General features: G+C 41.2%; 1 protein-coding gene and 1 long non-coding RNA gene across 3 annotated transcripts; one reads left to right on the forward strand and one right to left on the reverse strand.

The window, feature by feature from the left end:
* Positions 1-811: 811 nt before the first annotated feature.
* On the reverse strand, positions 812-64,792 carry KIF3C (kinesin family member 3C). Its single transcript, XM_072633926.1, has 8 exons — positions 62,385-64,792; positions 29,684-29,785; positions 26,803-26,925; positions 24,898-25,016; positions 24,160-24,276; positions 4,944-5,052; positions 3,532-3,704; positions 812-3,344 (listed from the first exon to the last, which is right to left on the reverse strand). Exons 1-8 carry the CDS (start codon positions 63,894-63,896, stop codon positions 3,251-3,253), a joined length of 2,349 nt encoding a protein of 782 aa, XP_072490027.1. The 5' UTR covers positions 63,897-64,792; the 3' UTR covers positions 812-3,250.
* LOC140520161 (uncharacterized) lies at positions 18,199-25,208 on the forward strand. 2 transcript variants are annotated; one of them, XR_011972416.1, is made up of 4 exons: positions 18,199-18,567; positions 19,074-19,217; positions 23,970-24,143; positions 24,942-25,208. It is a non-coding gene; the product is annotated as an uncharacterized lncRNA (long non-coding RNA). The 2 variants fall into 2 exon arrangements; XR_011972415.1 differs by having other exon boundaries at positions 23,970-25,208.
* Positions 64,793-126,878: the final 62,086 nt, after the last annotated feature.

Raw genomic sequence — 126,878 nt, forward strand, 5'->3', positions numbered from 1 at the left:
AAAAAGATTAACTGACTTACTGAAGGTCATACAAAGTAGTAAGTGGCAGCGGTGGGATTTGAACCCAGATCCTTTGCTTCCACAGCCAGTGTTCTTTTTACTCCCTCAGATTCTGTGTATCAATGGTCTAGCCTACGAGATCTTAACATAGGGTCTGTGACCTTGTCTTTTAGAAAATGTATTTCAGGTTTCCTTTTCAATTCTATATTTTATTTTAGGAATTTAAAAACATTCTGAGAAGGGGTCCATGGGTTCCACCGGACTGCCAAAGGTACAAAAAAGGTTAAGAACTTCTAGTCTAATCCCTAATTGGGCCCTCACAGAAAATTTCCTGCTTGGAGATGAAAAGGAGATGGTACTCACAGCTAGGTGCCTTGGTCAACCCCCTCACCCACAACTGTGGAAAGGGGGGGCATGGTATTAGACTGGTGGCAACATTAGACTACAGAACTCCTATTTCAGGCTCTGAGAGCTCCCCACAGAGGTGGGTCTCTTGGTTGGGGTCCCCCTGATCTACAGCATCAATACCTGCAGTGAGGGCAGTGTCCCAGACCATGGAGAACCTGGCAACAGGCTGTTCATGGCGGGCTGAGCAGGTGCCCTGTGGTCAAGGTGCCTTCTTGACCTTTTCCCATCTAAGATTCCATGGTCAAGCAGGGAGTGCTTTTTCTTACTAGTGCCAAACCAGAGCTGGATTTCCAAATTGCTATGTGGGAAGGGAAGAGAACGGAGAGGAAGGGGAAGGAAAGAAGAAAAGAAAAGAGGGAGGAAACAAAAGAAACAAAGCAGGAGGGAAGACAAGCAGCCTCCGTAATGATACGCATTCCTTTATTGTTGATTTTGCTCATCTGAACAGGGCTAGGGCTGACGGCTTGCTGGCAACACCAGTGCAGGTGCACAGCAGCTCAACAGAGAGGCCTCCATCCTAAGCCAGCGGAGACAGAGGATAATATTTATATATATATTTATAATACGTCCTGTATATTCATATGTATAGAGTGACAAGAGGACCATCATACAGTTAACGCTGGAGTTCTAAATAAACACTGTAGCAACAGGCACAGAAATTTGGTCCTAATCAAGGCCTGCACTCTGTTAATCCAATGTCTGATCCATTAGAATGAAAAGAAGAGACTGAGACCTTGCCACCCCATCAGCCCTGAACCCCAGGATGTTTTACACTGAGTGTGAAGAGTCCCCTTAGTGAGGTAAATACATACATCCACACAAACGCACACACACACGTAGGTGACAGGCAGATGGGAAGCTCCTCTCAGGACCTCAGGTCCAGAACCTTAGACCAGGGGGGTGGGAAAGTCAGGGATTGTGCTATAAGACTGAGGGACCAAATGACCAGAGAGTGAACAAAGGCGATAGAAGAAAGAGGGTCCCCACCCTTGAGCCAATGTGAAAAGATGTCAACAGCTCTGTTTGCTCCACCTTCAAAGGCTCAAGTAAGAGAGAAAGCTTTTTATTCCCAGAATGGGAGGTGTAGTCAGGATGATAGGCCCTTACATCTTGGGAAGCCTCGACCCAGCTGCCAAGTCAACCCAAGTCCTGCTTAGTCTTCTGATTCAAGACCTTTCCCACTCCCAAACATAACTGTTTCCCTTGAAGAAGAGGGGCTTGTGACCAGAAGCAAGCTAGGCAGAAGGTCTACAAGACCTGCGTCCCTTAAGGAAGCCTGAAGGGAAAATATGTCAGAGCCAAAGAAGGCAGGCAATGTTCAGACCTAAGAGAAGAATGGGAATTGTGGATGGGCATATTCTCTGGGGGCTGGGGAGCACGGCTTTGTGAGGGAACAGTGTCACCCCTGAACATACCAAGTACAATTTGGTATGGTAGGCCTCGGGTTTCCTCCAATAGATTGGGCTCCCCATTCTGTTGGTGTTGTGTCCAGGAGAATCTGAAAACTTCTATGAAAAGAAGTCACGTGAAATTAGATGAGGAGAATGGAGGCAGAGAAAAGGAAATTCCCAACTTCTTGGAGGTCATTACACTCTAAACATTTATTTGATTTCATAATTTCTGCCCTTCTTCCTCAAGTGTGTTTTTAAAAAAAAATTAAGGTCAATTAAAATTAAAAGTTGGTTTTTGTTTTTTTTAGAATTCTGTACATCTTCTGAAATGAGACACCATCGACCGGTAGAACAAAGTTTGTGAACCACTATTCTAGGGGCTAATTCACATTGGTTCTTTTTCAAGAAGGCAATGTCCCCAAGAACTTGGATTCTGAAGTGATAAGTAATATTAAGTGAAGCTATTAAGAGAGTGCCTGGTCCTCTATCCCTGTGCTGAAAGATGGAGGGAAGCACCAGGTATGAAGAGCTGATTTCCTTTCTCAAAGTCAGTTTGGTGCAGATCCCTCCTGCAGCTTAGAGCTTGGCTTCCCTCAGTGGCTGTGGCAAGACACCACATCTTAGACATGGAGAACCATTGCTCCTTTCTCCCAAATGTCTTCAACTTAAGCTCGTAAACAGCAGCAACTGATGTCCCTGGACCCGGCCCTAGAATCCAAGTGAAGGATTGAGAGAGAATGAAGGAAGCAGTTTGTAGAGTCAGGACTCTGCATCCAAGCTGAAGGTGGTGGCCTGATGCAATGAGGTTATCTGAGTCCTTAGAAGTGTCCTGAAGGAAAGCTGAGGGAGGCTGCCTGGGTCCCAGAGAATTCAAGCTTTAGCCCTTGCAGCTCAGCAGCACCTCAGGGCTCCCTGGTTAGGCCTTCTGGAACCACCACTGTTGGGAAGTTTCTTTTTCTCTCTGGACAACCAATATCATTCCACCATCAGAAGTTGCGTGGTGGTGTCTCTAAGTGCCACAGGGGATGAGAAGGAGATGGAAATCATGGAATGGGATGCGTAGCAAAGAACACTTTTTTCTCAGGCACCGGCCACCTTCCCTTCAAGAGACAGCTGATATGGGCACTGGCCTGAGGCCCATCCTGGGGGGTACCGGCAAGAGGGAAAGGAAGCTGCCCAGTGACTGCTGCCAGCCCCAGAGGCCTCGGTGAAGGTCATTTCCCCCATACCAGCTGAGCTCCATGAATAAATAACATTAAATAAATAAAGGAGGCTAACAATTAATTCAAGGCAGGGGGATAATCTGCTAGAATCTCACCCCCTCACACACACACACACACAGATACACACACATACATGCACGCACACAAAGCCGCAGATGAGATGATTCAAGATTGGCTGCCCATATCTCTAGAGTCTGTGGGGCCAGGCAGCATGGTCCTTGGAGGCTGTCACTCATGGGCCAGCATTGTAGAGGGACGCAGAGAATTGGAAGCCAGTGGGACATGCGAGGTGGAAGAGGGCAGCAGCTGAGGACTCTGGCACCTGGTGGGAAGAGTGGGTGAGAAGGTGGGAAAAGAACACAAGAAACATGTCAGGTAGGTCTAGCCTATCCCTAAAGCTCCTTTACTTTCCTGCCCGTCGATGTGTCCCCTGTACCTCCCAATATACCACTGGGCCCTCCTAGCCCCTAGATCAAATTCATCCCCCACTGGCCTTTGGGTATACTGACCAGGACCTGGACTTTCGGACTTTAGAGGTGGAAGGTCTTTCAAGGAAGCTGTCCAGACGCATAAGCCTCTCCATGTGCAGTGCCCGGGGATCTTGTTCTTGGTCATGAGAGAATTCAACCTCAAAGACAGCCGGAGGGGACACATCGAGTTCCAGGAATAGGATGTTCTCTGCCTGTCCCCAGGAAAGTAAAACCAGATATAGGTACAAATGTGCCTGGCGCCATGTGTCTTTCCTGCCCACAGCTAATACTGACTGATGAGGGTGGCAATGAACAGATCTGGGACAAGGTGACTGTGCTGCCTCAGCAAGGTCTGAAAATTATATTCCCCATGTCTAAAACCAGGCCCTGCATTGTCAGGCATGGCCAATGCATTGATACATTTTCCTTAGCTGAACTTTGTTGTTGTAAGAGAAGGTTCTAGTGGACTGGGGAGGACTCACTGAGAAGTCATTTACATTTGATGTAAAAAAATAGGTTAATAAAATATTTATTGAACTGATTTTTTATTCTTTGAGATTGGGTCTTCTGTCCTGGGCTGGAAATGCAGGGACCATTAACAGGCTGGATCTTCCTCTGATTGGCATGGGAGCTTTGATCTACTCTGTTTCTGACCTAGGCTGGTTTGCCCCTCCTTAGATAACCTGCTCCCAGGGGCTCACCCTACTGATGCCAGACTGGACCCCCTACTGAATTAGCCCACTGCAGCTCAGAACTTCTAAGCTCAAGAGATCTACCAGCTTCAACCTCCCAGGGAGCAGGAATAATAGGCATAAGTCACCATGCTCAGCTATTTATTGAATTTTTTAAGTGTAAACCCATATGCTCCTGCTTGGCTGAAGCCTGAAGTCTTCACGGTCATATATGTAGCATATCACAAAATGAATTCCTCTGTGCCATGAATGGTAGAATTTCCTAGCATGAAAATATGTATAAGAGTTTATAGAAAGCTAGCCTCAGAGTCAGGAAGCCCTGGGTTCTAATCCTGCCTCTGGCACATATTAGCTATGTGACTTTGGGCAAATTTTATGGTCTCTCAGTGCTGTCAACTCAGTAAGACCCTAGGGTGTTTTTTTTTTAAATTAACATCCATGAGAACTGGGCTTGATAAATCTCTCTCTCTCCCTAAAATGGAAATAGCTTTGAATTTGGAATCTTAGGACCTGGGTTCAAATCCTAACTCTGCTACCTGTCTAGTCTTGGGCCAATAATTTCCCTTCTTTGGGCTTCCCTTTTACAAATGAGGGAGCTGGGCTAGATGAACGCTAAGGTTCACCTGCTCAAAATCCTCTTTGTTTTAGCTGCCCCTAGTCCTTGCTCTAAAGATGACTGTAGGATAAAGTAGTCAGTGATGACTGACTATCAAACCTTCCTGGAAAATTTCCATTCCCCTGTATTTTCTAATCTCTTACCCTGTATCTGGGGTGGGAACCCATTGCCATGGCAACCCGGGCATACTGGCTGATGGGTCTCTTGTAGCCCACTGCTGAGGTTGGCCGCTTCTTCATTTGGCTGTTATTGCTGTAAGAGAGAGATGATATCAGGATGAGTTTCCTGTGAGCACAAAGGAATGGTGACATCATGAGGGATTAAGTGGTCATTAATGTGCACAGCAGACCTCTAGCCCTGTAGGCTCGGTTATTTCCTCTTTTTCATTTTGTTGCTGTCTGTCCATTCCAACTAACCTGAACTTGGCCCAGACAGTTTCATATGTACCATCTGTTCCCCATTTTTCAAGAAAAAGGTGGAATAAGGAAAGCGTAGGTGACTGAAATTCAATATCATTGGGCCAAGAGATTTACAAAATTATAGAATCTAGAGTTAAGACAGTTAAGGCTGCTTCCTTCAGCAGCCAGATCATCCAAACCCCATCCCAAAATTATACCCCTTGCAATGTACCAGACAAGGAGTCATCTAGCCTTTGTTGAAGACATCTTGAGGCAGTTCATTCCACCTAAGGACTGTTCTCATTGTTAGGAATTTTTTCCCGATATCAAGCTTCCATTTCTCTCTTTATAAATGCTCCTAGTTCTACTTTCTGGTGCCAAACAGAACAAATCTGAAAGCTCTTACAACAGTTCTTCACTTCACATGTCTCCTGAGTTTTCTCTTCTTTAAACAGCTCCAGATCCTTCCCCCTTTTCCTCCTACCGACTTTCAGCAAGATAACTAAGAGGTAATAATGTTGGTAAATCTGCCTTTTTATGGTAGAGGAGAAAGGGCACAGAATCTGATCTGAGTGAATGTGGGTTTGGAGCCCAGGGAGGGAGCTCATTGCTGTCAGTCAATCAACAAACATTGATCAATAATCACCTACCAGGTGGGTGCCAAGCATTCTGCTAAGCATTAGGGTTACAGATACAAACAGGTGATAGTTACTGCCCACTGGGAGCTGACAGTCCGCTTTCTTAAACAGTCATAAAGTTAATATTGCTAACAGTATAGATGAAGAGAGGTTCGATGAATCCTCTGCCACTGAAAATAGAACTTCCAACTTTCATGCCCCAGAATCTTTCCACAGGAAGCTGGCTTCGATTCAATTTAAAAAGTATTTAGGGGTCAACTAAGCATAAAGGGGCAGCCAGGTGGCACAAGGTATAGAGTGCGGGGCCTAGGTAGTCTTTGGGCCCAGGCAGTCAAGAAGGTGCCCCTTTTGGAGTTTAAATCTGGCCTCAAACATTTACTAGCTGTGTGGCCTTGGGCAAGTTACTTTAACCCTGTTTGCCTCAGTTTCTTCATCTATAAAAATGAGTTGTAGAAGCAATGGCAAACCACTCCAGCGTCTTTGCCAAGAAAACCCCAAACGGGGTCACAAAAGGTCAGACACAGCTGAAAAATGATTATACAACAACTATGTAAAAAAGCACAGTGATCACATAGAAGTGTACATGGCCCCTCCTGGGACTTACAGACTTGTTGGGAAAGACACATGAAATCGTTAAATAGCAATATTTAGTAATCACAATAGCAGCTAACATTCATATACACTTTTAGGTTTGCATAGTGCTTTACAAACATCTCATCTGACCTCACAATGATCCTGGGAGGTAAATGCTATTATCCTTGTGGTACAGATAAGGAAACTGAGATTGACAGAAGTAACTTGCCCAGGGTCATGCTTCTAGTAAGTGTCTAGGTCCAGATTTGAACTCTGGCCTTCCTCAACTCCAGGTCTAGCTCTCCAGCCACTGTGCTGCCTGCTGCCTATGGCAAGGGCATTGGATTTGAAGTCAAACAACTTTAGTTCTACTACCCAGTACTTTTGTGATCTTGGCTAGGTCTATTTGCCACTCAGGTCTCTGGTTTCCTTTTCTGCCAAACAAGGTGGTAGGACTAGATGGTTTACTACCTGTGTAACCTTAGGATTGCCACTTAACCTCTATTGGCTTTACTTTCCTCATCTGAAAAATGAGAGAGTTGGAGTAAATGGCCTCTATGGCCTAGCTCTGTGATAGTGACTTTAAAGTCTGGCATCGCCCTAAATCCCATGACCTTTGTTTACCTTTAAAAGATGATACCAGTTAGCAACTAAAGTCAAAAGGTTGGCAGAAGCAAGGGGTCTAGATTATTCACCACTGGCTATGCAGTCCTTAAGTAACTGAAGAGGCAGCCCTGGAAGGCATCAACAATGCTTCTATTTCTGCAGTGGGAAAGTAACAGAAAATTATGCAACTACCAACCAGCCAATTATGTGCTAGGAGCTCTGGTCTCCACCAATAGGGTGGCTCTCACTTAGGCTGCTCCCATTGATCCCTTGGCATTGACCAAGATAGGTCATGGAGTACAGACTTGGGTAATGGATGACTTTGGCTTCTCCCTCAGAAGGATTTCGGGCAGCGACAGGAAGAATGAATAGCGGAAGCAACTGGGGAAAGTATTTTTGCTTCTTTGGCTGGCACAGAGGGGGAAAATGCAGTCAGTTGCCATCTTGAAGTTAAAGGGCACTTTCACTTGAAACGAAAGGAATGAAACTGGAAATAAAAGATCTCTCTGAGTTCTGCTTTAATCTAGCAAGCAATTATTAAGTGCCTACTCCCTGAAAGTGCTATGCTAGTGCTCAAGTATGTGATGGCTTTCGTTTGATTTCATCAGTGGAGGAAGTGTCTGGTGTTGGAATCTACCAGTGCAGATGACAGCCCCTCAATAACTTTCATCTAAGGGAGGTGCTGGAAATTCAGAGAGGTTAAATGACTTGCTTTTAGCCACACAGCTTAGGGAGTATTTGAGGGAGAATCTGAATCCAGGTCTTTCTGACTCCAAGTCCAAATTTCTACCTACCATTCTACTTTACTGGAGAACTGTTTTTTGTCCTTTGTTCTGGAAGAGGATCATGATATCAGAGAGGTGATGCCATCATATGCAAGTGAATTGGATTTAAGTAAGGGAGGGCTGCGCAGAGTCAGCAGCCTCATTTTCTCCTCTGGAGCCATCTGGGTCCAATGTCCAGATATAGATCAGGACAACCTGAGACCGCCCAAGATGCAGTGGGGGACTTTTTTAAGCTAAGGTCTCCAATAGGTCTGGCTGAGGTAATGCTCATTCAGTGATTAAGGAAGACCTCTTTATCTAGTTAAAAAAAAAAAATCTGTCTGGGAGGGGAAGACCCTCAAGGTTTCTGGCCAAAACAGAAACAACTACTATTTACATTCATTCTGAGGAAAACTGGACAGAGGGATGAATACCAAACAATCCCCCAAGGTATGGGGAGAGCACACATCTGTGGGAAGGGAGTAAATTTTCAATGCCCTCTTAGTTCCCTGAAAGGGGCAAAGTTGGAGGAGACAAAGGGGTTGAAAGACAAAGGCAGAAAAAAGGGAAAGTAACAGGAAGAAGCAAAAGAAAAAAGGGCTGAAATACGGGGAAGAAACCAGAAAGGGGTCAAGTGAAAATACAGTCAGACTCAATTCTGCTGCCATCTCTGTGGTACAGCTTTTCTTGATTTCCCACTCTCCTTTCTCCATTCCACCCCACTCCCATTTGAAAGTTTTCTCCTACCTCCAATTTTCCTAGAGCACTTTGTCTGGATCTCTTCCTCTGCCCCCAGCACTTCCTACCTGGTATCATATTTATCAAAGAGAAAGCTTTCAGACTTTGACTGATTATATCTATATACGAAAGCTTCAGAATGTCACTGGGCAGGTAGAAGAGACAAAAGCCTTGCTCACTGGGTTTCTTCTTTTCCCAGCCCTCTCACCTACACGTAAGAGGGAAAAGGATTTGGAGCTAAAAGCAATAACCAAAACAAAAAAAAACCCAAACCACCAATTAATGGACTTGATGTCTGGGGGAAAATGTCCTGTTGAGGACACAGAGGCTTTTTAGCCAAGAATCTGAAAGAGAACAGATAAGCAATTCCTAAGGGGAAAATGCTGAGAAGGGTTTTTTTTAAAGGGTAGTTTCTGGTTGTAAGGCTGAAGTGAAGGCAGCAGCTTTTCTGAAAAAGCTATATAAAATGCTTCCAGCTTGTATCTAAAAGCATGGCAGAACCCACTTTTCTCATGAAGAAGAGATAGTACTATAGCTAAGGATTTCAGCTGAAGCCAGAAAACAGAAGACAGAAGCAGAGAGAAGCCCTGACATCACATGGCTAGAAGGCAGGAAGAGCCAGCACCTCCAGCACAGACCATTAGGGAACAAGTCTAGCAGGAGCAGCACGAGGACATTACCAGCAGACATTGGAGGCACAGGCTATCCCCTCCATACATGTGTGCCCCTGCCACTTGTGTTTCCTCTATGTCCATCTCTCTAAGTGTACATCCTGGCCAAACATGCTCTGTGTGTGTGTGTGTGTGTATATGTGTCCCACCACCCAGGTTTCTAGCCATGTATTTCCTATGTGTATACCTTTCTACCTGTGTATTCTGTATATCCGTCCTTCCTACGGCTGGTTTGTGTATCTGTGGAAGACAGTGCCTGAGCTTTATGAGGAAAACATTTTATTTATATGTTTCTACTATACCATTTCATTAAATGCCTTTGCTTTGAACTAACTGTGCTCTCTGGTTGACTGATGATTAAAGATAAACACATTGATGGGGGCTAATGAGCCATGGTTTTAATGGTTATATAGATGCACAGAGTACATTGAATCTGGGGTGACCTTCTTTGAGGGACCCACCCTATGAGTTGGGGGAATGCCTTGGGCATTACATTTATCTTTGTACATTTCATGCTTCCCACTAGAATTGAAACTACTCAAGGGAAGGGTCTGTGCCATTTTTAAACTTGTACACCCAGTAAATGGTGTAATGCCTTATATAAAAGAAGTGCTTGATAAATGTTTGTTGAGGGAAAATTTACTCATTTGCATCCATCATTTCCTGAATGTTATGTGGTATAATCATGGTGGTCTTTGAGCAGGAGACCTGGATTCAATTCCTGACTCTCTTACTTATTAGTCATAGTCTTCAGCAAGTCCCTTATCTTCTGTGTGCCTCAGTTTTCTCCTATGTAAAATAGGAAAATTCTACTTTCATCATATACCCACACAGAGCTGTTGTGAGGAGCAAATGAAACAATGTATGTGAAAGTGTTTTATAAACTATAAAGTGATATATAACTACTATTTATGTTTTATTTATGATGAAGGAGGAAAACCATTGAACATCAGTAATAAGATCTATAGCCAAAGCGGGAGTCTGATAAGTCAGATAAGTCACACACTAACTAGCTGTGTGACTTCAAGTTAAATTATGACCTCTTTGAACCTCTATTTCCTCATCTGAAGAATGGGGATGATGATGTGTACCCTACATAACTCATAGGTCTTTTCTCAGAGGACATAACAAAAGATATGATAATGTTCTGAAAAGAAGAAGATAACAGTAGCTCACATTTATGTGGGCAGTTAGGTAGCACAGTGGATAGTATGCTGGCCCCAGAGCCAGGAAGACCTGCATTCAAATCCAACTTCAGACGCTTACTAGCTGTGTGATTCTGGGCAAACCCTGTTTGCCTCAGTTTCCTCATCTGTAAAATGAGCTGGAGAAGGAAATGGCAAACCACTCCAGTATCTTTGCCAAGAAAACCCCAAATAGGGTCATGAAGAGTTGGATGTGACTGAAACAATTCAACAACAACACATTTATAGAGGGTTTTAGGGTTTACAAAGTGCTTTACATATGCTATCTCATCTGATACTCCTCACAGCCTTGTGAGGTGGTCACTATTATTATCTCCAGGTTACAGACAAGGACAATGAGGGTAGCTTGCCCAGGGTCACAAAGCTAGCGTCAGATTGTCTGAGGCAGAATTCAAACTCCCATCTTTCTGACTCTACGTCCAACCAACTAAAAAAATACAATACAAATGCCACGTATTATTGTTCACATTATAAATAACACAGGTGGTAATGATAAAAACATCTGACTGCTGGAGCTCACCTTAGAAAATGAATCATAATTAGCAGCTGAGTGGTATAATGTATTGGATTAAATTAAAGATTACCAGAAAAGGGGGCTGATAAAAGTTCAGTGTGGTCTTTGATAGGTCAGGGAGACCTCAAGAGTTAGGACCAGGCAGTTGACCCTTCTTATAAAAGTTTCAAGGCAATTTTGAGGCAATTAAGGATAATATAGAGAACCCCTGAGAGCTGCCAGGCAGGATGGTTGTGTGAATGTCAACTCCAGGACATGCAAATTGACACAAGGCTCTTGGCAGCAGAGAGGTTGTGGAGGGGGGGCAGGGAATGTGTTATGTTTTTTTCTGTCTCATGACATCATTCGATTGGGTAAACAGTGCTGCAGGTCAAGTGTCTCCTGGCAGAATGAACCAATGAAAGATGCCACAGATATTCTGGGAAAGTGCAGAGAAGTCTGCCTTGCAAAGAGTACACAGAACCTCTGTACTGGCTGATCTCTCCTACCTGAGTTCTGTTCTGTGTGGTCATTCTCTAAGCAAGAAAAATGACTTATGGCCAAATGTCCAGAACTGAGGTCATCCTACCTATAGAGGCTAGATTGCTCTGGCTATATTCACATCTGCAGGGAATCCCAATTGACCATATCTTGATAGCTGTGTGGTATAATGGTTAGAGTGATGGAGCTGGAGTCAGGAAGACCTACGTGCAAATTCTTTTTCTTATGCTTAGTAGTTCTGTGATCTGCACAAGTCACTTTACCTATACGAGCCTCAGTTTCCTTATTTGTAAAATAAAATAAGAGGGTTGGAATAGGCATTTAAGATACTTCCTAGCTCTAAACTCATGATCCTACAATTATCCCTTATGCTTCATCTCAATCATTGAGGGCTGTCCCATTACGGGCTATATCTCAACATTGCTACTTCTTCCCTTCACCTGTCTCTGAATGTTTACCCTCCAAGCTGCCATTCTTCTCACAGCACTGTGTCATTTTTCTCCTAATTCAGAGGTGTCAAACACAAGGCCTAGAGGTGCATGTGGCCTGCAACACTACAGAGTGTGATTCAGAACCAGATTAAATTGGGGTTCCTATTCAATTTTAATGTTAATTTAAAATATATATATATATATATATATATACATAGACAGACATATGTATGTGTGTGTGTGTGATTTTCTGAGTCAATATATGGCCCACAGGGATCCTTATGTAGGGCCCTAATCTCTATTTGAAACTAATAAGTTTATCCCAGCCCCTATCTTACAAATGAGAAAATTGTGACCTAATAAAGGTTAACTGACTTGCCCAAAGTCCCACAAGAAAGAAGGAAGGGCAGAGATTTGAACCCAGTTCATGTGACTCTTTCAGAGGACCAGGACTCTTTCCATTATATCAAATCGTGGCTAGGGATGGTTTTAAATGGGGTTCTCCTCCAGGTCCTTCACTTGTACCCAGCACTGCAAATTCAGACTTCTTGGTTTTTCCTTGTTTGTATCTGTTACTTCTAGCATTCCTTAAATATCTTCTATGTGCCAGCCACTATGCCAAGCACCATTACTCAGTTTGTTCCATTAAATTGAAATGTCTAACCCAGTGGCAGGTCAACACATTTACATGCCCCAGGCAAGGTTTGAAAACTACACACAGGCTTTGAGCATGCACTTCACCACCCCCAAATGTTCAGTGGCTCCCTATTTCCTTCCAAACAAAATACAAACTCTTCATCCTGGCATCTAGAGCCCTGAACAGTCCAGATCCAATTTACCGGTCCATCATTATTTCATATTCTTAGTTCCATCCAAATTGGACTTTTAGCTCTTCCTCCATCATATCCTACGTTCTTTCACTTCTGTGTTTTTTACACATCACTACAAAGCATAGAACACATTCCCTCCTCATCTCTGTCTGTTAAAAGCTTTTCTTCTTCATGATCATCCTCCATAGTTATATACTTTCCCTGATTCACCCCCAACCACCCAACCTTGACTGGAAGGGACCTATCTCTTCTTTCTCACATCTTTTTCACTTTGTTGAGCTGGTCCCTTGGCCCTATCACACTGTCTTATATAATATTTGAGAACATGTGCATGGAATCATAAGCTCATCAAAAGCAGGGAATGTTGTTTTTCATCTTTGTATTCCCAGCACCACATACAGCTCCTCACATGAGAGCCTCTTAATTGGCTCTATGATCCTAGGTTTGCTGAATGAATAGCAAATTCACTGCTCCATATGCAATTTGACTTCTCACAAAATAAATACCTGTGCATGAAGGACAGAATTTCTGACATTAAAAATGTGCATTTATATAAAAAAGGTAATATTAAAACTGTCCCTTGTGATAATCTATTCTCTGTTGTACCTTAAGGTTCCATGTTACTTTCCCTCAACTCTAGGCTAAACACTGATTCTTTTCCCTTCTCTATCTCATTTTCTTGCTTCCTCACATGAAGCTCTTATAAACGTTTCTCTTCTAGTTCCTCTTTGTTTCACACTGACCTGTGAAGACACCTAGGGACAGTCTTCAGGTATGAAGAGCTTTGGGATTCAGGATGGCAAAGAACTTGGGTGGGACTCTGTCTGGGTCAAGAGGACAGAAGACTTGAGTTCAAATCTGGCGACAGATATTTACTAGAGGTGTGATCCTGGACAAGTAATTTAACCTCTGTCTGCCTCAGTTACCTCAACTCTAAAATGGGGATAATTTTATATAATCCTCCCACAGCTGTGAGGATCAAATGAGATATATGTAAGGTGCTTAGCATAGTACCTGGCACATAGCAGCTACTTGATAAATGCTTATTTCCTACCCTATGGTTATTCCAGGGGATGGAAAGGTCCTCAGTGGCCATATATTTTTGCCTCTATAATGAAACCATCTGTACTTTCTGTTGAAATTCTATTCTAAAGTGCATTTTTGAGCAACAAGGAGTATATTCTCTTTAACATCTCCAAGGCAGTTTGTTCAGAAGTCACTTAGGAGGGAAGTGCAGCAGGGATGGGTCCATGTGAGGCGGGAGATCTGTGAAAACCCAAAAGGGCCAGTGGTAGTGCAAGGGCTAGGGGCTATGTATGCAGTGGATGTCATATAGTGTTAGAGAAGCTGTCAGCTGTGTAACAGCTAGAAGATATCATTTCACCATGATTTTAAAGAAAAGTCTATCAAGAGAAACTGTCCAAATAAAATGTCACATGAATTAAAATATTTCTAGGATTATGGAGCTGGAAGGGATGTTGGAAGTCATCTAGCTCAGAGAGAGGTGTCAAACACACAGTCTGGGGCTGTACATGGCCCACAACGTTCCCCAGTACAATACTGGTGACCCAATACAGCTCAGGCCAGATTAAAAGGTAGCTCCTCATTGATGGCAATGTACTACTAATAATTAGTAATACAAAAATGAGTATATAGAGGTTCACTAAGTCAGTATGTGGCCCACAGGCATCCTTACATATACTGAGTGGCACTTATCTCTCTTTCTCTCTCTCTTGTTTTTGGAAACTGACCTAGTTTATCCCACTCCCTCTTTTACAAATGAGAAAACTGCAATCTAAGGAGGTTAATGCTGTGCTCAAAGCTACATAAGACAGAAGAGCAGAGATTTGAACCCAGCTCATCTAACTCTTTCAGAAGGCTGGGACTCTTTGTAATTACATCAGATCATGGCTGGAGATGGTTTTAAATGGAATTCCCGAACAGCTTTATAATAAGAACATTGTGGTACAATGGTAAGCACCTGATGTGAAGTTAGAGTGGGCACTTTGAAGAGAAGGAGCCACTGCAGAGACAGCTAGGTGATGCAGTAAAGAGAGTGTCAGGTCCAGAGTTAGGAAGATTCATCTTCCTGAGTTCAAAACTGGCCTCAACCATTAGTTGGGTGACCCTGGGCAAGTCACTTAACCCTTTTTGCCTCAGTTTTCTCATCTGTAAAATGAGCTGTAGAAAGAAATGGCAAACCACTCCAGTATCTTTTCCAAGAAAACCCAAATGGGTCATGGAGAGTCAGACATGGTTGAAAACGACTGAACAACAAGCAGAGCTACCTGGAGAAGCATCTGCCATCGGCACGTAGCAGGTTTACTGTGTGTGAGAAATATAGTTAAATGATGGAATGGGGAAGATGTGTATAAGCTGATGTACTAGAAAACAAACAGTTCTGGGCAAGTCAATTAACTTCTCTTAGCTTGAGTTTCCTCATTTGTAAAATGGAGATGACAGGTCTGTCTTCAGATCAAATGATATAACACATATAGAATTCTGTATAACCAAGTTGTGAGGGAGTGGCTGAGTGGCACAATGGATGGAGCACCAGCCCTGGGATCAGGAGGATCTGAATTCAAATCCGACCTTAGATAATCACTAGCTGTGTAACTGTAACCCTGCACAAGTCACTTAACCTCAATTGTCTCCCAAAAAACACAAACAACAACCAACCAAACAAAAACCAAACCCACTGTAAGAGGCAACAAGGGGTAGTAGATAAAAAGTGCTGGGTCTGGGATCAAGAAGACCTGGGTTCAATTCCTGCCTCAGACATTTAACTAGCCCCCCCCAAAAGAAAATTATCCCACATTATTTTTATATTTTCCTGTTAGAGAAAGGAGGAATGTATCCTTTACATTTGATCATACAACAGTATCATTGACCATGAGGTTACAGAAGTGTCTTGTTGCCTTTCAATGCAGACTTCATTTACATGTAATATTCTATGATGCTACAGTAGCTATTATTATATTAACAGGAACATAAAGCTCTTTACAGGTATGAAAAGGTAGTGTGATACAGAGGCACAAAGACATAAAACTTGGACTTAATAGAACTGGATCCCAGCCCTGACCCTCTGCTGCTTGTATGACCTGACCACCAGCAAGCTGCTAAATCTCTCTCAGACTTGGTTTTCTCATCTGTAAAATGGGAATAATGATACTTGTACTAGCTACCTCACAGGGTTATTTTGAGAACCAAGTGCAAATGAAGCCATTTCCTCACTGAGAAAACCCTATTGAAACAAAAGGCACGTGTCCAAATGCTACCTTTTTTTTCCACCCTTACATGACCTGAACTGTTCTTGTTGGCATAACACAGGGACCCAATACAAACTGAAATCTCCAACATTTGCACTAACAACACGCAATAATTCTACAGCTTGAAGCCCTTCTGCGAACAAAAATTTTCTTTTTAGTAGTTAAGAGTGCTAGACTTGGGATAAGGAAGACCTGGGTTTTAGATGCTTTCTCCTGTACTTACTAGTTGTTGACCTCGACCTCAGGTGAGTTTTTCTAACTGCCACCCTCCCTGGGTTTCTTCATCTGTAAAATGGGGATAATCAAAGCACCTACTTCATGGGAACGTCATCAGGGACAAATGGGATAATTTATGTGCTGTAGCCGAAAGAGCATCAGCTCTGGAGTCAGAGGCCCTGGGTTCAAATTTAGCCTCTGAAGATGATGACCTTGAGTCAGTCACTTACTTTCTTTCCTTAGGCCTTAATTTCCTTAGCTGTAAAATGAAGGATGTAGACTAGGTAGCCTTTGGGGTCCCTATCCCTTAGAGATCTCTGATTCTATGTGAAGCCCTTCACTATTTATGCATCAGCTACTGATTATTAGCCAAAATTATGTCAGCAAAGAACAAACTGCAGCAGGTTCTATCAGTGCCAGACCATGAGTCTTCAGGAAGACTTGTATCAGTGTGTGACCCAAACCAGATTAAAATCGAGTTCCCATCTGATTTTAACATGTTGATGTATTAATAAAAAAAGAAACATAAAAACATGTATGATTTTTTAAGTCAGTATGTGGTCATCCCTAGAAGAAGAACTTTTTGCAGGGAGAGCAACTCATTAACAAACGACTCCTTAAAACTCCCACTGCTGCAGGGGATAACTGTAACCTGCATAGGAACCGAAGGACGACCAACATGGTTGGAATCATAGATCCCTGATGTATTTTAGAAGCTAAAAGGCCCTTGCTTTTTATCTGGTCCAAATAACTTCATTAAATACTTGTGAATTACTTAAGTGATAAGAAACATAGTAGGAAAAGAGCTTTCCTCCGTACCGAATTCACAATAACATTAAGTTGGAAGGGGCCTTGCAGGTAATTTAGCCTGATGTTTATTTTATAGATAAGGAAGCTGAGGCCAAGACATAACATGAATTTTCCACAGTCATACAGCTAGTTAGAATTCAAGTCCAGTACATAATTCTTTTGCTTGGATTTATTAGTAAGCCTTGTTAAAGTCAACTGTTTCTCAATGTTCCCTTTTTTAAGGTGACTTATTTTTTCTCCATAGGTTTTTGACACAAAATTTGCCACCTCCCATATTAGGCCCTTACTGGGGCCCCTATTTCTTACCATTTCTTCCTTCTTGAATTTTCTTATGCTTTTCATATCAAATTACCTTGTAATTACTGTATATAGAGAGACATCGTAGTGAAGGGAATAGAGAGCAGGCTTTGTAGGCCCCAAGAGGTGGTTCAAGGCCTGCCTCTGACACAAGGATGGGGAAACTGAGACCTCAAAGCCACATGTGGCCCAATAGATCCTCAAACTTCATTGGATTCAGTCAAAGGACAACACTTGAGGACCTAGAGGGCTACATATGGCCTTGAGGCCTCAGGTTCCCCACCCCTGTTCTGACACATGTTGTCTACATGATCCTGGGCAAACCACTTTAGTGTCAGGACCCCAGGACAAATTTCAAGATTATAAGTAACAAATCTGTCTTACAGTGGTAGTTTTTCTTCAGAACTCCTTACACCAGTGAAATCACATGCCCCCTTCCTGCCCTGCCAAAAGCATATGTAATGCAATGTTCTTCAAGGCCGAAACTGTTTAATTTTAGTTTCTGTGCGTAGCATAGTGTCTAGCATGTGACAGACAGTTAGTTAATCCTTATTGACTGAGCATTTAATTATTTGAGTACATGTTGAATTCCTCTAGTAAAATTTAAACTCATTAAGAACAGAGACTATTTCATTTCAATCCTCCTGTCCCCAATGCCTTACACACAGTAGGTACTTACTAAATATTTTTTAATTGCCTTAAAGTCAAATGTGATAAAGGGAAGTATTTCTTTCCCTTATTGATTCATCCTATTTATTTTGATATCTTTTACCCCAACACTATTATCCTGAATAGTTTCTGCTCATAGACATATTGTTAAACATTAATCTGTAACCACACTAAACTAGGTACGCCTAAGGACACACCGAATATATGCAAGGTGATTGAAGGGGACAGATTCCAAAATTAGGAAAATAGCTGCTTGAGGACAGAATTTTTCTAGGGTCAAGGCCTCAAATCAGCCCTTGCTGGGATGAATGGAGGTGGGGTTGCTAGGAGAGATCAGTAAAACAGATCTGGAGAGTAAATATCAGCATAGCCTGCAATTTAAGTTGGATGCTGGAAGCTCAGGACTCACTTCTTTAAGATATGGAAAAACCCCAAACAAACCACAGAGGTAATGTAAGGTAGAGAGGCCTCCCAGATTGGTCAGGGAGATGCCTAGGGGTTCCTGGCTCCCAGCAGGAATATGCTTCACATCTGGAGAAAAGGTGATCCTACTTAAGCAGAGTTGAAATCTCTGGCAAATTAGCTCTTCAAAGCAGGCTGTGGAACATGGCATCATACACATGAGAGACAAAGTCAGCATCCCCAAAGGTCTCAACAGGTGAGGACTGGTTGTGTCTAATCTATCATCCTCTAGCTCCTTTCTTTTCACAAACTCCTAGAAAGGGTGTTTGTTCTCCCAGCTTATAGTTCCTCACCTTCACTTGCTTCTCAATCCCTTTCAATTTGACTTCTGACCTCGGCCCTTGCTGAAACTGCTTTCTCCAAGGAAACCAGCAAGGCTTTTAACTGCCAACTCCAATGACCTTCTCTCAATCCTCATTCTATCTGACCTCTTGGTAGCCCTTTTCTCCCCCTCCACCAAGTTCCTTCCAACAATCCATGTTTTTGTTTTTACACAAAATTATTTCTGGATATGTCCCCTCCTCCCACTCTCCATATTCACATCAGCACTGAATCCTCCCTTGTAACAAAGATAGTTGTTGTTTGTCCTTCCTACTTGAAGAGGACCAATAACATCAGGAGGGTATTATCTTGACTTGCAAGTGAATTGGATTTAAGCGAGGCAGAGCTGGGCAAAGTCATCGACCTCACTATCTCTTCCAGAGTCATCAGAGTCCAATGGCACGACATAAATCAGGATGACTGGCAATGGCACCAGATGCAGTGGGAGACCTTGCCTTTTTAAGTTAAGGTCTTTCCCAGGTCTCAGTTTGTCTGAGGCAACATCCTTCAGTGATTGAAGACTAGGTAAGAAAGAACAATTACGCAAAACCAACTAATTTGGTGTCTGAATTTGTATGAAAAATTCTATACCAACACTGTCCTGACACTGTCAACCACTCCATCCCCTTGAATGCTCTCTCCTCCTTTGGCTTCTGTGGTGATTCTCTCTCTTGGTTTTCCTTTTGATTCTTTGACTGATTGTGATCTCATTAGTCCTTGCAAAAGAGTCCCAAATCTATAAGCAATTCTAATAGTTTTTTCTGACTTTTAGTCCTGTATTACCAAATGTCTTCTGGGCATCTCCACTTGGATGTCCCATAAAGATCTCACATTCAACACATACAAAACAGAATCCACTAAATTTTCCTCCAAATCCAATTCTCTTCTAAACTTCCCTTTTTATGTTAATGGTACCATCATGCTTCCAGTCAATCAAGTTCCTAACCTATAAATGCCTTCCTCCTCCTCCTCCACCTCCTTCTTCTGCACCCATATCTAATCAGTTGCCAAATTTAGAATCTACCTCTGAATCATCTCTTGCATCTGTCCTCTTCTCTCCATTCACATAACCTCTGCTCTCCTTCTTGACTAGACTACTGCAACTGGACTAGATTTCCTGCTTTCTGTCTTCCTTTCTCTAGTCCTTCTTCCACAAATTGATATTTCAAAAACACAAATCTGACCACTTCACTCCCCTAATCAAAACTCTTCACTGACTATTACATCTAGGATAAAATCCATCATCCAAGTCTTCTATTAAATTTATCTGCTACCAAGCTCTTTCCCACTCAACTTTCCAATCCTACTGTACATTATTTCCTTTCACACACTCTCTATTCCAGTTAAATTAGCCTCCTAACTATTCCCTATATGTGATATTCAGTCCCCTGATCCAGGACAATTCTAAGAGAGTCATGACAGAAAATGCTATCCACATCCAAAGAAAGAGCTGAGGAAGTCTGAATGCAGATCAAAGCAGGCTATTTTCACTCTCTTTGTTTTTTTATCCTTTTGTTCTGTTTCTTCTTGCACAAGACTAACATGGAAATGTATTTTACATGACTGCACATGTATAACCTGCATTAGATTGCTTGCCATCTTGGGAAGGGGATAAGGAAGGAGGGAAGAAGAGAAAAAAATTTGGAGTTCAAAACCTTATAAAAAATGAATGTTGAGAATTGTCTTTGCATATAATTGGGAAAAATAAAATACTATATACATGATATTCAATTTCCCATCTCTGTGCTGCCACGGCTTGGAACATAATCCTTCTTCACGGTGACCTTTTGGAATCCCTAACTTTCTTCAAAACATAGCTCAGGTGCTGTCTCCTACGTGAGGCCTTTCCTGATTCCTCTTAGTGGCTAACAGATTCTCCTTGAAATTCCTTTATTTGATTTTTGTATAGACTTAGCATTTGCTTATCTACATATATGCATATTATATATACACACGTATGTGTATACTGGTAGACTATAAGCTGGAAGACAGGAACTACTTCATTTTTATCTTTATCTTCCCAGAACCTATCACATAACACATATGAGAAAATGGGTACTGAATAAATTTAGTGGGCACAAATGTAAAGCCTTATACTTGAATTTAAGAGGCAAGGTCTCAGGAAGTAATATTCCTGCCCTACTCTGTCCTGGTCAGACCCATCTGGAATTTTGTATTTAGTTCTAGGTACCACCTTTTAGGAAGAACATTGATAAATTAGAGGAGCATGTGAAGATGAAGGTGACCAGAATGGCAAGAGAATCTTATGGTATGAGAAATGAGTTGAAGAAAATGAGAATGTTTAGTCTGGAGAAGAGACAGCTTAGGGGGAATAGACTAATTATCTTCAGGTATGCAAAAACACAGGGAAGAGGGATCAGATTTGTTCTGCTAATCCAAGATGACTGAACCAGAAATAATGTGTAGATGTTACAAAGAGGCAGTCTGATATAAATAAAATTATTCATAAATGGAAGGGGCATCTTAGGAGGTGCTTCCTCTTCCCACCCTTCAGAGGTCCTGGGCAGTGGCTGGATAACCACTTTTTAGAGAAATCATAAAGGGGATTCCAATTCAGGTGTGGGTTGAACTAAATGATTTTGGAGTTTCCTTGCAACTCTGAGTTTCTCCAAGCTGATGGACCTAAACAAAGCTGGAGTTGACTAACATATTTCTTTGAGGGAAAGTTAAATAGAATCACAAAATGTCACGACTGGAAGAAACTTTATAGGTCATATAGTTCAACTGCCTCATTTTTCGGATGAGCAAACGGAGGTCCAGAGAAATGAAATTAGTGTCTCAAGGTCTGTGTGACCTTTGCTAGTGGCAGAACAAAAGAGACCCAAGTCTCCTGAAACCTCCTCTTTCCACTGCCATGAAATATCTTTTTAAAGCTAAGGACAATAAAATAGCAAACTCATTTATATAATGCTTGGAGGTTTGTAAAGCTCTTCAGATACATTATCTTATTTGAGATAAGAATAAAAGGCAGGCAGCAGTATGGTGCAGAGGAAAGAGTGCTGAATTTGGAGCTAGAAGCCCTGGGTTGAATCCCACCTGAGCAGGTAACTTAACATCTTTGCACCTCCCTTTAATCAATAACACAGTGAGCAAGTTGGACTAGATGCTGAAGTACTTTCCAATTCTAAATCTATGATCCTATGAATAAAGAGAAAAAGTACTAGGAATGGTAATATCTAAGAGATTTTAAGTAAAGATACTCTATTATAGCCTAGGGAATCTTTCCTTTTTCCAAAAACAGTTCTAAAAGTCCTACCCTGTTTTAATATGAGTTTGGTCTTTCAGCTTAGCTCTTTAAAAATTAATAATCTTGTCATTAATAAAACTGGTTGTAAATTTGGGAACCAGATGATGTCTAGGGTCTCCTCCACCTCTGCACTGATTACTCTGAACATGAGTCTGAGACTCTATGAATCTCAAGCACTCATCTACTGTAGTTCCTATGAGTAAGGCATCCTACCACCACCTGGTGGCAGCAGACCTAAATTTCAGGAAATTAACTCCCTTGGAAACCAAATTTACAAAAACAAATGATGACACTGTGGCAGCCTTTTTAATTCTGATCAAGGTCAGGGTCACCGCCTCAGATTGCGTAAATGAAGGGTGTGACTGTTCTCTACCTAAATCATGGAATAAGGAGCTCCCTGAGTTTCACCTGAGAAGGTGACAATGTCTTTCACTTTCTTCCTATTCCACTTGCAGGAATTTTAATGTCAGATCTGGAATGATCAGAGAAATAAAGCTCAGATCAACCTCAGAGGGTACCTAGTTCAACTTCCTTTCCCCACCCCCCTCCAAACACATAAGCCACAGAGGACCAGAGAGGTTAAGTGATTTGCCCAAAGTCATCCAGCTGGTACACAGCAGAGCTGGGAGTCAAACCCACATTCTCTGACTCCAAATTCAGTTTTCTTTCCTCAGTACCTCATTGGTGGTTGTGCCTCCATAGAGAAGTGATGACAAAGAATTTGTACACTTTGGAGTGAACAGTGAAGATTTTCCTCCCCACCTCATTCCATGGAGCTTTTGAGCTTTAACTATAACACATGTGAATTCACATCACAGACGGTACCTACATGCTGCTGCAAATGGCATTTTCTGCCATTAAAAATATGTGGATTTGCAAAAAACTAAGGCAGAAAGAGGCTGAGATCTGTGACAGGAGAAGACATACACCAATGAAAACAGGGTTGCCTGAAATACTGAAGAGCGAGCATAGCGAATAAACATGGTTTAGAGGAAAGAATATGGGATTTGGTGTCTGGAGATATGGATTCCAATCCTAGATACACCTGTGTGACTTGGGGCAAGTTGCTGACGCTCTCTGGGCCTCAATTTCCTCATCTATAAAATGAAGGAGTTGGACTAGAAAGCTCTAACATTCCTTCCAGGTATAACCAGGTAATCTTCAGTAATATTTAAAAGCATCTCAGAGGAGATAACCGACTGAGTATGCAACACTCAACTGATATGCTGTATGATTCTATTGTGCAGATTTTTAAAAACTCTCTTATTCTTTGTCAGGAGGGATGGCTTTTGGGGGGGAGGGCGGTGAGGGCTACGTTGGAAAAGAAAGGTAATACAAAAAAGAGAGATAGCAATAGAATTTTTTAAAATTTGTCCTTCATTATGTCCTCTGCACGTTGTACTCTATGTGACCACCTACACCGTCTACACATAGACCTGGTTCTTTCTGGAACAGAAGTAGAGCTATGACCTTTGGACCTCTTTAGGCAGAGCTCTGAATGTGAATTAGCAATTCCTTGGCATTATAGCAGGATTGGGTGTGGTCTTCCAGCTAGCACAAATAGGGAGGTGTGTTCTACATAATTACCAGCAGAGGGAGCTCTACACCTAAGTCACAGGAATACAGAGTCTATACCTGAAGGATGATGGAGAGGTATGATGGTCAAATCTCTCCTCTACTTTAAGCTGTACCAAAAAAAAGACCTACCAGAAGGGTTGGCATTTTCAACTCTTCACAGAACACCCTCCTTCCCCAGTATTATTTCTGGTTTTCTAAGATACCTCATCCTTTTGGAACTTATAGGATCATTGACATATAGACCTGGAAGAAAAAAACCTTAGAGGTTATCAAATCCTTTCATTTTACATTTGAGGAAACTGAGGCACAGGGATATTTAAGACACTCCCTCAATTTCACAAAGCTACTGAGTGTCTGAGGCAGGATTTGAACCTGAATCTTCCAGGGCTCTATCTATTATACCATACTGCCCACCATCTCCTCCCTTTCAGATATCCACTCTGCTCAGAGAGATTCTCTACATCAGAACTTGAAAAAAATCAACCTTATACTCAGAATTCGGGCCACAGACAGCCCTGTTTCTCCCTTCAGTCTTCCATCATGATCGTGGACTTCTTGACCCTGCTGAGTGGATCGGCCTCTAGAGTTCCACATCTGCTTCCTAGGTAAATGTCTACTTACACTCCAGCTGGCACCAGTGGCTGGAACTTCCATTGCTCCTCCTCACAGTCCAGGTAAAGACGATTCATGATCTTATTCTTCTCCTCAGGAGGGATGAAGTTTTCAATGATCAGGTATCTGAATATGGGGATGGGAGGCAGGAGGGACGAGAGAACAAGTGAGCATGGCAGAGGTGACAGAGGATGGGTTGGAGAATACAGAATAGACGCATAGACTCAAAAGCCAAAGAGGGGAGGTTATGGAGGGAAACAGAAGGAAAGGTAGCATTAGTAAAAACTAAGCAAAACAGTGGAACTCAACATCTCTGGAGTCAAAGAACAAGATCTAGCAGTTGAAATTGGAAAGCACCTGGTGTAGGCTAACGCCTACACGTAGGGTGTTTGATAAACAGGAGGAGGAAGTCCTCAAAGTCCTGACTTTCCGGCTTTAGGCCTATCTGACCTCTATCCTGTCCTTAGGGAACACACCATTCTCCTCTATGCCATACCAAGCCCCGACTCTCCATTAGCATTAGGGAAGATGAGACTTCAGGGTAGCAGAGAAAAAACCCTATTTAATTTGAAGAGTTCTCAGTCTACTGCTACATGTGGGAATGGTCAGCATTTCAATGGGGAAGTCTTGGTGAGGAAGGACGACAACAAGAAGCCTGAGAGCAAAGGAACAGAGAATGAGAGAGGGGCTAAAGAGCTTCTCAGTGAGCAAAAAGGACAAGTGAGGAAGGAGCAAGATGCCTCTTACTTGAGCTTGAGTTCCCGGGTCTGTTCATTTTGTGCTTCCTCCAGGTCTTGCCGTACACGGATATACTCATCATGCTGGTCCTGGATTTCTGCCTTCACTGCCTGCAGCTTAGCATAGAGCTGGACAAGACACAGACCACGTACTCAGAGTCAGCTCTGCCTAGCGTGGGACGGGATGGCAACAATAAACCCTACCTCTCACAGGTCCCACAGGAAGGATTTACTTGAGCTCCAGGTACTCACTTCCTTCCTTGAAAGGGAAGGAAGGATGAGAGCCTGGGTCGGACCCTTGCAAATAAAGCTCAAATAGGATGTCTACGGGCCTACTGCCATCCCTCCCTTCCACCAAAGATGCCACTATCACCCCACTCTCCCATACCTATGATCAGAGAGAGAGAAAGAGGAGCCTTTAGGGATATTTTGAAGCTAACTGGTATTCCCACCCCACGAGGCTTTCCAGAGACAACAGGGTTACAGGTATGAGGCCCTGTCTGTTGTGGTAAAGGAACCCCAGAAGGGAAAATCATAAGGTTTAGAGGTAGAAGAGACCTCAGAAGTCATGAAGTCCAACACCCTCATTTTACATTTGAAGAAACAGGCCCAGGAAGCCTAAGTGACTAGTCCAGTATTACACAAAGATGGGATTTGAACCTAGGGGCCTCTGATTTTAAAGCTGGTACTTTTTCCTTTTTATCACACTGGGAAGCAGTAGAGAGACGGTGGCTCCTGATTGTGAGTAGGTAACCATGCTTTCCCCTTTCCCATCAGCAATGGAATGGAGAGCATTAAGAGAGTCCAGACCCTGAGAAAAGTGTGTCCATGGTAACTACCACACTAGCAGATCTTTGCTCAGGACCCAGTCAGATTGCTGCGGCCTGGGAACTTCCAGGAGGTTTATCTGCCCAATGGCTAGACTTTAGCGTGCACGTTCTGGCCAGGCCCTAACAGAAGTCTGCACCCATTCACAGACCTCTCCAGATCCCAAACTGTTGGAGCACCTGCTATCTTGCTGACAGAGAGAGAACTTCCCTCACTTTAGATATTTTCTAATTCTCCCTTTTCCAGTTTCTGTACCCCACCCCCTTGGCCACACCCTAGGTCTGCTGCATTTCTTTAAGGCTCCCTCCCCCACTCTAGATGTAGTCTGACAACAGACAACACCCAAGCAATTACTTAGGAATGGCATCGTAAAGAAGGGAATTTATTTTTTTTCTAAGACTTAGACAGTATTGGCACGCTATGGTTCACAGGGTCAAAAAGAGTCAGACAGGACTGAACAACAATAAGATTTTGAGGACAGGATTAGGAGTGAAAAAGCTTCCCAATCTCTTGGTTAGCTCAGGGGAGCATTGCCCACTTATATAGATTAGTATGCTTCACTCTCCTGGACCCCAATAACTTAATTACAAGTGTAGGGGATAAAAAGACACACATGTGTGCTCACACAGACACGCTAAGTTCCAGCCAAACTACCTGTGTATAGGGATTTCACCGAAATCCTTAGGGGATTTAGATTTAGATTCACCCAAAGGACCAAACTTGAGGATCTAGAGGGCCACATGTGGCCTAGAGGCCGCCCACCCCTGGCAGGCACTCCTTTCCTCCTCTTCTCACAATGTCTTTGTTGTTGTTCTGTTGTTTTCAGTTAAGTGTCTGACTCTTTGGGATCCCCATTTGAGGTTTTCTTGGCAAAGATATCAGAGTAGTTTGCCTTTTCCTTCTCTAGCTCATTTTACAGATGAGGAAACTGAGGCAAACAGGGTTAAGTGACTTGCCCAGGGTCACACAGCTAGTAAGTGTCTGAAGTCAGATTTAAACTCAAATCTTTCTGATGCTCTGGTGCTCTACACCTACTGCACTACCTAGTGGCCCTAACCCCCTTCCCAACCCACTTGGTGACTCTCACCTTCTTGAGTTTTTTTGTTTTGACTTCAACCTCTTGTTGCAGAGAGGTATAGGTTCCCCGGAGCTCCATGGTCTCTTCATCCCTCAACAACATCTCCTGTTGCATTTCCCGCTCTCTGCGTTTCTAGGTCAAAGCAGTGCAGAGGATATTTAGCACACTAAGTACATGAAGAGGAAGAGGAAAGACATCTAAGGAGTTGTTCTGGGCTTGACTCAAGTCAGTCCCCTTGTGGTATAGATTAGATAATGGAACAAAAGGAGATGCTCACATGCCAATACACAGTAAATAAAAGAAGATTTACTTAGCCATAGCAAGAAAAGGATATTCAATAAGGATAGGCATTGAGGACACCTCAAGTTAATTCAGCTGAGGGGTCTCCCCTTCCTCTGACATGTGTTTTAGCTAACATCATAGGACCCTGTATGGACATTTTGTACTCAGGCAACTAAGAAGGGATGTTAACAGTCTGAACCTACCAAAGATGTGAAGATGGTCTCAGTACCTTTTCAGGAAAACTTGCATGGGAGAAAGGACTCAGCTATTATTCCCAGCACAGGAACCAGCCAGATTTCCAGATTCACAGGAAATCAACTCCTTGAGAATGGGTTTATAAATGTGTATTAACGGATTGACTGACATAGAATCTCATGAGCAACAATGAGTCCAAATGTCTCCTTGTAGAGAACGCCTCTTCTGATTCTCCCACTTTCTGACGTCCTTCCTTACTGACATTACATTGTATTTAATTATCTGTGTACATCTTGTTCTCTCTACTCCTCCAAGCTCCTTGAGGACAATGACTATTATGCTTTCATTCATGTATCCCTAGCACCCAGCACAGTGCTAAGGATGTTTAAAAAGTAAATGGGATCTGTGATTTCAGTGGTCTGGGGCACTTCCAATAAGAAGATTCCCTTTACCAATGAAAATCTGTGCCTGTTGTGCAACTTACACATAGTCTCAGTGAGTTGCCTGGGGCACTTTGTGGTGAAGTGACAGTCTGGATGTGTCAGAAGTGGGATTTGAACTTAGGGCTTTCTGATTTAGGGGCCAGCTCTCTATCCACAATGTCACTTTTTCTCCCACCTAGAATACAGTGGGTGTTTAACAAATTCTTGTTAAAAGGATGCAAGAATGAAAGAAAAAGTTCAAGGTCCTGAGCCCAGGAGACAGTATCTATCTCTTAGTTACTTCCCATCCTCTGCAATTCCTCATGGACCTGATGTTCCCATTCATGTTCACACCAAATGTGACCTTTCCCCTCCTCAGCTTCCCCTACTGGGACAAGGTCATTTGTTATCATGGTTATTGGGCCCTTTTTCATATTTCTTTGCTGGGATCCCAGCTTCCACATGTATCTGCAGGAATGGAGTGTACCCTAGGTAAATCACAGGCATGATCTCAGTATCATTTCTCCTATACTAAGGACAAGATAAACTAGTTAACGAAATATATTTCAACTTTTATGATTTAGGGATGTGTCATCTAGTCTGGATTGTTCCTGACCTTCCAAAGCTGACATCATGGAAAGCAACTACCCTGCCTTCCCACAATCCACTGCTGTCAGAGACAGACTGTTGGACTGGAAGGACAGTCTGGCCCTGCATGGCATTTCTTATGCTCTCATAACCATTATTCCCTCCAGCCAAGGGAGAGAGCAAAGGGGGAGGGGCTCTAGGTGGTTGTAGGGTTCAACTGGAGATGATTTTACTCTCCAGAGGGAAGCCTGATTTAATGTTCTAGGATCTTAGATTTAGAGTTGGAAAGGGCTTTAGAAGCCATCTGTTCCAACCTCCTCATTTTGCAGATGAGGAACTAAGGTAGCACAGGAAATAGAAGTAAGATTTGAAGGAAGGAAACAAGCATTTATTAATTATGTGTCAGGGGCTCTGGAGGAGAAACTGAGGCTGGTGACCTTGCACAGCCCTCCCTCATTCAAATCAAAAATCAACTGCAAGTCATGTCATCATCATGATGTCATCATGACATCATGGTCCTCTTGGAGAATGAAGGACAAACACAATCTGTGAGCGAGTAACAGCTTAGCTCCTCTCCTCTCCTGCCAGTGTGCTCTACCCTGGGGAAAGTACACTTCCAAGGACAAAAGCTCTCTTTTTCCCTTGGGTTTACTGGCTAGATTTCTGGTTCAAAGGCCAAGCCTTAAACCCAGTTCACTCTGGAGCTCATAGATTGGACAACAGGTCCCTGTTCACCTAGCACAGAGTGAATGTAAACACTAAATAGTAACTGTTTCTCTTTTATCCAGGAACCCTGAGGGTCTTTCTCTTCCAGTTTGATTTTTTTTTTTAAGGGGCCATCCTTTGAGTAACTGCTTAAAGAGGCCTGTTCATTGAACGGATGTATCTCACTCAATGTGAGAATGTGATAAAGACCTTAGCCTAAAATGACCAGGGTCATACATTGCATCCTGGGCCATCTCCCATTGTTCTGGATGAATATCAGGCCACTGGACCCAGATGGCTCAGGAGGAGAAAGTGAGGCTGGTGATCAGTCCTCCTTCACTCAAATCAAAGTCTACAGCAAGTCATGTCATCATCTTGATGTCATGGTCCTCTTTGAGTATGAAGGACAAACGCAACAATGTGTTAGGCACCATGGTAAGCTCTTTACAAGGATTATCACATTCGATTCTCACAACAACTCTGAGACTCCATTTTACAGTTGAGACAGATGTTAAGTGACTTGCCCAAGGGTTATACAGCTAGGAAGAGCATGGCTGACTTTGAATTCACATCTTTCTGACTCCAGGTTGAGAGCTCTATCCACTGGACCACCTAGTTGTCTTGTCACTTGAACCTAGGTTCTCTCATTCCAAATCTTTCAGCCACAGCCCGTTGGCCCAGAAGGACAGCATCCTTACCTGCTCTGCAATCTCTTGCCTTTTCAGCTCCAACATTTTCTGTTGTTCATTGGTGTGATCCATGATATTTCGGCCTCCAATCAGTAGCTTGCTCTCCATTGCCTGAGAGGGAGGGAGAAAGAGAAAGAGAGAAGGAAGTGGGTAAGAGTCCAAAAGATCTTGGCAATAAGCTGGTGGTTTCTTGTTTCCTCTACTGCATGGCCCCTGAAACACTGATATTAAATCCCGTCCTAGGCCTTGTGCCACTGGGTCCTCCAACATCTGCCTCCTCCCTCTTCTCTTCCTGGACTCTTCTGCTTCTCACAAAAGTTGTCCTTGTTCCCAGCATCCTCCCAGAGGATGAGGCTGAGAGGAGACTCCTGGGGGGAAAGCAGGGCACCTGGCCTGTGCACCCCCCATTGTACAGGAAAAGTAGGGTACCTGGACAGTGTACCTCTACCACAGAGGTCAAATGGGTAGTCAGAATGGGAAGAAGGAAAAGAGGGGAATGCTGCCAACAATGTTCTGTTCCGAAGCTGATGGTACTAGCAGGAGTTAGGGAAAATCACTTCCAGCCTTCATTCCATTAGGAGACCAGCATTTAGGCCTCCTGGCTTCTGGCTCAAACCTTAAAACACTATATAAATTCAGTTATTATTATCATCATCCAGCTCCTGACTAATTAGCTCAATGACTGTAAGTGGCAGAAAGGGACTTTTTCGCTCAGGGAAGAAGGAAGAGCTTTTAACTTCCAGTACATAATGCAAGAGGAGAGAGAAGAGCTTAGCGGAAGGGCAAAGACCCGATGGTCATGTGATCACAGGTCACAGATTCAGAGTTAGAGGAGATCTTAATTCATCTAGTCCAGATAAGGATACTGAGACACAGAGAAAGGAAGTAACAAGGCCAAAGACCAGCAATGAACTCCTGGTTGTCCCACTTTCTCTCAAAACTCTGTGCTGTTCAGTCATTTTGGTTGTGTCTGACTGTGATCCCTTCTTGGGTGTTCTTGGCAAAGATACTGCAGTGTTTTGGATTTCCATCTCCAGCTCACTTTACAGATGAGGAAACTCAGGCAAACAGGGTTAAGTGACTTGCCCAGGGTCACCCAGCTAGTAAGTGTCTGAGGCTGCATTTGAACTCATGAAAAGAGTCCTGGGAAAGACCTTAGCTCAAAAAGTTTGAGTCCTCCCACTGCATCCGGGGCCATCTCCAGTCACCCTGATTCATTTCTGGCCAGTGGACCCAGATGGCTCCAGAGGAGAAAGTGAGTTTGGTGACTGCACAGTCCTTTAATCCAATTCACTTGCAAATCATGACATCTCCTTCCTAATGTCATGGTCCTCTTCTAGAACAGATAAACAACAATATGGAAATATTTTTACATGTTGTATATCTATAATCTATATAAAATTGCTTATTATCTTAGAGGGGAGAGGGAAGGGAGGGAGGGAAAAAATTTGAAACTCAAAATTTTATAAAAAATGAATGTCAAAAATTGTTTTTACATGTAACAGGAAAAAATACTACTTAAAAAAAGTTATAATTGCCACCTCCACTTTTCTCTCCTCTCACTCATAGTTCGACCTTCTTTATGGCATTTGACCTCATCACTCGACTGAAACCACATTCTCCATAGCTAGCAATGATCTCTTAATGACCAAATCTGATGATCTTTTCTTAGTACTAATCTTTCTCAACCTCTCTGCTATGTTTGGTACTAGTGGCTACTCTGTTCTCCTAGATACCTTCTTCGCTCTGGGTTTTCATAACTTTCCTTCTCGTGATTTACTTCCTACTTGTATCACCACTCCTCCTTTGCTGGCTCATCACATCCACATCATGCCTCTTAATTGTGATGTTCCCAAAGTTCTGTGCTAGGACCTTTTCTTTTCTTCCTCTATTCTCATTCTCTCTCTCACCATATCAGCTCCCATGGGTTTATCTCTCATCTCTGCTCAGGTTACACTAACACCTACATATCCAATCCCAACATCTCCCCCATTTCAATCTGGATATATCAGAGACATCTTAAACTCTGCATTATAAAACTGAATTCACTGTCTTTCCTCCAAACCCTCTCCTCTTCTAAATATTCCTATTTTTGTCAACGGCATGACCATCCTTTCATTTCCTCAGTTCATAATCACAGCATAATCCTTGATTCCTCATTTTCTCACTCTTACCCCACTTATCTAAACAGTTGCTAAATATTGCTATTTCTACCTTCACAATATCTCTTATATCTGACCCTTTCTTTCTATTCACATAGCCTTAGTTCAAGCCCTCGTCACTTGCTTAGATTATTAAAACAACTTTCTAACTGGTCCTCTAGCCTCATGCTTCTCACCACCCCAGCCCATCCTACACACTGTTGCCCATGTTATTTTCCTTAAGTAAAGAAATGACCAAGTGATTCCCCTAGTCAATCAACTCTAGTAGCTTTCTATTGCTTCTGAAATAAAATACAAACTCTCTCCCTTTCACTTTTAAAGCCTGTGAAACATGGCCCCAGCCTCATTGGATATTATTCCCCTCAATTCTATTTGTCCCTCACTCACCACACTCCATTGCCTGTCTCCATGCTTTACCACTGACTGTCCTGCATGCCAAGAATGCACTCATTGCTTACCTCCTCCTAAGAGAAACCTTCTCTTCCTTTAAGGTGCCACTCAAGCACTACTTTCTGAATGAAACCCTGACTAATCTCATCAAATGCTAGTGAACTCCCTCCCAGGATGCCTTGTATTTAACTTGTATCATACACATATATGTACACACATATATTTGTTAAATTTACGCTTGTATTGCATGTGTTTTTATATGTACTTGTCTCTCCCGTTAGAATATGAGTTCATCATGAGTAGGGATTGCTTCATTTTTTTATATTTATATCTCTAGCACCTAGCACATGTATATAACAGATGCTTGACTGATACCTTGGATGATGGGTATAGGTTATAGGATATAAGTTAAAATACCCAGTTTAAGACACTGTGTTCATTCTTTTTATGGTAGCAAAAAAACCCTGGAAATTAAGGGATTGCCCACATATTGGACTAAACATTTTATGATATATGAATATACTGAAATATTATTACAACAAAGAAATAAAAAAATTAATAGTTTTAGATAAAACTAGGAAGACCTATATGAATTGATATAGGGTAAAACAAGCAGACCTAGGAGTACAATTTATACATTAGCAACATTATATAATTTTTTTAAAAGACTTGAGAAATCTGACAAATACAACGATTCCAGATGAATGAAGATGAAACATGATATCTACCTCCTGACAAATGTGGTGTAATCAAGATATAGAATAAGATATATTTTGGGGGGGTCATAGCTAATGCAGGAATTTGCTTGACTATGCATAATTGTTACAAGGGTTTTCTTTGTCTTTTTTTCCAATGTGGGTTAAAGGTGGGAAAGAAAATAAATATTTAATTTTTAAAAATTTAAAAAGACATTGTGCTCCATTAAGTTGTGTAACTATTCTATTTTTCAGCGTCTCTCCTCACCTTATAAAAAGGAGAATGATCCCAGCTTTTTTCATTGCTAAGGCAGCTAGTGATGTAATAGATAGACTCTTGAGTCAGGAAGACCTAACTTCAAATCCTGCCTTAGAAACTTACTGGAAGTGTGACCCTGAACAAGTCACTTAACTTTTTTTTTTTTGCTTCAGTTTCCTCAACTATCAAATGGGGATAATAATAGCACCTACCTCACAAGGTTGTTGGGAGGATTAAATAAGGCAATATTTGTAAAAGCACTTAGCAAAGTGCCTGGCACATAGTAGGTACTATATAAATGCCAGCTATTATTGCCATTGTTGTCATTGTTGAGTGAAATTTACTAAGCAGAGGAGCCAGGTTGCATAACCAGCAAAATGGAAGACTAGACATGTTCTTCAATCCTAACTAATTCTCAAAAACAAATAAATAAACCCATCAAAGAGGAATTATGTGCTAAAGGCAGAGCAATTATAGATGAATATAAAGGAGAAGGAAAGCAAAAAGCCCAATAAGGTAACAGCCTCAGAATTAATAGTGGAGAACGCTAATCTGAACTCACCCAGCACTCCTCCCTGATACCCACTCTTTCAGAATTACTGTCCTTTTCTTCTCTTCTTTGACATTATTGTTTACTTCAATATCTTCATATTATTCTGTAGACTCAAAGCATCCACTGACATAAACTAACCCATGGATCTGTGCTTTGGGACCCACTCAGAGATTTTCTTCCTGTTGCAGAGATGCACCTCATCCCTGACTTTCCCCCATCATTCACTGTCATAGCAGACAACAACTACACTCAGCCACATATGAAGGAGGGAGGACTAAGAGGAGGGAGAAATGGGTTTCTTTCTAACTTGGATAGTCTTCTAGATTAGAGACTCACAAAACTTCACAACTCTGCCCATCCTACCCTTCCCCACCTCTGTAAAAAGTGACAGATGCTGACTGGGTCCAGCTAGAGAGCTGAAGAATGGAATGAAGTGAAGCAGGAAGTCAATGGAGCGATAACAGTCCTAGAGGAAAGGGGACTGGGATCCAGGTAGGGCCAGGACTGTAACACCAGAAGTTACCCGGGTCAGGGACCAAGGTTGATGAAAAGTAAATTCCCCAACATTGTAGGTTTGACTGAAGAGAAGGAGTCCGAAAGTGACAGAAGTATATAGGAGAAAAAGGCTAAAATCATCACAAATTCCAAGATGAAGAAAATTTAATTAAAAATCTTGAGAACAAGCAAATAAGTCAATAGAAAGGATATTTACATTAGAAGAGGAGGAGTATTAAAGGATCTAAAAGATTATAAACTTCTCTAAATAAATATTGCAAGGTAAAGGAAATTGAATCAATATTTAATGAAAACAGGAACCTGTGAAATCCCAAGAGAGTATGGAACTACAATAGGATTCTCCAGAAGGGTTCAAAGGAGAACTGAGATTCTTGAGAGAAGATGTCAGAAAAAACAAATATAGGAATTTATTATCTGAAGAGCAGAAATACTTAGTAGAATAGAAAATCTGGATTCGCAGTAGTGAGTTTCTCTACAAGAGCCAAAGAGAGAATAATAACAAAATAATGACAATAAAAGATATCAAAGTAAAAGATAATATGGAAGAAGAGAGGAAAAGGATAATAACGTTAAAAGAGCACATCATTTGTCTACAAGCAAAAGCCACTGATCTTCAAGACAGGAGGAATAAAGAAAAACCTAAAGATCATGGGTCTCCTAGCATAACAGTTTTTAAAAACTGAACACCACAATGTAGAAAATAATACAAGAAACCTCCCCAGAACTTCTGAATATAGAATAAACAGCATGAATTGAAAGAATCCACAGATCTCCAGGAAAGAAAAATGACAACCTATATTTCAAACCCCAAGAAAAAAAATCATGGTTAAACTTAACTATTCCAGTGAAAAACAACAAAGTCTGAAAATAATCAAATGAATTATTGAGCTAAATGCTTTAAAGAGGAATAAAGGTGTCAGCCAAAGCTGATCGTCTGGCAGAGAAATGGGAGAACACTAGAGGGTGTGGAATCAAAATATAAAGGATATGAATCAAAAATAAAGGACATGATCACTAAACACTTAAACAAGTAAAATCCACTGGTTATGCCAAAAGAGACAGTGTGATGGAGTACAGAGGTGTCAAGCTTGAGACTAGATTAAAATATAATTGTGAAATATCTAACAAAATAAATCAAAATACAATATAAATAATGTTAACTTCTAAGTCAATTGCAACAATCCCATTCTCTTTCTATTTAAGTTTAACACCACTGATAATGGATGGAAAGCTATATCCAGAATCGGGATGACCTGGATTCAAATCCTGCTTCTGATACATACTGACTATGTGACGATGGGCAAGTCATTTAACATCACGTTTGCTCATTCCAGGCAACGTGGGAAAGATGTAAGTCACAGAGTAGTCACCAAACTACATTGGTAAATGGCATTTCCTTGTCAGGAATTCCCTAGACCAAAAATATCACAGATCTAGTTTGTTGTTTTTTTTAAATCCACTAGAAAAGAAGCAATAATTTTTTTTCAATAAAGGGGAAATTGGGTCTGATTAATTTTATTGTATAAACTTCTTTAAAAAGGGTAAATAAATGTGGGGACAATCAACAGAAATAACTCATTTAGATTTCTAAAAAGCCTCTGGCAAAGCTCTACACCAAAGTTTATCTTAAAATTTTAAATTATAACATGGTTGGGTTAGGAGTGAGGGAATTTGTCATGGATTAGGAAGTATATTTCTCTATAGACAATAATTGTTAAAGTCATCCAGGGATGGATGGGAGAAGTGGTCTCAAAGTTTTTATAAATTATCTGGGAAAGAGAACACAGGGGTATATTTACATTCAAAAATGATATTAATCCCTTCCAGAGAGGAAAATGAAGGATTTCACAAGATTCTATGAATGGACAAAATTGGACAGATGAGCTACAATCTTGGTCTGTTTTAGGTGAAGTGATCAGAAGACAGTAAGTCAAATTATATGTAAAATGATGAACTTTTAAGTTATTCACTCTCTAGCAATAACAAGCCAACATCTACCTTACAGAGTTGTTGTGAGAATCAAATGAAACAACCCAGACACAGACGACCTGAAGCTAGGAACCATTAAATAAAGTCATAGTCAGGATCCAAAGAGATTTTGAGGCTAAAGCACTAGGCTGAATTAAATAAGATGAAATTCAGGAGCAATAAACAAAGTTTTATGTTTGGATTCAGAAAATCAACTTCACAAGTATAGGATGGGAGTGTATGGCTAGATAGTAGCAGTTGGTCTAAAAAAAGATCTGGGTGTCTCAAAGAGAACAAAGAAAAAGGAAAAGGATCCATATGTACAAAAATACTGATAGCAGCTCTTTTTGTGCTTGCAAAGAATTGGAAATTATGGGGATACCTATCAATTGGGGAATGACTGAACAAGTGGTGGTATATGATTGTGAGGGAGTACTACCGTGTTGTGAGAAATGATGAAGGAGGTGGCTTCAGAAAAACATGGGATGATTTACATGAGCTTATACAAAGTGAAATAAGCAGTACACAGTAACAGCATTACTGTAACAATGATCAACTGTGAAAGACTTGGCTATTCTTAGCAATCAATACAGTGATCCACAACAATTCCAAAGGATTTATGAGGAAAAATGTTTTCCACATCTGGTGAGAAAATTGATAAACTTTGAGTGTAGATCAAAGCATATTTTTTTCTTTCTTTGTTTCTTTCTCTTTCTTTCCTTCTCTTTCTTTTCTTTCTTTCTTTCACAACATGGCTAATATGAAAATATGTTTAACATAACTTTAAATGTATAATGGTATCATATTGACTTCCGTCTCAAGGTTGGAGAAGGGGTGGAGAGAGGGAGAGAATTTGGAACTGAAAATAACATTCTAAAATGAAAATAAAATTAAAAATATTTGGGTAGGTTTAGTGGAACATGAGTTCAGTATGAGCTAACAATGGAATATGGCAGCTAAGTAAGGTAATGTGATCATGGACTCAATTAAGAGGCATGGCTTCCAAGAATAAGGAAGTAATGGCTCCTTTGTACTCTGCTTTGATCAGAACACATATGGAGTATTAGTGCTAGTAACCACTGATCACTTAGCCTGGAGAAGATGAAACTCAGGAGAGTCTTAATAGTTATGTTCAAGAATTTGAAGGGTTGTCAAGTAGAAACATGATATTAGTTCTGCTTGATCTCAGAGGAAAGAACCAGGAACAAGTAGAAACTGCAAAGAACCAATCTACTTTAGGCTAGATATCAGGACTGACTCTAACAATTAGAGAATCCCAAAGTGAGATGGCCAGCCTAGAGATGGTTGGATATGTTTACAGGGTTTTCTTCTTGTGGGCCACACTAGATGGTTGTTTAGGTTCCTTCTTGCTACAAAATCCTTTGATTCTAGAATCAATAGCTTTGGAAAGCCTGTTATTATTGTTCTTATTACTATTTTTAAAAATTTCTGTACTGTTCCCTGAAGACACTATGTCTCTGAAACCAACAAACCCTACACATATAGAAGGGTTTTTGGAAAAAGTAACAATTCCTATTTCTATACTGCATGAAGTTTTATAAAACTCTTTCCTCACAACAACCCAAAGGGAGTATAGATCATGTTTTACAGATGAGAAAATAGAGGCTCCAAAGGATAAGTGATTTGCCCATAATCACCCAACTCAAGGTGTTGGAATGGGACCTTGTACCTAGATCACCTTAAAGAGGTATTGTGGTATAATGGATGCAGAGATTGTCTTGAAGTCAGGAAGACCCAGGTTCATATTTCTCTTCAGATACTTACTGGCTCTGTGACTCTAGGCAAGTCATGTAATCTCTCTCAGCCTCAGTTTTCTCATCAGGAAAATGGGAACACAGTAATAGCACCTTCCTCACAGGCTTGTTGTGAAGATCAAACATAATAATGATAATTATATTATATATATATATATATATATATACATACATATATATGTATATATATAGCCCTTTTCAACCTTAAAACATGGCATAGATGTTAACTATTTTTACTTGGGTCACCTATCTCTTTTATTTGCTATAGTAAGCCAAGCACAAAATCTTTTCCAGTTGACATTTATCAACTTTCTTATTTCCATGCCTTCACCTCTCTATTTCATCACCATTGTACAAGTTCTCAGTACTAATAACACATTAACAATAGTTCACATTTACTCATAACAAGCTTGTGAGTTAGATAGTAGAAGTAGAATCATCCCCATTCTATGGATGGGGAAAACAGGTTCTCAGAGGTTGAATTTGCCCATTGTCACACAATGAGGAAATATTTGAACTTGAACCTGATCCCATCCATTCCTAACTTCTCCAGTAGATTGTCATATCCAGACATTATCATCTTCTCTTTGTTTAATTTTCAATCTCTTAGTATCTATTTGAATAGTCTGCTGCCTACAAATATACTCAAATCTCCCTCATCATTACAGAACAAAACCAAAAACCTTCCTGGGATGCTACCATTGCCACTCTGTTGTTATTTTGTATCATTCCTCCCCTTGTCAACCAAACTCTGTGAAAAAGGTGTTCTGTACATGGTTCCTTCACTTCCTCTACCCTCACCTTCTTATAAATTCTCTGCAATCTGGCTTCCAGATTTATCACTCAGCTGAAACTAAACTCTCTAAAACTGCCAATAATTTCTTAATTACCAGATCTAAAGGCCTTCTCTTGGTTCTTATGCTGCTTTACATTTCTGTAACCTATGACATTGCTGACCACTCCTAGATACTATCTCCTCTCTGGACTTTTGTGATACTTCTCGTCTTGGGTCTTCTCCTTTCTTCTTGGCTATTCCTTCTCTGTGGCTCTTCAGCCATATCATGCCTACTAATTATGGGTGTCCCCCATTTCTCTGTCCTAGGCTCTTTCTTTTTTTCTTCCTACACTCTCTCACTTGGTAATCTCATCAGTTTCCACGTGTTCAATTGGGATCTATATGCAAATAATTCCGACATCTACATATTTTACCCTGTCTCTCTCCTGAGCTCCAACTGCCTATTGGTCATTTCACACTAGATATTTAGGTAAGCATCTCAAAGTCAATATTTTTGAAACAAAACTAATTATCTTTCTCCCCAAGCCTACCCTTTTTAAAATTTGTCATTACTACTGAGATCACCACTACCCTTGTTACTTCACAGCTTTGGTGCCATCCTTGACTCCTCATTTTCAGTCGTCCCCCATATACAATCTGTTACCCAATCTTATCCTCTTCACTATGTCCACTTTTCTCCACTTACATGGCCCTCATCAACTCTGATCTGGACTACTGCAACAGCCTCCTATTCACCTCCCTGCCTCAAGTCTATATTTTCCACAAAGTCATCACAATGGTTTTCCTAAAGCATGGGTTTACCCATGTCATCGCCCTCCTCAATAAACTCCAGTGGCTCCTTATCTCTAGGATCACATATAAAATCTTCTGATATTTACTAGTTCTGTGACAGTGGGCAAATCATTTCACCTCCTCAGTTTAGCCTCAGTTTTCTCATATGAAATGGAGATAATAGTTCACAGACTTATTATGAGGTTCAAATGAGGTAATAACAGTTCATACTTCTATAGAGATATAAGTTTTACAAAGGGCATATGTTATCACATTTGACCCTTACCACGTAAGTGTGAAGTACTTTTCAGCCTTAAATATGTTCTATAAACGTCCATTGTTATTACTGAAATAGACAAAATGGAAAGAGCAACTAAAATGATCAAGATGGCAGCATGAGGGACTGATCATAAATGATAGACCTCTTTGGTCTGGAAAGAAAGGCTCAAAAAGGGTGCAACATGTCAAGGACATTTGTGATGCCATCAATGTGGAAACTAGAAGAGACCGAACTCTACAGAATCATGCATGGCGTGGGCAAGGTAAAAATGGGTATTCTCGTCAAATCTTAGAACATGAAAACTAGGGAAGTCCCCTGAAGTTTTAAAGAAGGATCTGTAAGACAAACAAAAGGAGATGCTACTTTCTTTGGCAGGTAGCGAATTTATAGGATTTGTTAGTGCAAGAGGTAGTACTGAGTTCAGTCATTATATAAATGCATTCAGCAAATAAAATAAATGTTTAAAGAAATTCACCCTCAAGTTAGTAAGGGAAGTTTGGGATGTTGAGGGGAAGGGACAGGATACATACCTAATCTTCTAAGACAATATCATGAGTGTAATCTTGGAGATATTTTGGGAGTACTAACTGGGGATCAGCCTAGCTAAGCACAAAGGGACTCGTTATCAGGAGGTTGGTCACTCAGTGACTAATTCTTTGGCCAGGGTAACATCATGGATATAATCCCTTCCACAGATGATCCCTTTGTGCCAGAGTATTGGGCTGGGTGGAAGCTGAAAATGACCCAGTATAACATTTCTTATGTCTTCCTTCCCTAGCACAAAACTATTTGACATTGTTAATCATTAATATGTGCAAATGATTTGATCTCCCCATCCTCTTCAAAGGTTTATATCCTTAGACCATAGCATATGCAGGAGAAAGGGAAGATGGTGGTCAACAGGCCATCTGTTCTGGCCATGCCTCCAGATTGGGAGTGGGAGTTAGAGGAGAGTATTGTTCAGAGAGAGAGCTGGAAATCTTAAATGCTTAGTTGCTTGGAAAAAGATATCCACTGCCTTCATTTCTTTAAGTCAATGCTCCCTTTGTCTACTGGCAAAAGAGGACAGGTGGGAGGAGGCTGTGGATATGATAGTGTTCTAAAGGACTCCAGCATTATTAAAAAGTTAGCAGGGAGCCACTGGGTCGGGACAGAAAGAGATGGTGAAGCTTGGGGGAACTCTACATCTATCTTTCAAGAGGGCAAGAGATAAACTAAGAGGCAGGAGCTCAGTGCTGAGGTCACTCCTGAGGCAGCCATAAGAAAATTGGTGGCAGCTCCACTCCTGACCTTCTGCTTCTCAAATAATTATGTAGTCACTGAAACCACTTCTCAGCTTAGCCAGAGCCCAGAGTCATGACACCAACAACCTCCCCTGAAGCAAAAAAATGTGTCAGAGTAGCTAGGATTACTTTGGGGATGGTGGCATCTTTGGACAAATTATTACTATTCTTAATTTATATTAATATTAATTAATATTCTGGCCCATCTATTACTCTAAACATTAGTTTCAAACCTTCAGAATTAGAAACTGTGGTAAGTACAGATGAAAACCCTAAATTTAGGATTCTTACAGAATCTGAGACTGATTCACACCTTGTAACTCTAGCTACTGGGGATTAGCATGCTAATTAGTTTGCCTAATCAACCATGCCAGCAACCAAGGTATTGGGCAAAAATCAACACATTTATCAACGGCATTGAATTGAAAGAGGACCACATCTCCACCAGAATGAATTTGATTCTGTACAAATAACATGGATTTAGAGGGAGGAAAATGGAATGCAAAGAGGAGGGGAAGAAGGACTGGGGGAGAGTAAAAAGAGAAAGGAAGAAAAGGAGAGGGAGTGAAGGAAGGGAAATGGAGAGAGAGAAAGGAGAGAGTAAAAAATGATGGGGTGGAGAAAGGGAATTAGGGGAAGAAAAGGGAGATGGATTCAAGAAGGGAGAAGAGAGAAAATGCAAGAGAAAGGGAGAGCAGTGAAGAGATAAGCAGGAAAGGGAGAAAGAAAAAAGTATATGAGCAGAATGGCATAGTGGATGAAGTGGTTAGGAATCAGGGATACTGGAATTCAAGCTCTACTTCTGATTCATATTGCCTTTGTGACCTGGAATACTTCACTGAACATTTCAGTGCCTTTAGGCACTGTACTAGGTGACAGAGATACAAAGAAAAATGAAAGAGTCCCTGCCCTAGAGAAGCTTACATTCTTTCATGGGAGATAATATGCACATATATAAGTATATACAGAACACATCTAAAAATAATACAAAGTGTTCTGAGGCAGGAAGGTACTAACAGTGGGGGAGTGTGGGTAGGGAGAAGGAAAAGGGACAAGATGGCACTCGAATGAAATCTCAAGGAAACAAAGGATCCTATTGATGGGGTGCTTGGGTACATGTGCTGTGGCCCCAATTCTACAACCACATTTCTCTTTAAAAGTCACATTTCTCCCTAGCCTCAAAACACTATTCCAGGCAGTTTCTCCCAGCCCAAGGATACAGCCTGCCCCAGTAATAACCGTTATCTCCCTTCCTGCTACAGCAACCAGCTGCACTTATAGAACTTATTAGTCTGAATCAACTGTGTACTGACTGAACTGGCTGTGCACTGGGTCATAACGACATTTACTACTCACGGACCAATCATACGTATCTTAGACTTAGACATACATATATTCCCTTACACTTATCTTGTCTAACAAGACATTGATGAGAGCAACCTGGTATTTCTGAACCAGCCCTGACCACTAGTTGACTTAGTGACATTTCAGGCCTAAAACCACACCTTGGGCTATTTTCCAATGAATTTTGGGTAAAATATCTGTGCAGTAGATACCAAAAGTGCATGTTCCTTTAAGAACTAACCATTCCTTAACCACTCTCTAATCACACCTTGAATCACCCAGTTAGCATATTTGGCACATGCTAAACTATAGAATATCCTATATAAACTTCACCTGTACCCCTCTAAGGTTGCAGGTTCCCTAAGAACTCTTGCCACCTGAGAAGCATAATAAATCTTTACCTTGACCTCAACAATGCTTGGGTCCGCAAATTCCTTTCAGGCGACCTGGCCCTGGTACTCCGGTCTTTGTGGGGGTCTCACTCCCTCCCCACTTCCAGCCCTAATCACTGTGAGGCCAGGATAAGAAGGCTGGGCTTTTGGGGAGGCCAAAGCAAAGGCATGAAAATGGGAGATGGAATGTAACGTATGAAGAAAACTGCAAGAAGGCCAGTTTGGCTGAATTAGGTAGAACTGGAAGGGGACTGATCTATAACAGGACTGAAAAGATAGCATGGGGCCAGGTGGTGGATGGCTTTAAATGCCAACAGAAAGAGTTTGTATTTTATCCTAGAGGCAATTGACAATTCTCTAATATTGAGCAGGGGAGATGTTGACCTTCACAGTACAGGAAGTTTCAGAAGGGAAAGTTCTCTGACAATTAACTCACTGGTCTGGCAAAAATAAACATACAAAACAACAATTAAAAGGATTCTGGGAAAAATCTAAAAATCTAAAGCAGACAAGGTGTTGCTGAGGGTTACTAGGTGGCTCTCAGGATGGTTCCTGGAGTGACACAAGTTCAAAGGCCTCAACCAGAGAGCAATCTGAACCAAGAAACTAAGACTTGATAAGATCACATAAAGAGAAAATCTCTCAAAATCTTTCCTCACATGTTAACTACCTGTGGGACTTTGGGTAATTCACTTACCCTTAATTCAGTTTTATCTATAAAATGAGAGGGTTGGATTAGATAGTCTCCAAAATCCATTCCAGCTCTAGACCCAGGATCCCATGATTGGAATGGAACTCAAGGACCCTAGATTCAACTCTATGTCAAAATATCTGGATCTGGAGGGAAAAGGGTTGAGGAGCTTAATTCTTCCCATACTCCAGAGTTTACTCATCTGTAACACAAGAGGGTATAGATCTCTAAGATCAATTTTTCAACTCTAAAAGTCTGATTCTATAATAGCTAATGGTATACAGGGACCAAGACGGTGGGGGTGGGGGAGGGTTATTTTTCAGCCTTCATGTCCTTAAACTCCAACTCCAGGATCTTATGGAAAGGGAAGTGTGGTATTTTGACACTCTTACCTCATTAAAAACAAAGCAAAACAACAAATAACCAAGAGTTACTAAATCCAAAAGCCGATAAAATATAGCCCATTTCAAACCTGGGTCTCTTCTATTTGGAATCTCAGCTACCCTACACCATCCCAGGTGGGAGGCAGCCTGGCAGAAAGCTTACAGGGCTAGCCCCAGGGTAGTTTTATGCCATGGGCAGGTCACTGAACTTTTCTGAGTTTCAGTTTTCTCATCTATAAAATGGGGCTAGCAGTACCTACTTCACAGTAGGTTTATGAGGAATAAATGAGAAAACACATGCAATCTTTAAATCTTTTAAATCTTTAAAATGCCAAATAAATGTCAGTTATTTCTCCCTCCAAAGTTTTTCAGAGACTTGGGATTCAAGAGGTGGGAAGGAAAAGAAAGAAAAAGATACATAAGAAAACAATGAACTTAGGCCCTGGGAAATATAAGTCAGGATCAGATTTAACCTTCTCTCTCAGAAGGCTCAGGTTAAAAGCACAGCAGGGATCACTCTCTATTCCAGGAGACAAAAATGTCTCTCACCAGTGAAGAAATATTGTCAGGGTGAAGAGAGCATGAGACGAGGGTCAGGTGTTCTGGGCTTAAGTCCCAGTTTTGATTTACTTCGAGCTGCCAGAAGGCTCAATATCTCACCCCACCTCGATTTCCTCCAAATAAAAATAGGAAGAAAAACTCTCCTCGCTTCCTACCAGTGGAGATGTGAGAGCCTAGGGGATAATGGCATGTAAACCTTACCTTCTTGCCTCATACTTTAGGCCTTTCTTTTAATTGTGGTTACATCTTAAAACGTTTCCCCAGTGCTAGTCAGAGACATTAGTCAGAAGGACCACAAATCTGAGTCAGAAAGGACCTTAGAGATGATCTAGTCCAATTACCTCATTTTACAGATGAGGAAACTGAGGTCTAGAGAGGTAAATGACTTGCCCAAAGTTGCACAGGTGGTAGAGCTGAACCTCTGTTTCCCTGACTTGCAGTCTAGAGCTCTTTCCACCATACCACATTGTTTTCCCACTATTTCTAGTCTATTTTTTGAGGTATCTGTGCTGCTTCTAATGTGAATTATAGTCATATCAAAAAAAATTTTTTTGAGGCAATCAGGGTTAAGTGACTTGCCCAGCCTCATATTAGCCAGTAAGTGCCTGAGGCCATATTTGAACTCAAGTCCTCCTTGACTTTAGCCAGTCACATCAAATTTTAACCCTCAAATGGTCTTAAGCATCCTAGTCCAACCCCCTCAATTTTACAGAAGAGGATTTCGAAAGATTATGCTTCTTCATCCACAGAACTGTTTGCTTCTCCATATGTTTTGTTTCTTGTCTTGAGATAATTTCCTCTGCTATAATAACTCCACAGTAACTTCTTTTCTTAACATCATAACTTATGGAATTTAATGAAATTCTAAATAAATGATACCCATTGTCCCATTCCTTTGACCACATGAACCCAATACATTGAATGAATACATGCTTCAATGGGGAAGGGGGGTGTCTGTGATGAGATCACAGACTGGAATTTTGCATCATCCTTTCCTAGCTTCAGAAGGGCAGAAATGAGCTAAGTATCTCAGGAGAGAAGAGCTCCCAGTGAGGGCTATTAGAAAGCACATCCTACACAATCCTGTCTCTGCCTCCCTTGCTATGGAAGCTGGCAAGGGGGAGAAGCTGTAGACTGTTATCTGGAGCAGAAGAGAGCAGAAACATCTCTACTGAGCAACTCATGCTGCTCTGCTGAGCACAAAGAGGATGGACCCCCAACCCCACCCCCACTCCCACTCCAGCGAGAGAGAACAAAATGGACAGCAGTGGGTGAAAACTGATTCTCTGGGTGAATAGATACATCCAGTGAATACTCAGGGATTCAGATTCTGCTGAAAATCAAAGAGTCTAATTACACTGATTGGAATAAATCCAGGATGCTTTTAGAGTGCTCTAGCCCAAAGATTGTCCTCTCCTAGTCCCATCGTCAGAGAGATATACCTCCCTCTGCTAAACCAAAGGCTATGGAACTATAAAGAAGGACTATTTCCTCCTCTGGTCTAAAACTTCCCCACCGGTTCTGCCACCCCTAAGCCCTACTGGCTCCAGGCATAGGCACACGAAGCTTGCCAGGCCTGGCTGGCTAGACCACAGACTGACCTATTCATGGCCATCTTCCAGAACCCTTTCATCCCTGTACTCAGAGTACAATAAGTGCATTATCATTGCCAATTCATCTATTATTGGAATAGCCAGGAGCCGGAAATAATGAAGAGCAATATGATAATGCACTTATTACACCAAGTGAATCACATGAAGGATTAAAAAGGAACTAGGCTGCTAAATGAAAGGGTGATCGGGTCAGTCTGCCATACGGCCTTGGATAAGTCCCTTTCCCTTTCTGGGCTTCAGTATCCTCAAAATAACTCATATTCACATAGTTCTTTAAAGTTTCCAGAACATTTTACAGATAACCTCATTTGAAACTCACAATAATCCTGAGAGGTGAATATTTTTATTAATTCTATTTTACAGATGAGGAAATTGAGGCTGAGAAAGGTTAAGTGCTTTGCCCTGGGTATTCTTGCTACCCCCACTTTACAGTCAAAGAAACTGAGGCTGAAATAGGTTAAATGACTTGCCTAGGGTCACACAGCAAGTGAGGATCTTGGATAGGATCTGATTCTATGTCTTCCTAACTCCAAGTCTAACACTCTATCAGTGGCTCCACCTGGCAGCCTAATCCTCATCTGTAACATGAGATGTGTGGACAAGATAGAGGTAGTGGTGACAGAAACAATATTAGCAGTTCACATTTATATAACTTCCTTTAAGATTTACAAAGCACTTTTCATCCATTATCTCATTTGATTCTCACAAAAACTCTGGGAGGTTGATGCAATTTTCACTCCCATTTTACAAGTAAAGAACTTGATGCTGAATCCTGAATAGATTGTTGTAAAATTGACTGCTTAAATATAATCGATCAATTAATACACATTTATTAAGTACCTACTATGTGCCAGGCACTTTGCTAAGTTGTGTTCATCCTTCATTCTCGAAGAGAATCATGACATCACAGAAATGATGACATGACTTGCAACTGACTTCGTTTGAGTGAGGGAGGCCTGTGCAAGGGTACCAGCCTCACTTTCTCCTCCTGAGCCATCTGGATTCAGTGACCAGATATTCATCAGGATGACTGCAGATGGCCCAGGATGCAGGGGGAGACCTTGGCCTTTTAGGCTAAGACCTTTTCAGGTACTCACTTAAAGTGAAGTAATGCCCATTCAGTGAATAGGTCTCTTTGAAAAGTAGTCAGGGGATGGCTCCTTTAAGTAGAAAAAAAAAGTAAATAAATCACGCTGGGAGGGGCAGGAACCTCAGGGTTGTTGTTGTTTCAAAGAAAAACTGTTACTACTGACATTCACTCTAAGCCAGGAGGGTCCAAAAACATTAGACCACAATGTGGTCCACTGGAAAAAGTGCTATCTCTAGAGCCAGAAGGCCTAGGTTCAAATCTCATCTAAATCACTATTGATTAAGAAAATGCAAATCAAAACAACTCTGAGGTACCACATCACACCTATCAGATTGGCTAACATGCCAAATCAGCAAGATGATAAATGTTGGAGAAGATGTGTGAGAGCTGGAATATCAATTCATTGTTGGTGGAGCTATGAGGTGATCCAACCATTCTGAAGAGCAATTTGAAACTATGTCCAAAGGGCTATAAAAATGTGCATACCCTTTGACCCAGCAATACAACTTCTACAGCTGTATCACAAAGAGATCATAAAAATGGAGAAAGGTCCCACATGCACAAAAATATTTATAGCAGCTCTTTTTGTGGTGGCCAAGAACTGAAAATCGAGGGAATGCCCATCAGTTAGGGGAATGGTGGAACAAGTTGTAGTATATGAATGTAATGGAATACTATTGTACTATAAGAAGTGATGAACAGTTGAACTTCAGAAAAACCTGGAAAGACTTACGTGAACAGATGCTGAGTGAAATGAGCAGAACCAAGAGAATGTTATACACAATAACAGCCACAGAGTGAGAGGACTGTTTCTGATAGACTTAGCCTGTCACAACAATGCAAGGATCTAAAACATTCTCAAAATACCCTTGATGCAAAATGCCATCCACATCCAGAGAAAGAACTATGGAATCAGAATGCAGAATGAAGCAGACTGTTTTCTCTTGTGTTATGTTTGTTTTGGTTTTTCTCATGGTTTCTCTCATTCGTTTTAATTCTTTTATGTAACATGACTAATGTGAAAATGTGTTTAATAAGAATGTATGTGTAGAACCCATATAGAACTGCATGCTGTCTTGGGGAGGGAGGGAGAGAAAATTAAAAACTTATGGAAGTGTTTGTTGAAAATTTAAAAGAAAGAGATTAATTTTAAAAAAAAGAAAAAGAAAAAATAGTAAGTGTGTATAAAGATAAGAAGACAATGAGTAGAAGAAATGGGGATATATGTTCTACTAGAAGAATATAAGGGCAGTTAGGTGGCACAGAGTCTGGAGACACCTTCCTGAGTTCAAATCTGGCCTCAGGCATTTACTAGCTGTGTCACCCTGGGCAAGTCACTTAATCCAGTTTGCTTCAGTTTCCTCATCTATAAATTAGCTAGATAAAAAAATGGCAAACCATTCTTTGCCAAGGAAACCCCAAATGGGGTCATGAAAAGTCAGACACAATTGAAAAAATGACTGAACAATAAGAAGAATGTAAGTTCTTTAAAGGTAGGGACCGCATCACTTTGGTCATTATATCCTCAGTGCTTAGCAGACTACCTGGCATAGAACAGGCTCCTAATAAATGCTTGTTTGATTGGGTTGGTTTGGGTTGGATTCAATGGATGGGTAAACTCTCAAGGAAGTAAGAAATAAGAGACTGCCAGAGTCTTCTATGAAAGCTGGAGCCAGAGAAGAAACAGAAGCTTAGAAGAAGCAGACCTGGGATGCCATGCTGTCTGAACTGAGTCTGCCAATTAGAAGAAACAGAGAGAAGAAGCTTGTTTATCTCAGTAATTAGGAGGATTTATGGAGAGTACTACCTTAGGCTGAGGACAGAAACACAGGAACTAATAAGAGAAATAGAATAAAGAATCTTTAGGGTCCTCCTAACAAAATGAACCTGGGAGGTTTTCTTGTATTTGGAATCAGGGGACCTAAGTTCAGATTCAAGCCATCTGGGCCTCAAGGGCTCATCATCCATAAAATGAGATGGTTGGTCAGCAGTTCTCTTTTTGGTCTGACAATTTTTCAAACTCTTAAAAATTATTGAGGAGCCCTCTAAAGAGCTTTTGTTTATATAGGTTATAAGTATGGATACTTACCATATTGATGAAATTATTTAGTTGGTTTATATTTTATATATAAATAATATATAATTGTATGTGATATATTATATATCAGTATTGATTCATATAAAATATCAATAATAAACTCATTAAATTAACATAAATCACACATTTTTATGGAAAATTACTATATTTTCCAAAACAAAAAAAATTGTGAGAAGAGAGGCATTATTTTATGCACTTCTGCAAATTTCTTTAATATCTGGCTTAATAGAAGATGGCTGGATTCTCATATCTGTTTCTACTTTCAATCTGTTGTGATGTTGTTTGGTTGAAAGATATGAAGAGAAAGATAGGAAGAGAGAAGGATATAAGAAGTCTCACACAGATATGTAGTTAGAAAAGGGAGGTACATTTTGGAAAATAACATTATTATTATTAATTATATTATAAAAATAGTTTTCAGCTTCAAGGGTCCAAAAACCACACGTTGAAAACATGTAGTCTTAATGGTCTCTCAGGACCCTCCATAACACTTTTACTCCTAAAAGCCTGACTTCTTAAAACCTCTCTATACTTCCTTCCCCTCCATTCTGAATTCTGTTCTTTCTTATTTCTGTTACCCTGAATTAATATTCATTAGTATAGAATTTCCTATCTTAGTAAATAATTTACTATGAGGATATTTACTCTCCCCATTTTGCAGATTACAAAACTAAGGCTCAAAGAAGGCGAAGTGACTTGACCACTGCCCTGAAGTTATTAGGGTTTACAGCTAGGACTCAAACCTAAGTTTGATCCATATTTTGACCTAATAATTAGATCCAAATCTAATACTCCTTCCATTATGCGAGGCTGCACCTTATGAATAATGAATTTGATAAGTTTACTGAAAATGGTATGGGTGGTATTCCTCAAATCACAATTTTAAACTGTAAGAAGTTTCCTCTCTAACACTCCAGGATATCAATCAGTCATCAATAAGTATGTAAGTGTCTACTATCTTCCAGGCATTGTGCTAAGCACTGGAGATATAAAGACAAAAGCAAAACAGTCCTCACCTCAAGGACATTACAGTTTAATGGGGCAGACAACATGGTAGAGCACTAACTAGAGGCACAGCACCCTTTTGGAAGCTGCTTTTCTAATTCCCACTCAAACTGGTAGGCTAGGTCCCCAGAGAGTAGCTTAATAGTTCTACCCTGGGCTCCAGGGTAACTTGAAGGTGTTGAGGTTTCTAGTATTGTTGCACATGAGCCCCCACCTGGCTATTTCTCAATGACAATCAAATAGTAGCTTCAACTAACTTTTAGCTAATGTATTTACTTAGATGGTATAGTAACAACAGTTGGAACAAAACATTTCCCCCAAGCTTGGAGCATGCTCTTGCCTTACATGTTTCCTGGGGAAAGGGGCTTAAACTTGAAGTACAAAGATAGTGAATCACACACACAGGAAACAAGTGTGGCAAAGAACACCTTGTAAGTCCTAGCATTTCGAGTTCTTTTTTTCCTTTATGAAGTCCTCATGAACTTCCCCTTAGGTATAACTTGTTTTTGTGCCTTTCTAGAGTCTGTAGCCACCATTCTTTCCACAAGGTACCACACTCCTTGAAATTCCTTGCCCCTTAGGAAGCTACCATTCTGGATCTATATTTATCAGTGTTTGCCCTCAATATACCTTTCTCTGCTCCCAGATGGGTATATTGTCTGCTTCTAGTCTCTAGTCCACTCTCTCTAACAACATGGTCAATGGATTGAGGAGAGTAGAAGGAAAGAGAAACTCTCTCCTACTAATCCCCTTACCAAGGTTGCTTCCCTCTCAGAGTGGAATCAAAGTGGAATCTTCAACTCCCAAACTGAAGTCTTGACCCAATTAAAGGGGTTCACCCTTCAGGTTACAAACAATCATATTTACATATGATGTCCATATTATGACTGATTCTGTAACTCAAAGAGGTGTTCCAACCAGATAAAGGAATCGGGACATAGAACATCTTGTTAATGGATGTAAGAGGTAAAAAGCTATCCTTTATAGGTGTATATAAAATATACACAAAATAGATATACAGTAATCTTGGAAGGGGAAGCATTAGCAGCTATATATTACCCATGCCCATCATGATACTACTGACTTCAAAATAAAAGCTTCTTGAGGGAAAAGACTGTCTTATTTTTATATTTGTATCTCTAGCATTTGCATGATATCTGATACCTAACAGGTTCTTAATCAATGCTGGTTGACTGACTGTACCCCTCACAACTTTCACTTTCAACTGTAAGTGGAAGGGTCTATTTTTTAAGTTTTATGTTTACATCATGCCCTAGATGCTAGTGGCTTCTTCTCCAAGGAATTTGGTTTCTATATATTATGTATTTGCCCTTATAGGTACAAGTTGTCTCCCCCATTATAATATGAGCTTCTTGAAAACAAGGACTGTTTCATTTTTGTCTTTTTTCCCCAGAATTGGTAAATAGAATTTACAAAATCATAGTCTTAGAGAGAGAAGGGACCTTTGAGGCCATCAGGTCTTATCCCCCCATTTTACAGATGAGAAAATTGAGGGAAACAGAGGTTACATGACTTGCCCTGGGTCAAACAGCTAATAAATGTCCATGGCAGGATTTGAACTCTTGTGTTCATGACTCCAAGGCCAGCATGTGAGTCACTCCACCATACTGCTTCTCTGGTAGGTGTTTAATAAATGCTTATTAGTTGATTGATTCCCCCTTATCAAGGATTCAAAAGCTTAGTTGAGGGAAAACTGTGTTTATTTTCACTGACCTCTAACTGAAGTTTAACATTTCCTTCAGTTATCTAAAACATTTACCAGATCGTAAAAGGAGTCCCTAACACAAGAGAAGGTTAACAGTCCCTGCCCTGGATTGTTTCAGTTGGCTTTCATTTTGTCTTTTGGTGGGTGTACAAGAAGAGCTGCAGACAGAATGCTGGATTCCAAGGTTCACAGAAAGGAGAGGAAAATCTTAATCTATTTTGGTTTCCAAAACATTCAGCTTTTTTTTTCTTTTTGCCCTTTAAGCTAACCTAGCACAATGGACTAATGTCTTCAGGGAACAATACCATGTATAATGACTCCTAATCTCTTTCCCCTGGTTCTAACAGAATTAAGCCCATCATCCACGTACACTGTGGATTACTTAGTATTCCCTTTAATTATTATCCAGAGCTGGAAAGGACCTCTAAACCATTCAAACCAAACCCTCTTATTTTGAAAAGGAGGCAGCAGACGCCCAGAGAAAAATGACTTTTTCTAGATGATAAAGGTAAGTGGCAAAGCTCACATTAAAAAGAGGAATCAGATGTCTTGACTCCAGAGCCAATGCTCCATCCCCTACTTCCTAATGATTTCTGGTCTTGTGGTAGCTTCTCAGAGTGTGCCCCCAAAGAGCCCTGTGAATAGATTTCAGGGAAGGAGGCGACCTGGGAACTTGGAAAGGGAAAAATTTTTTAAATTTTTTTCACTAACCTTTAAGTGAATTTAGTATTTCCTTTAGTTACATATTAAAAGTTATTTTGAGAAGGGATCCATAGGTTTTACCACACCACTAAAGGGTCCACAGCACAAACAAGGTGAAACACCCTGGTTCTATTTGGAAAAGTTCCATAACAGCTGTTCATTTGAAGGTTGTGTAATTCACACTCTCCTCAAGGTCATTAACATTCACTTTTACAACTCCCACAAATGAGTGACCAAATGCCTCTGGTTAAATCTCTTTTTTTAAATCATCTTTAGCACCTGAAACAGTGTTTCTGCCCCTCATTTGTTGTTTTTCAGTCATGTCTGCCTCTTTGTGACCCCATTAGGGGTTTTCTTGACAAAGACACTGGAGTTTTTTCCATTTCCTTCTCCAGCTCATTTTATAGATGAGGAAACTGAGGCAAACAGGGTTAAGTGATTTGCCTAGGATCACAAAGCCAATAAGTGTCTGAGGTCAGATTTGAATTCAGAAAGATGAATATTCTTGACTTCAGGCCCAGCACTTCAGACCTAGATACTTAGGTGTCCTCTGCCCACAATAAGTGCTTAATAAATGTCTGTTAAATTGAATTAACTAAACAAAAACCAGGAAAATGAAGAGAATAAGCATTTGTATACAGTGCCTACCATATGCCAGGTACCGCATTAAGTACTTTATAAATATTATCTCATTTGATCCTTACAACAACCCTTGGAAGTAGGTACTGTTATTATCCCTATTTTACAGTTCCTCAAACTAAGGCAAACAGATTAAGTGACTTGCCCAGGATCACACAGCTATGAAGTGTCTACAGTTGTATTTAAACTCAAGTCTTCTTAATTCCTGGCCTAGTACTCTAACCAATGAGCTTCCTAGTTGCTTCTAACCAGTACTGTAGAACTGATCTGAATTGGCAATGAAGGGTTTTGAACAGGGGAATAGCCAAATAAAAACAGTATTTTGGAAAGATTAGTCTGGTGCCTTCTTGTAGGAAGGATGGACTTGAGGGAGCCAAAGCTGGAGGCTCCTCAGGTAGGAGGAGGCTATTAGGTGGCACAGTGGATAGAGTGCTAAGCATGGACTCAGGGAAACCTGAGTTCCAATTCCGTTTCAGACACTTACTAGCTGTGTGACCCTGGGCAAGTCACTTAACCGTGTTTGCCTCAGTTTCCTCATCTATAAAATGAGCTGAAGAAGCAAATGACAAACCACACTAGTATCTTTGCCAAGAAAACCCCAAATAGGGTCACAGAGAGTCAGACATGATTGAAATGACTAAGCAACAATAACGACAAAATCTATTGTAAGCAACAACACTGCTCCCCCCCCCCCCAAACAAGCAAGGGCCATTCAGTGGCCTAGGTTAGGTGAGGTCCTAGACTGGGGTGATGGCAGTGGGACAAAAAGAGAGTTAGGAACCTGGTGATTAATTCATATGTGGAGGAAGAGGGAGGAATTACAGATGACTCAGTCATTTTAAATCTAGATGACAAAGGGAAAACTGATATCACCAAAAGAAACAGGAAAACAGGGAGAGGAGGGTTTGGGAAGTGAGTCAGGTTTTTTTTTTTTGTTGGGGGAAGGTGATGAGTTCAACCTGAAACACAATTTTAGACGACAGTAATAATGATAATAATGACTAACATTTCTATAGTGTTACTATGTTCCAAGCACTGTGCTAAGTACCTTATAATTATTATCTCATTTGATCCTCACTACAACCCTGGGAGATAGATGCTATAATATGCCCATTTTACAGATGAGGAAACTGAGGCAAACAGAGCTTGCCCAGGGTCACACAGCTGTAAGTATCTGAGGCTACATTTGAACTCTGGTCTTCCTGACTCCAGGCACAGTGCTCTATCCACTGAACCACCTAGAAACTCAAGAAGAAATTAGAAATCTGAGTATTGTTGATTTAGTGCTAGAATAGATGTGTAGAGCTGAAGGCCATCTAGTTCAACCCCTTTATTTCACAAATGAGGAAACTGAGGTGCAAAGCTGTTACATAATTAGTCAAAGGTCACCCCAGGTAATAAGAAACTGGACTAGGAATTGAATCAAATTTCTCTAACTATAAATCCAGGACTATTTCCACTACACCACACTCCTCTGCTGTCAGGAGAGAGGTCAGGACTGAAGCTACTTTGGAAATGGTCCATCTAAAGGATAAGAATGTAAAAAGAGATTCAAGATACAGGGACAAGGACTGAGCCTGGGAAGAGGAACCATTAATAGGGACAGAGAAAGGTCAATATCATCTACCACCCCGCTTCTCTTGAAGCTCTCCTAGGCTCTGAGGCATTGGTTTCATCTTATTTTTCCTTTGGTTTCCTAGGTTACTTCAAGATCTATCCTCCATCTCCTCCCACTTCTGATGGTGGTGGGAGGCCTGAGGCTCTATGCAGAATTCCCTACTCTTTTCCCAACCTGACCCCTTGGGGAGCTAATCCCGCTTGTGATTTCTGCCTCCTGTGCCTTTGTCTCATCCCTCCACTAAGGCCTACATATCTTCAGCCTTCTCCTCTCACAAACATGTCCTTTTCCTCTCTCTGACTGAGCAGCTAGTCCCAATTGAGCTGCATTCTCTTATCTTGCTGCACTTTCTTTCAATCAGCAATTTGAGTTCTAACCAAAGGTGCACTGGTTATGTTTAACAAGTGGTTCTTCAAAAAAATGTATACAAGACAAGTTTAATCTGCACTGTTAATATTTTACCATCATTTTCTTAAGTCTAGACAATAAGCAAATAAAAAAAATGAGCTCTGATTTGCTGACTTCTGAGGTTTAAATGCTCATACAGAAAATTTAACAATCCTCCAGCACCTTTAACATAAAGGTGCAAGGAAGAAATTCTTATAGTCTACATGAGCCTCCCAATCCACCCTAGTTATAGCACCAGGAACATTTGATAAATACTTGTTGGCAATGATTAAGGACAATGAAAAACTATGAATCCAGGGTTACAGACAGATACAAAAACAAAAACATGTCACCATGAGCACTATGGGAAACATGAAGAGAATCTGGCTAGATCAATCCTATCCCAGGCCTCCAGGCAGAGTAAGGGTAAATTATGAAGCCAGAGAGTGAAGAGGAATTGGGTTAGCCTAGGTGCTAGCAGGACCATGGATCTAGGTCTGGAAGGGTCACCAGAAGTCATTTAGACCAATTCCCTCATTTGATGGATAAGGAAATGGAGCTCCAGAGATATAAAGTGACTTGTCCAAGTTGCATACCAGAAAATGTCAGAGGTAAGATTTGAACTCAGCTCCTCTGAATTTACAGCCAGCACATTTACCCACTGTCCCCCCAATATGTTGTGATGAAATGGAAACAAAAAAGATAAAAGAGGGAGGGGAGCAAAAAGATAAGCTTAGCGAATTCTGAGAAGGAAACCCAAGCTCTAGGTCTCCCATATCCTCCTAAGCTTTCCCTGAGGCCTGCAGCAATGACTCAGAACCCTGAGAAACACATAGGTATTGGGCACTGAGACAGGGTATGGGGTGATACCTGATAGGCCAAAGCCATAATTCTAGGGATCCTTGGAGCCCTGAGTGGCAAGATGGTGAAGATATTACTACAACTAATAATAATACCTTCCATTCAAGAGATGCTTTTAACTTTCTTCAAAGTGCAATCACATTTATCATCTTATCTGATCCTTATAACACCCCTGGGAAGTAGGGAGGTCTAGTATTTTGAAAATTTTCCTTTTTATTATGATGATAATGATGATAAACTTCACAGACGTCAACAAACATGAGCATTCTCTATACAAAGAAGGAAAGAAAGAAGACTGCATGGGGAGTCATCAAACTCCACAATGTCTAGTTTGTTTATAGTATTTCAAAGTTAACAAGGTAGCTCCAACACTGAGATCATTATTACCTCTGTCCTCATTCCCTTGTTCATATCCCTCCCTCTCCACAACTCCAGCTCTCTGCAGATCTCTCCAAGCCATACAATTGGTTATGCAATACCGCAAAATGGCCTTCCAAGTCATCTGATATGATTCCTTCAGCTTGGAGACAGTGAAAGTAAGATTCAGAGTGGCTAAGGGCTTTGCCCCAAGGTCACATAAATAGTTAGGGCAGCGAGGTGGTACAACGGAGTGAGGAAGATTCATCTTCCTGAGTTCAAATCAGGCCTCAGACACTTACTAGCTATGTGACCCAGGGCAAGTCCCTTAACCCTGTTTGCCTCAGTTTTTTCATCTGTAAAATGAACTGGAGAAAGAAATGGCAAACCACTCCAGTATCTTTGCCAAGAAAATCCCAAATAGGGTCAGGAAGAGTCAGACATGACTGAAATGACTCGAAAACAACACACAGGTAGAAAGTGGTGGATAGGATTTGAACCCAGGTTTATTAACACTAATTCTAGTTCTCATTTGGCTGGGTCTTGTAGGTCACTAGTGACAGGGCTATGTCCAGGCCTTCCAACTCTTGGTTCTGTGTAGTTTGGAGGGGGTGAAAAGAGGTGGATAAGGTTTTGAACCATAGACACAGTGCATAGAATTATCCTCATCCTGAAACTTCCTGGGCACTTCTATCTTTGCTGTAGATTTAAGAGTCCTGGATATAACAATGATGTCACCTCCATCCCTGGGGAGCAGTGTCAGAGCTCTTCTCTCCATTAAGCAATTACCTGAAGCATAGAGAAGAGAAGGCTCTTACTGTAAGCCACCCAGTGAATCAACAGAATGGAGGGGAAGAAAACTGACCCCATACCATGGAAACAGTCCTAGACAAGGCAATGGGAGCCCTATAGCTATAGGGTCATAGATGGGACTTTGGAGAACATCTCCTCCAACCCTCTCATTTTACAGATGAGGAAACTGAGACCCAAATAAATGAAGTGACTTGTCCAAGATCACAGAGATAGAGTCGTTAGGATTTGAACCCATATCTTCTAACTTGACTCAGGGCTTAACCCCACCCCCACTCCCACCATTGTACCCTGTGCTTTAGTCTTAGCTCAGTCACTAACATCATATGATCTTTTTTTTTAAAAAAAAAACTCTTTTATTTTCAGTTTCTAATTCTCTTCCTCCTTCCTGCCCTTCCTCCAAACATGAAAAAGTCAAATAGGATACCTATTATACGTGTAAAGTCATTGTTGTGTGGGCTTGATCAATTCAATCTCTTCAAATTTTAGGTTTTTCACCTCTAAAATGATGATCCCTAAGGCTCCTTCCAGTTCTAAGTTTCCAAGAATCATGGCTTTAACTTCTTACCCTCTTCCCCATACCCCACTCTATTCCAAATTTCCCAGCTTTCCATGACCCTATATGGAAAGGGTCTAGTCATTTATAACCATTGGAAATGGTACATAACCACGATTTGTTGGGAATACAAAGACTTCCTTTGCAAGGTTGGAAGGAAGGGGCAGAGGTCTATAAAGTAGAGATGAATGCTGCTTGTACACAGGCCCAACTTGTCCCCAGCTCTGGATGCATCTCTGTGTTAGAACCCAGTCTCAGTCCTTCTGCCCCACCCCTCCCAATCCTTTTATATCTTATATATATATAATCTTCCTATTCTGAAGATGGATAATCTCTTGCCTTTCTTTGATAGTAAGAGGTATATTGTACCCTGCATAGAATTCTCCAGGGCCACTGCTCATAACAACCTAGCAGGTAGCTCTAACTGTTCTTTGTATAAATATGAATACAATAAAATAAAAATAAAAAATTAATAAAAATACATAAACATAAACACTTCTTTCTTCTCCACCTTTCACTGACAAGGTAACTTGTCCTGAGTTCCCAAGTGTGCCAGGACAGGCAAGAATAGGTAGCCCAGTGTCATATTTGGCTTTATTTCATTTCATTTTATCCTATTTTATTTTCAACTATGTAAAACCAGAAGCCCACAGTGATGGAACAAGTCTCCAAAAATTTAAAAATAAGTAACTGCCACCCTTCTTACATCCTCCCTTGTGCCCTGAAAGGTAGGATACTAGAACAGTGAATGAGGCTTAAGGAAACCTACATTCTAATCTCAGCTCTGTTACAAACAAGCTGGACAACACTGGAAAATCTCTCTCTCTCTCTCTCTCTCTCTCTCTCTTTCTGTCTCTGTCTCTGTCTCTCTCTCTCTCAATCTCTTTCTCTCTCTCTGTCTCCCTCCCTTTCCTCACCTGTAAAATGAGATTAGACTGGATGATGTCTAAGGTCCCTTCTGGTTCAAAAATTCCAGTTCAACAGTCTTATTTATAATAATAAAAAAGAAAACAAATAAAGAAAACTGGAGAAAAGCCAACCGAATTATGGCACCAGATGAAAATGGAAGATGAACACCACTTAAGGAATTATAAAATATAAAAGCTATCAGGAGGAACAAGAAGACGTATATAAAGCACAATAAGAAATAGCTCAAAGAAAGCAAGAGGGGAAAACAATGGCCACAATGTCTATGACTATGCAAATAACAATAGCCACCGAGGCACAATCTGGAAAAATACAGAAATAGATGTCACAGGAGGGGATGCAGAGACAAACAAGGCACCCTGGCTATTATTTGTAAAAGGAACTGGGTACATTTTAATGCATTTATGTTCAATTATTTTAAGTTTTGTGTTTATTTCAAATGGTTCCTTCTAAACAGCTGAAGAGTACATGGGATTTGATGTAACTGTAGACTACTCACTGGACTACATCTGGATGAGAATAAAGTAGAATCCAAATCTTGTTATAATAATGATGAAGATAATGATAAAGATGAGGATGAGGATGATGGTTCGAGGAGTCCACCAGACCTAGACCCCCAAGAAGTAAAATCGCACTCCACCATCAGTGAGGGTATCAAGGGACCTATTCATGTCTGATGTTTCCTACTATGGAATTGTTAACAGTGACAAACTTTGGGTCTGGGAACACACAGTCAGAGAATCTTATGATTGGAGAGGACTTCAGAGGCCATCTAGTCCAACCCAGGCCTGAACAAAACTTGCCACTAACAACACATGGGATGAATGGTCACTCAGCCCTTGCTCAAGACCTCCAGTGAGGGGAATATCACTCCCTCCAGAGGGAGCCCATTTCATGTTTGACCAACTCTAAGTGTCAGGAAGTTTTGTCAGACATTCAACTTAAATCTGTCTCTGCAACTTCCACTCATTGTTCCTGGGAATGACCTCTAATAAGAACACATTATATACCTCTTCCACATAACAGGCTTTTCAAATATGTAAATATGGTGTTGCTTTGAGTCTTTTCTTTTGGGAGGCAAAACATCCCCAAATCCTTCAAGGAATCTTCCCAAGGTCCTTCACCATTCTGGTTCCCTCTTCTAGACATTCTTTTGTTTTATCAATGTCCATTCTAAAATATGGTGTTCAGCAGAGCCACAATTAGGGTGAGAGCAGCCAGGGCCTTGCCTCATGATTATTTTAGGGGATACATACAGTATCTGCAGTACTTTAGCAACAAAGCTAACCAAGTGAGCAAGAATAATCAATTTAAATTGGTCACCATCAGCTAGGGTCAGCTTTCCTCCCCACTTTCGTGCTCCCTCTTCCCCTCTCGAGTGGTTGTGTGGTGTTAACAGCAGCCCTAGAAACCAGAACCAAACACAAAACTCTAGGTGTGGTCTGACCAGGGCAGGATCTGCTCCATTCAACATCCCAGGCTCCCCTTATTCTCACAGTCCTAGGATGCCTCCCAATAAGAGGTGGAAATGAAAGACCCAGGTTCAAATCTGATCTCAGATACATACTGGCTGGCTACGTCACCATGAGCAAATAACATAACCCCTCAGTATCCCAAGTACCTCTCTTGACTACAAATTACAGGGGAGGTGGTAATCTGAACTGATAGAGGAAATTCCTCACCAAGAGCTTGCTACACCAAAAACAATTCAGGGACTATCCAGTCATCATGATGCCTTTTAAACAACAAATGCACTTAAGGCCTCTGGATTCCTAAGGTGGCCCTCAGCCCCACCCCTGCCTTCATCTCTCAGAGGAATCAAAGGTACTAGCCACACTATGTAGTACCTACAACAAATAATGATAATAGCTAGCATTTATATAGCGCTTTAAGTTTTATAAAGAATTTTTAAAATATTATTTGATCTTCACCACAACCCTGCCATAGAGGTACTATTATTATCCCCATTTTACAGATAAGGAAACGCAGGCTGAGAGATTAAATGATTTGCCTAGATCCACACTGCTACTGTGTCAAAGGCAGGGTCTGAATTTAGATAATTCCAACTTCAAGGCCAGTGCACTATCCCCTCCATCAACGAGCTGTCCAATTCTTGGTGACCCACTATCTATTATTCCCCATCAGATGCACATCACCATCTCCCCTTACTTCTCCTCCTTCGCTCTTCTTTTCTTCCTCTCATTTTCTCATTGCCTTTCTTTATTGACCCTGTCTGGGGCCTGCTGTGGTTGTTACCTAGTGCTGGTGCCATTCATTGTTGATCCTTGTTGCGCGACCTTAAAGCTCACACACCCTGCTGAGAACTGCTCATTTGGCTGATATCCTGACCCATGACCTCCCTAGGGCATAGGGATCAAGTCTTACTGGGCTTGGCACTAGATCTTTGTGGCTAGATTTAGGATTCAGGCAGCCAGTTTGTATTTCAGGTCATCATCACCTGAAAATCTTTTACCCTCTTTCCCCTGACATAGACCACTGTACCCTGGAATTCCAGCCCAGAGTTCATGGGTCCCTTATAGCATAGCATTCAAGAATTCTTCTTCCCTCATGGAAGCTTACTCCTCAGAAAGAAAAGGGTATCAGGTCCAGAGCTGTATAGAAACGAAGAGAGGTACTGCAGGTGATATAGGAGAGAGAAGTCAGTCAAAGATCCTGTCTAGCTTTCCAAAGCATCTGACTTCAGGGGCACAGGCCTTGGAGTCAGGAGGACTTGAGTTCAAATCCATCCTCAGATATTTGACACTTAACTAGCTGTGTGACCCTGGGCAAATCACTTAACCCCTATTTCCTGGGAAAAATAAATGAATAAAGTCTAAAAAAAACAAAACAAAATGTTTGACTTCATGGGCAGCAGAATCAGATTAACCCTTGGGGGTAGCTGTGCATTAGCTTATGGGCCTGTAAGGAAACATCTGTATATTAATGAAGTATCTGCCAAGTAAGCAGTACATGGGATGGAGGGAGAGAGGGAGGAGAAAGAAGTGAGGGGTTTCCAGCCTATTCTACTGATAAGCACTATCCTTTGGTCCCAAAGGAAGTAATTTTTACTTCTGTTTTCCATAAGTGGATGTCACTTGAATGACAAAAGAACTGGGAGTTGGGCCAGCCACTAACAAGCTATGTCATCTTGGGCAGGTCATTTTAGGTCCCTGGAACTCGATTTCTCTATCTGTAAAATGAGATGGTTGGACCAGATCAGGAATTCTTAACCTGAAGTCCTTGGATAGATTTCAGGGGGTCTGTAAGCTTTGTTGAGGGAAAAATACATCTTTATTTTCACTAACCTCTAACTGAAATTTAGCATTTCCTTCAACTATGAATATAGGGAACAAACATTATTCTCAAAAGGGGGTCCATAGGTCTTACCAGACTGCTACAGGGAAAGGTTAAGAAGCCCTGGAATAGCTGAGCTCTGAGGTCCCTTTCGGCCACCGAGGAGCTCGTAGGAGAACCTAAGGGTGCCCCCCTCCCAGTATCTCACCTTGTATCTGGTAGCCAGGAGCTCCGTGGCCTGCTGTTCTCGCCTCAGGTCCTCAATCATCTTTTCTTTCTCCTCCAACAATTTCTGCTTCTCCTCGTTGACCAGGCTGTGGTCATCCTGTATAGCCGCCTTCTCCTCCTCCAGCCTTTCCTTCTGTTCCTGCAGATAATTCTCCATATTCTTCTCCAGAGGGACCTCTGGAGTAGGCTGGGGTGGTCGGTTGTTATTGATGTTATCATCTTCCTCTTCAGCAACCCAGGCCTCAGTTACGGAACCTTCTGGGTACCCCTCGATGGCCACGGACTTCTTTCTGCGACTGCTTCTCCGGCGCTTACCCAGCAGCCCCCGCTTCTCTAGCTGAGCCTTCAGGCGGGCAATCTCCTCCTGGAACTCCCGTAGGAGGGTGTCCTTGGGATCTTCGTTCACCCGAGGCTTGTTCTTAATATTTTTGGCCCTGTTGGCAAAGCGCAGGGTGGACAGGCTCTCATCGTAGCTGTGTGAGGCTGGGCCCAGGGTGGCCACCATGATGGTCTTGGCATTGCCCCCCAGAGAGTCCTGAAGCAGGCGGGTCAGCTTGGAGTCCCGGTAGGGGATGTGGGTGCTTCTGCCGTCCACCAGAGCTGAGATTACATTACCCAGAGCAGAAAGGGAGAGATTGATTTTTGATGCTTCTTTGGGCCTTTCTCCGGTGCCACTCCCTCCCCCTGAAGGCTGGGTAGCTGCCCCTCCAGATGTGTTGGTGCCTGCTTTGCCCTGCCTCTCACTGCCAGCCAGGTCTACCAAATTGAGCTTGCCCACCCGGATGTGTTCTTGGCCATCAGAACCCTGCTCACTGCACTCCACTGTGATGACAAATATGGCATGGGAACGGGAGCTGACCTCGTTCATGTGGGTACTGCCCACAGCCCTGGCCTGGTTGCCCAGATTCATCACGTGCTCTATTTCTTTGACATTCTTGGTGACAAAGGAAGAGAGATCCTTGATGTAGACCCCAGTCTCTGGGTTCTCTTTCAGCTCCAGCCTCTTGCCCGGCTCCTTGGAGAGCAGGTCCCGGATCTCCTCCTGGTAGATCTCCAGGTAAGAGGCCCGCACCAGGTACTGCTGGTTCTGAGAACGGGAGATGTGAGTGAAGATGTGCTCAAAGGCGCTGGGGATGACCCCTCGCTGCTCCGGCTCAGCCCAGGTGCCCTGCATGGTATAGGTCTTGCCGGTGCCGGTCTGGCCATAGGCAAGAACAGTGCCATTGAAGCCCTGCAACACGGAGTCTATGAGTGGGCGCACCGTCTCATCATACAGGTCAGCCTGCTTGGAGCTGGCATCATACACAGCGTCAAAGGTAAAAGTCTTGGGCAGTTCCCCTGGGGCTGCCCGAGGATTCCTGAGAGTCACCTGGCCCAGTTTCACGTCCATCTCTAGAATCTGCTCATGGCCAGCTGCCTCTTCTTTCCTACTCAGGGGGCGGCACCGGGCCACCACCTTCAGGGCCTCGCTGGGCTTGGCTTTATTGGCCATTCTGCCGCTCACAGTACTCCCTTTCCCCCCAGCCCAGGTCCCTATCCCGCCCCCGCCCCCGCCCCACCTCCCTCACTGGAGCAGCCTGGGTGGTCTGCCTGCCCTTAAGTCTGGATCCAGCGGGCAGTCCCGGCCCACCGGGGCTGCTCCTCAACGTGCATGCAGCTTCCCGAGGTGACGGAGGGATGCCAGCTGGGGTGGTGGCTGCCGCTCCCACCCGCCCGGCCGTTGGCTGCGGCAGTCCTGGCCTCCAAGCTCCCTGCTCCTCCAGGCGTGCACCACCCCGGGCTGGGGAGGAGGATTAGGCAGAATGACCCGGCAGGGGCAGGAGCAGCAGCAGCGACAGGAGCAGCATCGCGTGCCAGGAGGTAGCCCCCGGGGCCCGGCCCATGCTGGGCAGTAAACAGCAACAATGAGATAAAGAAAGAGGAAAATAGGATGGGGGTGGGTAGCAGGGACCTGGTCTCCTCCTCCTCTCCGACACTCTAGGGCAGTGGGCTGGGAGAGCCGGGGGTCCTGGACAGCTGGGGTCCGGGCTCCTTCATGTCCCTTCCGCGTGCGGAGACGCTCACCTACAGCTCTCCCCAGGGTGGAGGATCATTCATTGCAGCGCTGCCGCCGCCGCCGCCGCCAACGGAGAATGAGAGAGGAAAACAGACAGGGACGGGGCGGAGCAGCGGCGGCCGGGAGTGATGCTGCCGCCCTCGCTCGGGGTGGGGTGAGGGGAGGGGGAGGGGGAGCGCGCACAGACTGCGACTGGCTAGAGGAGAGATGGATGGTCCAGCATCTCCTGCCGGCGCCTCCGCTGGCCCCCCGCTCCCCCAGATAAACACCGGGCACCTCTCATTGCAGAGATCCTGCCCGCCCGGTGGCTTCCATCCTATTCACGCCAGAGCCTGACACCACCCACCCTCGCCCCAGCAGGGCTGGGCTCAGGGCATGCCGGGAGTTGTAGTCCTGCCTTTGTTAACCGAATTCGGGCAGGTTAGGGGTCCTAGTTCCAGCCTTGGATGCCCCGCTGGGGAGGCGGAAGGGCCCCGGATTTCCAGGGTTCAGTCTTCAGTGAGACTGGAGGCTTTAGGAGGCTGATCCGCTGAATCTGCCCCGTCCTTTCCTGCCTCCCGATGGCTTCAGCTCACCCACTGAGCCCCTCCCTCTCCAAGCATCTTCAGTTATCGAGAAAGGTAGCAAGGTGGAAAGGGCGTTGGGTTAGAACTCAGGACCCTGGAGGTTAGTTCTTTCTGCTCCTAACTTGCTGTGCGACCAGGGCTGTGGCTTTGAATGTCTCAAGGCCCCATATGGGAAATGAGGGGGCCGCTTTAGATCAGGGGTTCTTAAAATATCTTGACTATTTCCATATAATTGGAAATTATGTAATTGTAATTCTATAAGTTTTATTTCATACATTTAAAACATTCTGAGAAATCCATAGGCTTCATCAGCCTGCTCAAGAAGTCTACGATTCCAAAAAGGTTAAGAACTTCTGGGCTAGATTTCTAAAGATCCTCCTGGGTCTAAAATTCTATGCTCTCCCTCTCCACTGATTCCTTCACCTCTGCCTACATGTTCAGGTCTCCCCTGACTAGGAAAAAACCCCAAAACTGTGGTGGTCTAGTCTTACTGGTTTAGGAGTCAGAGGGCCTGGATTCAAATCCTGCCTCGGATACTTACTTCCTGAGTGACCCTTGTGCAAAATTCTTCATCTCTTTAAACCCAAATTTTTTCCTTAACTGTTAAAATGAAGGAGTTGAATTAGATGGCCTATAAGGTATCTTCCAGTTCTATCTTGAGGATCCTTTAACCCATCTTGTCCCTGAAGAATTATGTAATAGAAAGAGAAATAGAGCTAGAGTCAAAAGATCTGGATCCAAATTGTAATAGTTGTGTGACTCCCAGCCTCCCCAAGTTGTCACCATCTTTGTGAACTTTTATTGCCCCATCTGCAAAATGGGTCAATACTGTTCACTTGCCTACCTCGCAGGATTTTTGTGAGAGAAATACTTTGTGAAATGATAAAACCCTATATAAATATAGTCTATTTAGCTTTTCTTCTCTCTCATTTTCCTTTTACTCTGAAATTCCTTGCCAAGGTGATCCATGGCTACTCCATTTCCTCACCAGGTCCTTGCAGTTGGACTTTTCCTTCTTATCACCAGGATCTGTCTTATAGGCAGGAAGAAAGGAGCAAGGAAGGGATCCTCCTGAAAGCTTTCCTCACTTGTGACTGAAATTCTACCAAAAGAGATTCATTCTTTCAGATCTATAAGACTTTTCCATGGTCAAGACTGCCCTATTAAAATGCAAATACCATAAGAGTGACAACCCTTATCCATTCTTTGTTGTTCATTTCATTCCTTTTCTATTCTTTGGTACTCCATTTGGGGTTTTCTTGGTAGAGATACTGGAGGGGTTTGCCATTTCCTTCTCCAGCTCACTTTACAGATGAAGAAACTGAGGCAAACAGGGTGAAGTGACTTGCCATTGACAATAGATCATTCAACAAGAGCTTATTAAACAGCTGCTATATGCCATCTTGGTGCTGGGGATACAAAGACAAAACCAAATCAGCTCCTGTCCTTAAGAAGTCAACATTCTATTGAGGATTCCACAGCATGTATACATATGAGTAGATAGAAAGGGCATAAAGTATAAATATAAGGTAATTTAGGAGGGGCATAAAGAAGTGGCATCTGAAATGGGAGGAAATCAGAAAAGACCTCAGGAAGAAATGGGAAATTTGAGAAGAATTTTGAAGGAGACTGTATTCTAAGAGACAGACATGAAGAGACTATGGTCCAGGGATAGAGTTCATCTGTGCAAGTCAGGAGGTGAAATGTCAGGTTTGAGAAGGAGCAAGTAGGTCAAAATGCATAGGAGAGTGCATGAAATAGAGTAATGTGTAGGAAGTCAGGAAAGGGAATCTGGAATTAGATTGTGAAGGGCATTAAATGCCAGACAGAGAAGTTTGGATTTTATCCTAGTTGACAACCAGGAGTCACTAGTGCTTCTTTGGCAGGGGAGCCACAATCACCAGACCTATGCTTTAGGAATATCAATTTGTCCTCTGTGTGCTGTATAGAAAGGTGATAGGCTGGAAGGAACAGGATATAAGATAGACTCCAAGGAGATGACTGGAGTTAGAGGGAAGTAGGAAATATCGAGGTCCAGGAGCCCATCAAAGACAAATATGCCTATTTCATAATTTTGCCCAATGAAGACCCTGACCCTGTCTGGGTTGACTCGTAAAAGCCAATGGTTTTGCTCTACTCCCATGCTCCCTTACCTTTCTGTAACTGTCAGCACTATTGATGCAAAGTCTTTGTTTCTGAATGTATCCCTTCACCTTATCTTTTTTCCTTTTGTTTCTTACTTGGGTTTTCATGGCAAGTATAGAAAATATGGCTCTAATTTTCATTCACACCTACCCTCTTCTTATTTTCTTTTTTCCTGGGCTGGGACTGGCTCATTCATGCTACCAACGCCACCAACACCCCAACCTGTATCTAGTTTAGCAGGCTGGGGTAGTTCCCTAAAAGGGCACCCATATAGCTACAAATCATTCTCAAAGTGCTGGAGACAAACCTGGTGTGGGGGAAATACACATCTGAATGCACAACTGTGTCTCTTGAGCCCCCACTGACGTGCTTCCCATTTATACAACACAATCCTTTTTTTTTTGCTTAAGTTGTTTATTCATCTATTTTTTTTTCTCCATTGAGCCTTCGCAAAAGTTATATAGGAAACCAAACAGGGTAAGACAATAGCTAGAAAATGTTATTGTACCTGGAACTAAAAAGTATGCTCAAGGAAGGCATTTAGATTTGTAAGAATATAGATACAAGTTAGGTGGCACAATGGATAAATTTAATGCAGTGCCTGGAGTCAGAAAGACCTGAGTTTAAATATGGCCTCAGATATTAATTGTCTTTGTGACCCTGAGCAAGTTGTTTAACCTGTCTACCTGTAAAATGGGGACAATAATAGTACCTATCCTCTAGGGTAGTTGTTAGGATTAAATGAGATAATATTTGTAAAGTATTTTAGCATAACGCCTGACACATAGTAAACACTTAATAAATGCTTATTGCCTTACCTTATAGGATAAGAAGTCACATTATCATTTTTGTTTTTTCAATTGTTATTCAGGCATTCAGTCTTGTCTAACTCTTCATGACCTACCTCATGGACCCAGCACACAAGGTCTTTTTACTCTACTATCTCTCAAAGTCTGTCCAAATTAGTTTGTTATTTCAATGGCATTATCTATCCATCTCATCCTCTTTCATTTCCTTTTCTTTTTGCCTTCAATTTTTCCCAACATCAGAGTCTTTTCCAGTGAGTTCCATCTTCTCATTATGTGGACAGATTATTTAAGCTTCAGCTTCAGTATTTGACCCTCCAGTGAATAGTCTGAATTAGTTTCTTTAAGTATTGACTGATTAGATATCCTTGCTGTCCAAAGGACTCTCAAAAGTCTTCTCTAGCACCATAATTTGAAAGTGTCAATTCTTTTGTAATTCATTCCTTTGTAGTCCAATTCTCTCAATCACATGCTGCTACTGGAAAAACCATTCTCTGCTTTTTAATATGCTATCCAGATTTGCCATAGCTTTCCTTCTAAGGAGAAATTGTCTTTTAATTTCATGACTGCAATCACTGTCTACAGTGATCTTTGAGCCCAAGAATATAAAATCTCAAAATGTTTCCACTTCTTCTCAGCCAGGAAGTCTTGGGACCAGTTACCAAGGTTTTAGTTATTGCATTTTTTTTTATGTTAAGCTTCAAGCCAGCTTTTACAATCCCTTCTTTCACTCATATCAAGAAGCTCATTAATTCTTCTTTACTTTCTGCCATCAGAGTAACATTGTCTACATATCTGAGATTGTTGATTTTTCTCTGGGCAAGTTTAATTCTGGCTTTTGATTCATCCAGCCTAGAATTTTGTATGATGTGCTTTGCAAATAAGGTAAATAAATAAGGTGACTGGTGCTTGTTTCCCCTTTTATTCCTCTGCAAGGATCCTAGAACAGCTCTGTACTTTACTGAACCTGGCAGAATGGCTGACACCCTACTAGATAAGGATCAGTCTGTGCTACATTTTAAAGAATAGTGATAGTCTTCACTGCCTTGGGGGGTTAGAGCTTTTCCAGTGAACTAGACCTTTTAGGAAGATCCAAATTCCTAGGTATACATTACTTCTAAGTAAGAAATCCCTTTTGAGAGTGCTTATAGGGCTGCTTCTTACACTTTGGGGAGATAATGGGACCACAAAGTTTATTTTTTATTCTTGAACAATCCTGAGAAATATCCACCAAATATGCATTAGTAACATTCTTCTTTTTAAAACCCAAATACAGTGGCTAGAATGCTATGCCTACAATCAGGAAAATCTGAGTTCAAATTCAGCCTTAGCTGTCCAAACCTGGGCAAATCACATAACCTTTATTTGTCTTAGTTTCCTCACCTATTAAACAGGGATAATAATATCAACTATTATCCAAGATTGTTGCATGGATCAAATGAGATAATTATTGGTACCTAACACATAGTAAGTGCAATATTAATACTGTTGTTGTGCATCCTGCGTTCTCAGAGGACCAATGCCATCGGCAGGGTGATGTCTTGACTTGCAGGTGAATTGGATTTAAGTGAAACAGAGCTATGCATAATTATCAACCTCACTCTGTCCTCCAGAGTCATCAGGGTCCAGTGGCAAGGCATAGGTCAGGATGACTGGTGATGGCTCTGGATGCAGTGGGGAGAACTTGGCCTTTTTAAGCTATAGTCTCTCCTAGGTCTCAATTTGTCTGAGTCAATGCCCATTCAGTAATAAAAGTCTAGGTAAGAATTGAGGCGAAAGATGGCCGAGTTTGCCTTCATAAAAGAATCAATCTGAAAAGGGAAGACCCTCAGAGTTTCTGGCCAGAACACAACCAATTGCTATTTACGCTCCATTATAAATATTGTTATTAGGCAGAACACACAAACTGACATGGTAGGATGAACACTTTGGTTTGTAAACATATCATTGCTTATAAAAGCAACCATCAGTTTTAAAAATGCAAGCAACACCTTGTTGCAAGCTAAAAAGGCATAAGTTTGTAAGACAGAGTTAAGAAGACATTTATAAAATCATCAAAAATCAGTCTTTTGTTCTTGCCAAGACTTTTGAAAAGTGCCTTTTTGCCTCTTATGCCAGACAAAACATTTCTTCACAGCACCCCTTCAAGCTATATAAAGGGAAGGTTTTATATACCACATCAAGGCCAAAGACTGCAAAATGCAGAAAATGAGGGCAAGTCCCTTGTTGTGTCACCAGAAGGCAGAGCATAGAGTGAATACATGATGCATCAGCATCCCAGTAGTGGTAATCAGTCAAGTGGGCTTAAATATGCATTTCGGCTGCTTCATTGGTCCCATAAGAAGGAATATTCTCAAGGAATGTAATGTTCTACCAGGCATAAAATGCTTCAAAAAGGATAAATCCTTTCCAAGGCACCCATAACAGAAAAGTACCCAGGGGCAAGAAAAAAATCCCTATTGTAAAATAAGCAGCAAAGCCTTTGATTCTTGTGCCCTAGCTTAAAATAATATCTCGATTCCCTTAGTCAGTATACTCTGATACTCCCTATTAACACTTAATCATGAATCATTTACTACCTGAAAAGCCAAAAGCACTCATAGCTGTAACGTAACATTTACTCAGAAGGCAAAAGCAAGAATTACTTAAACATAACCATCCATCCATAAACCTAGGTCACATTCTCCCACCAATTCACAATGTTCTTGGGTGGATGGGAGGAGAGTAGGCATAAACTGATAGAAACCTAGCAATGTGGCACATGCCTAGGGAAACCCATGTGCCCAGGGCATCTCAGGATGCTGAAATGCAGGTTTACTTGTCTATGTCTCTTTAGGGGCCAAGTTGCACCATACATCACCTGTTTCTCTTCTGAACCTCTTTGCTCTCCTGATAGACAAAGCTGCTTTATTGCTACTCTTGGGCCACTGGAGTAGGGGTAAGACCCTTTAGCTAATAGTAGTCTTAACGCTAAGGTTTTCAGAGCTCCCCAAATGTTCTAATTTAGGTTGACTTTGGACTATGTCCAAAGGACTACAAAACTAGATATACCCCTTCACTCAACAATACCACTGCTAAGTCTGTATCCAAAAGAGATCAAAGAAAAGGGAAAAGGATCTTTATATCCACTAAAAATTTTATATCAGTTCTTTTTGTGGTGGCAAAGAATTAGAAATGGAGAATATCTCCATCAATTGAGGAATGGCTAAACAAGTTGTGATAAATAATTGTGATGGTATACTATTGTACTACAAGAAATGACAAAGGGAATTATTTCAGGAAAACCTGAGAAGATTTATATAAGCTGATGCAAAATGAAGTTGTAATGATAACTGTGAAAGACTTAGCTACTCCTATCAATACAGTGATCCACAACTATTCCAAAAGACTTATGACGAAAAATACTGTTCACATCCAGAGAACTCTTTTGTGCAAATTGAAACATTTTTTCACTTTATTTTTTGTTGTTATTTTTGCAACATAGCTAATATAGAAATATATTTTGCATGATTTCACATGTATAATGGGCATCCTATTACTTGTCTTCTCAATGAGGAAGGGAGAAGGTAGAGGGAGGGAAAGAATTTGGAACTCAAAATTTAAAAAAAAAAAAAAAACAGGTCAAAAAAAACCCACCTATGTTTTGCCTCAAGCTGATTTTATCTGTTTCTTACAGCAACATCCTTTTCTGTCCCGTTTGATAAAACGAATGTCCACATAAAAAGGGAGGTAATGCAGAACTTTTCAAATGCATTTACTGAGGTGTCTTCATAGGAACAAGAATAATAAAACATTCCTTCCATAAACTCAAAAAGACCTGAATTAAAATTCTGCCTTTCATAATAGCTGTGTGACTGTTGGAGAGTCACTTTAATTTCTCTGTTTCTTCATTAACCAAATGAGTGAGTTGGGCTCAGTGGCCTCTACAATCCCTTCCAACTCTAATTTTATGATTCTGTATCTCTTTTTCTTCTCCTGGAATCCTCATGCTGTTTTCTCCTGGGTATAGCATCTCTACTCATCATTATTATTCAGGCCTGCTTTTCTTCACAGCTCTTCTCCTGAGAGTGAATTCTCTTGAATCCATAGCTGACCCTCTTCTATGCTGTGAGAGGTCACACTCTTCAGCAAATTATCTCAGCTCCCTGCTAGGTATGATGATTCCTACTGGTCCCCCTTTTCTTTGTTCAGTCATGTCTGACTCTTCATGACCCCATTTGAGGTTTTCTTGGCAAGGATTCTAGAGTGGCTTGCTATTACCTTCTCCAGCTCATTTTACAGTTAAGGAAACTGAGGTAAATAGGGTGATTTGTGACTTGCCTAGGATCACACAGCTAGTAAGTGTCTGAAGCCAAATTTGAACTTAGGTCTTCCTGACTCTAAGCTCAGTTCTCTATCCACTGTGCTGACCAGTCTTATAGCTCCTCTTTTACTTGACCTAATCAAAAGAATCTGAGAACTGATTCAGGTCTATTTCACAGAGGAGTCAAAGCGGCCTTGGGAATTTGGGTTTCCGCTAGGTTCACTATAAAGTACCTGTGATGAGTTTATCTTTAGATAACTGCATTAGCCACAACAAAAATACAGCCTGTATTTATATATCACTTTAAGAGACCTCTTTGCTTCTTCAAGTGATAGGTGATTTTGTCTATTCAGGCATTCCAGTAACCAAAGCAGATCCCAACCATGCTCTTCATGAGTTATTGTGGTGCCCCCCAGTTCACAAGCTGGTGGGTAGAGCTTGCTCTATGAGTCTCTCTGCACTCACCAAGGCTGGTCTTCAGGTGACAGAAACACAGTCTGACATGAAACCTATGCTAAAAGTGCTTCTAGCTTAGTGGTTGCTGCCAGAACTTTGGTTTAGCCTTTTAAAAATGCACGGCCAAATCATAAATTTATAAGACTGATGATGAAGCATGCCTTCAGCCTCTTGGCAGAGAGATGATGACCTAGAGTTCCAGAAGGAGAAATACATTCTCAGAAATGACCTCAGTTTGATTTGCTTCACTATTCTTTTGTATTAAAAAGAGCCATTCAGGGTAGGGGAGAGGGATAAGTTAAAGATTAGGGAGAAAGAATGAAAAACTCACTAGTAATGCATTTTAGGACCTTAATTAAGTAAAAAAACAATAAAGAAGGCACAGTTACCTGAAGACCCCCAAAAAAGCACAGGAGTTTGGTTTTAATAGAGGTTAAAGAGAGGACCCAGAAATCTAGCCTAGAAGAAAAATGAGCACATTCAGTAATTAAGGTTTAGTAACACTTCTACTTTCAATTCAAATCATTGAGAAAAAAACCCAAAATACGTTTATCTTCTGCTTTAAGTTGCATTCTTAGCAAGCAATAATGTATCTTGTATTTCTCAACAGGAAGCCAAGGTCAGTCAATATTTTCCCCCAGGAAATACATCTGATAGAAGCAGAAAGCATGACTTTCGCATTTGGCCTCGGAACTGAAGTATAAATAGCTTTGCTGGGAAGGCAGTTAGGGGATGAAGTGCTGTATCTCTTAATACATAGGTGTATACCAGACCCTAGCTCAGGATCAAAGGTCTAGAGCTGGAAGGAACCTTAGAGGTTATTTAGTCCAGGGGGTAGGGATTGGTTGGTTGTTGTTCTTCATTCTCAAAGAGGACCAAAATGACATCACCATTATAAAGTGAAATTTCAGTGTATCTGACTGTGGCTGATCAGACCAATATGAGCTGGGAAGGCTCTACCACAGATCAGGAACAAATAGTCCATGTAAACATTTTTTGGGGGGATTTCCTAAATTTGTACATCCTGCGTTTCCTTTGAGCTATCTCAATTTTTCTTTGCTCACAGAGCACAGCACCTCCTCTGAGGTGGGCACGCCTTGCTGAGTGGTCCTGTGCCAGTGTCTCCCATGTCACATAATCAATCCCAAAGTTCTTAAGAGAGACCTGGAGAGTGTCGTTGTATGGCTTCTTCTAACTTGTGACTTTGAGGCCACAGGCTCCCCACCCCTAATCTAGTTCAATCCCAACTTTTTACATATGAAAAAAGTAAGGCCTGCATAAGTGAAATGCCTTCTAAGGTCAAAAGAGGAAAGAGCAGTAGACCCGGGGTTTGAACTCAGGTCCCATGAATTAATCATTTTATAGTACACTGGACCTGGATTTAGGGAGACGACTTCAAATTCAACCTCAAACACTTACTGGCTATGTGACCCGGGGCAAGTCGCTTAAATTCTGTTTGCCTCAGCTTTCTCATCTGTAAAACGGGAATAACAATAACAGCTGCTTCCCAAGATAGTCATGAGGATCAAATGGGATGATTATAAAGCACTTGGCAAGTGGTAAGTACCATATAAATATTGATATGATGATTGATAGGAGGATGAGATGTCATCCCCTATTGGAATGTGAGTTCCTTTGAGGGCAGGGGTGGTACTTTTACCTTTCTGTGTAACCTTTGCTCTCGGCAAAATGCCGAGTACACAGTAAGTACTTAAATGTTTGCTGTCTGACTCACGGATAGAGCTAGTTTTAGAATCAGGAATTGAGCCCCAAACTGGTTCTTATTCTTTCTAGTTGTGTGATCCCTGACAAGTCAATTAGCTTCACTGAGTCTCAGTTTCCTCATAGGTAGAATGGAAATAGTACCTGTCGTACTTGCTTCATAGGATTGTTGGGAGGAATGAATGAAAATGTACTTATTAAGCATTTATTGTGTGCCAGGCTGAAAATAAGATGATGTGTGAGAAGTCCTGTATAAATGTCAGTTTTTATTGTGTTCTTCTGTTATAGGCACTTGGTATATTCAGAATTTTGTGCATCCTCTAATACTGTAGAGACATATCTATAGGAAGTCTCATATAAGACTTCTGTAGACTGTATGCACATGTGCTGTAGATATAAGTACTTTTTCTGAATTATCCAGAGAATACTGTACAAACTTTACACCTGCCATGTAAGTACAAATTATTAATGTGTAAAAATGGCTTATGCTGGGATAGCACTTGAGAGTTTTTGAGAGCTTTAGTTTATTTGATTCTCATAAGAACCTCACAAAGTAAGTATGTTAGGTATTATCTCCATTTTCCAATGAGGGAACTGAGGCTCTAAAGATTAAGTAACTTGCTCACAGTTATCTGTTCCTAAATAGCATGACTGGGACATATACTTCATACAAGCTGGCAAGATCCAATTGTTAAATTTTGGCGGGGGGAGGTGTGGAACTCTACCAAACATTCAATGAATAAGTAATACCAATAGTATTTGAAACTATTTGGAAAAATAGAACTTAAAGTGAAAAGTACTATTCACCTTGAGGGGAAAAATGCGTAGCGTCTGAGTGCAAATGGATGAATAATCTGTTTCACTTTATTTCTCTCACTCTTTTGGTGACTGGCTAATGGGGAAATATGTTTAGCCTGATTTCAATTATGTAACTGATATCACGTCTCACTTTCTCAGGGGGTGGGGGACGGGGTGCAGGGCAATTTAGATTTTCAATGTGAACATTTATACCTCAAAATAAAGCTTTATTTATCGCTTTCTTGATTTTCTAGACTTAAATAGTGATACGGAAAATGTTAATTCTACAGATTAAACTTGAAAAGGTGTTGTGAGTACTTTTTGTTTCTGAGAGCTGGTTGTTAAAATTTTACCAGCACATCCCTGACTTAAACCCACATTTACTGGCTTTAATATGCATCTGCTACTCTATCTAAGCTGTCTGTACTGGAGATTATGACTAAACTGTAAACTGAGGTTTGAACCTGCCTATCTTCCCTAATTGGTGTCCAGACTCAGCCCCTAAAAAGCTGCTGCCTTCTGCCCTCACCAAAGATCAGTAGCAGATGGCCACTGCCCCTCTTTGGAAAATAAACTCTCTGTATCTCTTTCAAAGGAGGAAAAACAATGAAGAGTCAGGGATACATGCACAGAGTAGCCAGCACTAGGTGGGCATATGCACTGAGGAGGCAGTGGGAGTAAACCTGGGTCTTTTCAATTGGGTTTGAATCAAGTGGGAATCAAAGCAGCTTAGACTAAAGGCCTCTTTTTCCTCGAAATGAGGAGGAAAGCAAAGTTCGGTTTAAATGCCACCTCCTCTTGTAGTAGCGATCTCATTGGAGAATGTGCTGGTGCCAGGTAGAGGATGGGACAAGGGTGTTGGGTCCTGGCTAAAGAGCAAGCAAAATTGGCGGATAGACTTCAGCCTCAAAGAAGACTGACCACTGGGACAGGAAGAGCCATCTTATCAGGAGACTTTAAAAGGAAAGATATCTTTTTCAGTTTTTTTTCTTCTTCTTTGAAATAGCTCTCTCATCCTTTTTTCTTTTTTTAGAATTTTATTTATTTTTTAAAAAAATATTTATTTATTTTTAGTGTACAGCATTCCGTTCCACAAACTTTTGAATTTCAAATTTTTCTCCCTCCCCCTCCTCTCCTCCCCCTTCCCTCTTCCCCGTCCTCAAGGTGACATGCAGTCTGATATAGGCTCTATATATACATTCACATTAAACATATTTTTGCATTAGCCATGTTGCAAAGAAGAATTAAAACCAACGGAAGGAACTACAAGAAAGAAGAAACAGAACAAAATAGAAAGAAAGCAAAAGAAATGCTTCAGTCTACATTTAGACTCCAGAATTCTTTCTCTGGAGGTGGATAGCATTTTTCATTACAAGTCTTTTAGAGTTGTCTTAGAACCTTGCATTTCTGAGAAGAGCCAAGTCTATCAAAATTAGTCATCGAATAATACGGCAGGGATGCCAAAAACTGTTGGGGTGATGTATAGGGGTGGAACCGTCTCAAAGAATTCAGTCATGCCACCGCTCATCCAAGTACAGGCATTTATTGAGGGGGCATCTAGGTGGTGCAGGGGGTAGAGCACCAGTGCAGGAGTCAGGAGGACCTGAGTTCAAATCTCACTAGCTGTGTGACCTTGGGCAAGTCCCTTAACCCCAACTGCCTCATCCTGGGTCATCTCCAGTCATCCTGATGAATATCTGGTCACTGGATTCAGATGGCTCTGGAGAAGTGAGGTTAGTGACCTGCACAACCCTCCCTCACTCAAAACAAAGTCAAGTGCAAGTCATGTTATTATTTCTCTGATGGCATGGTCTTCTTTGGTAATGAAGGACAAATACACAGGCATTTATTAAGATTGAGGTCTCTCATGAATCAGGCTAAGTTCTAAGAGGAACTAGCAACTTCAGAGAAAACAAGGATTTTTATAGGGTAAAGATACAATTACATAACAGGAAATTTACATAGAATATAGGAATATGATTAATATTAAAAAGGCAGGAGGAGTTTGTTAAGGGATTAGGTAAAGGAGGAGGGGTCCCATCTATGGTGTGGTGGTTAAATATTCTAGTCATACTGCCCTCCAATTGGCTAGCTATTGTGGTCCTGTGTTGGATTAGATAGATGTGGTTGTGGCTGAGGGCATGGACGCACTTGCTGTTTCTGTGGGAAATATAAGGAATGGGTCTGAGGGCAGTGCCTAGGTGGAGGCAATGACTGTGTTCCTACACCTGCTGTTTCTGTGAGAACTATGAGTTCATGGACACACCTGTTGTTCTAGTGATCAGTGTATATGAAAAAGTTAGGACATTGGAGTGAGGGGGCTAGGTAGTGTGTGGGATGGCTCAGGTCCCTACATAAATCAATTACTCAGAGGCCTCTCAAAGTGATGACAGAAAAGAGATTTATTCGATTCTCGAGAATCTGGACAATCCTACAGCAGTTCACCTGGAGTAGGAAAGCCGAAGACAAAGAAAGGGCAGTGATTTATATAGACTCTAACGCAAGTCCCTCCCCCCCGCACTGACCATTATTCTCATTAGCTGAGAATATGATCTTACATTCTAGACACAAAATCTAACCAATCCCTTTTGAAATGAAGACGTTGAAGAATTAGGTAAACTTTATCCAATCATTGAGACCCTAATGTACTACACAGTTTTATATCCTTATATGGAATTATTCTGTTCTAAAAATATAGTAACCTTGAGCCTCTCAGTCTTACCTCACCCCTGGGAGAAGAATTACAATCTGAGAAGTCTTCACTAAACCTATCCCACTCAGTAGGTACATGGGTCTGTAATGAAGTTAGACTATGGGGGCTGGGGACAACTCTATTAGGACACCATCAAATCCATATTTTTTAAAACTCCATTTTTAAGCTCTGTTTTCTTTCACAACATGACTAATATGGAAATAGATTTTGCATGACTGTACATGTATAACCTATATCAAATTGCTTGCCTTCTCAGGAGGGGGTGGGGAATGAGAGAATTTGGAACTCAAAATTTTAAAAATCATAGGTTAAAAATTGTTTTTATATATAATTGGGGAAAAATATTAAATAAATATAATTTTTTTTTTAAAGAAATAGCTCTCTTTGACTTCCTGTAATGGAGTAGGCTGGAAATTTCTTCTTTTAGCATATGCACTGTTTAGGGCAGCTAGGTGACATAGTAGATAGAACACTGGGCCTGGAGTCAGGAAGGCCTGAGTTCAAATTCAACCTCAGACACTTGCTAGCTGTGTGACCTTGGGCAAGTCACTTAATCCTGCTTGCCTCAGTTTCCTCATAGGTAAAATGAGCTAGAGAAAGAAATGGCAAACCACTCTAGTATCTTTGCCAAGAAAACCTCAAAAGGGGTCAGGAAGAGGCAGACTCTACTGAAACAACTCCACAACTGATTAGGCAAGCCTAAGCTTGTACTTTGGCCCCTTGAGTACTTTGTGTCTTTTTGGGGGGGGGGGGGCGGGCCAACACAGGTGATTGAATAGAAATTCTGAGATGGAAGTTTTCAGTCATGGAAGTTCAACAAGTTGGATTCCCTCAGGTGGTGCTGCCTACACTTCACAAGGTGTTCTCTGCTGCTGCCATGATGCTTTTTGGAGAATAGGAGACATGAGTGTCCTGACTTGCCAGAAACCATGGGCTGTGAGGGAATTGTTTTTTCGGTACAAAGCTGAGGTGAAGGTGAGGTGATCATTTAGCAGACTCACAAAGTCTTTCATGGTTTAACCTTTTAAGTACCAACCCCTAGGAGAGTGCTGTAGGAGTTATTAGGGAGGAAGAGAAAAAACATTTCATATAGTGCCTGCTGTGTGCCAGGTGCTTTTACAAATATTATCTCATTTGAGCTTCACAACAACTCTGCAAGGTAGGTGTATTATTATCCCCCTTTTAATAGTTGAGGAAACTGAGGTGAACAGAGGTTAAGTGACTTGCTCAGGATCACACAGCTAGTAAATGTTCATCGATTTGAACTCAGGAAGATTTCCCAACTCCTGGCCCAGCTCTGCCACCAACTGCCTCTTAATAGTTACTATATCATGTTTTAAGACCGTCTCAAAGAATGCTTATGAGTTTTTTGTGTTTTAAGTATTTTTTTTGTGGGCTAGGAGATAAATAGGTGTTCCATACCTCATCTGCTTTTGCACTGAATACCATTCTACTTGATCTATTTTGATAATCCATTTTAGGGAGATCCTAGGTGTGAGTCTATTCCTGGATTAAGCAGTTTACCCAATTTTCCCCAAGGCCTGGGGAAGGGACTCAGAGACATCATCGTTGTTCTTCGCTGTCCTTCATTTGTCTGTTTGTTTGTTTTTCTAAAGACATCACAAGGATGACTACTTGACTTACTTGCGAATTGGATTTCAGTGAGCCAGAGTTGAACAACGTCAGACTTACTCTCTCTTCCAGTCATTGAAGTTCAGTGGCAAGATAACCACCAGGATGCTTGGTGATGGCACACAGTGCAGTGGATGACCTTGACATCTTCAATGCCCGTCCAAGCTCTGAGCACTCCACAGAGCCTGCTTAAGCTGCCTTCATGGCCTTTGGAACAAATTATTCTCATCCTCCCATTTCACAGAGCAGAGTCTTTGCATGCTTGGGGTAGACAGCCCCCTAACTCACTGATGGGTCTGAGACTTGTCGGTTACTCTCACTCTGGTTTAACTCCTCTGCTGAGATGGTGTGACTGCTGCTCAGGTGAGAGCTGGGTGATGGGGGACACCAAAGGTGGATGAGGAGCCCTGCAAAGGCTCGCAGCAGAGGTGCTGCTTCCCCTGCACACCCCATACACCCTGACTTAAAGAGCCTGAGAATGAGAAAAGAGCCTGACCCCTCCCTTTAGAGACCAGGCTCCTCCAGCACTGAACCTTATCTGCATAAGCCCGAGCTTGAGCCCCAAAGGGAGAGAGGGCACTGCAGTCCAATTGGGCCACTGGCTCCTGTTACACTAACTCCTCTATTTGGCATTTAGATCCCTTTACAACCTGCTCCAATCTCCCTTTCCAGCCTGCTCATCCCTTACTCTCCTCCATGTGCTCTTTGGTCCAGTCAGACTGGTCTTCTTAGTGTTTCTCATAAGCAGTGTGTGGTTTCTTTTCTCTATGGCTTTGCGCTGGCTTTTTCCCCATGCCTAGAATGATAATGTACCTAATATTTATATAGTGCTTTTAGATCTGTATAGTGCATAGTTTCTCCTCGGATCGTCACAACAACCCTGTGGAATGAGATTTAGAGCATGCCCAGATCACCTAACACGGAGGCATTCTCCAACATCCAGCATTCTCCTACCATATGGATGAGAGTTGTTTCTTTTGACTGGTTGAAGAGCAGGCTATGTCTTTAAAACTGCCAGATTGGAACAGTCTCTTCTCTGCACCCTTTTTTCTGTTGCATCTAAAGGACGTGAATTGAATTTGGATTGGGTGATGCTTTTTACCCTCGTTCTGAGAAACGGACCTCGAGCATTCCTGTTTCTGCTCTGTTTTGTTTGTCTTTCTCAGTTTCAGATGATCCCCTGTATCGATGATCCTCACCAGATCCATGAGTTTGAGCCATGATGACCGTGGAGCCAGGATTCCAGGAAGGAGGTTACAGCCAGTCAGCTTGGTGGAGAAGCCTCTAGAATTCAGGATGCTTTCGACTTGAGCTTGAGGAAGGTTTTGGATGCAGAATTTAGGATTGTGCAGTGTAAGAACTGAGCTAAACTATGAACTATGAACTATGAACTGAATCCCCTTCCCCTCCTCAGACACTGAGGTGATATAAGGTAGAGGACTATGCCTCCCACATGTTGGGGAAGGATGTTTGTGTGTTTGTTGTTATACCTTTGAAGTAAATATTGTTTTGTAAAAGCTAATATGACTATTAGTGGCTAAATGGAACTGAGGTTAGAGGACCCCCCTACATATGAGGAAACACCATCCTTTGAGGCAAGAGTCAGGCTAGATACTCAGCAATCACCCTTAAGCGTATCAGAGATGCTTGGGGGAGGGTGAAACGTAACATACCTAGCCTTTAGGAAATGGGAGGCCAGGGTGGGCAGTGTTAAACTTATAAGGTAGATATTATTATCCTCACTTTACAGATGGGAAAATGAAAGTTCAGAGAAATTGTGAATTGCCCAGGGTCACACAGCTACTAAGTAGTTATTAGAAATTGATCTCAGGTTTTCCTAGTTCCAAACCAACTGCCTACCTACTGTACTGCCTACACTTTGCTGTTGCCTGTACTGTTACTTGGAATATATTCCCCTTCACCTCAAATTCTTAGAATTCTCAGATTCTTTCCAGATTAAGCTCACAATATCTCTTTTTACAAGAAGATTTTCCTGAACTCCAAAGATGCTAGTGCCTCACTAAGCCTCCCTCCCTCACCCAAAAAAAATCCCCACTGAAGATACAAATAGAAAAATTAAGGTAATCTCTGCTCTTTAGGTGAAGACAATCTATAGAAGTGTTTTTAATAACAGGGTAAATGGAAAGACCAGAAATCCCAGTGGTTCAGTGGCAGGGTGGATGGTAAGGCCCCGACAGGGATGATCTGGAACCAGCTTTTATGGCCTCCCAACAGGGATTGTTAAATTTTCAACTGGAAATCATCAAATGCTACAAATCAGAGCTTGATTTATTGTTTTGTAGATATCTGGACTTGAAAAAGTGATGGAGAAAAAAATTTTAAATGCTAATTAAACTTAAAAGTATTTCATGGGTACATTTTTTGGAGTCAGTTGTCAGACATTTACCAGCACACCCCTGGGCCCAGCCATCCTTTGTTTACATCAATAAGTCAAATGACAGGGTTAGATTCTTCAGATCATAGAGGCAAAGCAGAGAGTAGCTGCTTGGTGGTTCTCCATTTCACCTGAATGAAGAGAGCTGGTGACTTCTATCTCATCCAAACTCTGTGAACAGTCAAGCAACCCATGAGTTCTGGGATGACCTGGGGTCAGGGAGAAAGGTTCCAGGGGGAGGGCAAAAGGGAAGAGCAGCCCTGGTAGTTGTGGGTCTGGATAAACAAACACACATGTTATCTCCACCTACATGTAGAATGTAAGCTTCTTTAGGATAGGAACTGCTTTGTTTTTTACCTGTGGATCCTCTGCACCCCTCATAGTGCCTGGCACAGTATTTAAACTCATTAAAAGCTTTTTGATTGATTAAAGTGCCCCTTCACAGGACTTTTAATCCTTTTAAAAGCTTGACTTGCACAGAGGGTTCCTAAGTCAGCTTTCTCTGCTAGTGCAAGCCCGAGGAAGAAGGGATGTCAGACTGTTGATAGATGGAACAGGTGGAGCCAGGAGCTCCACATCATTTTCAGATAGAAACCCAATTTGTTCATGTTGCAATACCAGTTTCTGTCAGAAGAAGGAGATATAACCCTATCTTCGAATCACTAAGGCAAACTAGGTGGGCTAGAAAATTGTCTAACAGCAAAAATTTCTTTTCCCCTCTTCTCTTAGTTTTGTAATACCTTTAACAAAGCTATACATTTTGAGTGCAAGAGAAGTTGAGGTAACAAGTAAAAAAGAAAATGCATGTGTGGCTACCCATGTTGTATGTGTTTATACACACATACATGTGTGCACACACATGTACATACACGCATGAGTCCATATATCCATAAACATACACACACTTTACAGAGTTGTTGTGAAGATCAAATGAAATTATATATACACACATATATGTATTTCCATACACAGTATTGTCCTAGAGGTTACTCGTACAGGAGTCAACTGTTAAATTTTCATTATGAGCATTTAAACCTCAGAAATAGGCAAATACTGTAAATCAGGGCTTAATCTATTGTTTTGTTGATTACAGTTAAGAAAGCGATGGAGAAAATGTTAATAATGCAGATTAAACTTTAAAGTATGTCATGTGTACAATTTTCCCCAAAGATCCAGTTGTTAGACATTTACCAGCAGTTCTCTCTTTCATATATACATACACATACACAAACTTAGATATGGATATAGCTATATAGAGACTGGATTTGTAACTTCATTAGTACATGGACATCCTAGTAAGGAACTTCCTCTTTTCAGTGCTGATAAGTTTAGTGGTTGTTCAGTCCTGTCTGACTCTTCCTGACCCCATTTTGGGGTTTTCTTAACAAAAATACTGGAATAGTTTGCCATTTCCTTCTCTAACTCATTTTACAGATGAGGAAGCTGAGACAAACAGGGTAAAATGACTTGCCCAGGGTTTGAACTCAGGAAGATGAGCCTTCCTGACTCCAGATCCAGCGCTCTATCAATACCTTCTCTGCAATTTAGAGTCTTAGAAAGCTGCCTGGGTACACCAACAAGTTGAAGTCCCAAGATCACATAACTAGTGTGTATCAGTGTCAGAATCTGAACCCAAGTCTTCCTGACTGTGAAGGCAGTTCTATAACTCTTCCCTCTGTGATATTGATGTGATATTGTCTTGAATTGCTTTTTAGCTTTTCCCATGTCTATAGCTTATTCTGCTAACTAGATAATTTAATTCAATTCAATGGACATTTGTGAAGCATCTACTGTGTACAGGATACAGAGACAAAAATGAAATAGCCCCGGACCTCCAAGAGCTTATGTTCTACTGGATAAATAAACTCGTACCTACATAAGTACAGTACCTGGGGACATTGCCCAGCTCATATGTGGATCCCCAGTCTTAAAGTACTCTGTGGGTTCACAGGTACTCAAAACTATAGCTAATGAAACCCAACCAATTTTTTTTTTACCTTTCCTAGGCAGCCAGATGACACAATTCAAAGCAAAATCAATTGACACTGTACACTAAGAAAAGTAGCGATAAAACATTTCCCTTCTTTCTTCCCGCTGCTGCAATGAGGCCCACTTTCTCACATATCTATACATTACCAGTAGGGAAGATTATGGAGAATGTGTTGAGAGGCACCCACATAGGGGAAACATGTCTAGATAAATGAGGTGAAAGAGTACCTCATGTCCCTGAAATCTCAGGGATGTTGCTGCCTACTGGTGATGTCACAACATGCTCCCTTTGGCCTGCTTCTCTCTGATGTTATATTATTTCTTTCAGTCATTTTTCAGTCGTGTCTGACTCTTCATGACCTGGTTTGGGGTTTTCTTGGCAGAGATACTGGAATGGTTTGCCATTTTCTTCTCCAGCTCATTTTACAGATGAGAAAACTGACGCAAACAGGGTTAAGTGACTTGCCCAACTAGAAAGTGTCTCAGGCCAGATTTGATCTCAGGAAGATGTCATCCACATAATACTGTACCATTTAGCTGCCACCTATATAATATCTACCTGGTGCCTTTAATTTTTGCTAGCTTTTTGTGGCTGCTGCTTAGCATTACTCTGCCTGCCTCATTGACACTGTTTGCTGTTACCAGGTATGGCTGCATTAGGCACATCACTGTGGATGTGTCGTCTCTATTTCCAGCTTCTGGCTTCAACTGTGTCCTGAAATGGAATGCTGTCCCTTCTTCATTGGTGGATGAGTGGGTTGTGTATCTCTCTCTGTCTGTCTCTCTATCTCTGTCTTTCTGTATCCCTGCCTCTTTGCCTTCCTATCAATTTCTGAATCTGTATATCTGTTTCTGTCTTTCTTTCTGACTTACTTCTTATGGCTATAGCTCTTTTAGAAAGAGCATGGCATTCTAGATAGAGAACTAGCCTTAGGGTCAGGCTGAGCTGCATTCAAGTTTGATTTTAGCTGTGGTGTTAGCTGTGAGCTGTGTCACTTTCATCAGGTTGCCTCACTTTTTCAGGTCCCAGGAAACACTCCGAGTAGCAGAATAGTCATGGGAATGCATTGGCAAGGGGAGTTTCCTCATCTGGAGTTCCCTCTGGACAAAAAAGGAAAAGACAAAACCTAGCATACGCAGTGGAAGAAAAAGAATGTTTCTTACACTCTTCCTTCCAGAAGAATTCCATCTGTTTCCTTATGTCTTGATTGGTTGAAATATGCATTTTTTCTTCAGAATTAGATTCTTCACCCCAAGCACCAGGCTCTTTGGAATACAGAGTAGTCCCAGCTAGCTAATGCTTAATTCTATTTTTTGAAACATATTCCAAGGTCCTTGAGGCCTTCATCTCCACTGTTGTTCAGTCATCCTAGTCCTATCTGATTTTTCATGATCCCATTTGGGGTTTTCGTGGCAAAGATGCTGGAGCAGAGTGCCATTGCCTTCTCCCACTCATTTTACAGATAAGAGAACTGAGGCAAATGGGGTTTAGTGACTTGCCCAAGATCACACAGCTAGTAAGTATCTGAAGCCAGATTTGAACTCATGAAAATGAGTCATTCCGATTCCAAGTCTCGTGCTCTATCCTCTGTACCATTTGCCTTGCCCCTTCAAGCTTCTTACACTCAGAGATTGCAACTTAAATGTATTTGTGCCACTCCATAGTATAGGTCATATGTCAGGTACTCAAAAAAAGAGTTACTAGTTTCATGAAATAGTGTATATTGTGTTCCCATGTTAAGAATATTGTCATGGTTGGTTGCACTTCATCTAGGGCGCTATGTGGGAGAAGTAGTAGTATATACAGACTGTCTCAAAAGTCTTCAGGCAGCTTTAACCTATTAAAACAAGCTCTAAGACTTTTGGGATACCTTGTACATGAGTACTAAATGTGAACTCAGAAGACCTCAGCATGAGCCCCAACTCTGACCTTTTAAGCAATGTGAACCTGGGCACCCACTGTTTAGTGCCAAGAAGACTAGATTTGGAATAGGAAGACTTGAGTTCAAATCCCAGTTTGCCACTAATGGATTGTGTGACCTTAGACAAATTCCTTCACTGTTCTGTGTCTGTTTCCTCATCTGTAAAATAAAAGGATTTGAATAGATGATTTCTAAGTTTCCCACCAGCTCTACATCCCCTGACCCTAAATCACCTCACTCCTCTGAACCTCAGTTTCATCATCTGTAAGATGGAGATGATAATTCTTGCACTCCCCCCCAGCTGTAGTAAATTACAAAGCACTCTTACGCATGTGTAGCTGCTAATTATTACAACACCTATTTGGTTGTCTTGTTCATATTTAAATCTCAATAAAAGCTGGATTATTAACCACAGCAGTCCAAAAAGCAAGCCAAGCCAGCTCCTTTGAAGAAAGGCTGCAAGGCAAAACAGAGCACCCAGTTAGTCAATAACCCAAAAAGAAAACTCAGACTGTACTACCAGGAGTTCACAATACAAAGGGGGTGGGAGAGGGGCACACCGATAAGGAAAAGCATAGAAGAAGGCTGGCAAAGAGAAGCCTGGATTGTCTAGAATGCTCTTCCTCCTCACTTTCCCCCCCTTGGAGTCTCTGATTCTTCAAGATCCAGTTCAAATTCAAATTCCAGGTCCAAGGAGAGGCCTTTTCTAACCCCACTCCAACTGTCTTATGCTCCATTCCCCTACCCCCATCTCTGCCCCTGAAATTATTTTGTGTATTTTTTATTTACTTATCTGAAGACCCTCCCACCAAATAGAGTTTAAGCTTTTTGAGGGCAGGGACTATTTCAATTCTTTGTTTCCCCAGTGCCTGACATAGCCAGGCAGAACTCTGGACCTGGAGACAGGGAGACATCTTCCTGAGTTCAAATCTGGGCTCAGACTCTTACTAACTGTGTGACTATGGGCAAGTCACTTAATCCTGTTTGCCTCAGTTTCCTCATCTGTAAAATGAGCTGGAGAAGGAAATGGCAAACCACTCTAGTATCTTTTCCAAGAAATCCCAAATGGGGTCAGGAAGAGTCAGACATGACTGAAAAATGACTGAGCAACAGCAATGCCTTCCATATGGAGTAGGAACTTAATAAATGCTGGTTGAATTAAATTATTGTGGAATTGAATTTAAAGGGAATTGAAAGGGAAGGCAACAATGATGTAGTAAAAGGACCCTTTCTGCCCTGAAATAGCTATATGGCCTCTGGTAGGTCACGTAACCTTTTTAAGCCTCCGTTGCATTATCTGCAAAGTGGAGACAGTAATAGTTGTTCTGGTTGCCTCAAACTCAAATGAGATACTGTGTTCAAAGGCACTTTGAGAAAAGTTAAGAGCTATATAAAGTCAAAGTATTATTAGGAGAAAAGAACTGACAGGAGGGAGAAAGAGACAGGTAACTGGCTCTGTAGTGATGGAGTTCTAGCTCTGGTAGCCCAGTGGGGGTCAGTGCCCAAGATCCTCAAGGCAAAGTTCAAGTCAGATGGTCCCTACAAGGGCCAAATATGCCTGCCTGAGAAGGAAGCACAGGTCTTTCCCCATTCCCCATTTGGATATCAGCACCCAGGGGAAAAGTTACTTCCTGGAAATCAGGAAGACCTGCGTTCAAATCCAACCTCAAAGACTTACTAGCTATGGATAAGTCACTTGATTGCAGCCTGCCTTGGTTTTCTCATCTATAAAATAGGGATAACAGTAGCACCTACCTCCCAGGGTTGTTGTGAGGATCAAATGAGACAATACTTGTAAAGTGTTTAGCACAGTGCTTTGGTGCTGTGTAAATATTAATCGTTGTTATTTTCCCTGAGCTAGTTACAGCTCTGAGAACCAGAGCCAACGGAGGAGGGAGCAGGGCTGGACTGACATCACTAAAGGCAAGCAGCCCTCCCTCAGTTGAGTTACCTCCTGAGCTAGTCTAGTTCTGAATGCCAACCATCCAGTGCAGTGAGGACTGCCAGCTCTGACTCACACTCCTACCCCATTATGTTCCCAGGAGACTGAGTCTCTTCTTAGGATGGGTTGGGGGAGCAGGCACAAAAGGCTAAAGTGACTAACTTCATAATGCAGGAAATAGACTTACTCCCATAGACATGGCTCATTTGGGCACAGGAGAAGGCCAGATAAATCTCTCTTATGTACAGGTCTCTTTATAACCCAACCCTGTAATGGTTCCCTCTTGTCTACTCCAAAATCCTTACTCTAGCATTGATGACTTCCCACCATCTGACACCTCCCCTTCCTTTCCTAGGTCTATCTCTCCCATCTCCTGTGATATGATATGCCCCAGGCAAACTGAACTACTTACTGACCCCCTCTCTAAGGATCTGCATCCACTTAAAACCATAGCTTATGAGCCCCCACCAATTTTCTTGTGCCTCATTCATAAATATTCATTTCTGCAGGAGATAGAAAGGATAGAAGTATTGCCCCAGGGTATAAGTTTTCCTTTATCCCTGATTGTACAATCCACTACTACCCTCGCCATCCCCTTGATTATTCCTCCCCCCCCATTTTCAATGAGATTTGCTCTCTAGGTCCATGTCCTCTAGCCCTTCTGGATGTTAATTGCTCCCAGGTCCTATTTCTCTTCTGGACAAGATGCTGTCCATGGAAGCACAACACACTCTTGGGTAGTGGTCTCTGTACGCAACAGATTCCTGTAGATTATATAAACACTTAATGTCCCCATGTCCCATTACAGAATCTCTTGTTCCTTCTCCCTAGCAAGTACTCTTCTATGGGACACTCTCTTACCACTAAATTAAGATTTCCTCCTTTCTAAAAATAAATAAATATATATTTTTAAAAAAAGAGCCTATTGTGTATATAGCACTGTGTTATATAATGATACAAAACTTTTAAAATGATCTTCCTACTGTGCAGCAACGTCAGCAAGGAGATAAATAAACCTGTTACAGTTGTTTGTAAAATAAGAGGAAATTATCTTTAAATGTGATCTGAGATGCTTGCCAATGAGAAAAGTATGTGAGCATTAGTGAATAAACTTTGTGACTTAAAAAAAAAAAGATATCCTCCTTTCTTTCCATCCAGCCCCTCCTTTTGCTACTTACCCACTTTCTAGAAGCTTCTTTTCTTCTTGAGAGACCACAGGAGTTATTTTCACTTCATTACATATCATTGACCTGATTAGGATATATCACACGTAGGTCTTCCACCTCTCTTTTCTTTTTTTTATATAATGTACACTACCAATCTGCAGTTTAGTTCCACAAAAAAAAATTAATTCACTGTTAGGGGGAGTATGCAAATCAATATTCACCAATTGTATGTCTGGAAAAAAATGTATACAAGACATAATTTTAAGTTTTAATATACATTATTAACACCTTAAGTCTAGACAATCAACAAAACAATACATCTAACCTTGATTTGTAGCATTTGCAAATTCCAGGTCTGTTGTTCTCAATTCTCTGGAGATTCTCTACTGTGTATTCAAGTTTTTCTAGACTGCTAATTATTTTTGCTGCACAGACGATAATTTTGTCTAGGAGCATTTGTTTCTTTCTAACTTCTCTTAAGAGTCTCATTTCTCTTGTGAACCATTTTGGAGCATCCTGTTGCAGTTCTATGCTTCCTTGGGGAATCCACATGGTGCTGTATTTTCATTACATGTGGATTCAATTTCTTTTGTCTTGCAATATTGCTCAACAGAATTGAGTTCTGTTGCCCCATTGCCACAGAAGGGAGGGGTAAGGGCAAGCTGGTGGTCTGGCTAAGACGGAGGAATCAAGAAGGGAATTACTGAGTAGATTCTAGAGCACAAGCCTATGAGTCCTATTCGGTAGACTTGCCAAAGCATGGGGGCTATTGGAGGTGGAGAGGGACTGAGTGACCATATTAGGGATCCCAGATTAGCCTTAATTAATTAGGTTGTTACCTTGTTAGGGTTCTTGGTATCTTAGCTAGTAGAGACCACTATAATTACTTGACCTCTTTGTGCATAATTATTATTTTGGAGAATTTTTAAAAAATATTGAGGATCAGAAATCCATCCAGTCCTTCATCTTATAGGTGGCATGACTGTCTGTTATCTTTTTGTCTTCTCTAATGCCCAGCACAGTGTTCTGTATATTTTTGATTGGTTGATTTGGGCCTAGACCTGTGATTTCAGAGAGGTAGGGAATTCTTGTTTAGTAATGGCTTTCACTGATTCAGATCAGTGGTAGGAGAATCTAATTATTCTCCTACAGCTTATAGTTTTAGAGAATAGAACCCAAGCCTTCCTGACTCCAAGGCTGACTTTCTATCCACTTTTCTACACTGCCTTTCTCGGTGTGCTTTGCCCATAGTAGATAATAAATGTTGAATTGAACTGAATTGGATTGAAGGCTCCTTTGCTGAATTCTCACCCTGTTCTCATGATCAGCATACCTAGAAGAAACCTGGAGCTCCTAGCTCAGCAGGATTTAGCCAGTTACAGCAGGGCACAGACTGCCTGGGGTTCCATATTCTGCCTGACTTGGAAACTCAACTGGACCACAGCTTTCAAACAGAGCTTCAGTTGTCTGAAACATAAAAGGTGAGTAGTATCCAGTGGCTCTGACTAGAGGAAGATCCCAGATCTCTCTTTCCTTCCTTCCTTCCTTTCTTCCTTCCTTCCTTTCTTCCTTCCTTCCTTTCTTCCCTCTCTTCCTTTCTTCCCTCCCTTCCTTCCTTCCTTCCCTTCTATCTTTCTTTCTTCCTTTCTTTCTTCCTTCTTTCCTTCCTTCTTTCCTTCCTTCCTTCCTTCCTTCCTTCCTTCCTTCCTTCCTTCCTTCCTTCCTTCCTTCCTTCCTTCCTTCCTTTCTCTCTCTCTCTCTCTCTTTCTTTCTATTTTTTTCTGGAGAGAAGGAAAGCAAGCCTGGTTAAAGCTATTCATCAGCTTTACGAGTAATACCACCACAGGGTACTTACCAGCTGTTTGGATGGGTTAGACACACCTTGGCTTAGCCCTTTGTCTTTATCCTAATGTCGACCAGGCTTCTTGCTCTGATGCCTACTGAAAGAATTATACAGTGACCTGTTTTTTAGCTGGTAAAACATTTGTTGTAAGCCAAAACCTGAGGTATTAAGCAGGCATCTGGAAGATCATCCAGTCTAACAAGCTGAGGAAATGATAGGGATGAGCTGAAAACAAGCTTGAAATGGCATATTGTTGTAGGTAATTGTCTCAAGGCAACCATTCATTCATTTAATAAACATTTATTAGGCATATGTTATGTGCCGTGCATTGTGCTAAGTGCTAGGGATACAAAAAGAGGCAAGACAGGGTCCCTGCCCTCAAGCCACGTACAATCTAATGGATTCTAACCACATTTTGGGTTCTCCAGAAACAGTGGCAGATAATAATCCTGCAAAACAATATCCTTGAGAGGTAGGCAGCGTGGTGCAGTAGAAAGATCCTTAGTGACTGCAGGCCTGAATTCCAATCCTGGTTTGGCAAGTACATGAAAATGGAGAAAACCACTTCACTCTCTAGGTTTTTGTTTCTTCTTCCATAAAACGAGGTTGTTGAATGAAGTGATTGATAAGGAGGACTTGCATGGGGCAGGCAATCGCATGGTGGCCGGAAGAAAAGATACAAGGACACTCTCAAGGTCTCTCTCAAGAACTTTGGATTTGACTGTGCAACATGGGAGACACTGGCACAGGACCGCTCAGCATGGCATGCCCACATAAGAAAAGGTACTGTGCTCTTTGAGCAAAGCAGAATTGAGACAGCACAAAGTAAATGCAGGATGATCAAATTTGGGATATCCACCCCAAATATTCATACAGACTATCTGTGCCCAACCTGTGGTAGAGCATTCCAAGCTCTTATTGGTCTGATCAGCCACAGTCGGACACCCTGAAATTTCACTTTACAATGGTGATGTCATTTTGGTCCTCTTCGAGGACGAAGGACAACAACCAACCAACCAATGTCCTTTCTAGCTCTAGCTCTATGAGCCTATGAACTCAAATTGACTCTGGATGTTACTGCAGTAGGAAACAACTCTGGTGGTGAAAAGTTCTCATCATGACACGCTGAAAGTATCATTGGACTAAGGGTGCTAATTCTTCTTTTAAAATTTTTCTAAATTCATCCTTTTGTCATTTCTTACATGTATTTCTACATCCATTCACATGCCATAATTTGTTCAGACATTAATAGTAATAATAGCTAACATTTACATAGTACACTAAGGTTACAAAGTGCTTTACAGACATTATTTTAATTGATCCTCACAACAACTCTGTGAAGTAGATGCACATTTCACAGTTGAGGAAACTGAGACAGAGAGCAGTTAAATGACTTGCCCAGGATCACAGAGTTGGTGTGTGTCTAAGGTAGTATTTGGGCTTATGTCTTCCTGCCTTCAAGTCTACTGCTGCACTACTGATGGTGACATTTTCCAATTAATGGATGCCCATTGTGTTTCCATTTCTTTACTATAACAAAAAAAAAATACTGCTATAAATATTTTTGTGCAGATGGATCATTTTCCTCTTTCCTCTCTTGCTAATTCATATTTCTAAAGTTAGACAGTATAAAGAGTAGCCAAGGAGGGGAGGAGGAAGAATATCATTTCAGACACTCAGATATTTACAGGAGACAAAATCCAGGGAAGGAGCCATTAGTAAAATCCATGGTCTCAAGTGTTTATACAACAATACCCAAATTTACAAATGAGAAGATAAAGATCCTAAAGCTAAGGGACAAATGTGACCTCCTAGGAGTTACCAAGACTTGGTGGAATGAAGCCCATGACAAAAGTATGGCCCTAGATAGGGATACCTTATTCAAAACAAACAAGGTGACAAAATGGAAGCAGGGTAGTAGTGTATATAATAGTAATTAAAATCCAATTAATAATACCAATAGCTAACATTTAAATAGTACTTTAAAATTTGCAAATAACTTTACAAATATTGTCTCATTTGACCCTCATAACATCCCTGAGATGTAGGCACTATTATTATCTCTATTTTTAGAGACGAGAAAACTGAGGCAAATAGGGGTGAAGTGACTTGCTCAGGCTCATACAGCTAATATGTGTCTGAGGTTAGATTTGAACTCAGACCTTTCTCACTCTAGGCCCAGTGCTCTATCATCAGCTGTAAAATGGGGATAATACCTCTCAAGATTGTCATGAAGATCAAATGTGATATTTGCCTGCTATGCAGTGGGTATTATGTATGTAAATACTTATTTCCTTTCCCTTCCACCATCTAACTGCCATTAGAGAAATTATAGTTGTGTGAAGAAATCCTGGAACTACAGGGAGGAAATGTGTTGGAGAAGTAATTTTTGTCATTTAAGTATACCATACACCAGCTGGACAGAAAGAGGAAAGAGATGAGCTTATAAAACAGATTACAAGTCTGACACAGAAGCACTATATTATATACAGTAGTAATGGGAGAATTTGATTATCCAGATACCTACAGGAGAGCTTTCCTTGCCAAAAGCAAAGTGGTTGATAACCTTTTTTAAATTAAATTTTATCTTATTTTTAAATAAAGACTTGCCTTCCTGTCTTCTCATTTTTCCTCCTTCCACCTCCCATTCCCAAAAGCAAAAAAATAAAAATAAAATAGAACCTCCATTACAAACATGTATAGTCAAGCAAAATAAATTCCCTCATTGGCCATGTCCAAAAAAAAAAATGTCCCGATCTGTACTCTGAGTACTTCAGCACTCTCCATCAGGAGGTGAGCCAGCTAATAATAACTACTTAACTTGTCTTAGTTCATCCTTCAAAATATGGAGTAACCAATGAGGGAAAATTCTATTATGGATATAAACTTCACTAACAGGGAGTAAATAGTTGTTGGAGTGGCAATGATGAGAGCCATGGGGAGAACTGGCCACACCATCTTGGAATTCATATGTTTTTGCTGTTCAGTCACTTCAGTTGTGTCTGACTCTTCATGTCTCCATTTGGGGTTTTCTTGGAAAAGATCCTGGAGTGGTTTGCCATTTCCTTTTCCAGCTGATTTTACAGATGAGGAAACTGAGGTAAACAGGGTTAGGTGACTTGTCCAGGGTCACACAGCTAGTAAGTATCTCAGTTCAAAACTGAACTCAGGAAGATGAGTCTTCCTGACTCCAGGCCTGGTACTCTATCTGCTGTACCACCTAGCTACCCTAGAATTTATAATAAAGAAGAGGAAATCTGCTTGTAGTCTGACAAGTACCCAAGATTTTGAAAAAAGCAGTTTTCACTTGGCTTGAGATGAACTATCCTTGGGTCCTGAAAGAACTGGAAGACATGATTACTGATTATGGGAACTGGGAAAACAGAAGTCCCGCAATATTAGAGAAGGGCAAATGTCCCAGTTTTTAAAAAAAAAAAAAGGAGGGGGGTGAAGAGAATAGAGTTTGTGAACTCTAGGCCAGTGGGCTTGGTTCCAATTTCTGGGGAAATTCTGAAAAGGAAAGAAATGATGGGTAACCATCTGAAAAAAGGAAACAGAAATTGTACAGTCTCAATAAGAAAAAGACGACCAGACTAATTTTGTTTCCTGTTTTGACAATATAACTAAACTAAAAGATGAAGAGAATTCTGGGTACACAGTTTACTAAATTTTAGCAAAATTTTTGACAAATTATCTCTGGTTATTTTTTTGTGGAGAAGATAGAGAGATAAGGAGTAGGAGATTACACAATCAGATGGATTCAGAACTGGTTAGAAGACCAGACTGAAAAAATAGCTGTTAATGGTTCAATGTCAATGGCATGAGGTCTTCAGTGATCAGAGCTTGGCCCTGTGTTCTTTATTTTTTCTATTTTTTTTCTTTCTTTTTTTGGAAGCAACTGAGGTTGTGACTTGCCCAGGACCACACAACTAATAAGTGTCTGAGATCAGATTTGAACTCTGGTCCTCCTGACTCCAGGGCTGGTGCTCTATCCACTGTGCCACCTATGTGCCCCATGCCCTATGTTCTTTTACCATTTTTATCAGTCACTTGAATAAAGGCATCCAGTTTGCAGATGACACAAAAGTGGGGGAGACAGCAACACACTGGTTGACAGAGGTTACAAGAAAGGATCTTGACATGCTAGAGTACAGGGCTGAATATAATGAGATGCAATTCAGTAAGAATGAAGGCAAAGTCTTGCATTTGGGGCCCCAAAACCCCCAAATCTTCAAAAGTATAAAATGGGAGAGACTTGGATAGATAGCATTTGTTCTGAAAAAGGTATACATGATTTAGTGAACTGCAAACTGCAATGAGTCAATAGTGCGATGAGGAAGCCAAAAAAAGTTAATTTGATCTTGGGCTGCAGTAAAGATGTAGAGCTTTCAGAAGCAGGAGGGGGGGGGGCGGGGGGGTAGTTTCCTCCTGTGTTCTGTCTTTATCAGGCTTCATCTGTAGCACTGTGTTCAATTCTGGGCACCAGTGCTTTAGAAGGACATTGGTAAGCTGGACAGTTTCCAGCTGAGGGTAGCCAGGATGGTAAGGGGCCTTGAGCTTGTGATGTAAGTAAGGATCCATGGAAGAAATTGCGCATGTTTAGCTGGAGAGGATAAGACTTGTATGCACAGGGAGCATATGACAGCCTCCTTCAAATATTTAAAGGATCTTGTGTGAAGGAAGGATTAGACTCATTCTGTCTGGTCCCAGAGGACAAACCTAGGAGGAACAGTGAGGAGAAGTTCCCTGTGTCAGGAGAAACTTCCCAATGATTACAGCAGTCCAGAAATGGAGTGTGTTTGCTGGAGAGTTACTGAATTCCTCTCCTGGGAGGTCTTCAAGGAGGTTGGACAATTCCTTGTCACGTATATTTTCTTTTGGTTTTTTCTTTTTTTTTTTGAGGCAATCAGGATGAAGTGACTTATCTAGGAGCACACAGGACATATGTATCTGAAGTTGGATTTGAACTCAGGTCCTCTGGCTCCAGGGCCAGTGCTCTAACCTAGCTGCCCTTTTCCAGATATGTTTTCATTGGAATTCCTTTGTTAAATTGGTTGAGCTAGATGGCTACTGAGGTCTCTTCCAGCTTACGTTCTGTATTTCTGTGATTGTTGTTTGACCTTCATTCTTGAAGAGGACCATGACATCAGGGAGGTGATGCCATGACATGCAAGTAGATTGGATTTAAGTGAAGGAGGGCTGTGCAAAGTCACCAGCCTCACTTTCTCCTCCAGAACCATCTGGATCCAGTGGCAAGATATAGATCAGGACTATTGGAGATGACCCCAATGCAATAGGGGTCCTTGACCTTCTTTTTTTAAAAATATATTCATTTTATTTATTTTTAATGCTCTACAACAATCACTACCATAAAACTTGGATTTTTTTCCCCTACCTACCCCTCCCTCTCCAAGACAGCATGCAATTCTATATAGGATCTACACATACATTCCTATTGAATACATTTTCATTATAGTCATGCTGTGTAGAAGAACTAAAATAAATGGGAGTAATCATATAACAGACCAAAACATAATACACACACACACACACACACACACACACACACACACACACACACACAAATGATCTGCTACATTCTGCGATTGAATTCCATAGTTCTTTCTCTGAATGTGGAAGGCATTTTGCCTTAGAAGACCATTGGGAATTTTTTTTTTTTAATGTCCTTGCATTACTATGAAGATCCAAGTCTATCAGAAAAAACTCTCTCACACTGTGGTCGTTGCTGTGCACAAAGTTCTCCTGGTTCTACTCCTTTCTCTCAGTATCAGATCGACCTTGACCTTTTTAAGCTAAGGTCTTTCCTAGATCTCAGTTTGACTGAGGCAACACCCATTCAGTGATTAAGGTTAGGTAAAAATGAGACAAAGAATGACTTCTATTACCTAGTTTAAAAAAATCCATTTGGGAGGAGAAGACCCTCAGAGTTCTAGTCAAAACAAAAACAATTATTTACCTTCATTTTGAACTATGTATCTACCATTTCAAAACTGACTGAAAGATATGGACTACAACATCTCATTGTGTTTATTGCTTGTTGATTATGAAGAGGTTTTAAAATAAAGCGCAATTGAACAAAGGACAAAGCACTACTTTCTAAGTGCTTTTATGGCAAAGTTCCTCCAATCCATATATCAAAACTCCTTGGGAGATATCACAACAGAAATAATCCTTCTCCATTACCCTATGATAATAAATCTCAACCAGAACATAAAACAGGGAGATCTATGTTTGCCAATGACATTCTCCACTCGGAGGCAAGAGATTCAGTGCAGAGTTCAAGCAGAAGAGAAATTCCTAATGGGTGGTGAGGTCTTCCAAATGCTCTTTTTTGAGGATGACATTATGCTGCTTGCATCAAACCCTATAATGCTATAGTGTCTCTTAGAAGAGAAATAGAATTATTAAAAAGAGTTTGGCATTTCCATCTACACAGAAAAGACCAAGTGGATAAAGTATGTCTGTTGATCAGATTTCAACATTCATTTGGTTGAACATTCCATGAAGCAAGACTTATTAACTTTTTTGTGTGTCACGGAGAATTTTGGGAGTCTGGTGAAAACGATGATTCCTCAGAACAATATTTTAAAGTGTCTTAGATAAAATACAATAAAATAAGATCACAAAAAACACAAACAAAAATACGATGTTTTCCAGTCTAATTTCATGAACTCCTTGAAATATCTTTATAGATCCCAAAGAACATCAAGATAAAAATCACCGATTAGAATTTATCCAACAGTATGTATATCTGGGATACAGATGAACAGAGAGTTGTGCCCAGAATGAATAGGAGGAGAATAAGACGAATTGTTTCCAGAAAACTGCAGAGCTCTTTTATTGACCTAAAGCTTCCCATAAAAACAAAGCCCCATCTCTTCAATATCAACATTTTACCATTTTACTATATGGTTGCATGATATATAATACCACTGCCTCTGAAAGACTCAAAACAAGTTTACAGAGAGAAATGGAAAGGTAAATGTGGGATGTGAACAGGCTACAACATATGACCAATGAGGAACTCTAAAGGAGAACAGGAATAAAGATGTCATCAAAGAACTGTGTGAAAGAAAGAGAAGATGGATTGGTCATGTGGCAAGAGCAAGCCACAGTGCTCTTGTTGTCATTGTTGCTTAGTTGATTAGTCATGTTCAACTCTCTGAGACCTCGTTTGGGGTTTTCTTGGCAGAGATACCAGAGTGGTTTGCCATTTCCTTCTCCAGCTCATTTGACAGACGAGGAACTGAGTTAAACAGGGTTAAGTGACTTGCCAAGGGTCATACAATTAATAAGTATCTGAGGCTGGATTTGAACTCAGGTCCTCCTGACTCTAGGGCTGACACTCTATCCACTGCACAACCTAGCTGCTTCCACAGTGCTCTACTGGTAGCCTATGATGAAGGAGAAATCAGGGAAGACCTCTCACATATTGAATGAACTTTGGGGAGGACACGGGATGGAATCAAGTTACACAGAATGGGCAGGCATGGATGGATTGCAATCAGTGTCACTGGAAGTAAGTGAATTGATGAAATCACAGATTATTAAAATATTTGAGTATAGAAATGGTATTTTCATAGATGATATGTACACATTTCTTTTAATATAAGTATATGTATATGTGTACACATAGACAGGTATGCATATATAGAGATGAGTGGGATAGACTTGGTGAAGACTCCTCAGATTGTGGTTTTCTCCCAGGGGTGAGGTGGGGCCTGGAGGCTCGGGGCTGCAGTGTTTTTGGAATAGAATAGTTCCATATAAGGTATAAAACTGTGTGGTGTACTGGGGTCTCAATGATTGGACAAAACTTGCATAATTCCTCGATGTCTTCATTTCAAAGGGATTGGTTAGATTTCGTGTCTAGAATGTAAGACCATATCCTCAGCTAATGAGGATAATGGTCAGTGGGGGGAGGAGGGACTTGCGTTAGGGTTTATAAATCACTGTCCTGATTTTTGTCTTCGGCTTTCCTACTCCAGGTGAACTGCTGTGGGACTGTCCAGATTCTCGAGAATCGAATAAATCTCTTTTCTGTCATCACTTTGAGAGGCCTCTGAGTAATTGATTTATGTAGGGACCTGAGCCATCCCACACAGTTTGGGGGCTCGTCCGGGATCTGTGACCTTTCTGAGAGACGGCTGACAGCTCAGTTCAAGGACTTGGGCGCCCGTGGGGAGATTTCCCCATTGTCCTTGAAAGGAGCTGCCGGGCCTCCCTCTCTGCAAAGTAACGACCTGAAGCAGAGGAACTCAGTGAAGACAGAAAAGAATAGAGATAAGGACTCCAAAGACTCCGAAGCTGTGAAGTGTGTAAAAATGCCAACTGGTTGGTGTTGAAGTTTGCAGTCAGGCAACTTGTACGCGTATACGACCCAGTGGTAAGCGCGGGGGGGGGTCTGGGGGTCAATTCGTTGAGTCTTAGATAGACTCGGATAGAAGGTGATGACTCCCAACCAAATTAGTGGACTGCGGGACCCCAGGGTGAAGGGCCCCCCCAAAAACGTTTGCTGGGTGACTGCTGGTGACGGGTGACCCTCACCTGAGAGCTGGCAAGAGAAGCTAGCAAGGGAGCTAGCATAATTTGCTGAGTCTCAGACTCGGAGGTGTTGGCGACAACCCTCGACCAAAGGAGCCAGCAGGAGAAGCTAGCAAGCGAGCTAGCATAATTCGTTGAGTCTCAGACTCGGAGGTGTTGGCGACAACCCTCGACCAAAATGAGACAAAAGCAGTCCAAGAATAGAGCTTCGGAGTGGAGTCAGGAAGAAATACCGGTAAATAGTCCCTTGGGAAACCGATTACAAAATTGGCATGAATTACCAAAATTATAGAGAAAAGAATGTAGAAGAAGATGATTAAGTACTGTTGTTTCATATGGGGTGAAAAGACATTGGAGGAGGAGGCACAATCTGGCCCAAATATGGTTCCTCCGAGGACTGGGTGTGACAAAAATTTAAAACTATATGTCCTATTCTATTCTGTTAAATGTTTTGTCTGTATATGTTGTGTTGGTATTTCTGTGTGAATGAAAGTCTGTATGTCTCTGTTTTTATCTGATAAGGTTGTAAATTTAGCCAGCCAGCCAGCCAGCAAGAGCAGAAAGGCTGAGCTGAACTGTCCTTGAAATTCCTGTTACTCCCTTTCTTCAACCCCTCCAGACTAGTTTCAGAGGGGCGGAGGGACAAGGAGGGAGAGAAAGGAAAAAAAAAAAATTCTTTTTCCCTCAGACCTAAGAGGCATGCTAGCAACCAATTAACCATTTCCTGCCTCACCCAAAGAAGAAATTTTAGTGTAATGGGAAATAACAGAAAGTTAAGTGAATTCATTCTGGTCGTATTTGGAATTGTGAATAGGTGAAATGTGTCATTCTTAATTTAATGCTTCAGATAGGTTAGAATTTATTAAAGTTTGGTGGAAGTAAGTAGAAGATTAGAAAGTAAAAAAAAACTCAAGTAAGCAACTTAGAGCTGAGAGTTTTGGATTTAGGTTTAATTAGATCAATATATTTGATGCCAGACAATGTATTTAAAGTAAAAAGATAATAAGTTTAGGTTTTTCTTTTTCTTTGCAGAGTGGGAGGGCCAGAAAGGGGTGGCCTTGGGAATCATGGCACAAATAAGAGGAGGGCAGAGACACCCAGCAGCATTTCTGCCAAAAATGTTAGCTCCATTAACAAAAGGATAGGTATTTGTTAGATGCAACATTAATCTAATGTAACTGTTACACGATTTTAAACTTTGTAATTTATTACATATAGATTGGGGTTTTAAAAAGATGTAATAGAAATTTGATAATTTGAAACTTACATTTGGTTATAAAAAGAGCTGAATAGGTTAATGGCTTCTTTTAAGTTTTAAGTAAACTTAAATAAGTTTAAATTTTTAGGTAATCCATCTAAATATTGTATTAGAAATTGCATTGTTAAGCTAATTTGTGAATTGGTTAAAAAGAGTTGTTATGAATTGTTTTTTTGTAAGAGTTTTCTTGTTGTAGCATTCTTATTAAGAAAATGAGAATGCTTTTAAAATGTACGGGTATATATATATAGGTGTGATTTTCAAGCCTGTTTCATCTGAGCATGTATTATGTTAAAAGTTTATTTCTGCTGTTGAAAAGGAAATGTTAGCTAAAATTGTTTTTGCCATGAATCAAGCATTTACTCTAAAGTTATTTTTGTGTAAAAGAAAGTTTATGGGCAAATGTGAAAAGGCTGTGGGTTTAGGTCTTGTGATTTCTGTCAATTAGTTTCAAGGGGATTGTGATAAATTGTAAAAATATTTGCTGTATTAAGAAATACTTTGTAAAATCCTTCGTATGGGTTTTTGAAAGGCCTACCTATCCAATTCGTATTTGTAAGTTACAAAAGTGGGAAGAATTTAGTTTCTCTAATAGGATATGAAAATACAATTGATGTCATCTGAAATTTATTGTTCAGGTTCAGAGCTAAAAAATTTGTTACCACTTATAAAAAAATTATGTTTGCCATTTGTAATTCTAATGCTAAAACCTAAAGCTGGTACACTGTGTGAATATGTGGGGGAAAGAAGCAGTCCTCAGGCTAGTAACAAGTACAGCCCCAGCAGCTGAGGAGATTGTGTATAGAACTTGCTTTGGTGAGAATTTGAAAATGTATAAGAAATGATCTTCAGTGATTGGTTTTTTAGGGCAAATTTAAGATCTAAGAGGTAAATAAAATCCCTGGGAACATTCTTTCTAAATCTAATGGGAATAAATAGATATTGTATCATTGTTACATAGAACAAGATTGGGATTTAAAGTGAACTGTAATTGTATTTTATTTACAGAAGGATTCAGGGAAAGGAATCCCTTACCAAAAAAAAAAGGGGGGGGGGGTGGTGGTGGCCCCAGGTGGTCTGGGAGCTCCAGGAATGGTCTTGATGGGAGTGGCCAGTAAACTGGAGATTTGGACTGATAGAATTAAGAGTGGGAAGTAGAATAGACTTGGGTATAGTGATAGAGTGGACCTTAGGAGAGTCGGTTCACGTGGGAAAAAAAAAACCAAGGAGTTTTCAAGGTGAGGTTTTTCAAGGCCTTTAGACAAATGGGACTAAAACTTTTTTGGGGTAATGGACAAAGGTCCCAACTTGGAGTGAGATCTTTACAGGTTACAAAATGATGTAAAAGCAATTAGTATTAAAGCAATCAACTGAATTAATTACTGAGACTAAATCAGAGGCATCTTCAGTTTGGGGAAAGAATTTCAGTCTAATTTTCTTAGAGGTAGGTAGCCTCTGGTAATATTTGGCATTGAAAGTTAAATGATTGTTTTGATTTGAATTCATTACATGAACATAAAAATTCAAGTTAGTGTTTGAACTTATCACATGTGTAGCTCATTCTTTTAGATTGAGCAGGGTTAGAAAGGGATAAAGTAGTTTGGGAAACAGATATAAATCTATTAGAGCAATGACTTATGATTGTTATTCAATCAGGAACTAGAACATGTATAGAAAGGCATGTAGGCTACTTAGACCTGCTTCAAAGATGTTCCTTGGCCAATGTGAAATTAGTCATGTCTGAAACTGATTATTGGAGCTTGCTATTTTAAGATTTTTGTGGGACTATTAACTGACTGTTCTTCTGAGTCTAACTCCAGGTGTGGATAGCAAGAGAGGTGGTCTGAGCCACTGATCCATGATGCCAATAAGCCTGTGAGATGCTGGTATGAACTGCAAAAAGGTGATCTCATGGGAAGGTCGGGAGAGCGACTGTTCAGTCTGGGCTGAGGTAGGATTTTCCTGACTCAATTTCCCCACTGACACCTGGCAGACTTAAAGCCTGGCTGAACGCCAGTTGACAACCTACTCCTGCCTGGAACTGACATGAAGTAAGGGAGATGTTTCTCTGCAATGTCCCTACTCTTAGTGGCAAATTCCTAAAATCAGAAGTTTTGTAAGTAATAATACCAGATCTGTTGAATAATAGATTGTTGGTAGGGGAACATCTGAGGTTAAGTCTAACATTGAGCTAACAGGTTTAGGACTTTAGAACAACAACAATAAGTTAGGGTCCTCTAATTCTTAGTAATGGTGTGGAGATGATTAGGTTAAGGGCTTGTGAGGCTAGCATGCATAGTTATTATTTTGTCCTAGTTGGTTAATGCTAAATGAAAAATGGTTTGTAGACTATATTGTAAATGCTTTAAAAGAAGCATCACATGATCAGAAGTTGGAATTGTTCTATGATGTGATGTGCACTGTGTTAAAAATGATTATTTATTGTATTTATGTAAGTACTGGAGCCTGGTGTTGACTCCTTAGTGAAATCTCATCTTCCTAATGAGGAAATTAATAATGACTTACTGTGAAATGTAGAAGCTGCATTTTAATGTGAATTTTCTTTTTTTTTTTTAAAAAAATGACAATTCGTCAAAGTTTCAATTTTGATTTTTGTAAGAGTGATAGGAATGGTAATCTAAGATGGTATTAAGTTCAGTTTTGCAGGAGAGTGGACATCTGGATTTCTACAAGAAGATAAAGAAAAGAAGATGCTGAGATGCTGTGCTAACGACTGTTTGAAGGAGCATCCAGATCAGAAAATTGCATAAGATGATATTTCTCCCCAGACTGCTGTATGAGATGGAACCTCTAAATGGACAGTTCATTAATTTAAATCTCTGTATCTGTACTTATGACAAGGGGACTGCCCCCCCTGTAATTTGCTAATGTGTCAGTCAACTTTGCTTTCTTCCCATATTCATATAAAAGGAAGATAGATGAAGGGAAGGATTCATAAGGGAAAGAATGTGAAGAGGTATTTATTGATTGGACTTAGGTATGGAAAAAGGAAAAATAAGAGGAGGGGAGGATTATGGGTAAGTTGAACCTTGAACTATCTATTCCCCCATACCAATTCAGAAAATGTTTAGCATGATTGGGAAGCCAGTAGACAAAGTTATGGAAGGTTATTGCATTTAAAATTTTAAAGTTGTTTACTTTCATTTATAATTATTGCTATTAGCTTACCTAAGACTTGGTCAGCACAAACTTGTGAACTGTATGCTTTGCATCAAGCTTTAAAATTATTAGAAGGGAATACAGACTCTAAGTATGTTTGGGGAGTAGCACATGTTTTTGGAAAAATTTGGGAAGAAAGAGGAATGGTAAATAGTAAGGGAAAAGGAACCTGGACAGACTGCAATGTTGGTATTAATTCCTACTTTGCCTCCCAATCTCCCCTCCCCATCCTATACTCAGGAAGAGAAGAAAAAGGCTCAAGACTTGGGAGCCAAGGAGACAGAAGGAGGGCGCTGGTTTCTCCCGGATGGCCGTGAGGTACTGACCAAGGCAGGGATGAGACGAGTCTTGCAATACCTACATCAAGGTAGTCATTGGGATGTCCAAAACCTGTGTGATGCTGTATTGACCAAGTTTGTGTCACCGGGCTTATACACACTGGCCAGACAATTGGTGGAGGGTTGTCTGATTTGTCGAAGGATGAATAAGACTGCTCAACGCCACCCCCCCAAAGGGGGCAGGCCCCCAGGATACAGACCCTTCCAAAGCATTCAGGTGGACTTCACTGAACTACCATCAGTGGGCAGTCTCAAATACCTGCTAGTCATAGTAGATCACCTGACCTCATGGGTAGAAGCCTTTCCCTTATCACGAGCTACTGCCTCCTCAGTTAGTAAGATATTATTGGAACAGATAATTCCACGGTATGGCATGGTGGAGAGGATAGATTCGGACCAAGGCACTCACTTTACTGCCAAGGTTTTGCAGTCATTAATAAAAGCACTGGAGATTACTTGGGAGTTTCACACTCCCTGGCATCCTCCTTCCTCAGGCAAAGTAGAAAGAATGAATCAGGAAATTAAGAGACAACTAACTAGACTAGCCTTAGAAACACAATTACCATGGACTAAATGCTTACCATTAGCTCTCTTAAGGATTAGAACAAAACCTCGCAGAGATGTAGGCCTATCTCCTTATGAGCTTCTATATGGGCATCCCTACCCGGGAATACAGGAAGGAAACTGGGATCCAATTGTTGATAACAAGGATAGATTTGTAAGGGAATATGTATTTGCTTTGATGAAACATTTGCATGAATTACGACTTAAGGGACTTATTGCTCAGACTCCCCCGTGAGGTTTTGTGGTGCACAAGTTTAACCCTGGCGACTGGGTCCTGATCCGGGTATGGAAGGAGGAGAAGTTGACTCCAAGCTGGGAAGGTCCCTACCAGGTTCTCCTGACTTCAGACACAGCTATAAGAACCCAGGAACGAGGTTGGACTCACCATACCAGGGTAAAAGGACCCGTGGATGCCCCGAAGGAGTGGACTGCAGATCCTGACCCATCAAATGAACTAAAGATCCGTCTAAAGTATAAGTGAACAGGGATAGTCAATGAGGCCTCTGTATAAATTCATTATAAGCTTTGTTATTTGGGGAACTATACTAGGATTACTATTGTTTGTTATTAACAGGATTCTCTGTTCAGCAATTGTCCTGAGGCAACTACCACAATATCTAAACAGGACTCTTTTATTAAGGCTGTGTGGACTCGACAAACCGTGGGAACAATGCAACCAAAATGTAATACCCTGGGACACCAGGCCCCAGTTATCAACCCCCCCTCTTGAAGATAGTTTCCTGGCCCTAATTCAGACCATTGCGGACACCTTTGAGGTATCTGACTGTTGGATTTGTGGGGGACCTCAGCGGTTAAGCCAATGGCCATGGGTAGCAGTACCGCTGAGTCCAGCCTGGATCTTAAGTAATAGATCTGTAGTACATGATGGAACAAGATTCTGGACAAGCCAAGAGAAACACCAATGGTCTTTGTCCGAATCAGTTCCAGGTGAACATTGTTTAACCCAAACAGGACCTGAGTTGCAAGAGACATGGTTGGGAGAAAGTAATTGTAAATGGACATTCACACGAAGGCCAGAAACCCTGGCTCGTATTGATTGTGCCCAGTATGCAGATAGATGGGATCAGAACAGTATTACCTGTTCAGATGGTAGTGCGATTCCCTGTACCCATTCATTTTTCCCATCCTCTTCATACGAAGAGAGAACAAAAGGGGAATATCATGAAAGTTGTGGGTATAAGTTTTACAACCCCTCTGATCCCAGAAAACCATGTGAAGGGGGGTCACGACCATGACAATTTGTGGAGTTGTATATATATGAATAGTACAAAGAATAACACAGAATATAAAGAATGGGTATGGAAGTGGGAGAATGGAACACAAAGGATGATGTTTGATACTTTCTGGAGTGTAATCAATAGAACTGGGGAGAATTATCAACATTGTACATGGAAGAAGAAACAACAACTATGGAGGTGTAAGTCAGAAATCATGAAAGGGGGACCATTAGGCCCGGATGATGTGAAGTACTTTCCGGCTGTAGATTATAGAGTAAGACTGTTTCTAGAGGAAATCCTGCTTTGAGAGGGCATTATTGGATATGTGGACAGACAGCCTATACTCACCTTCCGCTAAACTGGAGAGGTGTTTGTTACATTGGATTGGTGAGACCTAAATTCTTTTTCTTGCCTGAATCAGGGAAACAGCATCTAGGGGTTCCTCTATATGATGATCTAGCAAAAAGAAAGAGGAACATCGACACCTCCCTCACTCAGACTGGAAATGCAAATGGGTGGGGCAATACTTGGCCTCCTGAGAGGATAATCAGAGAGTATGGGCCTGCAACTTGGGCTCAAGATGGAAGCTGGGGTTATAGAACCCCTATATATCTATTAAACAGACTAATCAGACTTCAAGCAGTAGTTGAAATTATAACCAATCAAACAGCAAAGGCTTTGGACTTACTGGCTGATCAAGCCACACAAACTAGGGAAGCAGTACTGCAACATAGATTAATCTTAGATTATTTACTTGCAGAAGAAGGAAGAGTTTGTGGGAAACTCAATTTATCTACTAAAATAGTTAGAAATTCTTTACTAAAACTTGCTAGAGTAGAAGAAAGGACTGAAGGAGCCATTCGACTGATGATATTAAAAAAGGAAGGTTGGGCACCTGTGGAGACAAGAGACATGAATGATCCTGATTGGGATGAGGAGATTAATAGACAGTGTGAGATTATGTTACAGAACTTTGGTTGAAACATCCGTGAGAAGTCTTCAGGCTGATAAAATAAGAGGAGGGATTGAGTGGGATAGACTTGGTGAAGACTCCTCAGATTGTGGTTTTCTCCCAGGGGTGAGGTGGGGCCTGGAGGCTCGGGGCTGCAGTGTTTTTGGAATAGAATAGTTCCATATAAGGTATAAAACTGTGTGGTGTACTGGGGTCTCAATGATTGGACAAAACTTGCGTAATTCCTCGATGTCTTCATTTCATAGGGATTGGTTAGATTTCGTGTCTAGAATGTAAGACCATATCCTCAGCTAATGAGGATAATGGTCAGTGGGGGGAGGAGGGACTTGTGTTAGGGTTTATAAATCACTGTCCTGATTTTTGTCTTCGGCTTTCCTACTCCAGGTGAACTGCTGTGGGACTGTCCAGATTCTCGAGAATCGAATAAATCTCTTTTCTGTCATCACTTTGAGAGGCCTCTGAGTAATTGATTTATGTAGGGACCTGAGCCATCCCACACAGAGATAAGGATGGAGATGGGGCCTGGACATGGGATATCACTGGTACAAGGAACTCTCTTTACTGGTACATGTCAGCACCTTCTCTGAAACTTATAGTCTTAGAGTGTTGCATATATATATATATACACAACAGATGTCTCCTGCTGACAATAAGCAGAGGAATAGGCATCATCTAGTGTCACCTTAACAAGCCCCTAAAGAACCTATGCCAACCCTCAAGTGGTAGTGAAAGTGTACTTTTCCCCCTAGAAACTCTGATTTCATTGGTAAAGGGAACGCCCAAGGGAAAAATTCCCTCTACCAATGCAGATTAGCAGTCGTTCTATGACTTATTGACTTAGAATAGAGCTGTCTGTGGCACTGAAAGGTTCGAAATGATTTGCCCATCTTCAAACATCCAGTGTGAGCAATGGCAAAGTTGAAACTCAAACACCTTACACCCTTTGAAGGTACTGAAAAGAGCAGAAAAATGGTTGCTAAAGTCAACAAAGGCATTACCATTGAAACCTTTCAAGAGAATGGGAAAAGTGTATTAGGAAGCAATTTAATTGTAACCAATGTTTTGAAAGAGTTTGCTCCTTTCTCTCAGTATCAGATCGACCTTGACCTTTTTAAGCTAAGGTCTTTCCTAGATCTTTCCTAGTTTGACTGAGGCAACACCCATTCAATGATTAAGGTTAGGTAAGGTTAGGATTCTCCCTTCCAATTTCCTGGATCTTTTAAGTACAAGAAAAGAGAGGAAATGAAGGACTAGGAATTGAGTTACTTGGCACATAAAGATAATAATCTATAGTCATTCTGTGTTCTACTGCAGAGTGAGAGAGGGGGAGAGAGACAGAGACAGAAAGAGAGACAGAAAGAGAGACAGAGAAAGAGAGAGACAGAGAGACAGAGACAGAGACAGACAGAGACAGAGAGAGACAGACAGAGACAGAGAGAGACAGAGAAAGAGAGAGAGAGAGTCTCTAAGGGAACCTAGCCAGATCAAGATGCAGCATTGGCTATGAGGTTTGCCAAGTGGATGATCTGATTAACTGTGGGTTAGCATCAACAGTGGGTGATGTCTGCCCCTTAACCACAGAACCTTTGGTGACTATCCTACTGATTCTTCAGAGTCCAGACTTCAAATTGTCCTGGTGACTAACCAGGAAGTGAATGTCATCTCCACAAGACTTGAGGCGTGCAATGAGACAGCAGGGGCAATTGTGGAGAATTGAGAGCTCCATCCACCTTGGTTTGACTTTTGGGACTGAGAATCCTTCACAACTCCCTAGATGGCACATGTGCTTTGCCCAATCTGCCATTCTATCCTTGAAACCAAGCAACCAAAACCAAGTAGTCCTGCTCTATATAGGTAAAGAAAGACAGAAAGATGAAGTGAATAGAAACACACCAGTACAGAGGTGGTAGTAGTAGTAGTAGTAGTAGTAGTGGTAGTAGTAGTAGTAGTAGTAGTAGTAGTAGTAGTTGCTGTTGTTATGGTTATTGTTGTTCAGTCATTTCAGTTGTGTCCAATTCTCTGTGACACCATTTGGGGTTTTCCTGACAAAGATACTGGAGTGGTTTGCCATTTCCATTTACAGCTCATTTTATAGATGAGGAAACTGAGGCAAATAGGGTTAAGTATCTTGCTCAGGGTCACACAGCTAGTAAATGGCCAACTTTGGACTTGAACTCAAGTCTTCCTGATTCTAGGCCTGATGCTCTATCCTAATAAACAGATATTTCATGAGGGTATTCTCTGTACCAAAGCAGAGCATGACCTCTGGCCCTAGGAGACAGCCTTCAAGAACTGCTGTGGCCAAAACATTCATTACTTTGCAGTGAGTCTGTCTTTTGGTCTTTCCAAACTTAGCTAGGCTGATTCTTGGATGACAGGCATAGTTTAGCATTGGTACTGTTCTTGAAGTCATTCCAGTTTGACAGGACCTGTTAGAACCTGTACTCTACTGACATAGCCTTTAAGAATCTAGGGTTACCTCTACACCATGAGGTGGTGCTGGAGGAGGAGCTTAGGGGAAGACTACTTAATATTTAATAAAGAAGAAAAAAGAGCAGGTAGAGAGAACACATGGACAATGAGAAAAAGCTTGATTCTCCTATCAGAGAATGACAACTAAAATTATTCAAGAAGAAGAACTTGAGCAGCAATATTAAGTAAAATGGAAAATGTTCTCACCCACATGGAGAAAAGAGAAATGACAGCTTAACAAATGAATATGAAGAGTTCAGAGAAATTTGGGGAGACTATAGGTACTGAAGACCAGTAAAGAAAATAGAGTCAAAGGAGAAGTAAGCTCAATCAGCACAATCACGTGAACAAAAACAACACTGAAAAGGCAGTTGAACACTGTTTAGTTGCAATGACCAATCTCAGTGCCAGAGAACTGGTGATAGAAGGGACTATGGATGTAGAATGTGGTATATGATGTCAAACATGGACACAATGTTTGCTGGCTTTGTTTAAATGTTCTATGTTAGTGGTCCTTGGGCCATTCCTCTCTCATACATGGAACCACAGGAATAACTGCCCCAAGTTTAAGGTACCAGATGGGTCTATATCTATTCAATATCATAGTTTATAAGCCCCCACTGATATATCTATTTTTTTCTAGTTAGCCAGAGGACAAAATTATTTCAGAGAAAAGACATTAATGAAATTATATAGTTAGTAAAGGAGCAACAAAATATTTCTCCACTTAAATCTAAATCATTCTGTCCCATAAATACACACAGCATCATTGGGAATGCTTGGGGTTATCCATATATGAGGGATCAACCTGTAAGGAAAATGGGTAACCAGGGTATTTGCTTAAAAGATCCCATATACAGAGACCATGTATAGCCAGAAAACATGTATGGAATAGCAAACACATATGGAATGTGTGTTCAGGGCACATGTATGGAGGGCCATAGGTAAAGGTAATGTGCGTAGGCAGTGAACATATGAGGAGGAGTAACTAATATCTTTGATGTTTTATGGCTGCCAATGTCTTCTGGTGATATCAAGTTGCCCTACTTGGGCCAGATCCTTAATGGATGCCATTCTCTGCCAGATCTGCATCTGTGCACCCTATCATGTTTCTCTGCTGTTCACCTACTGGGTAATAAATCCACTTGTCTCATAGTCCCTGCTGGGTAATTCTTCCTACTACCAACTTTTGTATTTTGTTTCTTTAGGATCTCCTTCCAAGAATCTGAGTTGCTAGGGTGTAGTGACTTAGAAGCCTCTCCCTGATAAAGGTAAATTGATAGCTCTTTAGTCATAGCCAGAACACACCTAGCTAACAAAAGTCAGGAAGAATGCTCCCAGGCTATCGTTAAGCCTTTCCTTAGGTGACAGTCTATCTGAGACGGAGATCAGAGTTGTCTGTTCCATATACCTAATTGATTTAGGGTTAGAAATTCCCAGTTCCCTTCCTTAGCTTATTAAGGGAATGGAGAATAAAGAAAAAAAGCAACCAAATGAAGGCAAGATCATTGTTCTTTACCCATATGACACATCTTAAAAATATATATATTAATTTATTTATTTTTAGTCCTCAACATTCACTTCCATAATTTTTAAAATTTTCTCCACCTTCCTCCCCTTCCCCTTCACAAGATGGTATGCCACCTGATACAGGCTCTACATATACATTCTTATTAAACATATTTTCACATTAGTTATGTTGTATAAAAGAATTAGAATGAACAGGAGGAACCATGAGAAAGAAAAAACAAAATAAAACAGAGAGCAAAACAAACAAAATTAAAAAGAGAGCAAATAGTATGCGTTGATCTGCATTGAGACTCTATAGTTCTTTCTCTGGATATGGATGGTATTTTCCATCATGAGTCCTTTGGAGTTGTTTCAGGTCCTTGCATTGCTGACAAGGGCTAAGTCTATCAAAGTCAGTCACTGCATACTGTGTCTGTTACTGTGTGCAGTATTCTTCTGGTTCTGCTCACTTAGCTCAGCATCAGTTCATATAAATCTTTCCAGGTTTTTCTGAAGTCCACATGTTCATCATTTCTTATAGCATGATAGTATTTCATTACATTCATATACCACAACTTGTTCAGCCATTCCCCAGTTGATGGGCATCCCTTCAATTTCCAGTTCTTGGCCACCACAAAAAGAGCTGCTATAAATATTTTTGTACATGTGGGTCCTTTTCCCATTTTTATGAGCTCTTTGGGATATAGCCCTAGAAGTGGTATTGCTGGGTCCGAGGGATGATTCACATTTTTATTCTTTAATATGTATATCTATCAGTAGGAAACCCATTTAATTTTTAGTTCTGCATTTTGGCTGGAGGAAAAAATTTCACTATCATCCAAGATTAAGGGGAGGAGGTGTCTAGAGGATTTCATATAGCTGAATGAAAAACTATGATATAAAACAAAAAAAGCAACAACAAATTTGAAAAAGGAAATAAATTTGTATAACCTCCCTGCTACTGCCGCTGAATTTCATCATTCTGTTTTACTATTGAAGTGATTTCCTTCCTCTGCTCTGCTTATCTAGGTCCTGTTTTTGAGATTCACTAACTCACATCATCCCTAAATAATAGGACTTAGCATTCATTGATGAGGACAATACATAGGTAGAAAATGGGAAAATTTTCAGTCTTTTTATAACAATTTGTTTTGATCATGAGTGACAGTGCAACAACTATATTTAAACTAGAACATCTCAGTCCCTGGTGACCTACACAAGGAAATTCAAGATGCATTCCCTTAAAGATTAACTCCTTGGTCTCCTAACATAGTAGAAATAGAATGTTATCAATTTTCCATAGTAGATGCTGGGATACTTTGTTGCAGGCTAGCCTGTGCTGCTTGCCTCATGGTCCCATCTTCTGCCAGTCATATATTCCTCTGGCCCATGTCTCATTTAATAGATTCCTCAAGTAACTCCATGATGCCTGGGCTGGAAAATATCTGTGTCCAGGAACTAGGTACCAGGCATCGAGAACCTTCATTCTCCACGGTGCTCTCCAATAAGCAGTGCTGCATCTGTGTTGGATTGTAGGCAAAATGAAACTAATGGAAGCATCCATTAGGGGGACGAGGTGATCCCCTATCCTGGGGAAGTCACTGAAGATTTTTGAGCAGGGGTGGCATGATTGGACCTGTGGCACAATCAGATTATTTTGGCAGCTGTGTATAAAATTTATTGGAAAGAGGAATTAGTTCTCCAGGTTAGAGGTGATGAAGGTTTAAACTAGGGTGGTGGCAATAATAATGAAAAGGATAGGACAGATGGAAAAGAAATTGTGGAAATAGAAACAACAGGACTTTCCAACTATTTTAGGATGTGGTAGATGAGGGAAAGTGAAGAGTCAAAGATAAGTGAGGCTTTGATTCTGGGTGATTAGAAAGATGGTGGAATTGCTAATGGGAATAAGATTAGGAGAAAGGGAAGATTTAAGAGAGAATATGATAAGTTACATTTTTGACCTGCTAGGTTTGAGGTACAAATGGGATATTCAGGCAGAAACATTCCTCTGCCAATAAGAAATGTGAAACTGGAGCTCAGGAGAGAGATCAGAGCTGGATATATATAGACCTTGAAGTCATCTCCATAGAGGTGATAAATAAAACCATGAGTACGTGAGCTTGACAAGGGACAGAGTGTAGGGAGAAAAGCACTGAGGGTGGAGCGTTGGGGAATATTCTTTCTTAGTGAGCAGGAAGTAGAAGATGAGTTATAATGTGAAATCATAGAAAGAACATCAGATTTTAAGAGAGAGAGAAAGACAGAGAGAGAGAAAGAGACAGAGACAGAAACAGACAGAGACAGAGAACTTCAGTTCAGATTCTTTAGCACTTAGCATCTGTGAGACTTTGGACAATTTATTCACCTTTCTGGGTTTCTATCACCTAATCTATAAAATGAGAAATTGGACTAGCAATTCTAATTTCACCTGTACAGGCAAAGAGGCTGAGAAAGGAGAGAGGAAAAGAACAAGAACAGTGTAGTATCTTGAAAGATATTTTAAGGAAGAAGATAAGCTTAACAGTGTCAAATGCTGCTGAGAGATCAGAGGATGACTCTGAAAGGACCATGGGATTTAGCTGTTAAGTCACTGAGCTCAGAGAGAACAAACCTAGTAGAATACCCTAGACACAAACCAGACTGCAAAACCATGAGGAAGACAGTGGTGGGTAATGAGTAGATAATGGGAGAAATGAGGTTAGAATGATCTTTTACAAAGTTCAGCAGTGGAAAAATATCCAGTCTTCTTCACATTCATCTAATTTCAAGATAAGAAAACTCTTTGAAACTACTCTCTTTGCTCAGCTGTCCTCCTCCTATACCCTGAGTGTCCCACACCTTTCTGGCTGACTGAGAAAATCTGATCTCTCTCTCTCTCTCTCTCTCTCTCTCTCTCTCTCTCTCTCTCTCTCTCTCTCTCTCTCGTTCTCTCCTCTAGAGCTTTTTTTTAGCCTTCAAATAGATGCAGGTCTCTCATCTTGTGACTGAAGTGCCCCTCCTAGTTACTGTCACAAGGTTGCAGAATCATAGATTTAGAGCTAGAAAAGACCTTAGAGATTACCTAGTCCAGGCCTCTAATTTCAGATGAGGAACCTGAGGCCCAGATAGGTTAAGTGACTTAACCAAAGTTACACAGATAGTAACTGGCAGATCAGGCATTAGAACCCAGCTTCCTTCATCTATAAAATGAGATGATTGAACAAGGTGACCTCTAAAGTCTCTTGTAAGGGTAAATCTGTGATCTATGACCTGAGTTTAGGTCTCAGGTAAACCAACTACTTATTAACTTGGTGACCTTTAGCAAGTCCCTCAAGCTCTCTGAATCTCTGATTCTTCCTACATAAACTAGGTACTATCTTGGGATGGGGAGGAGGGGGTGTTGTTGGGAAGCTCAAAAGAGGGCTAGGGTAGGGTTTCCCTTTCAGATTTACGTAGTCCTGCCTCATTGCTCTCCTTCTCCTTTAATTCCTGCAGTTCTCATAGCCCATATCAATTTCCTCAGCATTTAACCCTAAACTATCTTTCAAAGGCTCCATGAGGGCAGGAAATTGTGGGAAAATGTTGTTGCATTGTTTGACCTTAACCCTGCATGGCTGAGAGACCAGACTTGCGGCTTAGATAGAGACCAGATTGGTTTAATTCTCAACTAAGTACGCCTAAGTTATGCTGACTCAAAAAATCTTTCAGGGAGTAGAAGATCTATGCAAAGAATGTAAGAGTTTCTCCTGTCATACATCTCAAATAACCGACAAGCCTTACCTGGCAACCACCTATGTGCTGGCCAATCAACTCTTGTTCCTTTGTTTGAATAGTACATAATGTGTAATTCATCGTGGTTTGGGGCAGCAAGTGACCTGTTTCAGGTTTTCCTTCTGCCGAATAATTTAACAAACTTCTGTCTAAAACATTTTTCAGTTGTAGGTTTATTCTCAAAGGACAAATTGCATTGAAGACTTCTGCATCCTTCACAGCACTTCTTAAATTGTGGGTCACAACCTCACATAGGGTCAAATCAGATTTGTTCTGTCAAGTTTGGGCCACACTTGAGGACCTGGAGGGTCACATGTGGCCTCAAGGCTGCAGGTTCCCCATCCCACTCTAGCACCTAGTACAATTACATGGTTTAGTGATCGATAAATACTGGTTTGATTTGAAAGATAAATTTGGTGATACAATATTTCAACCCAAAGGACCATATTTCTAATGGTGAAATTTCAGGCACAATGGCAGAAAGGTGATTGAGATTTTTTTGAGGTAAAGGGGACTCTTCCCTCTGGAAGCTCATTCCCATGATAATCACAGAATTTCAATGAATCAATGAATAAGAAATTATGAAGTGTCTCCTCTGTATTAAGCACTGGACTAGACAGTAGGGAGACAAATCAAATAGTCCCTGACCTCAAGGAATTTACATTCTTTTGGGGACTATATATACATATATGTTGACACAACATATAGTCAAAATTAGAAAGATCTTTATTTATGAACAACATATACCCAAAAAGGAGTCTTTACTACTACATACCAGACAGTCATCTAACTTTTGCTTGGAATTCTCCATTGAGAGGGATCCTACCACAACCCGGGATGGCCCTTTCCATTTTGGGACAGTTTTTAAGAAGTTCTTTCCTGATAGCAAGACGAAATGCACCTCTATTACCTTCACCCATTGCTTCTGGTTTTGTCCTCTGTGGCCAAACAAAACAAATATAATCCTGTTTCCTCAAGCCTTCCCCTAGAGACAGCTGTTATGATCCTCCTTAAGTCTTTTCTTCTCTGGGTTAAATATCCCTACTTTATTTAACTGATCCTCAGATGACATGGATTCAAGTCTCTTGTCCATCCTGCTTGTCCAGTTCCCAGATGCACTATGCTCCAGTATATCAATCATCTTCTTAAATTGTGACACCAGAAACTGAACTTTTTACTCATTTTTTAGCCTCTTCTTCTTTGAACAAGTGATTAGGTGGTACAGTGGATAGAGCACCAGGCCTAGAATCAGGAAGACTCATCTTCATGAATTAAGATTTGGCCTCAGACATTTACTTGCTGTGTGACCCTGGGCAAGTCACTTCACCCTATTTGACTCAGTTTCCTCATCTGTAAAATGAGCTGCAAAAGGCAATGGCAAACCACTCCAATATCTTTGCCAAGAAAACCCCAAATGGGGTTACAAAGAGTTGGACACAATTGAAGACGGCTAAACAACAAGAACAAAAGTAAAAATGGTTGAGAAAAGTAGAAATGAGAGGTGCAAAATTCCCAGTCACTGACTGAATGACTATATGTTGGGGATGTAAAAGAATGGTACAAGATTTCTGTTCATATATGGGTTAGACTAGTTGGATTTTGAAGTCTCTTAGAAGTTCTCTTAGAACTTAGAAATTCTGATCTTTAGAGCTGGCCTTGAAGACACAAGAATAGGGACTGGACCAGAGCTTCCCAAATAAGTGATACCACCCCTTGGGGGATGTTGGAAAGATTCAGGGGGGTGGTAGTAGTCTTGAGTGCAATTGGGTGCCATTGAATAAAAATAAGGGGGCTGTGGAAGCATAAGAAGAGAATTTTGAAAATCTGTTCACACATTGTTGTCATATTGACCGCATTATTTCCCAAATTAACTCACAAAATGCAAATTATAACCCATCAGTGGTCAAGTTTGCCAATAGGTCTTAACAAGCAAGTATTGGCAGGAAAAGGTGTAGCACACTGTTGGGAAGTCCAGCATGCATCAGGCAGGAATATGTGCATGTAATAACTTGTTTGCAATATGATACTATACAGTTATGTGATGCAATATTGTATCACAAAAATTTCAATGCGGGAAAAACCCATAAATTTACAAAAAGTTATTAAATTTAAGATGCATATTTTTAAAAATGAAGCAAATTTCAAAAAAAATTAAAGGGTTAAAGAAATAGATTTCCAGGGAGGCACTGAAAAGGGGGAAGTAGGCCAAATAAGTTTGGGAACCTCTGGACTGGACCATTATTATAGAGAACTCTCAGGTAAGAAAATTGCCTCTACTAATGCAAATTGATACCCTCCCTTCAACTTTGAGTCTTAAAGAATTGCTTAGAGGACTGAGAGAGTGAGACCATGTCTCTATCCACTCTGCTTCAGCAGCCTTAAAGCAACATGAAATAATAGAAAGAACACTGGTCTTGGATTCAGAAGACCTGAGGTCAAATTCCAGACCTAACACAGACCATAAGTAAGTCCCTTGTCCTCTCTCAGTCTCATTTTCCACACCTATAAATACTTATATTTCCTACTTCACAGGGGATTAAATATGAAAATGCTTTGTAACTGTAAGGAGCCACATAAACATAAGGGATTAGAATCACTATAGTTCCTCTTCCAGGAAATATGGAGTAGGGTTTTCCTTTCAGGTTTACCCAGTCCTACCTGTTGTGAGGGAATAAGCTGATGTTGCAGTAAGAGTGCTTTCATAAGATCATAGCGATAGAGCTGAAAGGTATCTTAGAGGTTATTTAGTCTAAACCGGGGTGGGGAATCTGCGGCCTCAAGGCCACAAGTGGCCCTCAAGATCCTCAAGTGCAGCTCTTTGACTGAATCACAAAGGGTCACACTTGAGGACCAAGAGGGCCACATGTGTCCTCGAGGCTGAAGGTTCCCCACCCCTGCTCAAACCCCTTCATTTTACAGATGAGGAAACTGCCCACGCCAGACTTGCTTAAGGCTGTTCAGGGAGGACTAGCACCTCTGGTGTGAGCACTTGCCAAACCCTTTTCAGGACTACTCATTTATCTTTTGTATCCACCCGTCATCCTGCTCTCACCTGTGACTTCAAGAAGCTGTAGCATGATCAGTGACCACACCCTGGCAAACGTCTTGACAGACAGGCTAAATCAGGTTGAGGGTAACTGACAGCCCTCAAACCCGTCAGTGAGTTAGGGGGTTGTCCATCCCAAGCATGTGAAGACTTCCCACTGCAAAATGGGTGAATGGGAACAATTTGTTTCAATGGCCATTAATGTGACTGAAGCAGATGCTGTGGAAAGCTAAGGTCTTGGTCAGACACGGAAGATGCCAAGGTCATCCACTGCATTCTGGGTCATCACCAGTCATCTTGACTTTTGTCCTGCCATTGGACTTCAATGGCTCCAGGAGAGAGAGTGAGGGAGACAACTTTGTACAACTCTGCATCACTTAAATCCAATTCACAGGAAAGTTAAGATATCATCCCTTGACATCACTTGTCCTCTAAAAATGAAGGATCAACAGCAACCACAACAAGGTCAATCAAGTAATAAGACACAGAGGCTGAGTTTGTTAATTTTAGAAGAAAACAGATTTTTACTTCTGTTGTTATAAGAATGGGTTAGATTCTAAGGTTTAAAGATGGACAAAGGGTCCTTATATCTCTGAGAGTTAATGTATAAAAGGCAAGGATGGGGAGAATGGAAGGAGGAGTGAGCACAGGGAACTGGGGCTATTGTCTAAGATCGTAGAAGTCTAACTCCAATTAAGCCTGGACAACACATAGGAAAAGAAACCTCAAATTAAGAAAAAAAAAAAAACTTGAGACATGACAATGCATGTGCCATCCTAAGAGGGCTCACCTAGTAACCTATTGTCCTCTCCTATTGTCCCCAATAAGAGGAGACAACATTTAGAGAACTTTACATTACTGCTCAGCTAGCAACTAGGTGGTGCAGTGGAAAGAGTGCTGGGCCTGGAGTTGGGAAGACATGCATTTAAATCTAACCTCTGACACTTACTAGATGTGTGAATCTGGACAAGTTATTTAACCTCTATCTGCCTCCATTTCCTCCACTGTAAAATGGGGATCATAACAGCACCTACTTCACAGAGTTGGGAGAATCAATTGAGATAATATCTGTATAGCACTTAACATGGTACCTGGTACATAGTAGGTACCTAATAGATGCTTATTCCCCTTTTCTTCCCCCTTGAACCACTGATTCTCCCAGCACCCTGTCAAAAACAAAAACAAAAAAACCTATCAGGTCCAAATGTGTGGAAGAGACAGAATTTGAATCCAGTTCCTATGATTCTAAAACTAGTGATCTTTTCATTGTAGCATGCTGCCTCCAGGTACGGGAAGCCAAAGGTAGAATGAAATTGGGATGATGGTCCTTGGGACTAGAGTTCTATCATTGAGAGAGTAAGGAGTTTGCTTACTAATTGTGCATCCTGACTAGGGTTCTACCTTGTCCTCAGTTTGACAGATGCCCTGTTGGCTTTGAAGTAGGGAGAGACAAAAGAATATGAAGCTCTTGCTTTCTCAAGTCTAAGAGGTAGCAAGTGGGCCTCTGAGGATATCTGAATCAAACTGCTTGCTCACCAAGGAGCCCCAGCCACCATCTTTCTTGCTTTTTCTAGGTCTCTGTCTGGCTATCACAGATCTGAAGATAGAAACACTCATAGTTTCTGTGCATCATCTTTTCCCACTGAGTGTAAGCAGGAATTATTGCAACTGGAGCAATTTGACCAGTGGCAGGGGCAGTAGCAGTGGTGCTGAAACGGACATTTCCATGACAGGTAAAGTCCCTGGCAATACCTCCTTTACACAGTCTGACTCATAACCCTGACATGTTTGGAGAAGGAAGGCAGATCTTGAAGGAGGGGCACTATAGTGATGGGATACTTGGAGGTGGACTCCCAGGGGTCATCCGATTGCTGAATGTGATGAGCTAATAAAGGATCATGTAGGTAGAAGTGGCTTCTTCGTCTAAGCCTCTGATTTTATTGAGGAAAAAACTGAGGCCAGAGAGCTGAAGAGATTTCCCTAGTATTAAACAGTAAGCCACTGTCAGAGTGATAGATTGAATCCAGATTCTCCTTTTTCTTTTGTACCATTCTGATTCTCCCCATTGGATTCTCCCATTAGATCCTGAAGATGAAATGTGGGGATTGAGACACCCTTACTCGAAGAGGAGAAATGCAACTCCCCTTCCCAATTTGATGCCTTAAGGCAATGGCCAGGTCATATCCTGTTATTTATAATTCTGCTCACCCAATGTGACAAAGGGAATCAGAATCATAGAATGTCAGAGCTGGAAGGAACCTTAGAGATCAACTAGTCCAATCCCCCTGTTCTGACAGATGAGGAAGTGGTAAGAGACAGAGCTGGGACTCAAATCTAAGATCTAAGTCTTGTGCTCTCCCTCATTACCACATGGTTTCTTCACATTTAGGTAAGAGAGAATGGATTGAGTTTCCTCATTGCTGGTAAATCAACTCATAGCATCTGGTCTTTTTGATGATGGGTCAATAGCATCATCTTTCTTCAGAAAGAGAGTACATTACTGATGATGGTGTTTGCCTGCATTTTGACGATTTAAGATTTTTTCATTGACTATTAAATATTGAATTGAATATTAAAACTGCTTTTGAAAAACCAAATATTAAATTCCCTGATAATAAAGACAACAAATTTTTGCAATCATGACCTGAAAATAGTTACATTTTGTCTTGATGAAAAATAAATGTTGTGTTTGTCTTGGAGAAGTAGAGAATGTTGATTGGCATGGATGGCTGAGTGTAGTGGCATAAACCTCTAATGCCTACTACTGGGAAGATGAGGAGGGGGCATCTCTTGTGCTGGGGAGTTCTGAGCTGCAGTTGGACTGAAGTCAATCAGGTGTCCTCACTAAGTCTGGTATCTCTATAGTAAGCCATAGTGGGAAGAAGAGGAAGGGGAAGAGAACTGGCTAGAAATGGGACAACAGCAACAACAAATATAGGCATAAGTGGAATTGCTACCATACTACTGTGGATCAGCTTACAGGGGCACTGGTCAATTAAGAGGTGGTAGAGATTTTTAATTGGATTTTTTTTTTAATGAGTCAGCATCATCCATGAAACTCTGTCCAGAACAGAAACTGGAAGGCAGATATGGAGTGTACAGAGAGATCTAGAGAATATAATAGTAACTAACTAGAGGAATCAAGGTTCAGAGAAACCTCAGATGGAGCTCCAGACTTGGGTTTTAGTTATTCTGGTGAATTAATTCTCACACCAACTATCGCATTGTTTGCGGGATATTCTTATGTGTAAGCAACACAGTTGTTGTTTTAGTTATTTTCAGTTGTGTCCTACTCTTTGTGACCCCATTTGGGATTTTCTTGGTAGAGATACTAGAATGGCTTGCCATTTCCTTTACCTGATTTCCTTCTCCATCTCCAGAGATGAGGAAACTGAGGCAAACATGGTTAAGTGGCTTGCCCAAGTGTCTAATATTATAGCTAATAAGTGTCTGAGGCCAGATTTGAACTCAGGAAGATGAATTTTCCTGACTTTAGGCCTGGCACTCTATCCACTGCACCACCTAGCTGCAAGTAACACTGCCCTATACCAATAATGCAACCAAGTCCTTTGCAATTGTAGTAGTGATGTGCTCATACAATGTTCATCCTAGGGTGTCTTTCCCAAGCCACAGATCCAGGATTTATTTGTGTGTATATAGGTTAATTCCCATGTATACTTATTCCTTTGGATAATAGCCTTCCCAAGAATTAAAATTGTCTTCACCAATATTGGTAGTCAAGATCATAGATCTAGAGGCCTCAGCTGCCATCTAGTCCAACACCCTAATTTTACAGATGAGGAAACTGAGGCACAGGACATTTAAATGACTTGCTCATGGTAAGTATCAGTGGTGGGATTTGATTTCAGGTCCTCTGACTCCAAAGTCAGTGCCCTTTTCACTGACTTACAGTGCCTCCTTTCCCACAATGTCCTTTGGACAGTCATTACTGGAAGGTATCATGGAGTCTAGGGTTGGAGCCCAGGATCCTGGTCATTAGACTTTACTAAATGATTCCTTCTGAGAGGCTGACTGATATGAAGGTTCTGAACTGAAAGCCAAACCCAACTGCCTGGTCACCAGCCCTCAAGAAGTCACTTGGGGTCCAGTCTCAGTCAGTGGTGCATTTCTATGTAGCCTTGGCAATCTCCAGAGTGGATTAAATCCTCCTGAGCGTCTTCTAACTCTCGCAAGTGGCAGTGGACTGCTGAAATGGTAGTGTGAGGTATTAGTATCAGAAATAAACAAGAAGAGAGCCCATAATTAAAAATAAACAAGGTTGTCTCTGAATGTGGGAATGAATGGGATTTTAAAACTAGAATTCAGTAGCAATAAGCAAGGTGTGTCAGCTAGTCTGATAATAAGGAAGCAGTGGTATATGGTTAGTTCCCCCATCTGACTTTCCCTCCTTTAATCTGCAGCCTCTAGCTAATTTCAGAATGGGACAGATGCCAGCGCTCTCATTTAGACTATCAGAAGCAGTAATGTGTAAATCATTTACCTTGGCATTTCAGGACTTTTCTAATCTAGTGTCACTTTCTATTCTTTTTTGTTGTTGTTCAGTCATGTTCAATTCTTCATGACCTCATTTGGGGTTTTCTTGGCAAAGAACTGGAATAGTTTGTGGCTTCCTTCTCCAGCTCATTTTATAGATGAGGACACTGAGGCAAACAGGGTTAAGTGACTTGCCCAGGGTCACGCAATCAGTAACTGTCTAAGGCTGGATTTGAACCCAGGAAGATGAGTTGTTCAAATTCCAGACCCAGTGCTCTATCTGTTGCTCCATCTAACTGCTTTTTCTGTTCCTAGGCTATTACTTAATCCCTTCCACCTATTTTATGCTTTAGTTATGTTGGACAACTTGCTGTCCCACATACATGTCTTGTACTTTCCCATCTCCATGTCTTTGCTCACCATCCACTATGCTTAGAATTTCCCCATTCCTACCTTATTTCTTTAACCATAGGGTCTTTTACATATTAGGTGCCTAATGAATTGAATTAAATTGAATTAATTTAATTTAAGAAGGCAGCATGATACTGTAGAAAAATCACAGGTTTGGAAGTCAGAGGTCCTGGGTTTAAATCTTGGGCAGCAGTGAGCTGAGTGGATAGGGCAAGAGGTCACCTCTGCAGAAGCAGGGATATATAGCCAGGATTTAAGTATCAGTGAGTCAAGAGCTGGCAAGAGGAAAATTCAATTAATCAATAAGTACAGGTACTATGTTGTTAGTTTTCATCCTTCTAGTTTGAAGGGCACCAATGGCATTTGGGGTGATGTCTTGACTTGAGCCTCACTCTCCCTTCCTGATTCGTCAAAGTTCAATGGTAAGACATAAGTCAAGACAACTGGGGATAACTATAACCCTAACCCTAAATGGCCAAGATGCAGTGGATGACTGTGGCATCTTCCATGTCTGACCAAGCTCTAAGTGCTCCACAGAGCCTGCTTCAGCCATCTTCATGGCCATTGGAACAAACCATTCTCATCTGTCCATTTCACCAGGTGAAGTCTTCATATACTTGGGGTAGACATCCCCCTAATTCACTGACTGGTTTGAGGCTTGTCCTTTACCCTCAACCTTAGCCTATAGCAAAGATGGACAGCTTCTTGGGGCCACAGGTGAGAACTGGGTGGCAGGCAAATGCCAAAGGTAAATGAGCAGCCCTGAAAAGGGCTTAGCATGTCTTTACACCAGAAGGATGGAGGGGGGTGGTAGAGCATTTGACTGAAGATCAAGAGGTGCCCCCTAACAGAGGGACTGCTTACATTCTACTAGACAAGACAATATGTACACAGATAAGTAAATACACAGTATGTAAAAAGTAAACAAGGTAATTTGGAATGGTGGAAGGGAGGCACTAGCAGCTGGGAACATTGGGAAAGGCCTCATATAGGAGTTGAAGCTGGAGCTGGACTTTGTAGGCAGTTAGGGCAGCTAGGTGGTATGGTGGATAGAATGGCTGGCCTGCAGTCAGGAAGAACTGAGTTCAAATTCATCCTCAGATACTTTCTAGCTGTTTGACCCTGGGCAAGTCACATAACTCTCAGTCTCCTCATTTGTAAAACGAACTGGAGAAGGAAATGGTAAACTACTCTAGTATCTTTGCCAAGAAAACCCCAAATGGGGTCACAAAGAGTCAAACATGACTGAACAGCAACAACAAAAGAAGGGATTCTGGGGGATGGAGGCAAGGAGAGGGTGCATGCTAGGCGTGGAGGAATAGCTGTTTCTAATTCAGTTCAAAGGAACAGAGATAGGAAATGGAATATTTGGTAAGTAAGTCCATTTGGCTATAGCATAAAGTGCATAAAGAGGTCTGGAAAGGTAGACTGGAGCCAACTTGTGAAGAGTTTTTAAAAGCCAAGCAGAACAATTTGGATTTATCCTAGAGGCAATAGGTGGCCACTAGAGTTTTTTCAGGGGAATTAGGGGGTGGGGTTTTACATGGTTAAGACCTAGTGCTTTAGGAATATCACTTTGGCAACTATTTGGAGTATAGAAAACAGAAGTACTCTTGTGGGGGGAAATTCTATTGAACTGTGAGAAAAATTGTATACTCTAAAGTTTAGGCACAAGCCTATCAGAAATAATTTTTATTAGTATAGATTCAACTAATTCTAAATATTTCTGCTGAGAGAGAGAAAGAGAGAAGAAGAGGGAGGGAGAGAGAAAGAAAGGTCTTGTAATTGCAATTTCTCTTACACTGCTAAAATCTCTCTAACAAGACTTTTTGAAGTTAAAATTTAAAGTATTTTCAAACAGACAAAATTTCATAGCCAAAGTTGAGCCAAGGGTCGGAGCTAAAGTAACAGACTCAGCAATAGTTAAAGAAAGACCAATAAGGCTGCTCATTCAGATTAATGCAAAGGCTTGAGACCAGGATACTGAGAAAGATGTTTTCATATTTCTGAAAAAGGAGTGGGGAGGATGACTTAGTTTGCTTCTACATGTGAGAGCACCGACTCAGATGGGATATCCAAAGTCCATGCATTTAGCAGCTGAGAAATACATAGGAATTCTGGGAGAAGAGTAAATCATTCATGCAATAAATGCTTATCTAGTGTTTAGTGTGTGCTAGGGGCCATAAGCAAAGAAAAAAATGTAGGATATAGTTATGCAAAATGGATCAACACACTGACAGAATCTGAGCATACTTGGGTTTCTATTTCTTTTACCTCTAATCCATCACCCTTTCCCTGCCCTCATGGAGCTTCTGTTCAAATTGAGGTAGATACATTAATCAATGCTTTTTTGTCTGTGCATATGACAAACTATATATCTCTGTACGTGTAACACAGACCACCTTGGTGCCTACTGCCTGAATGACAGGTAGGTTATATTTCACCCTACCCCTTAAGGGGATTTGAGGAGTCTAGACTTTCTACCTATGGCTCCAGCTCCCACCTATAGAGCATAGTCCTAGTTTCAAATACCTCCTCTGGTTCATGTCCCAGGCACAATGGCCTCTCAGGGTTTCCATAAAGGGTTGACTGGCTGCACCACCCTGTTTGCAATCTCAGTTCCAAGGTTTCTGTGGTTCCAACTTCCAGGTTCCAAGAAGAACACCTCCAGCACTTGAAACTGAAACTGAAGAGGACGAACACAGAAGAGAAACAAATATCCCCAGCCCATTTACTGGAGGCGGGGTAAAAGAGAGGGATTTGGAGAAAGAAACTGTACTTCTCTCCGATTGAATCCATGGACTTCTCAGTGTAGGCAAACTAGTATTTTCACCTCTAGAAAAAACAGAGAAGGTAACGTGATGGGGGAAAGACTGAATGGCTCAATCTTGACTGCTTTAAGGACAAAGTCAGCCAATCAAGGAGGCTACCCACTCATGTGGTAGGTGACATAGTAGAGCATGTTCAAAGGTCTATCCAAGCATATCTTCATGTTAAGAGAACCAGGCATGACTACAGAAGCCTCGATTACATATGTTTGTCCTGATTATTATTAACTTGATTCTTTAATATTTTGATAAATCTCTAATTTCATCAATGTAGGTATTCCTTCCACTGATGCAATTGGCAATCCATCCATGTCCTCACAGGCTGTAGGCATCTTGTGTAAGTCCTCCTAGGTCCACCCAAAGTGCTGGGGGCCTTTCTCCATATTTCTTGTGCATGGATTGTCCCCTGGTGATTTTTCACTCTCCACAGATGGTTAGCCGGCCTTCTTTTCTAATCATTTATGTCTCTTGTGCTTTCACTTTATGAGTGATTTCCAGAGTGGGTGTCTTGGCCCCCTGGGTTATATTATGGCTTGACCCCAAGGCATGAATGGTCAACCAATCAAAAGATGGGAAAATAGGTCATATCCTTCCTTCCCTGTGATAGCTGATGGTGGGGCACCAAGTTAACACCTTTGTCACCTCTCCCTTGGACTATTGAAAGTCTCCTCCTTTCCTCAGATCTCTCCCTTCTTCAATCTTTGCTTCACACAGCTACCAAAGTGATTTTCTTAAAAGATAGGTCTGACCATGTTACTTTCCTCCCCCCATTTCAATAAACCCTAGAGGTGGTCTATTAATTCTAAGATCAAATGTTATTTCATTTTTATCACATCTTTTTAAAAAAATGCTTCCTCCACATTTTATAATTTTCATAAGTATTGCTACAGTAGTACATATATAGTTTATAAGTAAATATGCAAATATTGGTGACGGTGCTCAAATATTTTTATTGATTGTTATTTGGAGACCATGGCTCTATACTGTTTCTCTTGCACAGTTGTTGGTTGGTCACTTGTAGTTCATTCATGTCTTTTATACATAGCTCCACTGACTTCTGGATAACTTCAGTTCTTCACAGACTGTGGCATGCCAAGGCTCAGAATCATATAACATCCCTGGAAGAATATTGTTAAAAAAAAAAAAAAAAAGATGGGCCTTTGTTTCAGGGAAAAGTTTAGAGTCATTAAGTAGGGAAATTCCCCAAAGATAATCCAACATCAGTATTACTATTGTTTCATTATTATTTAAAAATGTCAACCATTTCAAATATACATTCTTTCTTTAAATTTTTTATTATTATTAACTGAATAACAACAACAAATACAAATGAGTAAAATAGGCAATAAAATCACAAATTTCACTACAAAGAGAGAGCTATTTTTACATTT

Source organism: Notamacropus eugenii, chromosome 1, assembly GCF_028372415.1.
Source record: "Notamacropus eugenii isolate mMacEug1 chromosome 1, mMacEug1.pri_v2, whole genome shotgun sequence".
Lineage (NCBI taxonomy): Eukaryota > Metazoa > Chordata > Mammalia > Diprotodontia > Macropodidae > Notamacropus > Notamacropus eugenii.

Excerpts from the sequence above, each read along its gene's own strand:
- KIF3C (XM_072633926.1), bottom strand. The coding sequence starts at position 63,896 with ATGGCCAATAAAGCCAAGCCCAGCGAGGCCCTGAAGGTGGTGGCCCGG. Across the intron at positions 29,786-62,384 it reads TCCTGGCTACCAGATACAAG|GCAATGGAGAGCAAGCTACT; the intron begins GTGAGATACTGG and ends CCTCCCTCTCAG. Across the intron at positions 3,345-3,531 it reads GTCCGAAAGTCCAGGTCCTG|GTGCCAGAGTCCTCAGCTGC; the intron begins GTCAGTATACCC and ends TCTTCCCACCAG.